The sequence below is a fragment of the Aquarana catesbeiana genome, linkage group LG04, assembly GCF_042186555.1.
Source record: "Aquarana catesbeiana isolate 2022-GZ linkage group LG04, ASM4218655v1, whole genome shotgun sequence".
Lineage (NCBI taxonomy): Eukaryota > Metazoa > Chordata > Amphibia > Anura > Ranidae > Aquarana > Aquarana catesbeiana.
This window is the reverse complement of record NC_133327.1, coordinates 112923461-113067639: the sequence shown is the minus strand read 5'-3', so window position 1 is coordinate 113067639 and position 144179 is coordinate 112923461. Positions and strand designations below refer to the sequence as shown.

General features: G+C 42.6%; 1 protein-coding gene across 3 annotated transcripts; it reads right to left on the bottom strand.

Moving 5' to 3' along the window:
• Positions 1-24955: 24955 nt before the first annotated feature.
• Positions 24956-93634, bottom strand: FBXO25 (F-box protein 25). Of its 3 annotated transcripts, none has more exons than XM_073625466.1 (11): positions 93473-93634; positions 82893-83027; positions 81259-81359; positions 79141-79190; positions 67110-67202; positions 65080-65173; positions 59176-59351; positions 58903-59085; positions 47988-48131; positions 38324-38350; positions 24956-30209 (listed from the first exon to the last, which is right to left on the bottom strand). In XM_073625466.1, the coding sequence occupies exons 1-11, from the start codon at positions 93568-93570 to the stop codon at positions 30120-30122; spliced, it is 1191 nt and encodes a 396-aa protein (XP_073481567.1). In that variant the 5' UTR covers positions 93571-93634; the 3' UTR covers positions 24956-30119. The 3 variants fall into 3 exon arrangements, with proteins under 3 accessions (XP_073481567.1, XP_073481568.1, XP_073481570.1); XM_073625467.1 differs by having other exon boundaries at positions 82893-83024; positions 93473-93628; XM_073625469.1 differs by lacking the exon at positions 38324-38350 and having other exon boundaries at positions 93473-93624.
• Positions 93635-144179: the final 50545 nt, after the last annotated feature.

Below are 144179 nucleotides of genomic sequence, written 5' to 3'. Positions count from 1 at the left end.
ATCAGGTCCTTTGATGACTATTTCTGCCACTCAATATAATCCCTAAGGTGACCAGATTTTTTCCAGGGAAACAATACAAACAATGCCCACTTTTAATGTGGATGGGTCAGAGGAGGGGCTAGTACTTCGCTCCCAACTGTCCCTAAATTTGAAGGACTGTCCCTGATATGTCCCTCTGTCCCTCTTTCCTCCCCATTTGTCCCTCATTTTGATCTGATATATATAGTTGCATATAAAATGTACTTTATCTTTCGAAAAGTGTTTCCCAGTGCTAAACCCGTCATTCTAAATTGCTGCATTTGCAAATGTCAAAAGACAGTATAAAGGAATAGTAATGGTAAAAAAAGCACTTTTGGGTTTAATTAATTGTTTTTTTTTTTTTTGCGTAATTCTCCTTTAAGGGGGCATGGCAGGAGGTGTGTCCTATGCCTACATACTTTTGCTAATAGGCGTCCCTCATTCTCACCTCAAAAAGTTGGGGGGTATGCTAGTAGCACACTATGGTGGGTGTGGCCAAATTGTGCTAACAATGAAGGTCCTGAGCCCACTCTACTCCCAGTCAAGAGTGCATAATGCATGAGTCCCAGGATCATGATAACACACAGAATGCAGGGGCCATGAGTAAGTAATACACAGAGTGTAAAGGTCAGAAGTAAATAGAGTGAGTACCTCTTGAGCAAAAATTGCACTCTCCTTCCAATACACTCTCCCTACCCTATATTATAAAACCATCACCAGCACTTCTTGCTTCCTTCCTGAATTGTACTAACCAAGACTTGGAATTGCTTTACATCGACTGGTGAGTTCCCTGGGTCCCGATGCCACTACCGCCCATGTTTGTTTTCTTCTCACATATGCAGCAATTGCTACAATAAATGGGCAACAAATCAGTAATAATGACAATTTATGAGTAAAAACAGTAAATTGCAACAATGCTCAGTCATAAGAGAGAGAGATGGGGAGGGTCGTGATAATGTGCTGTGGCTCCCTGAGGGCTCACTGTGGACAGGCCAGGTATGAGGAGTGTGTGTGAGTGTAGGGGGCCATAGTAAATATAGCAGAGTACAGAGGCAGGTAATATGTAATGCATAGTGCAGGGGTTAGTGTTAGGTAATGCCAAGTTCAGAGGTCAGCAGTAAGTGACGTAGAGCTCAGAGGTCAATAGTAAGTAACGCAGAGTGCAGCTGTTCAGTAGTAGAGTGCAGAGATTCGGTAGCAAGTAGTGCAGCGTGCAGAGCTTCGGTAGTAAGTGGCGCATAGTTCAGACATCAGTAGTAAGTGATGCAGAGTTCAGACAGCAGTAGTAAGTGACACAGAGTTCAGACATTAGCACAGTGGTTCTCAACTCCTGTCCTCTGGACCCACTAACAGGCCAGGTTTTATGTATTACCTTGGGGAGATGCAGACTAGAATACTGCAATCACTGAGCAGCAAATTATATCACCTGTGATGTATTTCAGTTATCTTGAAAACCTGGCCTGTTAGTGGGTCCTGAGGACAGGAGTTGAGAACCACTGCGATTAGCAGAAAGTGATGCAGAGTACATCATTTAGTAGTAAGTGACTCAGAATTCAGACATCAGTAGAAAGTAATGCAGAGTTCAGATGTCAGTAGTAAGTGACTCAGAGTACAAAGGTCAGTGGTAGGTGACGCAGAGTCCAGTAGTAAGTGACGCAGGTTTCATAGGTCAGTAGTAAGTGATGCAGAGTACAGAAGCCAGTAGTACGTGAGTCAGAGGGCAGTAGTAAGTGATGCAGAGGGCAGGGGTCAGTTTTAAGTGAACCAGAGAACAGGAGTCAGTAGTAAGTGATGCAGAGGGCAAGGGTCAGTTGTAAGTGATGCAGAGGTCAAGGGTCAGTTGTAAGTGATGCAGAGGGCAAGGGTCAGTTGTAAGTGGTGCAGAGGGCAAGGGTCAGTTGTAAGTGATGCAGAGGGCAAGGGTCAGTTGTAAGTGAACCAGAGCACAGGGGTCAGTAGTAAGTGATGCAGAGGGCAAGGGTCAGTTGTAAGTGAACCAGAGCACAGGGGTCAGTAGTAAGTGATGCAGAGGGCAGAAGTCAGTAGTAAGTGATGCAGAGTTCAGGGGTCAGTTTTAACTGAACCAAAGTACAGGGGTCAGTAGTAAGTGACAAAGTTCAGAGGTCAGTAATAAGTGATACAGCGTTCAGGGGGTCAGTAATAAATGATGCAGCATTCAGGGGGTCAGTAATAAGTGATGCAGCATTCAGGAGGTCAGTAATAAGTGATGCAGAGATTAGTAGTAAGTGACGCAGAGGACATAGGTCAGCAGTAAGTGACACACAGTTCAGTGGTCAGTAGTAAGGAGAGTCAATATATAACCACTAAGGTGACCAAAATTTAAACTCCTGCTTTTGGCAGGGTCCTAACACATGTTTAGCTATTGCCCTGGATTCCATCTGTTCTTCTTCTGGAACATAATCTTGTTGTGACACAGCCTGGGTGTCCTCCACCTGCACAGTCATGTAGTGGGGGAGCACTTACAATGTTTACCCATTCCTTCCTGACGTAGGTTGGTTCCCTTAGACTCACTGAAGCACTATGGGCACCGAATCCTCCCTTGAGCGCCATACAGATGGACCATCAGAAGACCCTCACTTGACCTAACCAGCACCACCAGTAGCCCATTCCGTACTTCCATTCATTACAGCAATAGATTTTAAAGCAGCCGCACCCAGCAAAAGTTTTACCATCTGAAGATATACCACAAAGTGGAAGCCTTTTAACTCTTTTACTGAAATGACATTGACTTACACATATTCGGCCTTCCAGTCATCCCATTGGTGATGGCACATTCCTTAGTTGCAAACAGATAAAGAACAGCAGAGATGAGAGCTCAATTAAGGAGCTGCTCATACCATTAGGAATTTTGCCAGCATCCTCTACATCCCATGACTAAGGGACGTGAGTAGTCCCAACAGTCCTGCACCTCTCCTTCCTTGCTTCCCCAAGGGGAAGCACCTTAAATCTAGAGCCTCAAAGTTGACAACTTTGCATGCCTTGGCGTATGAATTGCTTCCAATGACCAACTCCACCTAGGTGGACTCCCACCAGACTATTTATGCAGAGCCCTTTTACCAATTGGCATTAGGCAGGGCTGACACTCCTCATTATAAATGGTACACCCCACTCACTATTCTGGGAAGCTGTAGCGGCTACCTAGGCAGTTCCACTGCCTACTCTTCACTAGAGTATTTCCAGCCCTAACTATTGCGACATCTAGTGGCCAATTTGTGTAACTACACTGGGCACTCCTGTGCATCTACAATCACACTTCAGGGCTGCTACTGCTGATAAAAAAAAGTACGAATAAGATTGTCACTATAGATTGCTAGATATAGGGGAAAATGATGAGTGCTAAACTATCTCACTTGATCAACAGTTAGTTATAAATTGTTATTTTTATTTTCTATCTGGTAAGTATCTGAATAACAGGTTCCTGTATTACTCTTCATAACAAAACTGGAGGACGTGTAGCGCCCTCTACCACTTTGTACAGTGATGTGAGTCCAGCTCAATGAATATGTTACAGGACAGAGAAGAATTAATATGAACTTATCAACATGCTACCGCTCCAATCTCAGGCTGGGGTTGGTCCTGAACCACGTGGTATTAGGCTGGAGTCACACCTATGCATTTTTAGTGCTTTTTGCATTTTGCAGATTTGCACTACAGTCCATTTAACATGGTTTCCTATGGAACACATTCTGTAGTGCAAATCTGCAAAATGCAAAAAGCACAAAAAATGCATAGGTGTGAATCCAGCTTTAGAGTTGCCACCTTATCCCTTTAAACCTGAACACATATGAATTACACAGATTCTGAGGCTAATTTCATGCAGATAAAGCACCAAGTGAGTTTAATTACCACCTTAATCAGTCACAGAACCCGATTAATTAATTTGTCTTCGGTTGTAAAGGGATGAGGTGGCAACCTTACGTGGTATAGCTTAGCTGTACTACACTTGCAAGGAGGTCCAAGGACTATTAGTGATGTCTGACAGGGACAGCTGGATCACAAGATTGGCTGGACAGAATTACAAATCCTTTGGCAAGTAATGCATTACAGCAGTTCATTTAGCAACATGCCTTGCATTAAATTTAATACATTTGCCTACCTTTACAAATGGCTCAGGTAGCCTCACTGGCTACCAGAAAGAGAAGAATTACTAAGGAAATAAAACATCCCGATTTTTCCAGATTTTTTTTGTTTGTTTTACAGATATTTCTGTAAATTCATCTGAGTGTTTACTGGTTATTGTGCTTCTTTCTGCCACCTATGGAGACAAAGAAATGTTCTCTTAGACATCGACTGGAAATCAAACAGTTATGGCTATCAGAGGGACTACTGATGCATTACCAATTGATGTCCTCTCATCTGAAGCAAGCGGTCATCTTTTCCGCATGCAGAGCAAAATAAAGGTCCAGAGCACCTCCGGTGTCATCCAGAGACTGACTCCAGGCTAGATAGTTCTACAGAGGCCATTAAGGTGCATCGCTGCAAAAAGTGTGTCCGTGTTCCTACCAGTTATTACATCCATAAAAAAAATTCTATTTTTTTCCCTAATTATTTTCTTTGAGGGTTTCTATATATTGGCTGCATTGAGCATCCTTCAAGAGGAAATTATATTCCTTTACCAAATGCTTGCTGCTTACTGTTAAAAAATACCTTCAAACAGATATTAAAAAATACATCAGTTAAAGACCAAATTTGGGTTCTGTCCCATTGAGGCCCCCATAGTTGTATTTTATGCCTGATTTTTTTTTTTACTTATCTTCTGGCCAGTCGTGTGATGCACAGGATCCTCCTTAGTCTTCTGGTTGTGAACAGTCCTGAATGATGCAGAGAGTAGCAATGATATAATGACATCAGCACTGCTCTCTGCACACTGAGTGCTCAGGGGGTAGGACCATGGCATCCTATGCTATCCATGCTGCGTACACACGAGTGAAATGTCCGACAGAACAAGTCTATGAGTAAGCATCGGTTGATGTGAAACGCGTTAGCTATTTTTCCTGTACCATCCACCTTTGATGTGACTGCATTTTGGATTTTATTTATTTTTGTTCAATAAAGATTCCTTTTTTCATTGCGTGCGGCCGTCCAGGATCTTTTTCCTCTTCCACAGAAAAAGTCAGATGGAAGCTTTTCTTCGTATATTCCGATCGTGTGTATGCCTCATCAGACTTTTTTTTTTTGAAAATTCTGACGGACCTACAAATAGGACATGTTCTAAATATTTCCGACAGAACCAATTCCTATCAGGAAACCTGATTGTCTGTATGCTATTCCGACAGACCAAGAACGACGCATGCTCTGAAGCAAGTACGAGACAGAAGCTATTGGCTACTGGCTATTGAACTTCCTTTTTCTAGTCCCATCATACGTATTGTACGTCACCGCGTTCTGGACAGTTGGACTTTGGGTTGACCATGTGTAGGCAAGACCGCTTGAGTGGAATTCCGTCGGAGAAACCTTTGGAGTTTATTTTGACGGCAAAACCGGTCGTGTGTACACGGCATTAGTCTTCTCCGTTGGGTAATTCTGCGTGTCCTTCAACCTGAAAAACTAGGAAATCTTGGAGCAAAGACAAATTCGTTTTGGAGAAAGCTCCAAAGTGAAGTGAGTATTGTTGGAGAGCTGTTTTTTTTTTTTTTTTTACATTCAGGTATATATAGTTAGTTCAGAGCTGGGTTTTTATGCGGTCATGTCTTCACTAAAAGTCATTAAATTTATTTTTAAATGCAGCTTATGTAAGTACCTGATGTTCACTCACCGTCAGCCTCCCCTGTACAGCAGAGCTCATACTGGTAGCACTGAGAGACAACTTGGTGTGCTAGATGCACATCTACAGATCAGGAATATGCAGCCAGGAGGAGAGAGCAGGGTCATCAGAGGGGTGAACTGGTATTATGCCTTCCTTGTCCAATCAGAGGCTGGAGGCAGGGAGGTGACCAGGCTGTGTGGCTTAAATGCAGCCCTGAAAAGTCAGGTCACATGGCTGTGCTGTGTGGAAAGGTGTAAATATCAGAACTAGATAGTCAGAAATGGATATCATTTGGCAGGTAAAGGAGCTCTAAAATATGAATTTCAACTGTGTATTTAGTTCTTTGCCTAGAATTCAGCTTTATCATAACTTCCACCTTAAAATGGACAAAATAAAAATGACTTATATGATGCATGAACCTCTACTATTCTCGATCTACATGTCCTCCCTTGGTCAGCTGATAGCCTCCCATGTCTTTCACTACCATGTATATGCTGATGACACCCAAATCTATCTCTCTGCCCCTCAGCTCACCCCATCAATCTCCTCACGCATCACTGATTTACTAACAGACATAGCCTGGATGTCATTGGATTACCTTTGCATAGACTATCCCCCCTTCAGTCCATAATGAATGCCGCTGCAAGACTCATCCATCTTACCAACCATTCAGTGTCCTCCACCCCTCTCTGCCAATACCTCCATTGGCTTCCACTCACCCAACAAATAAAATTCAAAGTACTAACAATAATTTACAAAGCCATCCATAACTCTGCCCCCAGCTACATCACTAATCTAGTCAGAAATACCAACCAAGCCCCTCTCTTCGGTCATCCCAAGACCTCCTGCTCTCTAGCTCCCTTGTCACCTCTTCCCATGCTCTCCTCCAGGATTTCTCCAGAGCTTGTCCCATCCTTTGGAACTCCCTACCCCAATCTGTACAAATGTCACCTAATCTATCCATCTTTAGGCGATCCCTGAAAACCCTTCTCTTCAAAGAAGCCTATCCTGCTTCAAACTAACACTGTTTTACTTCCTCCATCAGCTCATCCCCCCACAGCTATTACCTTTTTTATCAATTAACCATTCCTTTTTAGATTATAAGCTCTAATGAGCAGGGCCCTCTGATTCCTCTTGTACCAAATTGTAATGTAACTGTAATGTCTGCCCTCATGTTGTAAAGCGCTGCGCAAACTGTTGGTGCTGTATAAAACCTGTATTATAATAATAATATTAAAACTGTGCACAGGGCAGCTGCTCCTCATGGATGCCCACCCACCCCCTTGTTCTGCACCTGTGCTCTAGTGTTGACTTGTCAGAAACCATGAATCAGACTGAGACAGAAGTACAGTTAATCACATTTGTTTAATAATAATAAAAAGGTAAACAGAGTAAACATAGTCAATACATAGCCAGAGTTCAGTAACCAGATCAAGGAGTCAGCCAATGCCAATGTCAGAGAGCCAGAGATCAACGTAGTAGTACAGCAAGCAGGATCAGGAGCCAGAAGGAACGTCAGCCGAGCAAGTCTTCAACAGGAACACAGGAGAAAGTCTCTGAGATGTGACCAAAGACGAAGGCAGAGATGAAGTGAGCTGGACGGCTTTAAGTAGCCTGACACTTACTGACTCAAGGCCCACATGTGCACTGAAGGTCACCATCACATAGAAGAGGAACGTTGCAAATAATCTATATCCTTAACTTCCGCAAAAACGTGTACACAAGCCGAGAGGGGACGGACCGGGTAGACCTTATAATATTACATGTGACATCTTTAATAACCCTGGATACAGTCAGGAGCAGACACACTCCTCTCCTCCAGGCCAATCACAGAACTGTTGCTAAGATGCATTACCCTGAAGCTACCCGGGGACACCATTTTTAAAGCTGGAAAGAAATCCGGGACCTGTTCTTTTAACTGGGGACAAAAACTGGGACACTTTTTCCCCAAGTACAGCCCCTTAAAATCGGGGACTGTCCCCTGAAACAGGGGACATCTAGTCACCCTATTAAAGGTAACATGTCCCCAGACCATTCATTTCAACAACAATATTCCCATAAGGTTATATGCACATTTAAGGTATTTTAAGCATGTTATTGACCTGTAAAATCCTCCCTAGTGCAGACATCTAAAAGCCCTGAGACTGCTGCTGGGTCCCACTATATTAGATGTAATGTCAGCAGCCCCAGTAGACTCAAGGTTTTCACTCAAGTGACCCTCTATAGTATTGCCCTTTGCTCCTTCTCCCCTGGCTGGCACATAAAACATTATGTAGGGAAGTAAGAGGAGGGGCTGAGGAGCTAAACCAGCATAGGCAGTTATTAGACATTCTCTGTAGAGGAGAGTGCAATACTGGAGAATGCTGTGCAAGGGCATTTCTGAAGTAGTTAAATATGATGCCAAACTGTAAGGTTCCATTCACACCTAAGCGTACTGCTGCGACAGCTGCTGCACAACTTTTTTTTTTTTTTTTTAGCTTTTTTGTGACGCGTTTTTGGAGCGGCACCATTAATTTGAATGGGCCTCCCTCTGCTCCAAAAACACTCCAAAGAAGCTCATGTGCCAAACTATTGGCACAGAGGCAGGAGCGTTTGGCAGTGCATTTTTTGCTGCGATTTTAGTGTGTTTTGTTGCTCAACAATTGTGGTAAAATCGCATCTCGTTTGGGTGTTTTGCAGTGAATCGCAGGTGGAATCGCAGAGAGAATTGCGCAATTCCAGTACTCTCAGGTGTGAACGGAGCCTTAACATTTAAATGCTTGGTTTTTTTTTTTTGTGCCTTGTCCTGCAAATTTTACATTCGGTGACAGGGTGTTTAAGGTACCCATTCCTTCCCCCCTACTAACAGTACTAACAGAAGATATCTGTTACAATTAGACTAGACTAGATATTAGTTCCGTAAACTTGCAGTGCTTATGTTAATATCCAAAATCCACTGTAATAAAAAAAAAGGCAAACTTGTCAGATAATTGGACTCCAAACTATATATTATAGACCCGAATGCGCCTAAGTTGCGACCATGGGGAAAAACACTCCACACTCCCGCACATCTTCAATTACATCCACGGATGAATGACGTTATTTTCAATCTTGGAATATACAGTGGGGGAAAAAAGTATTTGATCCCCTGCTGATTTGGTAAGTTTGCCCACTGACAAAAAAAATGATCAGTCTTTCATTTTAATGGCATGTTTATTTTAACAGTGAGAGACAGAATAACAACAAAAAATACAGAAAAGGAATTTCAAAAAAGTTATAAATTGATTTGCATTTTAATGAGTGAATTAAGTATTTGACCCCTTCGCAAAACATGACTTAGTAATTGGTGGCAAAACCCTTGTTGGCAGAGAGGACAGACGTTTCTTGTAGTTGGCCACCAGGTTTGCACACATCTCAGGAGGGATTTTGTTCCACTCCTCTTTGCAGATCCTCTCCAAGGCTGACGTTTGGTAACTCGAACCTTCAGCTCCTTAATGTGCTTCTTATTGAGCCACTCCTTTGTTACCCTGGCTGTGTGTTTTGGGTCATTGTCATGCTGGAATACCCATCTACGACCTATTTTTAATGCCCTGGCTGAGGGAAGGAGGTTCTCACCCAAGATTTGATGGTACATGGCCCCGTCCATCGTCCCTTTGATGCGGTGAAGTTGTCCTGTCCCCATAGCAGAAAAACACTCCCAAAGCATAAAGTTTCCACCTCCATGTTTGATGGTGGGGATGGTGTTCTTGGGGTCATAGGCAGCATTCCTCCTCCAAACATGGCGAGTTGAGTTCACTTCACCTCTGAATCATTCAGATGTACATTAGCAAACTTCAGATGGGCCTGTACATGTAAAATTTGTACATGTGCTTTCTTGGGTAGGGGGACCTTGCGGGCGCTGCAGGATTTTAGTCCTTCACAGCGTAGTGTGTTACCAATTGTTTTCTTGTAGACTATGGTTCCAGCTGCCTTAAGTTCATTGACAAGATTCTCCCGTGTAGTTCTGGGCTGATTTCTCACCGTTCTCATAATCATTGAAACTCTACAAGGTGAGATCTTGCATGTAGCCCCAGACCGAGGGAGATTGACAGTTATTTTGTGTTTCTTCCATTTGTGAATAATCGCACCAACTGTTGTCACCCTCTAACCAAGTTGTTTGGCAATGGTCTTGTAGCCCATTCCAGCCTTATGTAGAGCTACATTCTTGTCCCTGACATCCTTGAACATCTCTTTGGTCTTGGCCATGGTGGAGAGATTGGAATCTGATTGATTGCTTCTGTAGACACGTGATTTTTATACAGGTAACAAGCTGAGATTAGGAGCACTCCCTTTAAGAGAGTGCTCCTAATCTCAGCTTGTTACCTGTATAGAAGACAACTGGGAGCCAGAAATCTTGCTGATTGATAGGGGATCAAATACTTACTTCATTCATTAAAATGCAAATCAATAGCTAACTTTTTTGAAATGTGTTTTTCTGGACATTTTTGTTGTTATTTTGTCTCTTGCTGTTAAAATAAACCTACCATTAAAATTATAGACTAATCATTTCTTTGTCAGTGGGCAAACGTCCACTCTGCATGTTTCACCCAGTAGAGCATTGGGGGCCCCTCAAGTTGTCAGATTGCACCTTCTTATCAAGAACAGTGAAGGTATGGTCAATAGGACTGCAGAAAAAAACAGCCAACCACCGCTGACAATAAAGGATCACAGCTCACGTGCAATAAAGCTGTAAATCCTATAGGTATCCTCTTTGTTCAGCCATTTAGTAGGTCTGTGACCAAATTGTCTGATGACTTTACAATTCAACACAATGCTCAAAGAATAATTCTTATTCCACAGAGAGCATCAAACTAATATAATGCAGAAGACAGAAGCAGTTATGTGGAGGATCATGTAGGATCAAGAGCTTTACTACATACAAGAAATTTGTCAGAACAGGAAGGTCAGACTTTTATCTGAAATCAAACTCAATATTTCTAGAGGCCTTAGTTCTCCAGTCATCATAAAAAGAGGCCTTTAGTAATAAATATTTGTTTTTATCCTGCATTTGTGCGGTCTATTGACATTATTTGTGAGGAAAATGAAACTCACTGAAATATTTATCTGTCTGACCTTGGCAGAACATGTGCACAAAACTCACTAACAACCACTGCTGAGCCAAAAATCACAATGTAATGTGTGCAAATGTCAGCTGGGATTTTCCAGGAAGCGGACCACTATATTTCTGTAATAATCAGATGGTGCGTAGCATGAAATGTCTAGAGGAGAAATGATTTTGACTAATACAGACAGTTTTCCCCTTTGGGAGATGCCATATGGGTGATTTTAAATACAACACTCCTCTTTACAGAAAAAGCTGCATGCAGAGTTTTTGAGAATTGATCAATCTACCCCCCTCCTGTGACAGTGATTCCCTTGTCGCAAATCAGGGAAGGAGGAGACGTGCATTGCTTTCCTAAATATTGCATACAAAATCACCCACCTGGTATCTATTTTAATTGAATAAATGATGTGAAGTGAGGGTTATGCCAATTCGACACATTTTTTCTTAATATAATATCAGCAGGATAAAGGTCTTATTGACGCTATGGCGGTTATTTAAGTGAAACTCAACTCAAAAAGTAAAACATTTCTATCTTATAGGGAGCTTCTAGAAATGTTAATTGTGCATAACCACTACCCTGAAATCTTTATTTTCCCTGGAATTCCTCCTGAAAAAAGACCTGTGCATGTCCTGACATATGAAATCTCTTTCTGTGGCCTCATACCTGTATATCTGCAATGTGAGATAATTTAAGCACTCTTGCCTCTGATGCAATATCACTACTGAGCTGCTGCTCACTTTTCTTGCTGGAGAGGAAGATGTACCTGAGCACCTGCAGTGAAAGCATCTGCCTGCTTCTGCTTCCACCAACCCACCTGATGCTTCTTGACCATTACCACATTTCTAGATGAGACACTGAAAATAAAGTTAAAGGGTAACCTCACTTTTGTTGAGAAAAAAACATTCCCCTCTGGGTGATCTATGTTCATTGCAAGGATTATAACAAACTTTGTTGCAGATTCCTACCTTTTGTTATTCTGTGGTAATCCAAGTGTGTTTGTCTGTGCTTCTGTACTGAGTGGGTCTAATGGGAGTGGTTTCATAATTAACTGTCAGGTGTGGAGCTACAAGGCACTAATGAGGAAATCTGCTGGGCCTGCATCTCTTTAGTTTCTTTTAAAAGTATCTCTTAAAAAATGACATTTTTGTTGCAAAGGATGCCTAAAATCTGACTTGTATCTTAGGCAGACTTCTGGGAAAATTGGTGAGCCAATCACACAAGAAGGAAATTATGTTTCTGGGGAGTGGTCAGTACCCACTCTGTGTACAGAAAACTCCAGGTAGCCATATTGCAATGTATTCTCAGAAAATTACATTGGCTGCAGATTGAAAAGGAAAGGTTCCATTACAAAATGATTAGTGTTGCAATTATATGCGCTATATTATCTTTTCTTTATTTATTGCATTCTATTTTATACAGAAGATAAGAAAGGGGTTGATGTGAGAGGTTATTAAAAACTAGCAAATAGAATAATGTCACATTTCATATGTCATCAGCTATGTCTAACAGTTGCAAAACTAAAACCTTGAGAAGGAAGGGGGAGAGAGAGAACTTCTAGGAAAGCTGTGTGTTAGTCTGTGTACTTAGTTGAAGGACACAGAGACAGTGCAACGTTAAAAGCAAGATGGAGTCTCTTGTGCTTAAATGTACAATATAGTGAAAGTCCATATCGCTTGCATTAGGAAGCAGCTCCAACATTTGGAAGAAAAGCCCTGCACCCCTACCATGATGGCTGCCTCCACACAGAGATACAGAAGGGATGAGGCATAGCAGGTTCACCCTAGGAAAAAGATCAGTTGTATGGGGTCTTTAAACAAACAATATTGGCGCACTAGAGGTAAGGTTGAAACTGACAAATGCCAAAGACAAGTGACTGAGATAAATCAATAATAAAAAAAAAAAACTGTTCATCCAGTTCATAGGGTATAAGAGTTCTTGGTATTAGTATATACTGTATTTATTGGCGTAAAACACACACTTTTTCACCCTGAAAATCGGGTGCAAATAGTGTGTGCGTGTTATACGTCGATACTGAAATTTTGGCTGCATAGGAGGGAACGGGGGGACGGATGAGAGCCATTAGATTACATGCAGCGAGAATCTCCTGTTTACTCAGCGGCCTCTGTAATAGGAAGTCTCCTGGGCCAGCATTGGACCAGTGCTCTGTCTATTATAGAAGTCAGTCCAGGAAGCAGGACTTTGTATTAAAGAGGCCACCGAGTAAACAGGAGATTCTCGCTGTATGTAATCTGACGGCGCTCGTCCCACCCCCCTCCCTGTCCCCTCTGAGGCAGCAGTAATCTGAGGTGAGGCTGCAGATGGGCACTGATCAGGCTGCATTCATGGCAATGGTGAGACTGCATATGGGCATTGATCAGGCTGCATTGATGGCAATGGTGAGGCTGCAGATGGGCATTGATTAAGCTGCATTGATGGGCAATTGTGAAGCTGCAGATGGGCATTGATCAAGCTGCATTGATAGGCAATTGTGAGGCTGTAGATGGGCATTGATCAGGCTGCATTGATGGGCAATTGTGAGGCTGCAGATGGGCATTGATCAAGCTGCATTGATAGGCAATTGTGTGGCTGCAGATGGACATTGATCAAGCTGCAGATGGGCGATGGCAAAGCTGCATTGATGGGCACTGACCCTTATTTTGCTTCAAAGTTCTTTATTTAAAATTTACGTTTTTTTCCTGAAACTTCCCTCCTAAAATGAAGGTGCATGTTATATGCCGATAAATACGGTAAATACAATGTTGCTGGTTTCAGTGGCTGTTGACTCTAATAAGAGCTAGAAGGGCAACTTGCAGGAAAAAAAAATGCACTTTGTAAGCTAAGTTACTTTGGCTCTGGATCTGGATTCCGTGACGCTGGTGGTTATAAAGCCCCGTACACACGGGCCGAATGTTGGGAGACAATAGCCGGTTAAAAAATAAAAATAAATGGTCGACACTCTGCTTGTGTGTATGTCAGTCTGTCGGACGTGCATGCTAAAAACCAGCAGCTGACCGAATTCCGATCAGCGCTCTCAGCCAATGAGCGCTGATTGGAGTGTTTTGGTGGGTGGGGCCGCCCCTCTGTTAGCACACAACAGCTCAGCAGGGGAGATCGCTGGACTAACCTTGCATTGTTAGTATAGCGGCTCCGACCGGAGCTGTTAGCTTTAGACCAATTGTTCCACCGGTGCTGGTGGCTCCCAGCATTTCCTGGTGGCTCAGGTACACTTGTAAGATGGAGGCGGCATCACTGCCTGGTCAAAGGGGGGAGGCCGGGGTGTGCGTTCGGAGCATACGTGCTCCTTCTTTAGGCATGACCGGGAGCCATCTTTGTATGGGTATATATAGGGAATGGTGGGGCAAATAGGAGTGTCAGTCCTCAAACAGCATGGTAACAGTTATAACAAAGCATGCCTCATATCGGTTAATATAAGCAATACAAAAAGCACTGGATAATTTAACAAGAAAAAAAAGATCAATAAGACAAATAAAATAACAATGAAAAAGCCTTACAATTGTAGTCAATCAGTATGGAAAAAATACCTTAAAACCTCTTTCACACCGGGGCTGTGGCCGTTTTAGCCTTTGCACCGCTTTCCGGGCGCTTTTAACCCCACAAAAGGGTTTGAAAACTGTTTTGCGGCACTTTAAGCGTTTTTCAGTCACTTTGAAAGTGCTGCCCATTCATTCCAATGGGCAGGGCATTTTGGGAGCACTAAATACAGTGCTCCCAACCCACCCCAAAGATGCTGCTTGCAGGACTTTTCTTAACATCCCGCAAGCGCACTGCTTGAGTGTGAAAAATCACACTGGAATGAATGGGAGGCAGTTTTCAGGAACTTAGCAGAAGCTATTTCTAACGCTAAAGCATCTGAAAACTGCCCCAGTGTGAAAGGGGTCTAAGGGTCCTACATAAATAGATTCAAATTTATACATTTATTAACTAGAAACAGACCGTAAATACATATCATTCTGCATTTGGTCTTTAAGCAATACTATTGAATAACTCTGCCCCTGCTTACCATTTTTGGGAACAGCTTCCACTTTTCCAGTCCCCTTTAAGTAATAACATATTGGTTCTCTGTTCGTGCACATTCATATGATACATTGAATGACCCGCCAAGCTCAAATATTGAGCATCTGGTTACATAATATATTTTATAAGTTGCCCACCACTGATTTGCATGGAGAACCTGCAGGTTTTGCTCTTTTACAGTAGGAATTTTAGACTTGGGCCCCACCTCCATTCTGACCAGTTTGCCTGTTCTGCATTGTGGGCAGGGCCACCTAGTCAGATACATCTTGTGTTTATTCAGCATCTCCCAAATTCCCCTCCGGTTTCACAACCTAAGCTCCCATGCTATGTTTTTCCTTCCATACGTCTCATGATAGATGAAGATATGCATATATATATGTATGTAGCGGGCACTACTTTTAGGTAGGTGACCTTTCTTGTTAGCTTTCTATGACAGGTAAATTTAGACAGGCTGATGCTATTACAGCAGGCCTGTTTTGTTGATTTCCATAGTTGAGTGACAGGTAGTTTATGTGTTGGGCTCGGCCAATCATTAATTTGCTTGGTAATCCCGGGACTCTCATATAAAAGCGGGGTCACATGGTGTCGGAGGGAGAGGAAGAGTTCGAGTCCGGTCCTGCTCTGAGGAGCGAGAGAGCCAGCCTGGTTCCCAGAGGGGAAGTTGGAGGTTTTCCCCTCTGGGGAGCCAACGGAGCTTCACCTTAGCGAGAAGGGTGGAGATCCGATCCTCATGGAGGAACAGACGACATCTTACAGTGTGTAGTCATGGATGTCGTAGGCCGCCCCTGCGGGGAGGGAAGCGGGCCACAAAGAGGTAGAGAAACTGAGAATCATTGCGGATGAAGTAGCAACAAAGGAAGGAAGGAAAGGAAACCGGGCGATCAATCGTTTATGAGTGGCACATGGACTATTGATCACGTGAGTGAAAGCCCAAGGAAAGGGTACTACCAGAGACTGAGGGTTGTTGGTGCACAAGTCAGTGAGATAGGCAGTAATGGCCTATGACTTTGAGTTCAGCATTGCCCTGGGATTCCAATCAGTCAGGCGGGAGGAGTTATTCAGAGTGGCTCTCCTTTAACTTAATTTGGAAGTACCATGTCGGTAGGAAGTAGTGGTAAAGAGGTAGCAGTGAAGCTGCAAGTACACATATAGAGATATGGATCATTCTTTTAAAGTCATCCAGATGAAGGAGTTATTAAGAGTGACTCTTTATCAACTCATTCTCTATGAAATCTACTTCCATCGTCCCTGATCAAAGAGATTGTTTAAAATGATTTCCTGACTATCCGCAATTGTTCATAGATTTTCCTGTATGAATCATTGAAAGATGACAATGTAACAAAACAGCATCTCAAAGGAAGCCCTTCTCCCATCCCAGTTTATGTTGATGAATAAAGCATTAAGAAAAAGCATTAAGGACTGTGACTTTTAAATCTATGGGCTGCGAGGGTTGAGTAGTAAACGTGAATTACGGATATAGCAAATATTCAGCCGCTCCTTCGGGGGTAAGCGCTACATATATATACACACACACATAGTATCTCACAAAATGAGTACACCCCTCACATTTGTGTAAATATTTTATTATATCTTTTCATGTGACAACACTGAAGAAATGACACTTTGCTACAATGTAAAGTAGTGAGTGTACAGCTTGTATAACAGTGTAAATTTGCTGTCCCCTCAAAATAACTCAGCACACAGCCATTAATGACTAAACCGCTGGCAACAAAGGTGAGTACACCCCTAAGTGAAAATGTCCAAATTGGGCCCAAAGTGCCAATATTTTGTGTGGCCACCATTATTTTCCAGCTCTGCCTTAACCCTCTTGGGCATGGAGTTCACCACAGGTTGCCACTGGAGTTCTCTTCCACTCCTCTATGACAACATCACGGAGCTGGTGGATGTTAGAGACCTTGCTTGTGTTCAAGGTGATGTGTAGTGTTAGTTTTCCGCCACACATAGAATTTTACTTTTGGGCCAAAAAGTTCAATTTTGGTCTCATTTGACCAGAGCACCTTCTTCCACGTGTTTGCTGTGTCCCCCACATGGCTACTCACAAAACTGCAAAGGGGACTTCTTGCGGCTTTCTTTCAACAATGGCTTTCTTCTTGCTCTTCCATAAAGGTCAGATTTGTGGAGTGCACGACTAAAGCCCCATACCCACAATAGGACTTTGTACAAAAATCCACAGGAAAGTTTGTACAAAGGGTGTTGGCCATAAGTTTGTATTGCATACAGATGGCAGGAGTTTTGCAGCCAACTTTCACCAAATCACGTGGTTTTTCAGCTCTTTACCACCACCTTTTGGTCAACTTTTGTATTGTTGTCTGATATTGTGTCAATCTCGCCGCTTTTATCGGCGAGATTGACACCTTGCGAGCCGGGTTCACACTGGTGCGGAGACCCGCCAATGCCAGGCACTGTGTTTGGTATGAATCTTGAGGGGGAACTCTACGCCAAATTTTAAATAAAAAAAACGGCATGGGTTCCCCTCCAAGGGAATACCAGGCCCTTAGGTCTGGTATGGATTTTAAGGGGAACCCCTACGCTGAAAAAACGGCGTGGGGTCCCCCCCAAATCCATACCAGACCCTTATCCGAGCATGCAGCCCGGCCAGTCAGGAAAGGGGGTGGGGATGAGCGAGTGCCCCCCTTCCTGAGCCGTACCAGGCTGCATGCCCTCAACATGGGGGTGGATGCTTTGGGGGAGGGGGGCGCCCTGTGGCCCCCCCCACCCCAAAGCACCTTGTCCCCATGTTGATGAGGACAAGGGCCTCTTCCCGACAACCCTGGCCGTTGGTTGTCGGGGTCTGCGGGCGGGGGGCTTATCGGAATCCGGGAGCCCCCTTTAATAAGGGTGCCCCCAGATACTGGCCTTCCACCCTATGTGAATGAGTATGGGGTACATCGTACCCCTACCCATTCACCTAGGGAAAAAAGTGTCAATAAAAAAAACACACTACACAGGTTTTTAAAGTAATTTATTAGGCAGCTCCGGAGGTCTTCTTCCGACTTCGGGGGTCTCTCCGGCCTCTTCTCCCGATATTCGGTTCTTCTCCCATTGTTCGGCCTCTTCTCCCGCTCTCCGGTTCTTCTGCCGGGCCCCTCTGCTATATTCTGCTCTTTTGCTGCTCTTTTACTAGCAGTGGCTCAGACTTCTGCGTCGCCTGCTTCCCTCTTCTCTTCTTCCGATGTTGACACGACGCTCTCTCTGGCTCTAATGCTGTCTGGGCGCTCCGCTTTGACTTATATAGGAGGTGACCCTGCTCCCTATGACATCACAGTCCCGGGGCATGCTGGGACTGTGAGGTCATAAGGGGGTGTGGTTATGTCATCCTATGGTTGTCGGGAAGAGGCCCTTGTCCTCATCAACACGGGGACAAGGTGCTTTGGGGTGGGGGGGCCGCAGCCATTTTGCAGCCATTTGCTAAAATCATTTAAGTTTTTTCCTCATTAATGTACACACAGCATCCCATATTGACAGAAAAACACAGAATTGTTGACATTTTTGCAGAATTATTAAAAAAGAAAAACTGAAATATCACATGGTCCTAAGTATTCAGACCCTTTGCTGTGACACTCATATATTTAACTCAGGTGCCGTCCATTTCTTCTGATCATCCTTGAGATGGTTCTACACCTTCATTTGAGTCCAGCTGTGTTTGATTATACTGATTGGGCTTGATTAGGAAAGCCACACACCTGTCTATATAAGACCTTACAGCTCACAGTGCGTGTTAGAGCAAATGAGAATCATGAGGTCAAAGGAACTGCCTGAAGAGCTCAGAGACAGAATTGTGGCAAGGCACAGATCTGGCCAAGGTTACAAAAAAATTCTGCTGCACTTAAGGTTCCTAAGAGCACAGTGGCCTCCATAATCCTTAAATGGAAGACGTTTGGGACGACCAGAACCCTTCCTAGAGCTGGCCGTCCGGCCAAACTGAGCTATCGGGGGAGAAGAGCCTTGGTGGGAGAGGTAAAGAAGAACCCAAAGAACCCAAAGATCACTGTGGCTGAGCTCCAGAGATGGGAGAAAGTTGTAGAAAGTCAACCATCACTACAGCCCTCCACCAGTTGGGGCTTTATGGCAGAGTGGCCCGACGGAAGCCTCTCATCGGTGCAAGACACATGAAAGCCCACATGGAGTTTGCTAAAAAAAAAACACCTGAAGGACTTCAAGATGGTGAGAAATAAGATTCTCTGGTCTGATGAGACCAAGATAGAACTTTTTGGCCTTAATTCTAAGCGTTATGTGTGGAGAAAACCAGGCACTGCTCATCACCTGTCCAATACAGTCCCAACAGTGAAGCATGGTGGTGGCAGCATCATGCTGTGGGGGTGTTTTTCAGCTGCAGGGACAGGACGACTGGTTGTAATTGAGGGAAAGATGAATGCGGCCAAGTACAGGGATATCCTGGACGAAAACCTTCTCCAGAGTGCTCAGGACCTCAGACTGGGCCGAAGGTTTACCTTCCAACAAGACAATGACCCTAAGCACACAGCTAAAATAACGAAGGAGTGGCTTCACAACAACTCTGTGACTGTTCTTGAATGGCCCAGCCAGAGCCCTGACTTAAACCCAATTGAGCATCTCTGGAGAGACCTAAAAATGGCTGTCCACCAATGTTTACCATCCAACTTGACAGAAATGGAGAAGATCTGCAAGGAGGAATGGCAGAGGATCCCCAAATCCAGGTATGAAAAACTTGTTGCATCTTTCCCAAAAAGACTCATGGCTGTATTAGATCAAAAGGGTGCTTCTACTAAATACTGAGCAAAGGGTCTGTATACTTAGGACCATGTGATATTTCAGTTTTTCTTTTTTAATAAATCTGCAAAAATTTCAACAATTCTGTGTTTTTCTGTCAATATCGGGTGCTGTGTGTACATTAATGAGGAAAAAATGAACTTAAATGATTTTAGCAAATGGCTGCACTATAACAAAGAGTGAAAAACTTAACGAATACTTTCAGTCCCCACTGTATGTAAGTCCAGTGCAGTTCACAGACTTCAAATAAGATTAAGACTGCACTCACACTCACCACCATAATGTTTTCTAGTATATAACTGAATATTTATATACTGCAGCATGTGGATATTCGACTGTTTTAGAATACAGTCTAGGGTATTCAAGCACAGTTTCTTTTCATTATTAAAGTATCATATCTTTACCAAGTACCACTAGACAAATTTGTATTCATCAACCGTTCCATCCAATAACAATTTATGTTTAAACAATTCAAAACGATTAATTATTAGGATCTTTTTTTATATCAGAATTATTATGCGCTAAAACAATACATGCTATGATACTTTTGCTTTAACAAGAAAAAAAACCCTCTAATAAAAGAATAGTAGATGTAACCCCAGGGGTATATGCAGCACTGGATCCTCAATTATTGAACCAGAGGGATCACAAAGTTTTGAAAGTCACACTACTGTTTTATAATACAGCACTGCCATCTACTGGCTGATTGCAGTGCTACAAATCTAGCATAGAATATATTGTACTTATGATGTTTTCTTATTTTTCTTGCAGTGCACAGACAATTTGCCTTTAGTAAATCAACCCCATTGTGTTTTTAGGACACAAGTCAACTCAGCATCCCTCAGCCACGAGCGGGAGATTCAGTGAGATCAAAGGATAAATAAGACAGCCTATTATACAGGACAATGCACTTGCTACAACTGTTTATAAGGACAGTAACAATTAACAAGCAGTTCTGTGACCTGCAATAAAAAAAAACCTGCCCAGTGTTCTCATTATTTTTTATGGCCATTGAGCCTTAAGGCCAATCTTAGCAAGAGTACTAATGCACCCAAGGTAAGGCAGCCCATATAGGCTTTTTAATGCAGCAAAAAGGTGCATGGTCTATTTGTTAGCGATGCAGTGCTCCATGGTACACAATAGCGAGTTACAATGTGTTGTGGTGCGTTTGGAAGGGTGAATTGGAGTGCCATTGAATGAATGGCAATAAATGGCACTGCAGTGCACCAATGCTCATACAGTATGTTGCTGCAACACAAATGTGTACATCCAGGTTAAAGGTTTAGGAATGCAAAATGCTATGAATTATGGATTATGACCTTGTACACAGCACTTTTTACAAATAGATCTGCATGGAGCACTTTGGGAAGCGGCAATAAGAAATTTGTATATCTGGACTGGAAATATATGGTGTATGAGCACAGAAGACACCGTGGAACTCACCCTAGCAGATCATTGCTATAAGTGCTTCCCCAGTTTACAACTTTCTTCTCATTGACCTGCCTTTACCCTGGTTATTTCCCTTTAGTCTACCATGAATTCTACTGCCAGACTCACCCATGTCACTAACCGATTGCAGTCCCTTTCTGCTGATCCCTTACTGGATTCTGCAAGCCCAATGTATAAAATAAAAAGGACTATCAACCACATACAAAGCCATATGCAACTTTACCCCCAGCTATATCACAAACCTCATCTCAATATATCACCCAAAACTTCCCACTCCACTTCTCCCAAGACCTTCTGCTCTTTAACCACTTCAATACCAGGCACTTTCGCCCCTCCCTGTCCAGGACAATTTTCAGCTTTCAGTAATAAGGAGAGCCGGCAAAACTGTAATCCTTGAAGTGACGTTTATTGGTACATCAGAGTGACAATAAAACAATAAAGCTGACGCGTTTCGGCAATAGCCTTAGTCGTAGCTAGTTTGAAACAGATATGGCAAAATGTATATATACTCACATACACACATGCAAACTCCATCTCTACAAAATTGGCCTATCAAGTTGGTGTCACAGAAAATTAACATATTTAATTGATACCCATTATTCAAGTGGTTAGTGACTACACCCGTTTTTAGCCAGCATGAGAAGAGGGAGAGGGAAAAAAAGGCAATATAAAAAGTTATTTTGTTGAGCCAAAAAGTAATGTGTAGAAAAAATGCTACATGAGATATTGAGACCTTATTACTCCAAGGGAGAAATATATTCCTTAAAGGAAAGGAAAATGTTCAAAGTGTTCAAATAAAATACTATGTAGTAGCAACAAAATCTAAAGTCAAGATTAATGACAGGATCAAAAGAAGGAAAAGAAAAAAAAAAAAAATACAATGAATGAAGAAGGAGGGATGGAATTATGGCAGGATCAAAGAGGAAAGATGCAGTTGATGGCAGGATCAAAAGAAGGAAGAGGGAAAAAAAAAAAAAGAGAAGGGGGGATTCAATTGATGGCGGGATCAAAAAAGGTATGAAATTTATGGCAGGATCAAAGGAGAGGGGGATTGGATTAATAGCAGGATCACTTAAAAAAAAAAGGGGGTTGAATCTATGGCAGGATCAAGAAAGATACAATGAATGGAGAGGGAGGGATGGAATAATGGCAGGATCAAAAAAAAAAAAAAAAGAGGATGCAATTTAGGGCAGGATCAAAAAAGAAGGGGAATAAATTTATAGCAGAATCACAAAAAAGGGGGATTGAATTTATGGCAGGATAAAAAAACAGATACAATTCTTTAGAAAAAAGGGATTCAATTAATGGCAGGATCAAAAAAAAAAAAAAAAGGGGGGGAGGGGAGAGGGAGGGGTATGAAATATAAGACAGAATCAGGAGAAAGGAATACAATTAGTAACAGGATCAAAAAAGAGGGATTCAGTTAGTAACAGAAACAAAAACAAAAACAAAAACAAAAAAAAAAAAAAAGGATCAGTTAATGAAAAAAGGGGATTCAATTAATGGCAGGATCAAAACAAAAAAAAAACAAACAAAATTTTCAGCTTTCAGCGCTGTCGCACTTTGAATGACAATTGCGCGGTCATACAACACTGTACTCAAATTACATTTTTATAATTTTCTTCCCATAAATAGAGCTTTCTTTTGGTGGTATATGCTCACCTCTGCGTTTTTTTTTTTTTTTTTTTGCTAAACAAACTAAAAAAGAATATATAAACATAGAAAAGAACTAAAGGGATTTTAACGGTGCGATTTTTACTTTCTTAAAAACAGTTTATTGTTTACAAACAATTAAAAAGAGAATATCATTTATATATAGTAGCAGACAAAATTCATTTTACAATAGTAATAGTAAAACATAAAGTGGTCAAATTAGGGAAAGAAAAGGGGTTTATATGCAACAACTACCATCTGTGAATTTGTAGTATAAACCCCTTTTCTTTCCCTAATTTGACCACTTTATGTTTTACTATTACTATTGTAAAATGAATTTTGTCTGCTACTATATATAAATGATATTCTCTTTTTAATTGTTTGTAAACAATAAACTGTTTTTAAGAAAGTAAAAATCGCACTGTTAAAATCCCTTTAGTTCTTTTCTATGTTTATATATACCTTTACCTAGGGATGTGGTGCCTACATATGAGGGTGTTTTCCCCACATTCGGAATCAAAATCTTCATCAAACTAAAAAAGAACATTTTTGAAAAAAAAAAGTTTTTCTTCATTTTGGTTTGGTTATAAAATTTAGTTTTCTCCTTCACTGACGGGCACTGATGAGTTGGCACTGATATGTAGAATTGATGGGCACTGATAGGCGGCACCGATATGCAGCACTGATGGACACCAAAAGGCAGCACTGATATGCAGCACTGATGGGCACTGACTGGCAGCACTTACAACGAGAAAGTTTAAAAGTAGCAAAGCAGCCGGCCGGCTGTGCAAAACGCCTGTCTGCTTAGACACCTGCACACGATGATGTCAGCACGTCAGCTCCTCCTGACGCTCGTTTCATCAAATAGTAACGTTGTCTGGGGTACAAACGACGTCTTTTAAACTTTCACATTGTAAGTGTAACTTTTATTACTTTAATAAATTATGTCTTATCGGAATTATGCTATGGTGAATTCCTCTTTCATTCCGGGCAACATCTGACCATCTTGTGGGAACCTTCCTGATCGGGGGATCTGTACTGTTTTGCTAGCCACATTCCTTGGACCATTTGGAGGCACTGGTTCATTTGTCTGGATAAAGGCCCTGACCGGGTATTTGGTCACAAGCTTATCTAGCTTGCCATATGGTAAGCGTGCATTTAATGTGGCGTTCACATTTTGGTTGCGGTGGAGGAATCGTTACTTTTTCAACTTTTATATATATTCGTTTCACGGGTTTTGGTTGTGATTGAATGCACAGTAGAAGAGTTCTATCTTACACCATATTATAAAGGTTTTTTTGGGGGTTTATTTTTATATACACCTTGGACTCTTATTTTTTTTTCACTGATTAATTGGTTTTGGGTGTATTCATATTTATTTTTATTGGTCAATACCTATAATATTATTTATGCATTCTTTTTTGTGGTTCATATTTAGCGCTGCTACAATTTTTTCCATTTTTCGCCATTTATTTCATGTGTGTATCTCACTTTTAGTGGCTGCTTATTGTTATTTTTATATTTAATTTATTTAGGTGTTAACAGCGCGGTATTTTATTTTGATATAATGTATAAAGAAACAAGTCATTAGAAAAGTCAATGGGGTTGACTTACTAAAAATTGGAGAGTACAAAATCTGGTGGCGCTCTGTATAGAAACCAATCAGCTTCCATTTTTTTGAGAGAGCTTAATTGAACAAGCTGATTGAAGTTAGAAGTTGATTGGCTACCATGCAGAGTTGCACCAGATTTTGCACGCTTCAGTTTTAGTAAATTAACCCCAATGTGTTTCAAGACTAGCTGCGCCTCTAACCGCATTAAGAAAAATGGCTTCCCTGTATAGAATTAGCTTTATGTTAATTGTTTTGAAAATCTAAATGTTAAAAATGTTAAAAAAAAAAAAAAAAAAAGAAGAAGGAGTATGAGATGGGAGTTTGGAAGGACTTGCAGTATACTGAACCTGTAGGCAACATCTCAAGCTCTGATGCAGGGATTTGATTGAACCTTGCAGGCAGGTCACCTACCATGTACATATGCGCCATTATTAAATAGACTGACGTAAATTAATAAGATAAGATTTATCTGGGCTCCAGCACTCTGCATACAATTGTTTTCAGAAGACCTTATTCACTTTACATAACCACTCTGAAATGTGCCAAAACACAGTAATTACACAAACATTTAAAATTAAGAATTATTTTATTAAAATTTTCCTTCAATAGACAAAAATCATCAGGCACAATGCATGTGTTTTACATTTCAAATATACGATAAAACATTTTACAAGCAGTTCTTTGCAATGACTTTTAGCAGGTAGTAACTTTCTACATTACATATTACCACTTCTTCAAATATGCAACAGCACAACTTTGAATTCAATCACATTTTTTTTCACTTTTTACTGTGAAAACAAGAATAGAGCACATTTTCTAAAATTATATTTTGAAAAAATAGAATAGTATACTAGTAATAGCATTAAAGAAGCAATGCCCTTTAGAACAAAGAATATAAAAATCATATTGGTCATCTACCGTGCATTTTAACGCTTGTCTCCAAGTTTGCCACTAGATGGCAGTGATGAAAGCCATGTTTAGGAGTTAATATGCCAGAGAAGCCGCCCCATATATTTTGCAATACAGACGTGCAATCTCGTTTTCAGTAAATTAAGCATTCACGGTTTACTGGGGCTGATGTGTGAAACACTCATTCTTACAGCCTGCTGCTGTACGGTGACCTTCCAACATTTATATATGAAATCAATCATACATTTTTCTCTGCACTCTGTGCAGAGCTACAGATTTTGGCACATTTCACTTGTTGGGCAACATTTTATACATGTTGCAATCATGGTCCCTGCCTCATTTTTCATAGTCACATCTGTTACAAAACACTGCGTCACAATGGCTCACACAGAGGGCGCATTTAGGATCAGGCAATCCTAGTTCATAGATCTGTCCAGATTTTTGGGAATTAACATATGAACTATAAACTATACTTAAAAAGTGTCTAAATAGTAAAATATGTGCATTTTAAAACTTCTAAGTGTTATAAAGGTGCCACATTGTCTGAACAATTCAACTTGAAAATAATGTAAGTACAGCCCTAAGGCTAAAAGATTGGAACCACGTTCAATTTAAATGCTTACAGTAGATCTAAACCCCAAGCAAAAATATCTAGGATTTGGTATTGATGGGATACAACCTTTTTTTATTTTTTTAAATGTACTGTTTTCCTCTTTTTGTTCCTTGAAGTCAATTCTGCTCTTCTGGCAGGTTACCGCTACTGTACATGTCCCATAATGATACTGCAGGGCTGGCTCTTCTTCAGGTTCAGTGTATGGATGCAGGCTGAATGTGTAGGTGTCACCACATCAGCCTACAGTTAACACAAGGGTGAGCAGCCAATGATGACAACGCTGGTCCTCCATACATGTACAGTGAATGAGTGTTGTCACTTTAAGACAGGTAGGCAGCCCGCACACTGAGCTGGTATATTACATTTTTGTTTTTAATTTTGGAAGAACCAAACACAGTCTATGCAAATCAGAGAAGACTTCACTGACCACTGCAAAGACATGCATTAAAAAAAAAAAAAAAAAAAAAAAAAAACACGAGTTGAACTAAAAACGAGGTAACCACTTTGAAACATTTCCTTGTATATATGAGGCTCCTGACAAAACCAGGGGAGAAATGGAACCTTATACTTTCCAACAGAAAATCTGAAAAAAAAAACCTCTTAGTTCCTACACAGTGAAAGATATAGATTTTATAAAAATTATAGTCTGGTTTTACCATGTGGCAATTTAAAACACAAACATAGCTAAGCAGAAATCTTCCCTATGTGAAAATTATTTTATAAAGTTTTGTAAGCTCAAAAAAAAAAAAAAATCCATCAGGTGTGCAAAAAGATTTTTTTTTTTAGACAACGTGTACTTGAACACATTTGTTCTTTTAAGATATATGATAAAGTACTTATCGGAGTCATCCTCAGATAAATTAAATAAAGCTACTCAAAAAAAGGGGTGAATTTAAGCATGTCTGCACAATTATAATAATTTAAAGTGGATCTATTAACAATTTTACAAGTCTGCATAAATAAATTCCTGACATGACACAATATACAGAAACAGTAAAAAAAAAAATAAAAAAATAAAAAAAAAAGGCTAAAAATGATGTCATAAGCCATCTAATGACAGGAAGATACTTTTTCTTAGTTTCCTCTTCCCCAGTGACCCATGTAGTGTTATGGCAGATCACAAGGTAGGGGCCAGCAGGGGTCTAATCAGTAGGAGGCTATGAAAGTTGTTCTGACATTAGCCAGTCACAGTGTGAGAGGCAGAAGAAACACCGAGCTGTGTGGGTGGGATGGATTCTTACAATGGCTGGTCCCAGGTGGAGAGGGACCAGTAGAGGGCTGAGGTTTGTATGACCTGTTTATACAGACAAGAATAAAAAAGGTCCACTGAAAGAGCACTGGATCATATATGGGCCAGCATTAAAGCCCTCATCTATGGGCCAGCATTAAAGCCCTCACTCTAAACAAAATCCACTTGCCCCTCTGGGGGAAAAAAAAAAAAAAAAAAGATGAAGGCATTGTCATGGTGTGTACTGTGATTTCTTGAATATATTAAGTCTGCTTTAAAGCTGGCCACATATGGATTGAAATTTGGCTAGTTCAGCAGGGAATTTTCCATCCATGCATGGTCATACAGAAGTCTCACTACCCTACTGGACCCTGCATGATCAGTGCTGCAGGATACAGCTGGCTGCGTTGACCAAATATCCCCACTGTCATAATACAATAGCTCAGCAAGAAGGATTCTCTTATCCACATTGAATGTGTGGATGGGGGAAACAAGTAATTTTTTTTCATTTAACCCATTGAAAAATACTTCTGTGGGCTTCTCAACACTGGTATTTAAATCCTTGTATAAGCCCACGACTGCTTCTCTTTTAAGTGCAATTGCTAGCAGCAAGGTTTTGTATTGCAGAAGAGACTCTGATAGTCTTTATCTGTAACGAAAGCTTCCTACCTGGCTGATAACGAACATGCAAAATGTGCAATTTCAGCCAAAATGAATGAACTCCCATACACCCAGGCTGGCCAATCAAGATGACTGAAGACCCCCAAACTCAGAAAAAGACAAAGGTAAAGGGCAACAAGGGAGCTTGCAGACTTTGTATCCTTGTGGCAGAGATAATAAATGCTTTAATGTAAAAAAAAATAAATAAATACATTTTTACATGCAGTGCTTCACTCCTGAGGTTTATTTAACCTACACTCTGGTAGACTCTGTAATAGACCATGAGTGATTAGCAGGTTAGGGCAATTCCAGTAGTACATTTTGTCTGTCTATGGTGTTACATCATGTGTGAGCAGATTACCCATCAAAACATGGCAAAAAATGAATCTGTATGTTGGAAGTTTCACAGGTTTAATGATGTCTTCCCCTCCCTTTACAAGACAGGCTTGAAGAGGTCAGTACAAGCAGTTACATTCTCTTTGTGCCTCAAATCATGGGGGATTCTGCAGTGGAGAACAGCACTGAATGAAAGCATTGAGGGGGCTGGGCCATAAAAAGTCAGTCACTTTTCTTAAATTGGCAAAGTCACAGTCTGCTTAAAAAAAAAAAAAAAAACTGTGTTGCTTACAGTCTCTAATCAGCTTCAGACTTTCAGAAGCAGAGACTACTTATTTTAGAGACTTACAAAAGAGGCCCATTGTTGAGAACAGTTCCCATAACGATAACATGCAGCATTTTCTTTGTCATTTTTAGGACTAAAAAATGAGTTTTCAATTCACTTTAACAAAAACTAAAAAAGTAACTATAGTTAGACTCTAAGTGCAGAAGAGTTAGCCTTCTTGTCTGTGCCCCATTAGGAAAATGTTTTACCTGAACAAGAAATGGTGGGAATGGTTGTCACTGGAACAGAAGTCACAGACAGCTGGATAGTATATCCCCAAGTTATTTCAATATGTTTTACTGGCTTCTGTCATTTTTAAAGAATTGGCTCCTCTCAGGCTATATGACTACCGAGTGATTATGTAGACCAGGGGTGCTTTTGAAGAGCGAGGGCCACTTAAGGAATTTGGTAACCGGTCGGGGGTCACAATGAACTATGGGGTTTTACTGCCCCAAAACCGTGAATGTAAATGAGCCTTCACTGTTCTAAACCATCTAATAAGGTTACTTTCACACTGGTGCACTGCGATATACCCGCACCTGAGGCTTACCTGCAGGTAAGCTGCACTGAGTCTAATAGACTTCTATTACATATTGCAGGTGTAGTGCACTTTCAGAGAGCGCACCAAACCCATAAGATATAATAGAAGCCTATGGTTCAGTTCAACTAACCCGCAGGAAAGCCTCAGGTGCATTGTGCTGCACCCTGAGATCTGTGTGAAAGCAGCCTAATAACCCTTTAATATGCCAACAAGCCCATTGTAAAAGTGCAGTGTATATGATGTTTAATACACTGACCTTTTCAGTTGGGGAAACAAAAGGATTTGGATATACAGAGCCTTGGAAATCATAGGTAAAAATTTTAGTAGCATCTATAACTAGTACAAATCTAAATTAAGTTTTTTTATTTTTATTAATCTAGGTAGCAAATAAAATACCACTGCCTTTTGATTAAGGAAAAAAAAACATGCTTGGTTCTATTAGGTGCCTGCTAAGTAGTGCAGAAAAGGCTCCTTATAGCAGAAGATTAAAAAACAATTCATGGGAAATCTCAGCATTCTACTCTAATGGGCAGGAATTGATTACTGTGTGTTGTGCCCCCTGTTGCTGAAAAAAGGATCAGGTGCAGTTTTTGGTGCACTGGGGTGCGATGGCAACACCTTCAACTCAACATAAGTTAGTGTGCATGTGTTAAAGCACCACAGGTTTAACCTGCCTACATTCTCAAAAGAGTGTATCAGCTTTGAGTATAGTGTTCCTCATCCCTTCTAAAAGTGCTACACCCGGAGGAACCTGGATCAGCTCATGAGTCCCCTGATAAATATATTCTCCCTGAATACCAAGATTTAATAATAAAAAGTGCACATAAGTAAAAGAAAGGTGTGCAATATTATTCTGGAACTCTTTAAGTCTGTAGTACCATATAGTTACAGTACAAAACCATCTATTATATTTATATGCACACTATTTAGTGTAAAGAAACAGGGAATACAACAAAACAATAATAGTAAGTTTCAAATAAAACATATTTGGTCTTCTCACCTGTACCATGGTCCAGCAGAGATACATTTTCCATAAACATTTAAACTACCAGAACAAGTCCTTTTAAAATACCCTACATCATTCAAACACAAAATTACTAACAGAACAATGAACTCCATTTAGAACTGGAAAAGGTCAATAAAGTGCTGTGGAGAGACCGGCGTAAGACATCTACTGGGATCATTAGCAGTGCAAGGATGTCCAGAGTCCTGACAGGAGAAAGAAAACCATCAAAAACATAAATGAACTGCTGCTGTCCCTTACATAAAAAAAAAAAAAAAAAATTTTTTATATATATATATATATATATATATATATATATATATATATATATATATATATATATATATATATATATATATACACACACACACACTATATATATATATATATATATATATATATATATATATATATATATATATATATATATATATATATATATACATACATACATACATACATACATACATACACATACATATACATACACACACACAAAGAAATGGAGGGTCTATAATTTAGACAGAATATCAACCAAAAATACAGAAAAAACACGATACAAAATGTTGTAAATGGAGTTGCAGTTCAGTGAGAAAAATAAGTATTGATCCCCACGCAAAACATGACTTGGTACTTGGTTGAGTAACCCTTGTTGGTAAGCACAGAGGTAAGACGTTTCTGGTAGTTAGTGAACAGGTTTGCAAAAATCTCAGGAGAGATTTTGGTACACTCATTCACAGATCTTCTCTAAATCCTTAAGGTTTCTTGGCTGTCGCTTGGCAATTTTAGCTCCCTCCATAAATTTTCTATAGGGCTGAGATCTGGACACTGGCTAGGCCACTCCATGACCTTTTATGTGCTTATTCTTGAGCCACTCCTTTGTTGCCTTGGCGGTATGTTTTGGGTCATTGTCATGCTAAAAGGCCTATCCATGACCCATCTTTACTGTTCTAGCTGAGGGAATAAGTTTCTCATCCAAGATTTTACAATACATAGCCGTGTCCATTGGCCCCTCAATGTGGCAAAATCAGCCTGTACCTTTAGCAGACAAACACCCAAAGCAAAATGTTTCCACCTCTGTGCTTGACTGTAGGGATAGTGTTATAAGGGTCAGTCAGCATTTTTCTTCCTCCAAACACAACAAGTCCCCCTCCTCAAGAAGGCACATGTACAGTCATGCCAACGAACACCTAAGTGATTCAGAAAAGGTTTGGGGGAAAGTGCTGTGGTCAGATGAGACCAAAATTGAGCTATCTGGCATTAATTCGTTTGGAGAACAAAAAATGCTGACTATGACCCTAGGAACTCCATCCCTACAGTTAAGCACGGAGGTGGAAACAGTATGCTTTGGGCAGTTTCTCTGCTAAAAGGTACAGGCCAACTTTGCCGCATTGAGGGGCCAATGGACAGGGCCATGTATTGTAAAATCTTGGATGAGAACCTTCTTCCCTCAGCCAGAACACTAAACATGGGTCGTGGATTGGTCTTCTAGCATAACAATGACCCAAAACATACCAAGGCAAGAAAGAAGTGTCTCAAGAAGAAGCACATAGATATATATATATTTATTAGTCATGGCCAAACATATTGGCACCCCTGCATTTCTGTCGCATAATGCACCACTTCACCCAGAAAATTGTTGCAATTACAAATGTTTAGACATCGTTGTGCTTATTTCTTTTGTTTGTATAGGTATGGCAGAAAAAAGGTGGAGAAGCAAAAAGCCAAATCTGACACATTCCACACAAAACTCAAAAAAAATGGACAAAATTTTTGCCACCTTCTCAAAATTGTAGGAAATAATTTCATTCCCAGTTTGTGATGCTCCTGTGATTTGTAATTAAACTCATCTGTATCAATTAACAGGTGCTGACAATATAGAAATCACACTGGTAACAATTTTAAATGGTGAAAAATTGGGAAAAATTGCTCCCACAGAGCATGGAGAAGATAAAGAGCAGCAAAGAATTGTCTGAGGATTCCAGAACAAAAATTTTGGAAAAGCATAGACAATCTCAAGGTAACAAGTCTATCTTAAATATTCCTGTGTCCACTGTGCACAACATTGTCAAGAAGTTTACAGCCCATGGAACTGTAGCTAATCTCCTTGGACGTGGACAAAAGACAAAAAGTGATAAAAGATTGCAATGAAGGATTGTTCGAATGGTGGATACAGAACCTCAATCAACTTCCAGACAAATTCAAGCTGACCTTCAGGCATAGGGTACAGCTGTGTCAGCTCACACTATATGAAAAGGGACACTATGGTTGGAGACCCAGGAGGTCCCCACTGCTGACACAGAAACATAAAAAAGCCAGATTGGAGTTTGCCAAAATCCTTTTGCGAAAATGTGCTGTGGACAGATGAAACAAAATTATAGCTTTTTGGTAAAGCCCATCATTTTACTGTTTTCAGAAAAAGGAAGGAGGCCTTTAAAGAAAAGAATACAGTCCCTACAATCAAACATGGTAGAGGTTCACTGATGTTTTGGGGTTGCTTTACTGCTTTAGGCACTGGATATCTTGACTGCGTGCATGAAATTTTGAAATCTGAAGACTACCAAAGCATTCTGGGGTGCAATGTAGGTCCCAGTGTCAGAAAGTTGGGTCTCCGTCAGAGGTCATGAGTCTTATGCCCCGTACACACGGTCGGACTTTGTTCGGACATTCCGACAACAAAATCCTAGGATTTTTTCTGACGGATGTTGGTTCAAACTTGACTTGCAATCACACGGTCACACAAAGTTGTCGGAAAATCCGATCGTTCTAAACGCGGTGACGTAAAACACGTACGTCGGGACTATAAACGGGGCAGTAGCCAATAGCTTTCATCTCTTTATTTATTCTGAGCATGCGTGGCACTTTGTCCGTCGGATTTGTGTACACACGATCGGAATTTCCGACAACGGATTTTGTTGTCGGAAAATTTTATAGCCTGCTCTCAAACTTTGTGTGTCAGAAAATCCGATGGAAAATGTCCGATGGAGCCCACACACGGTCGGAATTTCCGACAACACGCTCCGATCGGACATTTTCCATCGGAAAATCCGACCGTGTGTACGGGGCATTACAGCTGGACAATGACCCAAAGCACACGTCAAAAAGCACCCAGAAATGGTTTAAGACAAAGCGCTGGAGAGTACTGAACTGAACTGGCCAGCAACGAGTGCAGATCTAAATCCCATAGAGCACCTGTGGCGAGATCTCAAAAACAACAGTTGGGAAAACTTCCAATCTGAGAGACCTGGAGCAGCTGGCAAAAGAAGAGTGGTCCAAAATTCCAGTAGAGAGGTATAAAACTAATTGATGGTTACAGAAAGCGATTGATTGCAGTTATTTTTTCCAAAGTGTGTGCTACAAAATATTAAATTGAGAGTGCCAATAATTTTGTCCAGTCCATTTTTGGAGTTGTGCTTGGAATGTGTCAGATTTGGCTTTTTGTTTCTACACTTTTTATGTCATACCAACAAAAACAAAAGAAAGAAACATAAGAACATTTGTAATTGCAACAATTTTCTGGACAAAGTGGAGCATTATCTGAAGAAATGTAGGGGTGCCAATATTTTTGGGTATGACTGTATATCTAAAGTTTTTTTTTTTTGTTAATATAAACATGTATATGCCTTGTATTTATATCGGCCTTTCACAACTTTTATACCTCTGGAAGAACCCTTGAACTAAATTTCAGGTCTCCGGGACACTAAAAACTTTTGTGCTTTTAGATTCTAACCATTCCCCATTTCTTCATAGATCTCAATTTATACAGCACTGATTATGAAAGCAAACACACATGCAAATAATAAAAGGTCAATCTGCCACTGCTCAAGAATTGCAACCGCTGTAGGGACCTTCCTAGGATTCCACAGATCACTGGCTAAGAAAGGGAGATTTAAATATACATCTAATATATCTTATTAAATATATCTTCAATTAATATTTTCTCTGAATCTATTGTTTTGCAACAAGGTCCTCAACAAAAAATCTTCCCATGCTGGATTTATGTCTTTCTGAGCCAGTAATGAGCTGAAGTCTGCATAATCAGCAGTAACAGTGGGTTAGGGCAAAGCCATGTACCATGTCTGCTACACCTATGGGCACTTTACACTGAAAGATTACATTAATAGCAGCCAACATTTTCATTTGGGAGAGATGAAGGGAGACACATCACACGATGGAATCATGAATAGGTGGAAAGACAAGTTAAACATAACATGCATGAATGCAGTTAATATGCTACCATTTAAAAAAGGTGGGATTAAAGAATGACTCTAGGCAACAAGTAGAATAGGCTGCCACTTTACCCAAGGCAAAATCTTCTCTAGGGCTTTTGGGGGATTGCTTTATGCACTATGTCTGGGCATACAGAGGCAAGGGGCATGAAAAGTGTAGTTAAAGGACCAGTGAGGAATTGGGGGAAGGTAGGAAAGGTAAGGATGTAAGTGGAAGGCAATAAAGGGTAATAACCAGGCCACCAGACCCTCCAAAAATAGAGACGAATACATGGACTGGGTAGGAAGAACCCCACAGCCTTTCCAAAGCGGCTCCTGAGAAGGCATGAGCTTCGGGCAAACCCAGCCTGTTCAAGGTTTGCAGTTCGGTGAACTAAGGCAGTAGTTCGGCCACCAAATTTCTTAACGCACAGCAGGGTCTCTGAACCTCCGTCAGCTGGCTTGGATGTGCCAATAATGATGCTTTGTTATGCACTAGCCCCCTCACTATAAAAAGATATTTCACATTGGTCTGCTTCCTGGAATAAGATCTAGACATCCCAGGAGGCAGCGGGCGGCTACACACATTATCCTTGCCTAGGCAAGGATTCAGGAAGTGCATCCATTTAAAAATAAAAATATTTTAAATTTTAAAAAGAAAACAATCTAAGAGCTTAAGAGGGATGGGAAGGAGACAGAACAGAGGAAGTGCTATTTGTAGGTGAAGGCCTGCTTTAAAGTTAACTTTTGTTTCAGGGTGTCTTTATTCATTTTAGGGATTTATTGGTTGGTTGAAAGGGCTGTTTTTATAGTTTGTTTTTCCTGACAGGCCAAAAAAAAAGAAGAAAAAAAAAAAAAGGGAGCAGACTTGTTTCAAGGGTGGTATTTTGCAGGTTTCTTTTGGGGGTTTATTGATTTTTACTTTATGTTGATGGGGCCTTTTTTAACTTTGAGATGCTCAAAACACAGCATTGACTTGTTACTGACCATCTGTTCTTGGAAAAAAATAAAATGAAGTGCAAGACCAGTGTGCACCTAAATTACTTCACATTAGATCATTCACATTAAGCACATCTCCCTATCCCCCAGATAATAAATTAAAGTTAAAGAATATGTAAACCCAACATTTCATATTCCTGATATGTGCCCGCTGTACCATGTACTTGTATGAAAAAGTATCCTGTTCTCTTTGTATTGCTTCCTTTGTGTGAAATCCCTGGTGTTCCTGCCAGTCCCTCTGCTTTCCTATTAAAAAAAAACTGATACGGGCATTTGAGCACAGTGGTCAGTTCTCTAGTTTTGCTGGGAACTCAGCCTGCCCTCCTCCAATGATCAGTCTTGTCCTTACACTCCCCTCCATGCACAGCACTGGGAAGATCAGTGGGCTGCTGCTTCTCCTCCCCCAACTCCCCCAATACTTATGCAGCCGAGAACAGAGGGAAAGTGATCGCATATGTATTTAATATATTTTTTTTATTTATTAAAAAAAAAAAAAAAAAAAAAAAAAGAAGAAGGAGGGTATTTATAAAAAATTTTTTTATCTATAAGCAAAATGTTTTCCCATTTTGTTTGTCCATTTTTTTTAAACTGAATGTTTTTTTGTTGTTGTTTTTGTTACAGTATGAGGGTTTACAATCACTTTAAATTGAAATCGGTTAGGTCGATTATTCCAGGCTAAATTTTCTGCTGGTCGATTTTAAACTGCTCTATCACCTGCAGTCTCCTAATTTTGGTGGTAGAATCACTTTGTGTTCATGTAAGCTCTAACGAGCAGGGCCCTCTGATTCTTCTTGTACCAAATTGTAATGTAACTGTAATGTCTGCCCTCATGTTGTAAAGCGCTGCGCAAACTGTTGGCGCTATATAAAACCTGTATAATAAATAATAATAATAATAATAATAATAATAAATAGGTCTAAAATGTATATTTAAAATTGGCCAGCAGCAGGAATGTTTTAAACTTCTGTGCCATCTGTGACTCATTCATGGCCAAAAAGGAGCAAAAAAAAAAAAAAAACAAAACAAAAAACCCCCCAAAAAAACATGAAATCGGCCCATATAGAATTAATGGGGTTTTTCAGTGTTTTTGCATTTTAGGCAAGATTCGGCTAGCCCTATGTGACCCGAATATAGACAAATTGGTGGTAATGCATGAAAATGAGATTCCATCATGTAAACAATATACAAACATGCGTATGGAATCAATTTTTTTTTTTATTACAGGCAAAACTAGCAAACCAATAGGCTTCGTGACTTAAAAAAAACATTTGTAAATTAAAGTGACTGAAAAGCCAAAAAACTTTATTTTTCACATTTGTATAGAATATTTAAGGGTTAGAACTTAGCCAGTTTTTCATTTCTTTGTGTCCCCTGATGATGTCCCCTTTAGAATGGGTTATGAAAAACATTGTCTCTTGTACAGAAACGGAGGGGAAAAAAAAAATCTAAATATTTGAGTTGTCACCATAATATAAGAGAAGAAATCTCCCAATGGGAAAACTTGTTCCAGTGACAACTATATAAGTGGGGATATCACCTTGCTCTGGAGAGATCCTCTCATTGGAATTTAGATGGGAATGTGGAAATTAAATGCTCCAATAGCATTCACCAGATGACGTTCTGTGTGACAAAACATGTAGGGTGGAGCTGCATGCTAACATTGCTTTCTCGTGATCCCCGAAGTGCAGGTGTTTGTATACTACTGGAGCATTTTGTTTCCATATCTCCATCTAAATTCCAACGAGAGGATGTTTGGTGGAGAACTACCATAAATGCACTGTCCCCTGGGGAGATTGTATGAAGCCGTTCCTGATGACCTTATACTGAGATGATTCGGTTCTGTGCCTTTTAGACCCTTCTAGAGTTAGAAGGTAATTTACAGTGGATAAGCGTGCACTTTTTCTATAAGAGGTTGTGGTTTTTCACAAGGCTGATGGATACCCAATAAGTTTGTAAACTCTTAAGAAGAATTCTCTATCACTTACGTGGACTTCTATGATGTAATATTTTTAAATTTTTTTTTGGTGCAAAAAGAATTGAATATAATATAATTTATCTATTTTAATAGTGCAGCTCAGAAATGAATGATTTATCATACTGTGCCAAATATCTCAGGGTTGAGTTGCTGCTTTACACATCATTGAATTTCTTTTTGTATATTGTACATTACTCAAGTGCAGTTTTTGCAGGAATTTTATATTTCATTACTTTTGTTTGCTTTCATTTTTACAGCTATAGACCTTTTTGGTGGGTTCTCTGCAATTTTAACTTTGACTCCTTAAAATCTTGCATTTTTTGTCAACTGCATATGTATTAATTTGAAGCGATTCCTGACCATATGAATACTGGATTTCCTTATCGCTGGTTCAATGTTCTTGTTGATCTCCACCTGATGCTTATTGTTTCTTCTTGTGACAGCAGCAGCTGATGATGTATTTATTCTCCCCAGTCATATGGAGACCCACCTCAATGACTAAACCCCATAGGCGGAGTGAAATGCGTGGGGGAATGTGACCTGGACGAGCCACACTCAGGCTGCTCTCATTACCATAACTATCTGGATCTGATTGTGTGTGGCATTTCAGGCTACTTCCTTTCTCTATATTGAATAGAACATGCCAGGACGGGCTCCTTCCCAGCCTGCACCCCAAGTGCCACCGGACTTGGGACATACTGGAACCTGGAGTGGCACCCCTAATTTTCTGAGTGTGGATATTACATTATTGGAAGAATGCCGCTTGAACCATTGCCCAAGCTTAAAAAAAAAAAAAAACAAAACAAAAAAAAAAAAAGCGCATTTTGCCGTACATACACTTATAACTGGAGAATAAAATATGTTGTAGATCACAGTAATCAGATGACACTGAGAAAAACAGCATTGTGGTAGTTCTGGATGAGCAGCTCCATCTTTGCTCTGATATGTTGCTCATAACAAGATCATTCTCTCCCCTTTATGCTTGAAAATTAGGTTACAGAGTGAAAAAGGAGAAGCTTGCTGGTTGCTAGGAGAACATCAGACAGTTATCAGTTCAGAAACGTTCACTCATAGGGCCTTAAACATATATGGAACATACACACCATGAGATATCCTGATAGAAACATGCACTAAATACCTTAAATATAAGAGCTAGCTGACAGTCCTTTACACATAAAGAAGACAAGCAGAAGAGGAACAATGAGAACCTTCATATTATAATTATCATGCTATCATAAATTATAAGGCTGTAATAGATTACCACTCAAGATCTGAGGATGGCTAAATAATTAGCAATAGTACCTGTAGTACTGATGACATGAGCTGCATGGAATTTGTATGTTCTCTTCAGAATACAATTGGATAGACAATAGATTTGATAGACTTTAAGGAGGTCAACAAGAACACTACTCTACCCTACAAAACTAAGTCTTGTACTTGAGTGATACACTTTACACTAAGCTTTGCTGGTCGCCAAGCAGAACACAGCACATCAGGGAAAACACAACACCGTATATATATTATATGAAGGAGGAGAGGAGGATAGGTCAGTTGTTGCAGAAAGAAAGAAGAAAGAAAACAGGACAAACAGCCTATCCTCCCTTAGCCCTGTGGGCTCCTTACTGGCTGCTGAATACAGTGTGAGTTATAGCAATGCACTCAGAATGTGTAAAAAGCAAAATGCTAATGAACTGAATTATCCTATCACTTTTAGGTTACTGGTGCCATTATTACACGCTAGCACTAGAACACCTATTTAAGCACCTATCACTATGACCATAACTCCCACTGTTCTTTGTTTGGAATCAAATCCATTGTCCCTTTGTCCTCTCAATTGTCCATCTTGGTCTGATGAATAGATCTCTATAATTAGATGTATTTTCTAAATGTTATGAATGTACTATTAATACATCAGAAATACATATTTTTTCATTTATTGTGAGGCACTTGCTGGCAGGATTGTGGACTGTGCGTATGTGTCACCTTGGTTTCTCACATACACATCCACATGGCTGATGTGATCAAAAAACAGACTCTTGTTTTCTCAAATCTTACATTTCTAATATGTGCCCTGGAGCCCAGAGACTTTGTAAAAGTTTGAGGTAGTATAAAGCCTCCATTTCTAGGTTCACATCTAACATGGTAGCTAGACCACATTATTAAAGAGGAGCTCCAGGTTCCCACCAAAAAAAAATCAAAGTCAGCATCTACAAAGCTGGTAGTTGCTGACTTTTAATAATAGGACACTTACCTGTCCTGGAATCCAGCAGTGTCCTCATCCGAGCCAATTTTTCAATCAGCCATCGGGTGCTGGCACCACCTTCTTGACTAAGGGAAACCAGCAGCGAAGCCTAGTGGCTTCACAGCCGGTTGCCAACTGCTGCGCTTTGTTAATGGGCCAGCTTCGGGGGGGGGGGGGGCAACTTCCGCCGTCTCAGTTCAGAGCCAGAAGTGGTTACCTGTCTAAACCAGGTACCCACTCCCCCCACCCAAAAGGTAGCCTTGCCAACAGTGCGCCATTGTCATACCCCTAATGAAAAATCAAATAAGCCAGGCGCAAAACTGTCCATTCAGAGGTAGCTGCTATTAGGGTATATTAACAGCCAGCAGGGCTGACTGTCAAAATGCAACACCTGCAGCACGATAACCTGTGCCAAGCAAGCTGTGTAGATATTTTTTCTGTTGTTTCGCCTGCATAAATCTATGTGTGTCCAGCTTTAGTATAAGCTCTGCAGAAAGCTTTATATAGGTGAGCTGACTGACGTTCATGTTTTTCTCTCGCCTTCTGGGTAACAATGCTGACTGTTGTTTTAGGGAACCTATAAGGGGACACCCTGACAGTTAGGAACCGGCATTTTGTTTGTTTTATGTGATTGGCTTCCTTTACAAAGCACTTTGAGAGAGACTAGGGCTTTACTGAAGTCCTGAGCTGGGTGCTCTCGAACGGAGTGTTGGTGATTGAGGTATCGGTGAGGAAAGAGGGTGGTCATATCGGATGACTTCTAGAGCTTTGAGTCCCACTGGTTGTGGGTTGGTTATCGGAAGTGATCTCTTTTCCTGAAGGTGTAGGGAGAGCCCCATAGTACGAGAATAATTTTTTATTCAAAATTTTCGAGTTCCTCTTGAGATAATGTCAATTGCATGAAGGCCTGCCATCTGGGAGATCTGGGAGTAGAAGTGTGCATTGGGTGCTTTGTGTTTGAGGTCGGTGTTGAGTTTGTCTTTGTGCAATAAGTGTAAAAGTTCCCGTTTGATTTGCAAGATCTTTGGATTTTTTAAAATTGCTCCTCTGGCGATTAGGAGACAGATCAGGGCCCAGTCCTTGTATGGTGGATAAGTGTTGGGGGACCATGGTAGTAGTTGATTGTCCCAGTACCCGAAGATGAGGAGCAGGGGGTCTTTATGTAGTTTCAGCAGGGTTATATCAAATATGTAGGAGATGACTTGATCCCAAAAGGTGGAGATGAAGTAGCATGCCCAGAAACGGTGAGTTAGGGATGGTCTTGGCTGGTGGCACAAGGGGCAGTTGGCAGTGCCTGGTCGTTCTTGTCCGAGAGGAGAGGTATATAGGCACGGTAAAGAAGAACTTCCTAGTAGAAGTTTCTGTACTATTTCTGTGTCAGGAAAGTCTCTACCCCAGTTTGCTGCTTATGAGGATGCGATCGTAGGAGTGGTCTTTTGCAGGAGAGGTTTGTAGTTTTCAGAGATTGTATAGGAGTCATCTTGGAGCAGTAGGTCTGTAATGGTCACTTTAAATCTCTTATGTTCCTCTCTGCGTGAGTTCCGTATAAAGCTGACACATTGCCCAAAGTGGAAAGCATGAGATTGATAGAGGGAGAATGTTTCAGCGATGACTGAAAAGTTATGGGGGCGCCCTGTTTCCACATCACAGAGTGGAGAATTTTTTGAGGCCTTTTTGTTGCCAGATGAAAAAAGGTTTATGCTCCATTCCCAGTGGGAAGCTTGGGTTACCCTGGATCGGGAGGTGCCCGGACATGAAAGGAGAGAGTTTTAGGCTTTTTCTTACTTCTTTCCAGGCTATGGCTGTGTCCCATAGGAGAAGGTTATGTTGTAAGGGTGAGCAAATAGATTTCCATTTGCAGTGAATAAGGGCCACCAAGGAGTAGGGGTGGGCCATTAGAGATTCCATGGAGTAGTTTGAGTATTGGGAGGATTGTGATATACAATCTATATCTATCCGGAGTAGACATGCTAGGTTATAAGCTCTGACATTTGGAAGACTAATACCCCCTTCGCGTCTGGGAAGATATAGTTTTGTAAAGGCAATGTGTGGTCATTTATTTTGCCAGATAAATTTAGAGATGGCTTTGTATAAGGTTTTTATATCCTTGTGTTACAAAAGTAATGGAATCGTTTGAAGTGGGCATAGTGAGAAAAACTGACCATTTTCACTAAGTGACATCTTCCCAGGAGCAAGAGGGGCAGATCCATCCAGTTTACCAATTCTTGAGATATTTTTTTGACCAGAGGGCGGTAGTTGAGGTGGTAAATATAGGAGGGTAACTTCCCTATTTTGATGCCCAGGTAGGTTATGTTTGATTTGGCTACTGTGAATGGTGGGCCCAGGGAGGGTGGGAGAGGGTGCCTATGGGGAGGATTTTGCTTTTGCTATAGTTTATGTGGAGACCCGAACACAATCTAAATTCATTGAATACTGTTTTAATAGTGGACATGTCAGAGGAGGGATTAGCTTAGAATATGAACATCGTCGGCGAAAAGGGATGTGCGCGAGTGCGCATGCGCGCGGGCACGGGAGCGGGCTTTCTAAACTATTTTAAGCCGGAGGGAAGCCGCAGAACCCTCAGCCCTCTTGGGGATCACACTATGAATCGCAGAGGAGGGGGAAAAACGAAAAAAAAGAAACCCCCGACATCAAGCTACTCGTTCCGTTCGGGGAGCGCTGCAACACAATCCCCTCCTTCCAAGATGGCGTCGGGCCGGAGGACAGAGACAGATGCAGAGCGGCAGGTGAGCGGGACCCAGTGCAACCAAGCCCCCCCTGCACAAGGAGCCTCCTCTCATAACACAGCAGCTGCTGACATAGATGGCACACGGGACCTCTTCTCCTCTCAGTCACAAGAAGACATGATAAGATCACAGAAGGGTGAGTCCCCACGGTTTTCTCTCTCCCCCTCCCACACTTATCAGGGAGAGGGAATGGATGGTGCTGTTTCCCCAGCGTGCTCCATGGAAAGGAATATGGCTGAAATAGCTGAACTTGCCCTAAGCCAAAATAGCACAGGGAGTGAACATCCTCCCCTGCCTCCTGCACCATATTCAGGGGATTCTGTCCTACTTGCTCGCTTCTCAGCATTACTGCAACAAGAGTTGTCCAAAGCCTGTCAATCAATCACAGCTGAAATGAAACATGACTTTAATGATATAGGAGAAAGACTGGACACTATTGAATCTAAAATGGATGGCACAGTGCGGAGGGTTAATCAGAACTCAAGCATGATATCCATGAAGCCAACGCCAAAATTGAAGATCAGGAAAATAGATCCAGGCGCTATAATTTCTGAATTCGTGGTCTACCGGAAATGGTGACTGACCTAGAAGAGGCAGTGCATACACTTATAAAAAAGAAAGAAAGGCAGTGCATACACTTATGCAGGATTTGATCCCAGACATTACGCCACAGCACATGGAAATAGATAGAGTCCACCGAGCTTAGACGGCCCCAAGACAAGATGGCCCCCCAAGGGATGTTATAGTTAATCCGCATTTTTACAGAACTAAGGAACAAATAATGACCGCAGACCGCGGTAGGAATGAAATCAACCTCATGGGACATGCAATACAGATTTTTGCGGACATTTCGCAAATGACTATCCAAAAAAGATGGGCTCTAAAGCCATTACTGGCACAGCTCACTAACCGCCAAATCAAGTACCGCTGGTCATTTCCTTTTCGTTTGTCGTTTACCTTTAAAGGGAAAGACATATTCTTTTGCCAATTTTCCGGATGGAGAAGATATCCTTATGGGCCTTGGCTTAATATCCAGGGAATCATCATCCCCAAAAGCACGACCAGAATTGGATTGCCCAGTCTCGCCCCTGTGGGAACAACGCCAACGATATTCTTCTAGAAGACGACACCCAGCTGCTGGACCAGATGGATGACGGAGCAGAACCCTCCTCTGAGAAGTATTTCTTCTAAAGTGACAGTTGATATCACTGTAAGCCCGTACAAGGCTCCCCTTCAGGGATTTGAAACTTACACAGTTGGCTGTGGTTGAGCCAGTTTAATGTGTCTTTAAGACACCAATGTGACTTCCTTATTTCTGGAGGGATGTGACCCCCTCTCCTTATTGGTAGATTAGAATTAGAGCTTCTTAATCAATATTTGTTGCTTTAAACATGAAGATTTTATAATATAATTGAAAATGACCCCCTAGTCTGGTTTAGTTTAGCCCAGTTGGACTCAAGTTAACATAAAATGTTAGTTCATTAGATTTGCTAGACCCCCCTCCCTAATAGAACAATGTTTTATAAGGAAAGTGCCGGGGCGGAACCGTATGCCACTTCTTGGCGAGCTTGTCGTCATCAGATAGGTGGTGACAACCTCGCTCAACTCGATGGAGGCTTTGGTCTCCTGGACCCTTATGCACATGTTCTCAATCTCATATCAGTTGTCTATGTACTTTATTTCTAGGGGGGACATATGGACAGTGGTCCAGTTCATCTTACCCCAACAGTTTTCTCATTCCTTCTTTCTTTTTCTATTTCCTGGAGTGCACCCCTACAATCGAAAACTGAAGAGCCTCATCAAAACATCCTCTTCCAGATGGAGATGGCGAACACCTACAACAGGCAAGTACAGTCTGTTGAACCATAATGCTAAGATCATTAGTGCCTCATTCCCATACTCACATACTAACACATAATGTCCAAGGCTTAAACTCCCCTACGAAACGAGCTAAAGCATTTCAAAATTACCATAAATTAGATATAGATTTCCTAATTCTCCAGGAAATGCATTTTTCGCGTACCTCAGCTCCCGACACTTAATTGCTAGATATCCCACGTACTATTTATCGAACGGCCCAGACAAGAAAAGAGGGGTAGCGATTTGTATTGCGAAAAGAGTTCCGTTTATCCCCACCACAGTTATTAGAGATAAAGAGGGGAGGTACATCATGGTTGTGGGGAAAGTGAATGAAAATGGTCTTACACTTATATCATATTATGCTCCCAATACGGGTCAGGTAACATTTTTTGAAACTATGCTAAAAACTCTGATGCCACATGTACAAGGTCGAGTTATACTGGGTGGAGACAGCAATGTCTCCCTGGATCAAATCTTGGATAGGACCAATGCACACAAACCTGTTGTGAAACATATCCCCAAACAGGGCGTTAAACTAGCCCGGATTTTACACTCCTACGACCTCGTAGATATTTGGAGAGATTTTCATCCCACGACCAGAGATTTTACTCACTATTCTCAAGTCAATAAAACATACTCGCGCATAGACCACTTACTCACACAATCCTCACTATTGCCATCAATTAAGTTGATTAAAATCATGGTCAGACCACTCACCAGTACTAATGACACTGACCGACCTATGGATGAGACCAAAACCCTCAACCTGGCTGCTACACTACTTAATGATCCCATCATATATGCTGAAGTAGAGAAAACCCTTCAACAGTACTTTACTGACAATCATGCTAGCGACACGTCCCCTGGCATTAATTGGGCAGTACATAAAGCCACCATTCGCGGCAAACTGATCCAAGTGGCCTCCAGAAATAAACGCGACAATGCTCAGAAGATACAGCAACAGGAAGACGAGTTACAAAAAATAGTTCAGGAACAAAAATCTAATCCTCATCTAGACTTGCGCCATAAAATAGATATAGCACGGACAGCATTGAAACTTAGCCTCACAACCAAGGCTGAGAAATACCTCCGCTGGTCTAGACATCGTTTCTACACCAGGGGAGATAAACCTACTACCCTTTTGGCTAGAAAGCTAACCCCGCGTCCATTTAATCCCGCCATGCCGAGAATACGGACAAAGGATGGGATACCCAAAATCCCCAAATAATAATCCAAGAATTTTCGAGGTTCTTTACTAAGTTATACAACAAACCGAATTCATTTTCCAAAGCCCGGGCAGATGAATTTTTCCATGATATTCCATTACCACGAGTTGCACAAGAACACATAGAGCTAATGGAAGCAGATTTTACAGAGGGGGACATTTCGGCAGCTATTAAATGCTTGAATCCCACGAAAGCACCTGGCCCAGATGGTTTCACAGGTCACTATTATAGAGCAAAGGGGTAGAGCAAAGGTCAGGTCCAGAGGGCCTGAAGCATTTTGGAGTGTCTTTCCTCTGGCTTCTTTGGTCCAGAGGGCGATTATTTGGGGCGACCCTGGACGAGGAATTGGAGTGCGAGTCAGCGCGAAGTGTACGCAGGAAGGCTTTCGCTTCAGAGGGATCTGAAAGGAGAGCTGGTCACCGATGGGGGCCTTGAGGCAGAGAATTACAGGGAAAGCTAAAGTGAATTTCACCTGCCGCTGGTGGAGTTCCGTGTATATGTGTTGAAAGGCTTTCATTTTCTTGGAGACTTCGATGGAGTAGTCCGCAAAAAATCAGAACTTTGATTCTGTCTATTTGAAGGGATCTGGACTGCCTGAACTTTGGCAGGATGATGGCCTTGTCCGAGTAGTTTAGGCATTTAGCGATGATCGGGTGGGGAGTTTTGTGGTCGGAGGTGAAGGCTCCCATGTGGTGGGCACGTTCTACCGTGCAGGGGCCAAGAAGACTTAAAGCGGGGGTCCACCTATCGTTTTTTTTTTTTGGAGTTCATTCACAAACTTTTCTTCTCATGATTATCTACTCACATGTTCTGTGTAATAAGTCTGCCTGTGTCAGATTTTGTTGTAAAGAATAACTTATAAAATTCACTGAAGGCGGTTTCCATCTTCATTGTGGGCATTTGAAGCCCACAAGCATGTATTTCCTGGATGCGGTGAATGCTGTGCTCCCAGCATTCACCGAGATGTTGTGATGACGCTGTTGCACAATGCATGCTGGGAAGCCTGAGACTAGCTCCCAGGGGACTGTGGGAGGTCTGGGAGAGGCTAGAAACACGCCTACTCCCATGGGAGGAAAACCAGGAAGTGCTAAGAAGATTAGAAAAAAAAAGGCAATTACGGCGATTTAAAATTTTTTTACACAGCATGTCAGCACCTAGGCAAGGAAGAGAATACATAGAGATAATGTTCAAAATTTGGGTGGAACCCCGCTTTAACGCTTCTGGGATGTGTCTGGTGCAGAATTCAGTGATGGCTGATGTTTGTAGGGATTCTGGGATGCCCACAAATCGCAAATAGCTCCTTCTGGATCTATTTTTCAAATCGTCAAGTTTTTGGAGTACATACTAGTTTGTTTTGTCCTGTGCCTGCTCCGTGGTATGTGCCTGGTATAATTCTTCCTCCACATTGGAAAGGCGGTGTTCAACCTCGTTGAGCCTGGTGGCGTGTTCCCCCAGTTGTTGCTTAATCTGCTTCATCCCTGCCTTCTCCACTGAGGCAGCCATCATGGGGGACAGAAGTGCGGATACCGCCTGAGCTATACGCTTTGTGCTGCTGTCTCCCTGGTATGAGGAGGGAGAGGCATGGTGTGAAGAGGGAGAAGCTGTGCAGCTTCTTACCTCCATGTCTGGCACATCCGCCGCGTGATCTGGCAAGGCCGAGACCGGGGCCTCGATTTTGCGGTTGAGCTGTCAGGGCCGTCTGTTATCGCGGGTTGTTTTTTTCGACGAAGAGGTCCATGGGTGTGCGGGGGTCACCCGAGGGGGATGCAGGCAGCAGTGGAGGGTCGGGCAGGTATTTTTATGCCGATTTGAGAGTCGTACTGCTGGAGTTGAGGAGAGATGCAGCTACTCCATGCGGCACCAGAACCAGAAGTGACTTGTCGATTTAAAGTGCAGAAAAAAATGTTCCTGGGAGTCCCATCTTGTGCATGGATTATTGCTGCTGACACCATTGGAGTCTGTCTCCCTTGCAACATATTATATATACATACATACATACATATACACACACACACACACACACACACACACACACACACACACATACATATACTGTATATCAGATGGTTCATTTCAAAATTCCACATTAGTAAACCGCTAGGTTTTTTTTTTTTGTACCTTGCATGGTAAAGGCATAATGTGCTAGTATGCATCGCATACTAACACATTATGCTAAACCTACCTTAAAACCAAGCCCTTCCAGCGCTCAGATGTCAGAGCTGCAGGCGCTCCCATCTTCACCTGTCTTCCTTCAGGGTTTGCGGACTATGGTTGTATGATGGTGGTACATATGGTTATAAGATGTTCAAGCACAGTATTGTACTGCCATCTGAATTATCCGTTAAACAGATTCTTAATTAATCTTAACTCTCACTCCAAAACACAAAACATGTAAAAATCATAAGCCATTTGTATTGTATTGTGGCCAGAATATCTTAACAAACCACCAGCTTGAAAAGCCCTCAAGTCTGGTGAGCCCAATCCTGAACTCTTTCCAACGTAGAAAAAAAGTGTCACTTTATAAGGGTCCCTTGAGCTTAGTCCCTGACCACATCAAGCAGGACATGTATTGTAGCAAGGAAGGTGTTATCAGGGTGTAATTTGGGCCTGATCTCAGGTCACCTATATATATTTGTGTAAGTACCAACTGTGTGTTGTATTTTGTGAGAATCCCACCAAAGTATAAAACACATTTGTTACAATGAAAATGGCTGTTAAATCTTTTACCTTCCAAAAAAGAATGCTGCAGTGACGACACAAGTGCAGTGTATCTCCATATTCTTCCCTTTTTGGATAGAACTTCTGGAGTCTGAAGAACATCTGTTTCCAGTCAACAACACCTTTTTCTGTCAAGATCAAGTGTTGGTGAAACTAGAAAAAGGGACAAAAATTGAAAGTAAATATACGTATCGCTTTATAAATAAAAATGCATACATCTACCACAAGTAATATTGACAGCTGTAATGAAAGCAACTTAGCTAACAATAAATGACAGGGTCATATTAAATAAGTTAATAGCTTCAAAAAGTAAATATGTAAATGTTTCATGACCTCATCACCACCCCACCAAAAAAAAATAAAACAAACATTAAAAGAACAAAAACTAAAAACGCACACAACAAAATTAACAGAAACACTGCACTTCTTCCTGGAGGAGTGGAGGACCTGAACTGTGTGTACACATTCAATATTCAGTCTGCTATTGGTTTTCTAGTTAATTCTGGTACACACGGGGTGAATATCGGCCGGTTCAACAGAAACTGGCCGACATTCGAACAGTGTGTTCATAAGCCAGTCAGACAGAAGCCGGCCGGCTTCAGTCGAACGGGCATGATGGAAAACCAGCATCCGAACGGCACTTGCAGCCAATGGCTGGGAGCGATGACCAGTGATTTCTACTGGTGGTGGTGGGGGGCAGTGCCCCTGTCAAAATACAATAGCTCAGTGGAGGAGACTGCTGTACTACTATCACATAATTAGTACAGGATCTCCACCCAAGCTCAAGCTCTCAGTTTTTGTACCAGGCATTGGGACCTACATTTTGGCGTGAGCTGCAAAATGATTAGGTCACCATGATCACACTAGTATATATAGAAAAGAGGGCGATGCAAGACTGCTGAACATGCTTATTCAATATAACATTTTACAATCACTGGAAAATAAGGCATACTGTGATGGTAGTCTGTTACCCTAGAACAAGCACTGTCATGAGCCATGCAAATTTGCTTTTGGTGCAAAATGCAACAATCTCTCCAATGACCAGAGAGTCCTCTCATGCAGAAATAAGTGTTTTCGGCCGCTAGCAGGGCGCTTTTAACCCCAAAAAAGGGGTAAAATCTCCCGTTTTGCGGCACTTTCAAAACGCTTTTAAGGCACTTTGAAAGTGCTGCCCATTCATTCCAATGGGCAGGGGCATTTTGGGAGCGCTGTATACAGCATAATCAGCCTTACATAGTTACATAGTAGGCGGGGTTGAAAAAAGACACAAGTCTATCCTGTGTGTGATTATATCATGTATTACATGGTATACCCCTGTATGTTGTGGTCGTTCAGGTGCTTATCTAATAGTTTTCTGAAATTATCGATGTGTCCCGCTGAAACCACTGCCTTTGGAAGGGAATTTTACATCCTAACCGCTCTTACAGTACAGAACCCTCTACGCAGTTTAAGGTTAAACCGCTTTTCTTCTAATTTTAGCGAATGGCCGTGTGTCTTATCAAATTCCCTTACGCAGAAAAGTTTTATCCCTATTGTGGGGTCACCAGTACGGTATTTGTACATCGAAATAATATCCCCTCTCAAGAGTCTCTTCTCTAGAGAGAACAAGTTCAGTGCTCGTAACCTTTCCTCATAACTAATGTCGTTCAGAATAATAAACTGGTGACTCGCGCTTTTGACAAAACACAGTGAATATAAATGTAAAGGTGGTCAGACATCACCTTAAACAAAATTCAAATATGCATATAATCATATATCCAAAAAAGAAGGGCATGTGCAAAAAATATACTAGCAACAAAGGCTGCAATATGTTGTGCAACAATATTTTAGAAGGTTGTGAGTAATAGTCCATATAAGAACACCCGAGTATGGTGTAAAAATCCAGTGAAGGTCCAGTTATATGGAAACATAAGTGCTTAGGTCCACCAGAAACACTTTGCCCTCTGCTATTTTTTTGCTCACCATCGATCTGACCTCTGTCTGCCAGACTCACTGGCTGTCTGCCACAACCAACAGGGAATGATTCAAGTCCCAGATGCTGCGGTCAGGGAGGAGAGAAAAAGTGAGCAAAAAAATAGCAGAGGGCAAAGTTTTTCTTCCTGTGGATCCATCCATCTGTACCACAGTCCCTGATGTCGCATCTTGGCTTTATGGTGGTCCGGAGCAGCAGGATTTAACAGCCTACTCAGACCCTCTGTAACGGGGGGGTCATGGGTTTCTGGTAAGCGGCCAGGCACTCTATTTATGGTGGTGGACCCAAGCTCTTATGTTTCCATATAACTGGACCTTCACTGGATTTTTACACCATACTCGGGTGTTCTTATATGGACTATTAATCACAACCTTCTAAAATATTGTTGCACAACATATTGCAGCCTTTGTTGCTAGTATATTTTTTGCACATGCCCTTCTTTTTTGGATATATGATTATATGCATATTTGAATTTTGTTTAAAGTGATGTCTGACCACCTTTACATTTATATTCACTGTGTTTTGTCAAAAGCGCGAGTCACCAGTTTATTATTGTTTACGTTGTGTGTTTGTGTCACATATAGGATTTCGCAGCTTATTTTTTATAATTTACTTATAATTACCTTTTTGTTGCGCAGTTATTTCCACGTTTTCTTTTTAATGTCGTTCAGAGCCTTTAATAGTTTTGTTGCTCTTCGCTGGACTCTCTCCAGTTCCAGCACATCCTTCCTGAGGACTGGTGCCCATAACTGGACAGCGTACTCCAGGTGCGGCTGAACCAGAGTCTTGTAGAGTGGGAGAATTATCATTTTAACTCTGTAGTTAATCCCCGTTTTAATGCATGCCAATATTCTGTTTGCTTTGCTTGCAGCAGCTTGGCATTGCCTGCCATTGCTGAGCCTGTCATCTACTAGGATCCCCCAGGTCCTTTTCCATCCTAGATTCCCCCAGAGGTTCTGCCCCAGTGAGTAGATTGCATTCATATTTTTGCCACGCAAATGCATTATTTTACATTTTTCTACATGAAAAACCTAATTTGCCATGTAGTTGCCCACCCCATTAATTTGTTCAGATCTTCTTGCAAGGTTTCCACATCCTGCGGAGAAAATGATTGCCCTGGTTAGCTTAGTATCATCCGCAAATGCAGAGATTGAACTGTTTATCCCATCCTTCAGGTCGTTTATGAATAAATTAAATAGGCTTGGTCCCAGGACAGAACCCCGGATGACCCCACTTTCCACCCCTGCCAATTTTGCGTACTCCCCATTTATCACCACCCTCTGAACTCGCCCTTGTAGCCAGTTTTCAATCCATGTGCTCACCCTATGGTCCATGCCAAGTGACCTTACTTTGTACAGTAAACGTTTATGGGGAACTGTATCAAATGACTTTGCAAAATCCAGATACACCACGTCTACGGGCCTTCCTTTATCTAGATGGCAGCTCACCCCCTCATAGAAGGTTAATAGATTGGTTTGGCAAGAACGATTCTTCATGAATCCATGCTGATTACTGCTAATGATACAGTTGTATCATGTACATATACGTGTATATAGTGCCTCATCATCCTCTCCAAGAGCTTGCATACACTTGATGTTAGGCTAACTGGTCTGTAATTCCCAGGGATGCATCTTGGCCCTTCTTTAAATATTGGTGCTACATTGGCTTTTCTCCAATCAGCTGGTATCATTGCAGTCAGTAGACTGTTAGTAAAAATTAGGAACAACGGTCTGGCAATTACTTGACTGAGTTCCTTAGGGACCTCTCGGGTGCAAGCCATCTGGTCCCGGTGACTTATTAATGTTACGTTTTTCAAGTCTATTTCTAATTCTGTCCTCTGTTAGCCATGAGGGTGCTTCCTGTGACATATAATGAGGATAAACATTGCAGTTTTGATTACTGAAGCACCCAGATTCCCTTGTGAAGACGGAGGAGAAGAATACATTTAATACCTTCACCATCTCTCCATCCTTAGAAACCAGATTCTCTTCATCATTCTTTATGGGACCAATATGATCTTTCTTACTATTTATGTAATAAAGAATTTTTGGGGATTTTTTTTACTCTCCTCCGCTATGTGCCTTTCATGTTCTATCTTAGCCGCCCTGATTGCACTCTTACATTTCTTGTAACATTCTTTGTAAAGTTGGAATGCTGATGATGATCTCTCAGCCTTGTATTTTTTTGAAGGTCTTCTCCTTTGCTTTTATATGCATTTTTACGTTGGAATTAAGCCACCCAAGACTTTTATTACCCCTTTTAAATGTATTTCACATTGGGATGCACTGGCTAATGCCCTTATTTAATATGCTCTTAAAGCATACCCATTTCTCCTCAGTGTTCTTTGTTCCTAAGATTTTATCCCAATTTGTATCTTCTAGCAAGGCTCATAGTTTAGGGAAGTTGGCTCTTTTGAAATTCAGTGTCTTTCAGTGTCCCTTACGTTTCCTATTAGTGTGATATATACTGAAATGAATTGACCTGTGATTGCCGTTTCCTAAATTGCCCTGTATTTCCACTTCCATGATCAGGTCTGTATTGTTGGTAATCAGTAGGTCTAGTAACGCTTTGTTTCTAGTTGGTGCATTTACCATCTGACCCATGAAATTGTCCTGCATGACATTTTGGAACTGGCGAGCCTTAGATGAATGCGCGGTTCCTTCCACCCAGTCTATGTCTGGATAAAAATTAAATACCCCATTATGACACTTCCCATCCTTGCCGCTAATCCAAATTGTGATAGGAGGTCTGCCTGCACCTCCTCCCTCTGGTTAGGGAGTCTATAGCATACTCCAAGTATTACTTTCTCCTTATTTTAATCCCTTTGCAGCTCTACCCATAAGGATTCCACCTCCTCCCTTGCTCCCTTAGTGATGTCATCTTTCACATTCAATTATACATAATTTTTGAGATACAGGGATACCTTTTTTACCCTCTCTATACCTGCGATATAAGGAATGACCTTGAATGGTTGCCAGCCAATCATGAGAGCTGTTGAACCAAGTCTCTGTAATTCCTACAAATTCTAAATCCCCCTCGTACAACAGTAGCTCTAGTTCTCCCATCTTGCCCGCCAGACTCCTTATTCTCCTTCTCCATTTTATTTTCCTGCTGATTTTTTTTGCTCACTTATATTTTATAAACTATTAATAATCAAAACTTTTTTTGTTTGTTAATATTTTTACACCTTTAAACATATATTTACATTTTTCACATTGAAAATAAAAAAAAATGTGGCTATGATAAATTCCCTGCCTTATGTTTTTTTATTATAAGCTAAAAATGGACCAAAAAAAAAAAATGCTATAAGACTATACTTTCAGGGATAATTTCTATAGTTCTTGAATGTCGAAATGTGCTCTAAAGTGTACAAAAAATGCTATTATCTCACACACATACATACACACACAGTATCTCACAAAAGTGAGTACACCCCTCACATTTTTGTAAATATTTTACTATATCTTTTCATGTGACAACACTAAAGAAATGACACTTTGCTACAATGTAAAGTAGTAAGTGTACAACCTGTATAAATTTGTGTCCCCTGTACACCCCTAATTGAAAATGTCCAAACTGAGCCCAAAGTGTCAATATTTTGTGTGGCCACCACTATTTTCCAGCACTGCCTTAACCCTCTTGGGTATGGAGTTCACAAGTGCTTCAGAGGTTGCCACTGGAGTCCTCTTCCACTCCACCATGACGACATCACAGAGCTGGTGGATGTTAGAGACCTTGCGCTCCTCCACCTTCCGTTTGAGGAAGGCCCACAGATGCTCAATAGGGTTTAGGTTTGGAGACATGCTTGGCCAGTCCATCACCTTTAACCTCAGCTTCTTTAGCAAGGCAGTGGTCATCTTGGAGGTGTGTTTGGGGTTATTATGTTGGAATACTGCCCTGCGGCCCAGTCTTCGAAGGGCCCTTAAAAGGATCATGCTCTGCTTCAGTATGTCACAGTACATGTTTGCATTCATGGTTCCCTCAATAAACTGTAGCTCCCCAGTGTCGGCAGCACTCATGCAGCCCCAAACCATGACACTCCCACCACCATGCTTGACTGTAGGCAAGACACGCTTGTCTTTGTACTCCTCACCTGGTTGCCGCCACACACACTTGACACCATCTGAACCAAATAAGTTTATCTTGGTCTCATCAGACCACCAGACATGGTTCCAGTAATCCATGTCCTTTGTCTGCTCGTCTTCAGCAAACTGTTTGCGGGCTGTCTTGTGTATCATCTTTAGAAGAGGCTTCCTTCTGGGATGACAGCCATGCAGACCAATTTGATGCAGTGTGCTGGGATCAAGGCTTGTAAGCCGGAACACATGAGCCACTGTATTTTTTTACTTACTTTTTTTATGCACCAATAAAGAAGCAACAAGGACGTTTGGAGTTGCCGGTTCTATTCTTTGTATGTCTGCACCGGTGTGAGGGAGAGCATCAAAAGCCAGAGCACCCACTGTGGATTTTATTACAAGCCTTCAAAGCACTTACAGTGATTTTGAGCGTTGCATTATCTGCTTTTAGCAGTGTGTGGCATATGGTCTGAGCACTGACAGGCAGTGGCGTCACTAGGGTTGGTGTCACCTGGTGCGGTAAAACATGGTGTCACACCCCCCCTGTGTATCCTGCCTAGCGCCCAGCAGGCAGTGCATGGTCACAGGGCGCACCCCAAACCAGTCCCTGTAAATGATAGTATAGGGTGGTATAGTGGCAGGTTAGGGTAGTGTAGGGTGGTATATGGCAGTTTGGGGTGGTATAGGGCAGGTTGGGGTGGTACAGGACAGGTTAGGGATCTATGCAGTAACAGTTTGCAGTACCTTATAACATAGCTGCAGATGAAGACACTTGAGGCGGCTGTGTCCTTGCCTCTATCTCCTCCTTCAGCCGCGGGATCCGCTAGAGTAAAGAAGTCTGTGGGAGGAGTGGCGGATGCAGCCACACCCCCAGCTGAAGAAGATATTGGAGTTCCCCAAGGGTTAGCTTCACTGACTTGGGAGTGTTACAGACAGCCTCCTTCGCACCCCTTCGCACTGCTCCAGCCCTGCAAGTGCACGCAATATAGTGCACTGTGTAGTGGCGGCCCCCGGTGCGGGCCGCACCCTCTGCCCCCCCATAACGATGCCACTGCTGACAGGCTGACCCCCCACTCCTTCAACCTCTGCAGCAATGCTGGTAGCACTCATGCGTCTATTTCCCAAAGACAACCACTGGATATGACGCTGAGCACGTGCACTCAACTTTTTGGGTCGACCATGGCAAGGCCTGTTCTGAGTGGAACCTGTCCTGTTAAACCACTGTATGGTCTTGACCACCATGCTGTAGCTTGGTTTCAGGGTCTTGGCAATCTTCTAATAGCCTAGGCCATCTTTATGTAGAGCAACAAATTATTTTTTTCAGATCCTCAGTTCTTTGCGTTGAGGTGCCATGTTGAACTTCCAGTGACCAGTATGAGAGAGCGAGAGCGAAAACACCAAATTTAACACACCTCCTCCCCATTCACACCTTGTAACACTAACAAGTCACATGACACTAGGGAGGGAAAATGACTAATTGGGCCCAATTTGGATGTTTTCACTTAGGGTTGTGCTCACTTTTGTTGCCAGTGGTTTAGACATTAATGCCTGTGTGTTGGAGTTATTTTGAGGGGACAGCAAATTTACACTGTTATACAAGCTGTACACTCACTACTTTACATTGTAGCAAAGTGTCATTTCTTCAGTGTTCTCACATGAAAAGGTATAATAAAATATTCACATAAATGTGAGGGGTGTACTCACTTTTGTGGGATACTGTGTATAATATATATTTATTTACATATTTTTTTGTTTAAGCAGGTGGCACCGCATTGGGGCAATTTTACCAAAAAACTCAAGCAGCTGTGCATGGCAACCATTCAGCTTCTAGCTTTCATTTTCAAAGCTTATCCGAAGATAGAAGCTGATTGTTTTACTATGCCCAGCAGCTCCAGATTCTGTCTGCTCCAATTTTTATAAATTTCCCTCATTGTGTCTCAATTTCCGAGAGGCATAGTGACTGCTGAGCCATTTTACAGTGAGTAGAAAAAAAAAAAATCCAGTTTTCTCTTTTGTTCATTGACGGACACAGCACTTCCATTCTTGACCTTAGAAACGTCCCAAAGCAGTGCCACAATGAGGGGTGGGAACACAGAAAAAAACAAAACCCCCGTAAGGGGAGCCAAAACCTCAGATGGCCTCCTGAAAAACTTTGCGGCTGAAACATGCATCCGAAGATGCCCAAACATCCACCTTGTAAAATTGGTGAAAGTGTGCACGGACGACCAGGTAGCCGCCTTACACACTTGAGAAAAAGATGCCTGATGTCGGAAGGCCCAGGAAGCACTAATCGCCCTGGTAGAATGCGCCATGATAGGAAAGGCGGGCACCCGCCCCCTAATGGCATAAGCCTGGACAATAGTCTCCAAAGAGAAATAGTGGCCGAAGAGGCTGCCAGGCCCTTCCTCGGGCCATCCACATTTACAAACAGCGAATCTGACTTCCGAAAAGGAGCCGTAATCAACAGATACACACAGAGAGCCCGAACCACATCCAAAGAATGCAAGGCGACCTCCTTAGGGTGAGACGGTTGAGGACACAAGGAAGTAAAGACAATGTCCTTGTTTAGATGAAAGGCAGATACCACCTTAGGGAAAAACGAGGGATGTGGACGCAGCACCGCCTTATCCTTGTGGAGAACCAAATAGGGAGAATTACACGACAAGGCCGCCAGCTCAGAAACTCGCCGAGCAGACGCAATAGCCACTAGAAAGACAACCTTCTGAGAGAGCGTGAGTAAGGGGATCTCCCTAATGTTCTCGAATGGTGGCTTCTGAAGTACAGAGAGCACCAGATTTAGATCCCACGGAGACAGTGGCGAGCGTACCGGGGGAGCCACATGTCGAACCCCTTGAACAAAATGTATGCACCGAGTGAGCAGCCAACGGCCGCTGAAAAATGTCAGAGCCAATATTTGCCCCTTGATAGTGCTCAAAGCCAGCTTCTGATCAACCCCACAGTGCAGGAACACAAGGATCTTAGATACCAAATAGGAGCGCGGATACCACCCCACAGCCAAACACATAGGAGCGCGGATACCACCCCACAGCCAAACACAAAGAGATGTAAGCCTTCCGGGTGCGATAATTAATCCTCCGTGAAGTGGACTTACGCGCCTTCAACATAGTAGGAATCACAGAAACCGGCAACCCCCGGTCTCTCAGCACCTGGCTTTCAATAGCCAGGCCGTCAAAGCCAGAGACGGTAAAGCAGGGTGGAATATATCAGTCCCTGGGACAGGAGGTCCTCCACCATCCAAACCACGTCGGGGTACCATGGACACCGAGGCCAATCTGGAGTGATTAGAACAACCGGTATCCCCTCGGTCTCTATCCTGTGCAGCAGACGAGTTAGGAGCTTTAGAGAAGGGAAGGCATAAATGAGCTGATAATGTCCCCACGGCGCCACCAGCGCGTCCGACGCATCCGCCAAGGGATCCCTTGTTCTGGAAACGAATCTCTGCACCTTCCGATTGAGACGAGAGGCCAGAAGATCCACGTCCGGCGTGCCCCACTGCAGGCAAATGAGACGAAACACCTCCGGATGCAGCGACCACTCCCCCTGATCCAGCAACTGACAGCTGAGGTAGTCCGCTTGCCAGTTTTCTATGCCCGGAATGTAGACAGCGGAGAGAGCTGGCACTTGAAGTTCTGCCCACCGCAGAATGTGAGAGACCTCTAGCGCAGCTGCTGTACCCCCCCCCGGCTGTTGACGTAAGCCGTGGAATTGTCCGACTGGATCCTGACCGGACGACTGCGCAGCAGCTGCGTCCAAATAGAGAGGCATAACCTGATCGCATGCTAGCAGAAGCAGAAGTCTCCCCACGAGGCTACAAGAAAATGGCCACCGGCAGTACTTCCGCAGACAGAGCACGAAGCCAGTAATGCCCAAAGACTAAAGCAAAATGGTTGCCACGGCTACGGGAAAGACTGCTGCACCCAGCCCCAAATAAATGGTGGCTTCTACACGTGGAGGGGGACGCCAGCCACACACCCCGCACCTGGAGAGCACAGAGACCGCCCTGAGGGGACCCCACAAAGGTCAGGTAGGGGCCAAAACATCCACCTAGCGGCACCCAGCAAAAGACTGCGACAGCTGCCAGGCAGCGCAACAGGGGGGCAGGGAGAGGAGGAGATTCCCCAGAACCGACCACCCCAGGGAGTACCCAGCTGCTCCAAACCATGCCTGGACCAGGCACTTACCCATCCAGCAGGGATTGTGGGTCACACTCCCAAGACAGGTCCACCTCCCGCCTAAATGGAGTGACTGTCGGCCGCAGTGACACTGACCCAGATGTCAGGTGCCTGATCATATGTGCAAAGGCATCTAGCCCTCCGGCCGCCCCTGTCCAGGATGGGGCTCATCACGGCCGACCCAGCGCGGAGATCAGGTCTGCGTGTACTCGGTGGCCAGGCTGGGGAGACTACCAGGATCTATGATATCCAGTCTGTCACCCAGCCCAGCAGTTGATAGCAGATGAAGATAAAACCTAATAAAAAAAAAAACAAAAAAAAAAACAAAAAGCAACCACAGGTCCCAGCAGGGAGCCAGGTCCTTCTCCTAGACTAGGCAGTAAAAAACTGAGTTGCCTGTAGCAGAGTGGGGGGTTACTACCAGTAGGGACCGCCCCTAGGCGGTGCTGTGCTTTTTTTTCAGCCTAGTCCTACTCCTGAAGGTAGTGATATAACCCTAAAGTCAAGAATGGAAGTGCTGTGTCCATCAATGAACGAAAGAGAAATCAGGGTTGTTTACCCAGCACAGTCTGAGCATCATGAGGAGGAATGTTTAATCTACAGACTGCCGGCTGAAAGTGGATTACAAGCAAAAGCTAGAACATTACAGGATAAGATTTGTAATATTTAGTAAAAATGTTTACCATTTTCTCCGTGAAGTGATACTTGCACAGTGTTTTCCAGAGATGACGGTCCTCACTTAGAACATGCAAAGTTTGATTCAGTTGGCCAAGATTGATGATGTCCCAGGCATCTGAAAACCTGTGGAATATGTTGTTCTGCATATGAAATGGCATATCGCAGAATTTAAGGCTATTGCCAAGTTGCTGGGGAGGAAAGCAAAACAGGAAGTCATTAGAAACATCTATAACAGATTACTTCAACATTAAAGAGAAATCCCAACAACGTGGCCGTACCGGATTGATCTGCAGATTCATTAGTTGCTCCTGCCAGGAAAGGATTGCCTCCAAGCGACAAATCCAGATATTGATATTTCCAACTAATATAAATCTTTCCAGCAGCTTGCATAGTGTAGAGCTCAGGTCATGAAGGAGATCTCGTATTAAACGTGGATTGTACTGATCTTCTACCACTGAAAGAAATGAAGAAAGATTTCAAACTTGATATAACTGACAGATATATATAAAGTATTGAAAGGATAAACAAGCAAGCTGCTTTTTTCCCATTTTGGGTGGAGTTGGCAGTTCTCTGTTGTTTCTTTTTCCCATTAGGTCTACTGTCTACCGCATCAGTAATATTAATTTTTTTTTTTTTTAGCTGAAGTTTAACCTACCTATATTTTGCTTACTATGGTTCCCCCACCTCCTCCTTTATTAATATGCTAACAACATTTATAAAAAAACCTTTCCTTTTTGAATGCACACCTTACTGTGTTTTAGACCCGGTCTCTAAGATTTCTTGCATAATGCAGGCAGATCATGGAGTTCGGCAGGGTTCATAGCTTCCTAAAAACATCTCAGCACCCTGCCTCAGTACTCCTCTCGAGTTCTCAGCCATGATGTAAGCTGTTGGATGGATCTTAGAAGGAGTTATGGAAATATCAAAAGGGCTTGATAAGTGGATGTTAGACTGGGCGAGCAGATGTGCATAAGCAGACCTCCCTAGATAACACCCATAATGTGATGCTAAGTCTACATGTCTGAAAGACCTAAAATCCAATGAATAAAAGGAGTGGGCCAGAGGCAGAAAGGTTGGGCTGTAAAGACTAGATGATGGATGTTCTTCAGCCAGGAAATGGGGCAGGTTTAGAGTTTACTTGCTTCAGGTTCTAATTCCTTCTAATTTACACTATGAAAAGCTTACAGTGTGCCGTGAAATCAGAGTAAGCAATTTCCGTATAGGAGAGGAGCCTGTACAAAATGTGTAAAAAGAAAGGGGTAGCTAAAGTTATAAACATCAGACATGAAATGTGAAAAACCGGAGTTAGACTTACCGGTAACTCCTTTTCCAGTAGTCTTGCAGGACAGCCCTTGAGATGGAGTCCCTCCCATCGCCACAGTTCAAAAGGCGGTCCCTCAGGTCCCTGGTCAGTCATTTACCAAGAACCGAAGGGTGGAACTGAAAAACATAACCATAACAGGTAGGATCGTGTTGTCCTGGAAGACTACTGGAAAAGGAGTTACCAGTAAGTCTAACTCCGGTTTTCCCCAATCGTCTTCCAGGACAGCCCTTGAGAGAATCCCCAAGTACTCACCAGATCAGGGGGGGCCATGGCTTGAAGGACTTTCCTCCCAAAAGCCTGATCCTGAATGGACATCAAGTCAAGATCATGCCTTGTAAAGGTGGAGAAGCTTGACCATGTGGCTGCTTTACATATTTGCTCTTGGGTGGCACCAGCTCTTTCTGCCCAGGATGCTGAGAGTGCCCTTGTGGAGTGGGCTTTAACACCCCCAGGAGGATCTCTATTTATTGTTCTATAACCTTCTGCAATAGCTAACCTGATCCACCTACCTATAGTGACCTTAGAAGCTTTTTGTCCCTTACGTTGTCCAGAAAAAAGGACAAAAAGTGAATCTGCAATTCTAAATGGTCTGGTTGCCTCTAGGTACTCAAGGATACACCGCCTCTCATCTAGCAAATGATATTGCTTCTCTTTTTCGTTTGAGGCGTTCTGACAGAATGAAGGGAGGACAATATCTTGTGACTTATGAAAATTAGATGCCACCTTTGGCAAGAACCCAGGGTCTGTTTTTAGGATGACCCGGTCTTCAAAAATCTGAAGGAAGGGCTTTCTGATGAAAAGAGCTTGAATCTCACTGACCCTACGGGCTGAAGTGATTGCCATGAGGAGCACTGTCTTAAATGTAATCAGTCTTAGAGAGGCCTCTGAGATAGGTTCAAACGATGTCCCAAAAATGGCCCTGAGGACGATCGATAGGTTCGATCCCAGGTTGGAGTTATGTTAACTCTGACCGGTTTGTCTAGTGATAGCCTTACAGAACCTAGGCGATAAGGGGATCTACCTGTAATTGTTTCTCTAGGTACACACTTAAGGCAGCTATCTGAACTTTAACAGTACTAGGAATTAACCCCCGGTCTATCTCTTCTTGGAGAAACTGCATGATATTTGTTGTATCCTTGCTTACCTCACCCCGGCCATCCAACCAGCTATTAAACTTCCTCCAAACTTTTCTATAAATAGCTCGGGTGACCGGTTTCCGGCTCTGTACTAAGGTCTGAACAACTCTTTCTGTTGTTAGGCCTTTGGTCCTCAGAATTTCTTCCTCAGTAACCACGCTGAAAGCTTCAGCATGGCTACTTGCAGATGTAAGAGAGGTCCCTGTGACAGGAGATCTTGTGTGCAGGGAAGCCTCAGAGGAGGCTGGTTTGTCAACTTTAGCAAAGTTGTGAACCATGGCCTCTTGGGAAAAAATGGTGCCACTAGGATTAAACACGTTTCTTCTGCTAGAAACTTTGCTAGAACTCTCAGGATGAGGTGAAGCGGTGGAAACTGTTTCTCCACCTGCCCTGGGCCCAGCATAAGTTGAGATGGGCACCCCAACCCCAACTGCTCGCATCTGTGGTCAATGTGGATGTGATAGGCAAGACCCAGAGTACCCCTTTGTTTAAATTTTCCATGTCCTTCCACCACCGGAGGGAACGTTTTTTCTTTGGTGGGGATCGATACGTATTCTTCCGGATCTTTGTCCTTTAACTGTTCCAACAAAAACCTCTCAAGGTCTCTTTGGTGGAACCTGGCCCATTGTACGGCTGGAATTGCTGCTGTCATAAGTCCTGATGCTGACATCACCTCCCTCTCTGTACATTTGGTGCTGCTTTGAAGAAAAGACATCCTCTGCTTCAGATTCGATATCTTTTCTTTCGGCAAGACTATCCTTTGATCTACAGACAGGATCATGTAACCCAAATACAGAATATTCTGCGTTGGGGTTGTTTTGGACTTTTCCAAACTGATTATCCACCCCAATTGACTCAGGCCGAGTTGCGTTAACCTTTCCTGACAAAGTTGTTTCTCCGAGTGGGCCATGAGGAGCAAGTCGTCTAGATGCGGAATGATCGAGACTGACTGAAGTCTCAACGGAACTAGTGCTTCTCCGAGAACCTTGGAAAAAATTCTTGGAGAGGACGACAGTCCGAAGGGAAGTGCTCTGCACTGAAAGTGATAGACACCAAAGTTTATCTGAATTGCCATACAAAGAAATTTCTGGCATTCCTTCCTTATTGTTATATACAGATAGGCATCCCTTAAATTCAGGGTAGCCATAAACACCTCTTTTTGGAGAAGATTCCTTATTAAGTAAATGGACTCCATCCAAAATCTTTTGTATCGGATGGACAGGTTCAGGGGTCGGAGGTTCATGATTAATCTGAACTCCCCTGACGGTTTATTTACCACAAAGACGTGCAAGTAAAAACCTTCCCCCTGTTCCTGAACAGGGACTGGTGTCAATACCTTTTGATCCACCATCTCCCCTATTAGTAATGGTAAGGCTCCCTGAGAGATTTAAAGGTTGACGCCAACTCATCTTTAAAGGAGCTAAGGAATTTAGCCAAAGGAGAGTCTGCCTCAGATTTTAGTAAGCCTGCAATACACTGCCTGCATAAGGCTTTGTTAGAGCCTGAGGATAACATGTTTCCACAGTTAGGGCACGTTCTGCAGCCTGACTTGTCTTCCCTTGGAGCCTCCTTAGCCTGTAAATAAAAATAGATGATCTTAGCATCAAACCTTTACCCTCTTTAAACACCCGTGCTGCAACCACCACTACTGCATATTCCCGGGACAGTGAGGTATCCACTACCATGGAGTATACTAGTCCCAGCCCTACAACTACCAACATGTAAAAACCACAGTGCAGGGCTTGCCCAGCAGCCTACCTGGGTTTGGCTGGTGCCTTCACCCACCGGAGTGTCCTGGGGATTCGCCTCCATGGTCCCCCCTTCCTGCTCCGGATCCCGCCGCTAGTCCGGTATATCTGGACGCTGGTCGGGATTAGTAGGCCCAGCCTGGGCTTTTCCCCTCATCCTTGTGCCCTGGAGAACCGGAACCGAAAGTCTCGGCGCACAGCGATGACGCGGTTCTGCCGGAAATGACACAAACGGCGTCTCTGGCCCCCACCGCGATCACAGCAAGGAGTTGAGATGGACGAATCCACCTGCACAGCTCCTGGGGGGACCCTGCATCACCCTGCCACTGGCACACCTCAGCACTGGAAGGGGGGGGGGGTAACGGGTCTGCTCCTGTTGTGCTGGACGGTACCCAAGCCCAAAGAAAAAAATGGTAAGACTTCACTGGAGCAGACGGATAGGACCCAGGCCCCCTGTGCGGTCTCCACCCCCTTCAGGAAACCCCTGAGAGATAAAGAAACACAAATGATCAGGGACCTGAGGGATCGCCTTTTGAACTGTGGCAATGTGTTTCCTGTGGCGATGGTAGGGACTCCATCTCAAGGGCTGTCCTGGGAGATGACTGGGGAAAAGCATATCCCTCTATATGGTGTACTTGTATAAATCCAGGTCACCAAGTGTCATTTCTGTCTACTGCCCCATTCCTCTGCTATGTGCATGAGTCACCAAGTTTTCCTGATACCAAGAGAAAAATGGTGACAGGGGAGGGACCTCCAGCTGATTGACAGCCTCAGCTCTGTTCCTGTGTGCAAGGGGGGGGGGGCCCTTCCCTCCAATCAACTGTCAGAACTCCGTCACTGAGCTCTGCAATTTGTAATTTCAGCTCTCTACCCCATTTTTTCTGACAGTTCAGACAAGCTTTATAAATTTTGGACTTTGAATGGATGTAGAGAAGAGAAGACTGCAGACAAACAGGTACAACGTATGTAGAATTTGGTTAATTTCTGTGCATCACCTGAGGCCAGTCACTTCACTGGGTATATGTAGGTGTATGAACAACCACTTTTACCACCTTTTCACACTTTACCTTAAAAGATACTTGTATTTACAAATAAAAACACCAATTCCACCCAAAACTTGAAAATCACACAGATGTCAGATGCCAAAATGATGACCCAGTAAAATTGCTTACATATCCAGCATGACAGACAGCGTTTGCGCTCTTCAGTGCCCTGCACTCAGAGCCTTCAATTTACTCAGGACACACGTGTATCCAGCATGAATCTTCAACTGATTTCTGGAGTACCCTGGGAGATCCAAACCCTAGAGAAAACATGGTCTCTCTAGCCCTGTTCCCCAAACCTCCGATTGGTGACCAAACATGATTAATGGCCTCATCTGCCATTTAGCATGGTACAGAGACAGTATAATGCACTGATATGCAAGTTTTCATCCAAATGTATACAATGAAGAGCCCCAGATTTTACAATAAGACTCCTTTCACACTAAGCCGCCCCGGGCGTCAGCGGTATTGTGTTTTAGCCGCGCTATTCGGCCGCTAGCGGGACGGTTTTAACCCCCGCTAGCGGCCAAAAAGGGGTTTGATCCGCCCGCAAAACGCCACTGCAGCGTCGCTTTGCCGGCGATATAGCAGTGCTGCCCCATTGTTTTCAATGCGCAGGGGCGCTTAAGGAGCGATGAGTTCACCGCTCCCAATGCGCTCCAAAGAAGCTGCTGGCAGGACTTTTTCTGACGCCCTGCCAGTGCACCACACTGGAGTGAATTGAGCCTCTGTTTCAGGGCGCTTTGCAGGCGCTATTTTTAACGCTATAGCGCCTCAGTGTGAAAGGGGTCTAAGTGCAGCACAGGGGACAGTTTAACAGCTTTTAAGAAGCCACAGGTTTAAATATTTGGTCAGTTATGTTAACATAATTTACTCTTATTGAAAATGAATCAACACCAATGCTCTTATGTGATAATAACGTGCATATTACCTTTTTGGACAATTTTTTCCAGAACATTGAAGTAATTCTTCTGTGCCGCACCACTCAGTGATGTAAGCTGAGACTTTGCTATCAGCTGGAGCAGCTGTGGATGGAGAGAAGGATATAAAGAGACATAGACAATCATTTTACCCATTTGTAGAGAAAAGTTCAACTGAAAGGTCATGCCCTTCTCCTGGGCTTGGAAACCGAATACACATCATTCTATATAGTTGTAACCCCTCATACACTAGCTCTGGCAGATAATAATGCTTCTAAGAAGTGTACACAATCTATTTCACTCACCAATTCTACAATCATGATAAAATGACCCAGTGAATAGGGAACTGTCCATATTTTGCCCCTCACAGACATCGAACATGTTAGGTTTTTCAGGTCACTTCCCAGAATCACAGCTGAAATAATGCTAGGTTCACATCCATGCAGGTTGCAGTTGATTCCGTTTTCCCGGTGCATTTTTTGGACGTGCGTTTTTGATGCGTTTGACGCATTTTGTGGTTTTTCTTTTGGCTAACGGGAAAGTATGACAATTCTGTTCATGGAATGTGATGTTCACTTTATGTGTCCAAAGTCGCATGTAAGGGTTAGAGTTAAGGGATAGGGTTAAATGATAGTGTTAGGGTTAAGGGCTATGGGTAATCATTAGGGTTAGCAGTAAATGTTAGGGTTAGCGTTCTAGAGCTATAGGAAATCATGTTAAATGTGTTCTTCTGCAAAACATGCTAACAAACGCATTAGTGTGAACCAAGGGTAAGTGTGCATCTTAAAATCAGCTTAAAACAGGTGTGCCTGACCAGGACTTGGTCTAGAGCTATTCCTATCAGCTCCCATAAGTCACCAACCCTGAAGCCTCCAACTCTCCCAGCACCTACATCGTGGCTCCATATTTTACTTTCAGGTACAACACAAGTAGGCTTTTTAAGCAGTACTGCCATCAGGTACTTGTCTACAAATAGCACTCCCTGACAACGAAAATTCCCAAGAGTAGGGTCTCTACACCCTCAAATTAAGGGGTGCCTATAGAGGTGGCCTGCATATCTTATTTTGAGGTCTCCTGGAGTCTCTCCATGAGGCGTTCCCAACATGCAAGAAGAACATGCTAGACTGAGATTATCTGTCTCCAAGTTGGGCATTTTCCCCCAAAATAGCTACAACATGCATAGTATCAATCAATCAACTTCACATTAGGGAGCTTCCTACCAGTACTTTCTTCAAGATATTTTACAAGCCTCTTTCTCTGAAATTCTTACATTATATAAATAACTTAAAAATTGTTTTTATAGAATTGCAAAGCATCAGAGCATGTCAGGTCTTTTTTGCTTGAGCAATTGAAGTTTTTATTTATTGAATGACAGATCACCCCTTTGACTTTACAAGCAATGCATATAACCACATTTCAAAAAATTTGGGAACGTGGGCTGAGGTGTTTTTTTGCCACCTCTGGTTGATGGAGAGAAAGGACATGCACAGTTCAAATTGATTACAGCTTCTGAACGCAGGCCAGTATCATTCCATACCACTGTCCATCCTAATGCGTGTTTGACACCCCTTGGCTTTAAACATACAAGCATATACAGTGTATACTGTGCGTGTTAATGACAAACCCAGAGGACCAGGGTGTGTTGGGCAATGGGGAAGCTGCTGACAGCTTTGCAGCACACTGGGTGTTATACAGACTGGATGTGTAGCAACTCTCATGCCAATTATGTAGAGTTTACAGGGCTATAGCAGGGGGGTACAATTCAGGAAGCCTGGATTGACTCTATATAACCCCCAGACACAGTGTAGGCATACACACAGATAAGAAGATAGAGCTGAGCTTTATAAAACAGACAACACTGCTTGGAACACCCCTTCCAATCCTACCTGGAAGTGAAACACATGCTACCCACTCTTCTACCAGAATCCCTTTATGTAGAGGATGAAAAGTAAAAGCAGTTAACATAATAAAAGTGTAAAAAAAAATTAAAATGTTGTTCATCTATGACAAATCATTAGCATGTTCCTAATAAAATACTTACTCTGACAACATAATTAAATTTTCGGATATCCTGAATTGCACTTGAAAAGTCTAAACGATTAAATGCTTCACCCAAGGTGCAATAGCCATGTCTCTGTTACAGAAACAAGTAAATAAGTCAGATTTTATGTATGTTGTAACAGTATGCAGCAAATGACAATCCCTTATTTCCATGGACAACTGAGGCAAACAACAGTGGATTTGTACAGTGCTCTTTAAAATCAACTTACTGTATGGATTGAGAAAATAAATTTATTAGGTTTTTTGAAGGATTGATTTTTTTTTTAATAATTCATTGTCCTCCAACATGATCATAGACAAGCTCCTTGGTCTAATGCCCAATAAAAAGATGCCCTTAGCATAGTGTTGCAGACACCAACACTGCTTCAATGAACCACAGTTTGTGCAATCACAGAGATTTTCATATCCATTTCACAACACAGCTGTAAATAAGCCTCTAGATCTGGGTGGACAACCTCAGCATAGTTGTGCTGAAGCAACAAATCCCATTAACCATGAGAAGACTGGCAGCCACAGACATGAATCCTGGGGACAGAGGCATGATGTGATTTGTAGTTTCAACACAGCTGGAATGCTAAGGTTTCGTACCCCTATTATAGATAGTTGTGGTTCTTGTTTAGAGCTTGGCATCTGCCAGCTTAAAATGGTGAACATAAAAAAGTTGTCGTGTTTAAAGTTGCCTGATTAAAAAAGATAAAGAAAAAAAAAAAAAAAGTAATAACGGACACTTAAAAGTACTGAAGAAGAAAATATGTTCCCTTCAAATGGACATATTGCACTGATGAAAGCATTCAAACATATCGGACAGATTTTTTTTTTCAAATATAAGTTTATTCAACTCCAATCAAGGGCGAGGGCCCCAAAACATACAAGCAAAAAACAGGTGCCGATTCGGCCAATTCAAGTTGACAGCGCTCAGAGAAATAAATGGTCATAACAGTTACATTTAGAGTGTGGTTATTGGCTCGTACATACAGCTTTCAGTTCAGCATGTAATAGGTGAGCTCGCGTCCAGTTTCAGATAGTGTATGCGGGGTGAACCTCGCCTACTTTTTCCACTTTACAACCATATAGAGAATAGAAAGAGAAAAGCAAGGGGAATCAAGAGGGGGTGAAGGGGGAAAAAAAAAAAGGAGGAGGGGGAGGGGCAGGGGAGAGGGCGTGGGAGACACAGCGGCGACCCCCTCGACCAGTTATATTGAATCTAGTCTCCGAGGAGGTCGAAGAAAGAGGGGAGAGTTAGTTACTAAGCAATTGTTGACCTTCATCTGAAAAGATGTAGACATTCCAGATATCCCACGTACGTTTGAATATCTCTTGTTTTTGTTGCGCAGAGAGGATCAGGTCTTCCATCTGCTTGATCTCTTCGACCTTACGTACCCACATAGATGTGGATGGGGGGCGACTTTGTTTCCAGAGAAGAGGGATGCATCCCTTAGCCGCATTTAGTAGGTGTCTGATTAGAGATTTCCTGTAAGCTTTGATGGGGATTGTAGATAGATGTAGGAGAAAGAATGTAGCTTCTTCTGGGATAACATATTCAGTGAACCTCTGAGTGATCTGCCTGACCTCTTCCCAAAAGCTCCTTAACTGAGGGCACGACCAGAAGATATGGATTAGTGTTCCCTCCTCCTCTGAACAGCGCCAGCACCGTCCCGAAGAGGCAGGGAAGCATTTCTGAAGTCTAGAGGGGGTCATGTACCATCGCGTAAGTAGTTTGAAATTGGTCTCTTGGACCTTGGTACATAGTGATGATTTCAGGGAGAGTGTAATAATGCGTTGTCGCTGGGCTGCTGAGAAAGAGAGGTGTAGTTCCCTCTCCCATTTGGCTAGGTAAGGTAACTGCGGTGGTGCGTTTGGCTCAGTCAACATCGAGTATGTTTGAGAGAGAATATGCGTTAGTGGATCTTCTCCAGTGCACAACTCCTCAAAGGATGTGAGCACCCGAGAGAAATTCCGTGGGCTGGGAAGTGAGTGTAGGAAGTGATGTAATTGCAGCGCTTTCCAGTAAGGAATGCGGTAAGGACCTGTCGGGTTGGATAAGTCTGCTACAGAGGGCCATTTCTCTTCCAATATGAAGCTGGATACATGATCATAGCTTTGTTCTTTTAGATGGGAGTATTCCCTGGAAAGCAGGCCCGGCCCGAAGTTAGGATTGCCCAGTACGGGGTACAGCGGTGAAGTTTTGGTTGTGAGCAGGGATCTAAGGGATGATTGGTGACTATGTCGCAAGGTGGTGCCAATTAAGGGGTGCGACTTTATGCTAGCCGGCAAGATATTATAGCACCACATCGCCCCCTTTAGGGGGATGGGGGATTGAGCTTTTTCAATCTGAACCCAAAGTTTACATGATCCATTTCTCCTCCAGTCCAGCACTCGACCCAGGTGAGAGGCTAAGTAATAGATTTTAATGTCAGGTAAGGCTAGGCCTCCTAGATGTTTAGGCAGTATCATCAATGAGCGCCGTAACCGAGGTTTTTTATTTGCCCACACAAAACCGGTGAAAAGTGAGTGGATCTTCCGGAAAAAGGAGGTGGGGATATGTATCGGTAGTGCTTGGATAAGATATATAAATTTTGGCAATATGCTCATTTTCAGGAGGTTACACCTCCCGAACCATGAGTGGAAGCCCGGATTCCATTTCTCTAATAATGTTCTGATCTTAGATAATAAAGGGGGGAAGTTCAAGTCGAATGTCCGAGATATGTCAACCGGGATTCTAGTTCCCAGGTATTTTATGTCAGTCTTAGTCCATTTGAAACGAAAGTTGGATGCTAATTGCTGTGATATTTGGGGTGGAACCTCAATACACATCGCCTCGGACTTCGAGAAATTTATCTTTAAGTTAGATAGTGAGCCATATACATTAAATTCTCGCATGAGGTTTGGGAGGGAAATTCTTGGATTCGTCAAAGAGAAGAGCATATCATCAGCATATGCAGATATTTTGCATTGTAAATTACCAATCTGTAGGCCTGATATGTCAGGGTTCAGTCTGATTGTACATAAAAAGGGCTCTAGGGATAATGCAAACAACAGGGGGGAAAGAGGGCAGCCCTGCCTTGTTCCATTTCTTATGGGGAAGGGACTGGAGAGTACACCATTGGCCTTCACTTGTGCAGATGGGTTGGAGTAAATACTATCTATCCACCGCATCATTCTATTGCCCAGACCAATGTGGCGGAGAACAGCTAGCATAAAGCTCCAATTTACCCTATCGAAAGCCTTTTCGGCATCTGTGCTTACTAGTATACATGGTGTTTTCTCGGAGGTTGCTATTTGGATTAAGTTGAGAACCTTAATGGTATTATCTCTCGCTTCTCTAGAAGGTATGAAGCCAACTTGATCCATGTGGATAAGGGACTGGAGATGTTGGGCTAGTCTGGTAGCTATTATTTTAGAAAAAATCTTAAGGTCCAAATTTAAGAGGGAGATGGGTCTGTAGCTGCCACAGGAACCTGGATCCTTCCCTTCCTTGTGGATTAAGGAAATATGGGCCTTGAGGGTTTCCCCGGGAAAGTTTGAGTTTGCTCCGAGAGCGTTGAAGAAAGTTACCATTCGTGGCCCTAATGTTGGTAGTAGGGTCTTATAATACTGGGCGGTGAACCCATCAGGACCTGGGGCTTTCCCTACCTTCATAGATTTGATCGCTAGCTGTAATTCCTCCAGTGTTATTGGCTCGTCTAATACAGTTTGGGATTCCAGTGGAAGAGAGGGAAGGCAAGAGTTAGATATGTATTGGTCAATAACGTCCTGGGAAGGGGAAGGGTTTGTTAGGTTATAGAGTCCTGAGTAAAAGTCAGCGAATCCTTTCGCAATTTGCGTCGGGAGATTAGCTTTCTGTCCGTTGGGGGTGGTTATTTGGGGGATGTATGCAGTAGATTTAATTTCCTGAACGGATCTGGCCAGGAGTCTTCCACATTTGTCACCCGATTCATAAGCCAGTCTGCGAGAAAATTGTAAGGCAGCCTTAGCTTTATAATGCAGTAAGTCTGTGGTTTGAGATCTCAAGGATCTCAGTTTCATCTCCAGTTCCTGGGTGGGAGAATGTTTATGTTGTGCTTCAACTCTGGCCAGATCCGCTAGGAGTCTGGTAAGCTGTTCGTTTCTCTTCTTCTTAATGGCCGCCCCATGTTTAATTAGGACTCCTCGAAGGACGCATTTATGGGCCTCCCACAGTATACCCGGGTCGCAGTCCTGTGTGTCATTCTCACTGAAGTACAAGTTTAGTTCCTTGGTTACGTCTTCTACTATCTCAGGAATTTGGAGGAGGCTCTCATTGAGACGCCAGAAAGTGGATCTAGGTGATGATCTCTCAGTGAGAGTGTAAGTCAGGGAAACTGGAGCATGATCAGACCAAGTGATCTGACCTATAGAAGTAGATTGCACTAAGTGTAGCTGGTCGTGGGGGATAAGAAAGAGGTCTATTCTGGAGTATACCCCATGTGGAGAGGAGTAAAAGGAATAGTCTCGTTCTCCAGAATGTTGGAGACGCCAAGCATCGATTAGTTGAGCCTTGTGTAAAGTCTGGGCTATTCGTTTTCTGTTTTTGGGGGGATAAGAGGAGGTACCCGAGGACGTGTCTACTGGGGGTGAGAGCGGCACATTAAAGTCGCCTCCTAGTATAAGCTGGCCCTCCTTATATTCCATCAGTTTATTTACAGTCAACACTATAAACCCGTCCTGATGTGCGTTAGGGGCGTAGAGTGTTGCGAGAGTAAGTTGGACTTCCCCAATCTGACCTTTGAGAAACAGGTATCGGCCTTCAGGGTCTGCAAGTATGTCTTGAAGTTTCCAGGGGAGACTGCCAGAGATTAGAATAGTTACTCCCTTAGATTTTGCATTGTTATTCGTCGAGTGGTACACATGGGGAAAATATCTGTTCCTAAGTACAGGAGATTTGTCAGTTTTAAAATGAGTCTCCTGAACAAAGGCGATGTCCGTGTGCGATTTTTTTAAATCGTGTAGGAGAATGCGCCTCTTCTCTGGAGTATTCAGACCCCTCGCATTAAGCGAGGTCACTCTTAAAGAGCTCACCGCCATGTCTCACACGGGGGGAAGAGGGAGAAGGGGAGGTTCAGGTGGGGGTGAAAGCAAGGGAGGGGAAGGAAGGGAAGGAGGAAGGAGAAGGTAAAGGAAAAAACAGAGACTAGGGTCAAGGAATATTACACCTCACGTCTCTATTTCAATTAAGCTAAATGGTTCAGTTTTACTAAACTACTAAGTGAACCAAACCGGATAACCGGAGGTAGACTTACGGCCTAAGTGGGGCGGAGGCAGACAATAATCTAAAAGAGAGGTCCCGACTCTCCCATCCCAACCAGCCTAAAGATTAGAAGCAGTATAATCACATTATATATTGCAAGAATAAAGAACTTTAAATATCTTCAAAGGAAATATACAGAAACAAGAACAATGAGAAGCATCACTTTGCACTCCACTCTACCCCTGAGTTTTATGCAAAATAATAATTCCGTCCCCCTCGTGTGTCATCTGGCGAGGTGACCCGCTCCCCCCCATGCCATCCGCAATGAAACATAGATAGATAGCAGCAGGGAGAGGACAAATCGCCAGAAGTTCATCGGGGACGCCCTGGAACTCCCCCTCCCCCCTCTGTGAGGGAACAAATATCAGATTCATCCACATCATGGGACCCTGATAAGGAGCTCCAGAGCGGGCCGAGCCCGCGCAACGGGGGTCCAGCGCGCCCCCGAGTCACCCCAGAGCCCTCCCACACTTTTACACCCATTAGATTGCTCGACTCTTCTCCCCCCCAACCCCAGTCCATCACACACTCCCGACCTTGTTATGATGTCTCCACAGAGAGGAGGGCACATATATCCTCCCGGAAAGTAATTGTCCGTGGGAGTGAGAGAGCTCTTCCCGTGGGACCTGCAGAGGACCACATAGACCCCGTGCGGGGGTGATTTGTGATAAGAGATAAGTGATCATAATACGGGTGACTCGTCAGTTACGTGAGGCCCTTGTCAGCAGCATATCAGGAAACGCAATGACTTTTAGCGCCCTCCCTTAAGTGGATCTTTGAATCAGTGAAAATGATGATGAAGCTTGAGGCTTGTAGTGGAGGCAAGTCCGGCTTCCATGAGATAGAGCGGAGGCAAAAATAGGGGGTACGGAGAGACCGGGTGGATCGGGCAGACCCAAAACCAAAAATGTAAAGATAATGATAACTGACCCGGGAAACAAAAGCATCAAAGGGGATAGCATGAGTAGGAGTGGGCAAAGGAGCAACTCACATCTCTCTTGGCTCGTCTAGTGAAGCAGAACGGGGTCGTCGGCCGCTCCTCCGTGAGCGCTGCGGTCTAGGAGCCTGATCTCTCATCTCGTGCAGTCGACCAGGAGCCCGGTGCAGGTAGTCCAGCCAGTTAGGAACAGGGATAGGTTCCGTATCTAGAAAGTCGAATAGAGCAGGTAGATTCTCCGGAGATCGCAGTAGGAAGGAGCGCTGTTCCTTGTGGAAAGTAACCGAAAGGGGGAAGCCCCATCGGTATGTTGCATTACATCTCCGGGCAAGATCTAGGAGGGGTTTCAGCATGGCGCGTCGGAGCAAGGTCGGTCTGGAGATGTCCGGGAGGATTTTAACCGACGCTCCGTCGAATTCTATCTCTCCAGATTCCCACGCTCCTCGCGCTATAGCCTCCTTATGGATGTAATGATGGAGTCTGCATATTATGTCACGAGGTCTGGTTGGATCGGTCGAGCGGGGACCCAGGGCTCTATGTATTCGATCCACTTCTATTTGTTCCGGTAGGTGTGCTCCCGCCACTCTTCTGAAGATGTCCGTAGCTGTGGCCAGTAGATCCGACGGGCCTGTGGCCTCAGGTAGGCCGCGGAGCCGGACGTTGTTTCTCCTACTCCGGTCCTCAGTTTCTTCCATACGGAGCTGAAGCTCTATCGCGGCCATAGATTGAGCTTTTTGTTGGGTCTCCAGTGATGAGACTCTCTGTTCCAAGGACTCTAGTGATGATTCACCTGAGGTCAGACGGGCTGAGAGGGTCTCAACGTCTTTTTTGACTTCACTGATTTCCTTCTTATGTGCGGCCTCTACTCTGCCCACTAGGGCTTCAATATCTGCCCTCGTTGGTAGGGCCCGTAGTATAGCCTTAAGCTCCTCGTCTACTCCATAAGTCCCCTGAAGACAAGGGAGGGGACCCTGGTTTGAGGTAGAAGCCGCTGGTGAGCCAGTATAGAGAACCGGGCTCCGGGATCCTTCCGAGGCGGCAAAGTCAGTTTCTCTGACCGGAGTGCAGGGGCTCGAGGCACAAGGTTCCGCCATCTTGGGTATAGGGGAACCGGAGAGGGATCTCCCAAAAAGTCTCTGCAAGTCGACCAGAGCGGGTGTGGAAGCAGCCGGGCTGTTCTTCTTCTTATTCCTCCGATATGTCCGCTTCTTGGATGAGAGCATAACGGTGAAAATAGAGCAAAGTAAGCTGAGTTAGGGGTGGAAAGGCCGGGAGCTCTGAGAGAACACGTCTCTAGTCGGCCATGTCCAGACCACGCCCCTCATATCGGACAGATTTATATTCGCTTTAGAATCTGAAATACGTTTTCACCCAATATACACTATGGTTAGTTAATGGGCTTCTGAACAGACTAAATCCTTGGCTAACTGAGTAAAAGGAAAAAGGCAATATAAAAGCTCTGGATTTACAGTTTACTTACACAGCTATGGAATAATGGCTTGCTATATACACTTACCGGCCACTTTATTATTAGGCACACCTTGCCGGGTTGGACCCCCCCTTGCCTTCAGAACTGCCTTATTTTTTTGTGGCATAGATTCAACAAGGTGTTGGAAACATTCCTCAGAAATGTTGGTCCATAGTGACATGATAACATCACACAGTTGCTGCAGATTTGTCAGCTGCACATCCATAATGTGGATCTCCCTTTCCTTCACATCCCAAAAGGTGCTCTATTAGATTGAGATCTGTTGACTGTGGAGGCCATTGGGAGTACAGTGAACTCATTTTCATGTTCAAGAAACCAGTGGTGAGATGATTTTATCTTTGTGACATGGTGCATTATCCTGCTAGAAGTAGCCATCAGAAGATGGAACACTGTAGTCATAAAGGAATGGACATGGTCGGCAACAATACTCAGGTAGGTTGTGGAGTTTAAATGATGCTCAATTGGTACTAAGGGGCCCAATGTGTGCCAGGAAAATATGCCCCACACCATTACACCACTACCAGCCTGAACTGTTGATACAAGGCAAGATGGAGCCATACTTTCATGTTGTTTACGTCAAATTCTGACCCTACCATCTGAATGCTGCAGCTGAAATCGAAACTCATCAGACCAGGCAACGTTTTTCCAATCTTCTATTGTCTCATTTTGGTGAGCCTGTGCAAATTGTAGCCTCCGTTTCTTAGCTGAAAGGAATGGCACCTTGTGTGGTCTTCTGCTGCTGTAGCTCATCTGCTTCAAGGTTTGTTGTGTTGTGTATTCAGAGATGGTATTCTGCATACTTTGGCTGTAGGAGTGGATGTTTGAGTTATTGTTGCCTTTCTATCATCTCAAACCAGTCTGCCCATTTTCCTCTGACCTCAACAGGGCATTTTTGTCCATACAACAGCCACTCACTGGATAGTTTCTCTTTCTCTGTAAACCCTAGACATGGTTGTCATGGGACATGGGAAAATCCCAGTAGATCAGCAGTTTTTTAAATATTCAGACAAGCCCATCTGGCACCAACAACCATGCCATGTTCAAAGCCACTTAAATCCCCCTTTTTCCCCATTCTGATGCTCAGTTTGAACTTCAGAAAGTCATCTTCACCACTTCTAGATGCCTAATTTCATTGAGTTGCTACCATGTGATTGACTGATTATCAATTTGTGTTACCAAGCAATTGAACAGGTGTACCTAATAAAGTGGCTGGTGAATGTATGTAGCTTACCTTCTTTGTTCATACTGGCCTTGCTTTAAGCACATGCATGGCTTTTAACCTCCATACAGACACATGGTCAAATAAAAAAAGTTCCTTAAACTGACTCAGTAACAATCACCTGGTAAGCAAAGGGCCAGCAGCACCTTAGTGTAGGTACCTCAGAGGTGCCCAAATATCCCCTCAGCTTTATGTGCAGTCTGGGAACACAAAAATGCAGGGACATCTCATATGTCAATACCAACATCCACTATGAGGTTAGCGCTTGACTTACTTTCTCCTATCACATCAATTGTACAACACTGAGACAGAAAGGTGTGGTGCCAAGCTCCAAATTCATAGTAAAATGTTGGTATTTGCATTAATGATTCATTGGCTTTTGGGTTCCTGTGGCTAAAATGTAGTTTTAATGTGGCTTTAACCACTTCCGAACTGTCCACCGCACATATATTGCGGCAAGGCGGCCCAGCTGCACGAAACGACGTACCTGTATGTTTTTTCGCCCATGAGATACTGTGGGCCCGCGCGTGGGTCTGGCAGACACTATGTCCACCAGCAACCTGCAATCGAGGTACAGAGAGGCAGAACGGGGATCTGCCTATGTAAACAAAGCGGATCCCCGTTCTGACAGGGGACAACATGGAGATCTGCTGTTCCTAGTGATCAGGAACAGCGATCTCTGTGTTGTCCCAGTGAGTCCATCCCACACACAGTTAGAACACACCCAGGGAACACAGTTAACCCTTTGATCGCCCCCTAGTGTTAACCCCTTCCCTGCCAGTGTCAATTATACAGTGATCAGTGCATTTTTTTTAAGCACTGATCACTGTATTGGTGTCACTGCTCCCCAAAAAGTGTCACTTAGGGTCAGATTTGTCTGCCGCAATGTTGCAGTCCTGCTAAAGATCACAGATCGCCGCCATTACCAGTAAAAACAATTAAAAGTCCCTAAACCTATCTCCTATTTTGTAGACTTTTGCGCAAACCAATCAATATTCGCTTATTGGGATTATTATTATTAATGTTTTTAACCAAAAATATGTAGAAGAAGAATACATATTGGCCTAAACTGATGATGACATTTTTTTTTTTGGATATGTATTATAGCAGAAAGTAAAAAATATTGTTATTTTTTAAAAATTGTCAGTCTTCTTTTGTTTATAGCGCAAAAAACAACAACTGCAGAGGTGATCAAATACCACCAAAAGAAAGCTCTATTTGTGGGGGGAAAAAAAAAAAAAAAAGGACATCAATTTTGTTTGGGTACAGCGTCACATGACCGCGCAGTTGTCAGTAAAAGCAATGCAGTGCTGCATTGCAAAAATGGCCTGGTCATTAAGGGGGTAAATCCTTCCGAGGCTGAAGTGGTTAAATTTAGTTTTAGTGGCACTAAACTTAAAAAAAAAAAAAAAAAGAGGAAGAAAAAGAAGTACATAAAAGGAAGATAGTACAGTATCACTCTAAAAAACATGCTGTTTACATTAGACACTGCTCCCAAGTATTCCACCTCCCGCTGTGGCCACTTGTAAACCCCCTAGAGTACAAACCAGTCATGTGATGCAACTCCTTGGTTGTGGAGGGGGAATAACGCTGACACTTGCCCACAAGAGTGCTGGGCCTCTCAGCAACTGCTAAACAAGAGACAGATACATAGTACAGCTGGAAGATGGATCCTCAGCTCTTCTCTAAGCTTTCTGCTGCCTCATGCAGCAAGCCTCTAGCTGGTAAGAGTATTTACTGAAAGAGATGGGATGTACAAGATTCTCAGAGTATATAAATGAGGGGTTAACCTAGGGATGCAGAAGAGGTGCTGCAAGACCTAAAACACATTGGGGTTGATTTTCTAAAACTGGAGCACTCAGAATCTGGTGCAGCTGTGCATGGTAGCCAATCAGCTTTCAACTTCAGCTTGTTCAATTAAGCTTTGGCAATAAAACCTGGAAGCTGATTGGTTTCTATGCAGAGCTGCACCAGATTTTGCACTCTCCAGGTTTAGTAAATCAACCCCATTGCCTCTGCATCTCTCCTTAGGGACATGAAAAATACTGCAGTTAGGGGAATAGGCAGGGCAATTTAACCTTAGTTTGTTTTCTGCCCCTTAAAGGGTTACCAAACCCAGGACCCTAAATTCGCTATATCTGGTCTCCCACAGTACACAGAACATGGAAATGCAATCGTTTTTTTAAATATAAACTGCTAAATACCTTTTCTCATCAGCAGTTAGAGCAGTCTTGTGACTTCTATCAGCGTCTGGTTAAAGCTTGTAGGATGAGTTTTCATTTTGCTCTGACTGTTCTATGAGGCTGCAGAACCCCTGACCATCTGTCTGGACAGTGCATGTGATCAGCACAGAACCAAAGAAAAAAAAAAAACAAACAAAAAAAAAACTCTACAATACACATCAAACTGAGCATGTGCAGCTTGTCCCCTAGCCTCTGTTTTATCAGGAGATGATTTGGGGACAGTGGAAGAAGGGAAGGAAAAGAGAAGACAGGATCAAACAGCCTTTATACACAATGCAAAGGATTAACCCATTAGGTTCCACAGTGAGTATAACAAGCATGCTTTACTGCATGTACAGCCCTATTTTACTGTTTAGTAACACTTTAAAACAGGCAGAACTTTTTTCCTGGTTGAACTGTTACGAAGTGCACAGTAGAATTCAAGTTGACGTTGCTGAGTGGTAACCATATTTCAAATTATGCTAACAAAAGTTAGCCAAAAAAATGTTTTTTTCTAAAATAAGCAGCGTGTTAAATTTCTTGCTAATCAATACACTGAATAATCTTGACTTATTTGCACCACTTCAACAAACTGAATAACTCTGACCAATTTGTGATGTTCCAGTAATGTGGGCATCAACATAATTGCCCAGATTTATAAACCAGCAATTATAGAAAGCACTCCACAAATATGAAGAGCACAAACACGCCTTCTGAAACCACTGAGAGATTATATCAGCCTAAAAACAAAAAAAAAAAACATAAGTAGTGGCACCAAATAATAAACATGTTAAGTATTAAAACAGATTATCATCTGGTGCCAGCTGCTCACCTTATCTCTACAGAGATTTCTTTTGACTGGCGCAGAATATACTTACTTCTCGTGTACTCCCTTTCTGAACATAAATCCATTTATCACGATAAAAATCTGATGAAAGAAGAGAAAAAGAAAAAAGGGCACTAGAAAACAGAAACCACAAACACAAAAACCTCTAAAAAATGTTTAGTTTTTAAATACATTTTACATTTACAATATGGCTTTGAAAACAATGTAGGGACTTAAAAGGGTAACTCCACTTTTGTGGGAAAATAATAGCAAATTAAAAAAAATAATCACAGTTTCATTGATGGCAGAAAGTACAGCTAGGGTTGTACTTCAAGCAGGGGCGGCCCGTCCATTAACCCTTTCACTGCCAGGTCCATACGGACCTAAAAAGTGCCCGCAGGTGGCAAAGTCCGTACGCCGTATGGACCTCATATCTCCCTTTCCTATAAGCTTATGGTCACTTCAATGACTATAAGCTTATATCAGAATTGTTCAGCAGACTGCTGAACAATTCTATAACTCTGACCAGCGGATTACAACCCGCTGATCAGTTATTGACCCCTAATGTCACCTCCCCTACCACCCTGTCCCCTGCCTCTCCACCTATCGCCACTAACTCTCACTCAGAACTACTTGTCCCACCCTCCTCTCCTATCCTCTCCCCCCCCCCCCCCCCCAGCACTGATTACCCCCCTCCACCTGATCTGACACCCCCTAGCAAACCCGCTTCCCACAGCCACCAACACACAGCCACCAACATTAGCCGGCATCCCTCCTCTGCTGCTCTCGCCAGCTTCAGGTGCTGCATGGGGTTTGGGGGGATCCAGCTCTGTCCCACCAATACCTCTGATCACCCCCTGCACCCCCGATCCATGGACGCTCCAAGCAGCATCCCTCCTTCCCTCCTGCAGCTTCTCCCTGCACTGATCTCCTATGATCTGCCAGGCTGGGGAGCGTGGCGGGGGGGAGCGATGTGGGTAGGGGTGAAGTTGTGGCTTGGGGGGGGGGGCTTAGTAAACATGTGTTTACAACCTCCCCCCCTGTAAAATGGATATAGGCAGCAATCGCTGCTATACCCACTGACAGCTGATCATTGTAACCGCGAGTGTTACAATGTATCAGACTGTCATTTTATGAATGAATTGAATCTCTATACAGATTACATTTATTCCTGTAAAGTGCTACAGAGAAAGGGACTGAAGAGCCATCTTCAGTCCCTTTCTCTGCCTCAAAAAAAGAGATATGGGCCCCCCTCCCCCCATAAAAAAAAAAAAGGACAAACACTATTGTAAAAATAAAAAGACCCCCAGGTTCGCCCACACTCACCCCTCCATGGTGACAGTCGCCTCCACCTCCCCACAAAATGGTCTGGCCACCGGAGGATAAAAATGGAGCAAAAAAAAAAAAGAAAGAAAAAAAAAAAAAGTTTTTTTTTGAAGCACGCGGTTAGAGCCAGAGGCTCTAATAGGCCTCAAAATAGGGTGGGCTCAGGGCGCAGCCCAGTTGTGTGACAAGAAAGAGTATTCGCTATTTTCACACTGAATCTCCTCCCCGTCAATAAGGAAGCTGGTCTGACCCTGGGTGCACTTTTTTCTGCCCCACCAGCCGCCACTGACTTCCAGCGCTGTATGAGAGCTGTATACAGGACAGCAATAGTGTTGTTTACCCTTTCTTTGCACCCAGTTTACAGAGTACGAGGCATTCTGTGAATTTACAAGACCTGGGACTCTCAGAGTGAAGTATTCCTGTAGTTTATCCACTCCTCTCTGCTCCTTGTCAATTCACACAACACTTTGGATTCCTAGAACAGTACAAAGGCATTCTGTGAATGGACAAAGGGAGATTAAACAGGATCCCTTTACTTTATGGAGAGCCGTTGCTCTCATAGCTGCAGCGGAGGAGGTACTGCACAAGCTGTACCTTCACGCATGAATGAAACTGATTTTACCCTCCCAGCAGTGATCCAGCCATAGGATAACTTTTTTCATACACTAAATATATCGCAGTTCTGTGATATATACAGTTAAGCAGAACTTCTTGGAGTTCTGCTTAACTGTAATCAGAGTCATCAATTTGTTTGTGCTGTAAGGTAGGGGATTTGTAAATATCAGGAATAGATAAACAGAAATATAAATCCTCTGGCAGGTAAAACAGCTCATAAAACACTTACACTGTGTCTTTGCAACGTTGTTAAATTCCTCCTTTTCTGATTTGTTAGTGGAGAATGCACAATTTTCAGGTGTGTAAGGATCTTGATCATTTAGATTTAATCTGGGGGAAAAAAAAATAAGTATAATAAACTAAATCCTATAAATCAGTATAGCTATTGTAAATCAGCAAACATACTTTCATTTAAATAAGTCCATTAAAGTGGATGTAAACCCTCACATATATCCAGTGAGGTGAACAGCCCCAGATGATATGCAGAGATGAAACTAATCCTCCTACATAAGTTTTACTTGTTTATCTGCAGTCTTCTGCGCTCCAACACCCCTTCAAATGGGCAGAAAAGTTTTAAAATCTTCCTTCATCTGTCAGGAGCACAGAGGGGGCGGAGAAGCTGCAGTTACAGTGTGTGAGAGCTGATTGGAGGAAAGGAACACAGCCCCCTCCACACAGCAGAAGAACTGTGTCCTGAATAGACAAGCTTCATTCTGGCCTCTCACCTCCACCCCTCCTTCCCATCTCATGTGTTGGGAAAAACTTCTCAGAAGTGACTCATGCTGATAACAAAGGAACAAGGAGAAATCACACTTAGAGCTACAGAGATAGATAAGTAAACACTACAGATGTACTTATGTGCTTTGCTCAGATTCCATGACTCAGGTTTACAACCACTTTTTCTCATTTGATTGTGTCATATCACATTTTCCCAAATGAAAGAGGCTGCATGCAAATCAAATGCACAGTTGAATACACATATTTTTCTTGGTATACCTGTCAAAGGATTTGTTATATTGTCCAACCATTCCTATGACACACACTTCTGAGAGGAAGATCTTTTCTTGGTTTGGCAATAAGACTGCCTGGGCCAGCCTCGACTCACTAGACAAAGGTTAGTGATACTGATGATGATGATGATACTGATCCACTGCTCAATAAGAAAGCCTAAAAAGAAGAAGAGGTGACACAAAAGGTGCACTGCTCTTCCTGGAAACTGCACAAATGTTTTAGCTAGGTATTAGTGTAGTTATATTCTCTATGGGGTTGATTTTTTCTGAAGGCAAATAGCCTGTGCACTGCAAGTGCAGCTGTGCTAGATCTGAGGGGAAGGTCTGAAATGATGGGAAACTCTGCTGATTTCTATCATCCATGTGTAAGCTAAGCAAAAAGGCTGTTCTCTCCTCTCTGCTCCTGACACAGGAGCAGAGAGGATAGCAGATAGCAGGCTGCAGATGATGGAGGCACGTAAACTGACCACGAGGTCAGGGCTCAGCAGCCATGATATATCGTGGTCAATTTACAGAGGGGAGTTTAGAAACTTGCAGGATCAGCCAGGTTTTTTTTGGTGTTACAGGGGGGCCAAATGACACAGCACACTGTATCACATAATATGCTTTAAAAAGGAGCAGGATCCATTATTTTTTATTTTTTTTTTTGGGTTAACAAACGCTTTGATTGCTCTGCCTGTTTGGGTCTGTGTCAGATCTAATTACTATTTAGCTTTCACCTGCATCAGTGCTAGACAGAGATCCGGGAACTGTAGGATAAGTAGTTTGTTTTTTTACAGAAAGTGTCAGGTAGGAAGGTTTATAATGCCTTTAATAATATTCCATTAATAAAAATACGTGTTAGTGTACTTACAGCTGGAGATTAATATTGTTGTTTTCTTCAGGATAATCTCCACAAAACTCCCATCTTTTCCACCCATCTTCAGTTTTTATCCAGGTCCAGCCTGGAGAACGCCAGTCTTGACCCAAAAATGGCATGACTGTCCTGCTGATCAGAGCAATAGATTAATACAACATCCTTCTCAAGCAGTCATATCATAAAGGGATTACTAACAGGTACTCTTTCACACAGCAATTACAAAACTAAAAACAACACACAGGTGGACTGCGAGCAGGTGACAGGTGGATCGCGAAAAGATCCCCAGGTTGCCGATGCCGTCTTCCCCCGACAGCATCTGAGCACACAGGCGTGCGCTCAACCAATCCCGGCCTGCAGAGACAACCCCCACTCCTTGCATACGTGCAGCTGTGGGGTGGGGAAAGCCTTGGAAATAGCTCGGGAGGGTTCGGCCTTGTGACCGAACATGCCCGAGCTCTTACACTTCCTGCTATTGCAGTTCGCGCCTCTGCACCGGCTCTTCCCTCCGATCCATCCAAGGAACTTGAAGGTAATATGTAAGGAGGAGGGCCAGCTCTGCCATGACTGCTTCCCTGCATAACTAAAAGTTATATAATACCATATCCTCCTGACCCCTGTACTGTCCTCCTGATCCCCCCCCAGTACCATAATTACCTAGCCCCTTAGTACTGTACCCTCCTGACCCCTTAGTACTGTACTTTCCTGACCCCCCTGTATTCTGCTCTCCTGAGCCCCCAGTACCATGCCCTGCTAGCATGCCAATACCATAACCTCCTAACCCACTGTACTGTCCTCCTGACCCTCCAATACCAAACCCTCCTGGTCCCTTAGTACTGTACCCTCCTGACCTCCCTGTACCGTGCCCTCCTGACCCTGCAGTACCATACCCTCCTGACCCCTATACACTGCTCTTCATACTGCTGACCTCTGTATACTTCTCTTCATCATACTAACCTCTGTACACTGGCATACCTACTACGTACCTCTGTACACTGCCAAAGAATAAAGAGAGGGCGCACCAACCTTGCACATTACCCAAGTAATAATTAAAATCAAAAGAAAGGAAACATACTCAAACAAGTGGATTATAAAAAGCATATCAGAGTCCATAATGGACAGAAAGCAACCAGGTCACCAGGACTGTGTCCAACACGCCGGAGGACCTTCCAGATGACTGAAGCATTTCGAGGAGGGGGTCCCCTCTTCCTTAGAGCCAAGCTGTGAAACTGCATTGTCACATTAATAGGTCACATCACATGTTCTGAAGACCCATCCTATAAGTGGGTGGAAATGGGAGTGGTGATAAACCAAGCCACATCCGAGTTTTTATGAAATGTCTGATAATTTTATTATGGCCCGACACAATTAGCATTTTCACTGTTGTCTTGTATCAATGTGTCATCATGCACAAGGATGTGGCTTGGTTTCTGACCACTCCCATCTCCACTGTCAGAAACCATGAATCAGACTGAGACAGAAGTACAGTTAAATCACACTTGTTTAATAATAATAAAAAAAAAAAAAAAAAAGTAAACAGAGTAAATCGTAGTCAAAACATAGCCAGAGCTCAGGAACCGGAACGGATAGTCAGACAAGCCAAAACGTCAGGGAGCCAGAGATGAGCGTAGAACAGCAACAGGATCTGGAGCCAGAAGAAATGTCAGCCAAGCAAGTCTTTAACAGGAACACAGGAGAGCGTCACTCTAGAGATGTGACCAAAGCGAAGGCAGAGATCATCTGGACTGGACGGCTTAAGTAGGAAGGACTGACGAGCAGGATATCATCAACAGGCGAGTCACTGTGGAGAGATAGGAGCTGGCAATGAGCTGACAGCTGAGCGGCCAGCTTTGAGAAGGAAGGGCTGAGCCCAGCCCTGACAGTACCCCCTCCTCAATGACCCCTCCCCCTCGGAGGACCACCAGGCTTGAGGGGAAATTGTCTATGGAAATCACAGAGGAGGACAGGGGCATGTACGTCCGAGGATGAGACCCAAGAGCGTTCCTCCGGACCATACCCTTTCCAATGCACCAGGTACTATATGAGCCCACTGAACCTACGGGAGTCAACAATAGACTGCACTTCATACTCATGGTTCTCAACCTGTACAGGGTGAGGACAAGGCACGAAGTGGTAAAGCGGTTGTAGACCAAAGCTTTTAATAAGGAGACATGAAATACATTCAAAATATGCATATTAGAAGGAAGGTCTAATGCGTAAGCCACTGGGTTAATCCTGTGAAGAATATGGAAAAAGTCCAAAAAACCGAGGTACGAACTTCAGAGAGGGAACACAAAGTCGGAGGTTGTAAGATGACAGCCAGACCCTGTCCCCAACCTAGTAGGAAGGCACATGCAGGAGTCTGCGGTCAGCATGGAGTCTGTACCTATCGACAGCATATCGCAAAGCCTCTTGGACTTGTGCCCAAGTGGAACGAAGACCACAGAGATGCTCCTCTAACCCAGGAATACTCTGCGGAACAAGTGAGTCAGGCAACATGGAAGATTGGAAACCATAGTTCGCCATAAACTGGGACAAATCGAGAAGGAGAATTCAGGGCACTATTGTGAGCAAACTCCGCCCACGGTAAAAGGTCTGACCAGTTGTTATGATGGTCAGAAATATAGCAACGTAGGAATTGCTCCAAGGACTGCCTGGCTCGTTCTGCTGCCCCATTAGACTGCGATACGCAGAGGAGAAAGCAAGCTGAATTCCCAACTGTGCACAAAAGGCTCGCCAGAACTGGGACAACAAACTGACCACCCCTGTCCGGGACAATAACCTTGGGTAGCCCATGTAAACGAAAGATCTCCCAAGCAAAAATGGAAGCCAGTTCCGTAGAATCGGGCAACTTCTTAAGTAGAATACAATGGGACATTTTCAAGAACCGGTCAACCACCATAAGGATAACTGTGTTGCCCTGGGAGTTGGGTAACTCCACAATGAAATCCATACAGGTGGGTCCAGGGCCTCTCTTCAATTTACAAAAGGAGATTGTTCTCTCTTAGTTTCTGAAGCACACGACAGACATCTATGTGGTGGCTCTCCAGGGACTTGGAAAATATGAGGATATCGTCGAGATAAACCACCACACATAACTGCAACAAATCTCAGAGGACATCATTAATAAATTTCTGGAAAACTGCTGTGGCGTTACAAAGGCCAAAATGCATTACGGGGTACTCATAATGGCCTGTTCTGGTATTAAACGCAGTTTTCCACTCGTCACCCCTCTCAAATCAAGCTTTGTGAAAGCCGGTGCTCCCTTGAGGCAATTAAATAACTCTGTAATCAACGGAATCGGATAGGCATTCTTAAATCGTGAAACGATTGAGACCCCTATAAACAATACAAGGTCTCAGTTCACCACTCTTCTTCTTCACAGAGAAGAAACCAGCACCAGCAGGAGACGAGGATTTGCAGATGAAACCTCGAGAAAGTGCGTCTGCAACATACTCCTCCATGGCCTTATCCTCCAAAACCGACAAAGTATAAACCCGGCCACAAGGGGGTATGGCACCAGGTTGAAGGTCAACTGCGCAATCATATGACCGGTGTGGAGGCAAAATACCGGCTTGACCTTTGTCAAAGACATTGCTAAAATCGCAGTACTCCTCCGGCAGGGAGGAGAGTGAAGAGGTGCACAGGACCTTGGCTACCTTCTGGAAGCATGTCTTACTGCATTATGGCGACCAGGAGTGAGCCTCAGCATGGAGCCAATCAAAAGAGGGGTTGTGCCTCTGTAACCAAGGATAACCAATAACCAGCGGAAACTTAGGTGAGGAAATAACTTGGAATTGGATTATCTCATGGTGAAGAGCCCCTACGGCCATGGACAACGGAACAGTCTCATGAGTCACATGTAGAGGTCTTTTGGCAAGAGCCTCAATGGCAAGTGGAGTGTCACACAGCTGCAGCGGAATCAAGTGCTTCTATACAAAGGCAGCATCAATGAACAGGCCTGCAGCCTCAGAGTTGATTAGAGCCTGTATCTCAATGAACGACTCAGCCCAAGAAAGGGTAACCGAAACCAAGGGCTTATCCTTCTGGATAACTGGGGACGAAACAACGCCACCTAAGGTCTGTCAGTGACAGGACCTCAAGGTTCGGGCGTTCCCTGGACGGGTAGGACAAGACTTCAAAAAGTAACCTGCCTGGCCACAATAAAGGCACAATCTCTCCCTCCTCCTAAGGGTTCTCTCATCCGCAGAGAGACGCGTGAAACCTAAGTGCATGGGTTCATCTTCACAGACCAACTCGGTACCAGGAGGCATGGGAGGTGAGGGAGGCAAGGGTGGGACTGAAAAGTTCTGAGACAAACGTACAGGAGGCTTCCGCAAGCGCTCCTTAATAAGGGAGTCTTTCTCCGAGTCTGGAGTCAATGAGGATGGAAAATGTGTTCAACCTCTCCAGCTCAGTGGTTAAATCTCAGGATGCTACCTCATCCTTGATGGTATCCGAGAGACCATGAGAAAAAGCAGCCAAAAGGGCCTCATTGTTCCAAGCAACCTCTGCTGCCAGAGTACAGAATTCAATGGCGACAGTTCTTGTACTCTAATGGACATGAGGCACTTGGCAGAAGAAGCGGAGCGTGTGGGAACGTCAAATACCCTTTTAAAAGAAGTCACAAACTCAGGTTAACTCAAGACAACAGGTTTTTGCATCTCCCATAGAGGGTTTGCCCAGGCCAGGGGTCTCTCAGAAAGCAAAGATATCACGAAACCTACTTTGCTTCTGTCTGTGGCAAATGCCTGGGGCAGCATCTCAAAGTATATCTCAACCTCGTTGAGAAATCCTCTGCATTGGACTGGATCGCCCCCAAATCGCTGGGGAAGCAGAGTGGAACCAGACGTACCTCTAATAGAGATAATACTCAAGGCGGGTGCCTGCACAGAGACTGGAGCAGCAGCAGGGACGGCCTGCAACACAGGCTATACTGGAGCATCCACAGTGGGAGATTCCAGGTGAGCCGTGCGACTCAGGAGCGTTTATAACGCCATGGCAAACTGATCCATGTGGTGATCCTGCTCATCCAATCTGGAAAAATATTACTAACAAGTGGATCTTCTGAATTCATGGCCTTCACCTACTGTCAGAAACCATGAATCAGATTGAGACAGAAGTACAGTTAAATCACACTTGTTTAATAATAAAAAAAAGGTAAAACAGAGTAAATGTAGTCAAAACATAGCCAGAGTTTAGGAACCGGAATGGATAGTCAGACAAACCAAATATCAGGGAGCCAGAGATGAGCGTAGTAGAACAGCAAGCAGGATCTGGAGCCAGAAGGAATGTCAGCCAAACAAGTCTTTAACAGGAACACAGGAGAGCGTCTCTAGAGATGTGACCAAGGCGAAGGCAGAGATCATCTTGACTGGACGGCTTAAGTAGGAAGGACTGATGAGCAGGATATCATTAACAACCCTGACACCGTGATTGGGGAGCCATGTCATCTGCTGGTGTTGGTCCACTGTGTCTTATCAATTCCAAAGTCAGCGCAGCCCTCTACCAGGAAATTTTAGAGTACTTCATGCTTCCCTCTGCTGACCAGCTTCATGGAGATGCCGATTTCATTTTCCAGCAGGACCTGGCACCTGCCCACACTGCCAAAAGCAGCAATAGCTGGTTTAATGATCATGGCATCACTATGCTTAATTGGCCAGCAAACTCGCCTGACCTAAACCCCATAGAGAACCTGTGGGGTATTGTCAAGAGGAAAAGGAGAGACGCCAGACCCAACAATGCAGTTCGAGCTGAAGGCTGCTATTAGTCTCCATGCATACAGGGTGCTCAAAAAAGTCGTTCTGGACGTTGGATTGCTGGCAGGAAAATTCTGCTCTAAAAACGCAATTTTATCAGCGTTTTCCATTGGCGTCAATGCGCGTTTAGCCACGCTAGCTTTTAGATGCATTTCTCTGCCTCTATTCACAATCAATGGTTCCCTATGGGAGCCCATAGATTTGAATAAAAGTCGCACCAGAAGTCGAATCATGTTGATCCGACTTGCAGTGCGACTTGAAGGGGAATCCCTTCCAAAATGAAAAAATTGGCGTGGGGTCCCCCCCCCCCCTTCGGACGATACCAAACCCTTCGGTCTGGTATGGATTTTAAGGGGAACCCCCACGCCAAAAAAAAAAAATGGCATGGCCCCCCCCCCCCCAAATCCATACCAAACCCTTATCCGAGCACGCAGCCCGGCAGGTCAGGATAGGGGACGGGGACGAGTGAGGGCTGCCCCCTCCTGGACCATACCAGGCCACCTGCCCTCAACATGGGGGGTGTTTGCTTTGGGGCAGGGGGGCCCCCCCACCCCTACGCACCTTGTATCCATGTTGATGAGGACAAGGGCCTCTTCCCAACAACCCTGGCCGGTGGTTGTCGGAATCTGGAAGCCCCCTTTAACAAGAGGGGCCCCCAGATCCTGCCCTCCCACCCTATGTGAATGAGCATGGGGTACATTGTAACCCTACCTATTCACCTAAAAAAAAAAAGTGTCAAAAAAAAAAAAAAAAAAACACATCGTTAACATGCGTTTAACAGCTTTTACCAGCGTCTGGTGTTTTCAGGACTGCTCTTGAACGCGATATTAGGGTGTTCAGACAACAGCCCATAAACACTCCTGCTGATAAACATCCAAAAATGTAGCAACCTGGGCTTCCATAACACCTCAGCAGTGGCACAGGCTGATCACCTCCATGCCACGCCCCATTGATGCAGTCATTGATGCAAGAAGGAGCCCCAACCAAGTATTGCGTGCATACTATACTGTACATGGACATACTTTTTTTTTTATTGTATTATTGTAAATTTTCTGAGATACTGAATTCTGGGTTTTCACTAGCTGTAAGCCACATTCATCAAAATTAAAAGAAAGAAATTCTTGAAATATATCACTGTGTGTAATGCATCTATAAAAAATATATGAGTTTCACCTTTTGAATTGAATTACTGAAATACATTAACTTTTTGATGCAATTCTAATTTTATGAGATGCACCTGAATATCTTGTATACTACTTTGCTTAGTGGTCCACTAGGTCTGAAAAAATGCTGAAAGCCTTTTCTGATGCATTGACAGCCTATTCATTGTAATGACAGTCTTATTGGGAAGATTTCCCCTGTTCCTGTTTCTGAGACACAAAAAGGGAGGGAGGTTTTAGTCTGCCTTTCTATTACTGGGAAAAAAAGAAAGATTACTATTTTTTATGTCCCTGACAAAATCACTTTCACTCATTTTTTGTCCCAGCGATAATGTTGTCATTGTAGGAAACTACTTGTAGTAAATGGTCCCCACTGTCCTTTGATCAGAATAAATTGCCTCTGTGTTCAGAATTTGGGAATTATGCCCATGATGAAGGTAACATGTGCTGAAATGTTCTATATATGGTCACAAGTGCTGTGCAAAAGGTTTTCATGACTTCATATGATATTGTGCAAGAGGTTCATAACTCCAGGCATATCTATGTTCTTCTGGTAATAAATAACTAGGGAACTATGATTGTATTGTTAATATTTATTAACAAAGTTAGTTGTTGTAATGACAGATGGGTTAAAGCAGTTCAGTCATCTTTTGAAAAATTGTTACATATAGAAAACCCACGCGCTTGGTTAATTGTAGCTACAGGACTCATACAACCTAATTCTGAATACTGAACCAAATGAGAATCTGAAAAATAAAAAAGTGCGCAGTCCTTTAAATGAAATTTTTTTTTTACAATTCAATATCCCTAATTATGAGAATACACATTAGTGCACATAATTAATAAAAATAGATAATCGGTGAAACTATTTTCATACTCGTATACCCATATAAATCAATAATTAAAGAAAAAAAATGATATATATGTAGATGTAATTCTGCACTTCTGCCTACAGGGGGTGTGCACATGCCGCCGGTGGGCCACTTCTGCTGTGTGTTAATCAAAGCAAAAGCTGATCTGCAGGTGAAGGGCACTGAATGTCCCCGCTGATCGTCGGTAAAACACACACAAACAATGTAAACAAGACAGATCTCCGTTCTGATGGGGGGGGGGGGGGGATAGATTTTGTGCCTCTGCAAAGCAGGGAGTAGAACCCACCACTTCCCCTAGTAAAAGCACCTCTCGCAGTACACAAAAACACTGGCTAGGCACACAGTTAACCCTTTGATCATCCTAGATATTTAATCCTTTCCCAGCCAGTGTCATTAGTACAGTGACAGTGCATATTTTTACCACTGATCACTGTATTAGTCTCACCGATTCTAACTAATTGTCAATTTTAAAAAAACAAAAAACGTATGTGTATTTTTTATAATTGGTGCCTACAAAGTCCTTTTTTTTTTTTTTGCTCTTGTTTCAAATATAATTAATTGTCAAGTGTCAGTTAGTGTCTGATTGTCCGCCACAATATCACAGTCCCACTAGAAGTCACTGATCGCTACCATTAGTAGTAAAAAAAAAACAAGAAAGAAAATGAAAATTCCATAAATATATCCCATAGTTTGTGGACGCTGTAACGTTACACCTATTGGGATTTTTTTTTACCAAAGATATGTAGCAGAATTCATATTGGCCTAAATTTTGGAAGAAATCTGATTTTTTTTCTATGTTTTATTTGATGTGTTTTATAGTGGAATGTAAAAAGTATTGTTTTTTTGTTTTTTTTTTCAAAATTGTTGGTCTTTTTTTGTTTATAGCGCAAAAAAAAATAAAAAAAAAAATACAAAAAACACAGAGGTGATCAAATACCACCAAAATAAAGCTCTATTTGCAAGAAAAATTAAAATGTATTTGGGTGCAGCGTTACATGAGTGCACAATTGTCAATTAAAGTAACGCAGAGCCGTATCACACAAAATGGCCTGGTCATGAAGGGGGGTAAATCTTACAGAGGTCAAGTGGTTAAATGTAAGCCCTTTTTATTAAAGAAGAATTTACTTTTTATTAAAGAAGAATTTTTATAATACTCTACTATGAGGCTTCTCCTACTTTGCCGCCCGCCATTATATGACGTCGCAGACTTTGAGCGGTGATATCTGAATGTCTGCAGTTACAGGCATCATTCAGTTATCTTCTTTTACAGCTGGCAATTCCCTGCACCATAAGAACAATCATAGCAGCTGTTCAGTCACCTGATCATTCTTAAAAGGTGGTGGAACGTCCCACCCTCCCCCCGGTGCTTCGACCAGCTCGCCCGTGAGATTGGCGAGCTGGAGAAGAAATTGACTGGCGCCGGAAATTGACCATAGAGAATCCGGCGGGCCAGATGGTCCCCAGATATCTCTATGACCTTTCGGAGGACGGGCGCGATGTTATGATGTCAAGTCCGGCCTCTGCATATGAAAATATGCCGCTGAGTAAGCAAGATCGCTTTTTTTTTTTTTTTTTTTCTTGATTTTTTTATTTCAGGCTTCCCAGCCTAGAGGCGAGATGTGGGGACTTATAGGTCTCGCTGTAAAGAGGACCTGTCATCCCTATACCAAGGGATGTTTACATTCCTTGTAATAGGAATAAAAGTGATCAAAAAAAGAAAACATCAAAATAGAAAAATAAAAGTAAAATAAACAATAAAAAAAATAATAAAAATGTAAAGCATGCTCGCTCGCAGAAGCAAACGCATACGTAGGTCGCGCACACATATGTAAACGGCATTCAAACCACACATGTGAGGCATCGCCATGGATGTTAGAGTGAGTGCAATAATTCTAGCACTAGACCTTCTCTGTAACTTTAAACATGCAACCTGTTAAAAAAAAAAAACTTTGCCTATGGGGATTTTTAACTCCCGAAGTTTGCTAACTTTACGGTTTTGCTTTTTTTTTTTTTTTTTTTTTTAAATGCATGAAACTATGTCCCCCCCCCCCAAAAAAAAAATAAATAAAAAAGTGTTTAAAACAATTGCATGCAAGATAAACAGTTGCAATGACCACCATTGTATTCTATAGGGTCTCTGCTAAAAAAATCTATATATATATATATATATATATATATATATATATATATATATATATATATATATATATATATCATATTTGGGGGTTCTGAGTATTTTTCTAGCAAAAAAAAAAATTGATGATTTTTACAAGTAAGAGAAAAGTGTCAGTATTGGCCTGGCAGGCAAGTAGTTAATGTATATGATTGGCGGAGAGTTTTGTTTGGAGTGAAGGCCAAGACGTGTTCCTGCTGTGGAGACACCACTGCTGTATCTTACTGATGGGGTCACGGGTCTACCCGGAGGTCTGGTGGTGAGAGCGTTGGCCATACGTGGGCAGAAGCGTATTGCAGGGAATGCATTCTGTTTAGATTTTAGAACTTTAAGCCGGTATGCAAAAAAGCCTGTACAAATCCCCCCTCCCAAAAAAAGGCCCAAAGATGCTTAACCCAAAAGTAGACAGGGCCTCAGAGTGCATTCCCCCCACTTTGGACTCCCTGTCAGGTCTAAAGGATAGGACAGGGAGGGAAATCTCTGTAATGGAGATAGCAGTTTTCTAGCAACACAGGATGAGGCAGCTGGGGCCCTGAAGTACAATGGTAATCCCATGATGAACCAGCACAGTGTGACCAATGACAGTCCCGTCACAGCATTCAGCACTCCTTACCTGCACTCCGCTCTCTCCTCCGCACATATAACCTCTTGTTGCCGGAAGTCTTCCTGCCTCCCACACAATATGCTAATGATACCGCTATCCCCGCCCATTCTTGCGTCTCACTCGCCAATACTCCGGAACTCAGAGCGGATTGGCGGAGAGCGATGGTCAGGTGACTCAGACCACGTGTGTTTGTTTTGATTCTGCGACCCCCGAGCGGCTGATGTGGCGCAGAGGGAGGAGGGAGAGGAGCGGGCGCCATGATGAGGATGATGGAGGAGGGCTCTTATTATCGCCCACCTCAGGGTGACGAGGAACCGACATAAGAGCCCATCCCTGCACTACAAGTACAGCCTTATGGCTATGGCAATGCTGGGTGGATTGTACTGCCGAGCACTATTGTAACTGAATGCTGTGCATACATTCCAGCCAGCCAAGGAAGAGAAAAACCACCCAGTGTATAGCTGAGGAGGGACATTAACCACCTCCATACCGGGCCTAGTCTGCCACTCCTCCTACATGTAAAAATCATCATTTTTTTGCTAGAAAATTACTCAGAACCCCCAAACATTATATATGTTATTTTAGCAGACACCCTAGGGAATAAAATGACGATCGTTGCAACTTTTTATGGCGCACGGTATTTGTGCAACAATTCTTCAAATGTCTTTTTTTTGGGGGGGGGGACAGTTTAATGAATTAAAAAATATTTTTTGTATAATGTGAAAGATGATGTTACTCCGAGTAAATAGATACTCAACATGTTACACTTTAAAATGGCGCACACTCATGAAATGGCGACAAACTTCAGTACTTTAAAATCTCCATAGGTGACGCTCTAATTTTTTTTTACAGGTTACATGTTTAGAGTTACAGAAGGGGTCTAGCGCTAGAATTATTGCTCTCGTTCTAACGATCGCAGCGATACCTCACATGTATGGTTTGAATATGTGGGCGGGACTTACGGGTGCGTTCGCTTCTGTGCGCGGGGACGGGGGTGCTTTCAATTTTTTTTTTTTGTTTTTATTGTTTATTTTACTTCTTTTTTTCTTTTTTTTTTCTTTTTTTTACACTTTCTCTTTACATTTTTTTATCACTTTTATTTGAATGTAAAAATCCCTTGTAATAGGAATGATGTGTGCCAGGCCCTCTCTATGGAAAGATGGGGGGTCTGTAAGATCCCCCATTTCTCCTCCAGGCTGAAAAGCATCAGATCAAAAAAAAAAAAATTACAGATCTGATGCTTTCCAGCCGAGATCACCGCTTTGTTGACATCCGCAGCCCGGATGTGATATCATAACGTCGCGCCTGGGCCTCCAATGGTCATAGAGATGACCCGGTGACCATCTGGTCACTGGAAATCTCTATGCTCTTCATCTGGCAGCAGCGGATTCTTTCTCCGGGTCCCCGATGGCATGGGAGAGCACGGAGAAGCACTGGAGGGGGGGATGTCCCCTCCCGCTGCCTGTTAGAACGATCAAGCAGCTGAACTGCCGCTATGATCATTCTTACGGTGCACAGAATCGCAAGCTGGAAAAAGAAGATATCTGAATGATACCTGCAACTGCAGGCATCATTCAGATATCATCACTGAGAGTCAAAGACGTCATATGACCTCTTTGGGCTGGAAGTGGTTAAACCTGAAAGTTTCAGTTTTAGACTAGGGGAAAGGGTGAAGCGCCTGTCAATTTATTTTTGTGTTGTCTGTGGCCAATTGGAGAGATTTCACCTCACTTCCTGTTATGGAGATGGAACAGGAAGTGAGAGAAGATCTCTACATATCAGGAGAATCCCCTCTTATGTCCCTGGCACACAGGCCGCCCAGGAAAAGTGCAACTGGCCTCAACTATTCAATCCATTTTTAGATCCTGGATCTATTTTTAGACCTTGGTCTCAACAATTCGATCCATTTTTAGATCCTGGCCTCAGTTATTCCATCCATTTTTAGATCCTGGATCTATTTTTAGATCTTGGTCTCAACAATTCAAACTATTTTTATATCCTGGGTCTATTTTTTAGATCTTGACCTCAACTATTCAATCTATTTTTAGATCCTGGTCTCAACAGTTTGATCTATTTTTAGATCCTGGAACTATTTTTAGATTCTGGTTTCAACCTTTTGATCTATTTTTAGATCCTGGTCTCAACTATTCAACCTATTTTTAGATCTTGGTCTCAACTATTCAGTACATTTTTAGATCTTTGTCCCAACAGTTTGATCTATTTTTAGATCCTGGTTTCAATTGTTTGATCTGATTTTAAAATCACATGACTCAGATGCTGTCAATCACAGGGAGTGGGGGCAGGGCCATGCATACAGTGAATATAAGTGTGAAAAGTCATTCTTTCAGCATTTCAAGATAGGAATGTCCCATAACAGTGTTTCTCTGAAAAAAGAAAGGGCCATAAATCTTTATAATTGAAACCGCACAGAACATACTAAACCCGCAACAGTAAAATCAGTCTGTAAATGCAGTAAAGCATGCTTGTTATACTCACTGCGGAACCTAAGGGGTTAATCCTCTGCATTGTGTATAAAGGCTTCTTGATCTCATCTTCTCTGATTCTCCTATTCTTTAACTGACCCCAACCCATCTCCTGCTAGAACAGAGCATTAGGAGGCATGCTGCACATGCTCAGTTTGGTGTGTATTGCTAGAGAGTTCTTTTTTTTTTTTGGGGGGGGGGGGGGGGTGCATGTGATCAGAACAGGGCCAAGCAGCACTGTCCAGACAAAGGGTCAGGGGAGAATGAAAACTCCTCCTACAAGCTTAATCAGACAGTGGTACAAGTCACAAGACTGCTATATGCAGCTGATGAGAAAAGGTATTTAGAAGTTTATATTTACTAAAACTATTGCATTTCCATGTACTGTGGGAGACCAGATTTAGTGAATGCAGGTTCTGGGTTCAGTAACACTTAAAGTTTTGGTGAATCTTGCTCATGCTGAACAAGTTTGTGTGGCTTCTCAAGTCCCAATATGCGAACATTGTGACTCAAAACATTACCGCTTAGATAAAACATTGCTTCATCACTGAAAGTCAACCACCGTAAGAATTTGCCATCCTCCATGTTGTCTAAGAGCATATGACAGAAATCTACACGTTTTTGTCTGTTGAAGAGTTTGCACCAGCTGTGATCGGTATGGCCTCAGAAGCAAACGTTGTCTTAACACACACCAAGCAGTCATATGAGGGATTGCAAGTTCTCGGCTAGCATGACGAGTGGAATTGTGCAGGCTTTGCTTGACCACTAGGGAATCAACACAGACACAGAACACAAAACTCCTTCTGTTGCATAGACGCCATCTTGTTAACAAATGAGGTTAGCGTCTATTTGGCCCTAGTAGTGGTATCTAGCGGCCGTCATTTGAAATTCTAGGCCATGCCTGTTCAATTAGTACAGGTTTCATTCACTGGTAGTGCTCGGATGCAGACAGAAGGTTTTAAACTTGGGTCATTCTTTTTGAAACACTCTGTATATATTACAGTCCTGTCTGAAAATCTAAAAATCAGTATATTAGGTGTATTTAATTTTTTTCATTCTTTCCATACCTGGTTATTTAAAATTACCACTGCATATAGATATTCAAGAATCATTTCATTATTATTTTTTTAAACTTTACATATTTAACTAAATTGCACACTTTTTTTTTTTAGAGGTTTTTATCAGATTGATCAAAATAATAATTGGACAAATAATTGCTCATGAAAATAATCGTTAGTTGCTACCCTACAATAAAAGCATTTTATTTCAGATACGGTTTTATGTATTCTACTTCTTCATCTTCTTAGGCACTGGTGACGTAGCTAGTACCTTCCTGATACCCCTTGGGAATGTTACATCAGCATTACCTTCCAAAGAGTAAACGGCGAGATCTTGCAAGATTTCCCAAAATCTCACAAGGTCTCTGGAGAAAAGCTCAGAGGAAATGACTTCTCAGGGGAGAGGTGAAATCTGAAGAGCTTGTCATGGATGAACTGGCGTGGAGTGCAAGTAAAAAGAAGCCAGCTACCAATATTTTTTTCCTTATAAATGGAGGCTCGGAATGTGGAGCACAGGCAGGATGGAACAATGGGAGTGTGGAAAAATAACAATGATAGAAGCGTGTTACATTTTTAGGTCAGCTGGTTTCTCTTAAAGTGGAGCTCCAGTAGTTTTTGTCTTTTGAAAAAGCCAGCAGCTACAAAAACTGTAGCTGCTGACTTTGAATAAAAACACACTCGCCTGTCCCAGGATCCAGCGATGTGCTCACCTGAGCCCCCCTTCCCACAGGCTTTTCTCCCTGGCACCGGCATTTCAACTGTGGGCACCCAGCTGTGACAGCTTGTGGCTTCACAGCTGGGTGACTACTGTGAATGCACGAGTCACGTTGCGCCTCCTGAATGGTCCAGTAGTCTTCTGGGACCTGTAACATGTACCAGAAGGCTGCAGGAAGAGAGGAGGCGATCCGAGCAGGAAGTGGGAGCCGGTACCTGTCAAAATAGGTCCCCCCCCCCCCAAAAAAAATGACATGCCAAATGTGGCAAGGAAGGAGTACTTAATGCGGAACTTTCTCTTTCGGGTAGAGCTCTGCTTTAAATACATTTATTTAGAATACATTTATTAACAGATATGGTATGGTATAACAGATATATGATTAATTCTGGCCTTGTTTACCTGTGCGTAAAGGTTTAAAAAACATAGATTTAATGAGCATTCCAGAGGATATAGCAGTCGGTGTCTTCCAGGTCATTGTTTGAAAGAATTCTTTGAGTTGTCGCGCAATGTGTTGAGAATATGTTGGTCTTGTTAAAAAGATAGTTAATAGTTATTGTGTTTCCACAAATAGTGCAATGTACAAGTGTGATCATCAGAGCCCTCGGCCACTACAGACACACGATTAAGCAACAAGGTAGTCATAATAAAAGTTTTGGCTATTTTCAAGAGGAGCCATTAGCCAACTGTAAAGATGTCTAGACATGAATATGATGCATGGGGTGAAGGGAAATATGAGTAGTTCAGTTTTGGAATTTTGATGACAGCACCAAACAGGTCACATATGTACAATATTCCACTAACAGAAGGTTGGGATTTTGTAGGTTTAGTAGGAGTTTTGATAGCTCATTAGCTTTAAAGCGGAGTTCCACCCAAAAGTGGAACGTTCGCTCATTTGTCTCCTCCCCCCTCTGGTGCCACAATTGGTGCCTTTCAGGGGGGAGAGGGGTCTTTGACAGGTATCCTGTTCCCACTTCCGGGAGTCCGGGCTGTGGCTCGTGACATCACTATGGGGCTCCCTCCTCCTCTCCCTGTCACTGGGCCAGTAGGAGAGAGGAGTGGGGCCTCGCGCATGCTCTGTAGGGCTCCCAGCGTGAAGCCGTAAGGCTACACTGCCAAGTACCCTTACTTGCAATGGCAGCGGCAGCATCCTCAGCTGCGGTGCTGACATCGCTCGACTCCAGGACAGGTAAGTGTCCTATTGTTAAAAGCCAGCAGCTGCAGTATGTGTAGCTGCTGGCTTTTAATTTTTTTTTTTTGGGTGGAACACCGCTTTAAGGTTAAAATCGCCTCAGATCTAGTTGGCGCTTACAAATTTGTTTCATCACTTTTAGGAAACAATCTGACCTGTTTCATGTTCAGGGTGTACAGGATTGTGGTCCCTTTAAGGGGGAAGAAAAGAAGCACAATTGGAGCATTTAGGGGTTCCTACTTATGCAGGGTTAGGGGGTGCCAGAGTGATATAGTAAAAGGGGAAAACTGACTAGTAGTTTCCCAAGGATTTTTAAGTCCTTATGTGGGACCAGAATACTGAAACTTGGAGAGATTTTTGGGTGGGAAAGAGCCCCCAACCCTGATTGAGAGGACTTTTGCCCTGAATGGGTTAACCTGCCTGTTTGAGAGGGCTATGAAGGCTCGGAGAGACGCACCGCTCACGAGGTGACCTGTGAAATCCTTCACTGCTGTATAGAGCCGGGTGCCCGCCTGGTCCTCAACCAAGTCCACAGAGATGAGAGAAAAGAGATGGTGGCACTTCCAGCATGTAAAATGTATCCTTTATTGTAAATCCATTAACAACTGAGACAAACGGATGCACATGTAGCTCCCAAGAGGTAAGCAAATGCGTTTCACACTGCTGTGCTTAATCATTGCCCAATCATCTTTTCTCTCATCTGTGAGGGTGTGTGAAGCAGTACACACTCTGAAGGAAGAGTTGTGTAATTCTTGTTATTTAGACATTGCTAAGCTTGTGCAGCTTAGCTGGACCATCAAAGCAGGCAGGGACTTTATAACCCTTTGAAGGGACAAGTTTTACTGGCGGTGAGCTAAGTCTTTATTTTTGGATACCAGAGTTATGCACTGTTTTTGTTTAATTAGATAAAAAAAAGCTGTTTTTGTATGCCTGGTTTTTGATAGAAAAATAAAGACTTTTTTTCTTTTTCAAACTAGTGTTCCGGACCCCAAAGATTACAACATGTAAACAAGGGTACACCCTCCAAGTGCTTTAGTGCACTCGGGAGGGGCAGGTGCAGTGTCCAACCCCACTGCAGGCATCCTGTCAAAGTCTATGGCAAGCTACAGTTGGATAGGTCTGAACGCTGTACCAAGTGGTACCTGCATCTAGGGCCTTGTCCATTCAGGGACAAGGTGCCATAAAGCAAAACATTTTAAATTGATTTGGTCCAATTTGGAAAATTGGGTCTCCTGTACAAAAATGTATTTTTCTGCTGAAAGTCCATAAGCAACATGGCCTTCTCGTAAGGACTGTTGATGCATCTGGGATTAATGGAGACTATTTCATCACCATCTTGTAGTCAGAGAGGCTCACACCATTTTAAAAGCTTTGTCTGGGTGGTGAGGTGGTCATCGGAAAAAGCATAAGGAAGTCCTGATATTCCCAAAAATTTAGCAAAATAAGGGCTCATTCACAAGGGCAGAAAAAAATGCTGGAATTTGATGCACACAGCACTATAGTAATCAATGAACCCATACACACAGCTGCACCTATCTGCAAAAATGTGAGCTGCAGTTAGCTAATCAGAAAAAAAGTAGGACACTTCTGCATCCAAGGCTGCACAGATCCACAGAACTTATGTTCGTAAACGTGCATAAACGTGTATATTTTCTGCCAGCAAGAAACTGTCTTCATATAGAAAATATGCATATGCTTGTGTGAATGGACCCTAAGAGACTGGTTAGTAAACAAATAACAAACGACTGTAAAAAGGACCTTAGTCATAAGGTGCCTCTTACGCTGTGAAGGTGGTGGGGTAGTAAGGTAGTAATGGAACAGTTCAATAAGTAGAGGTACTATGGCTCCATCTATTAGGCCTGCAAAGTGTAGTGTAATCTGGTCTTGAAGTGCAGACAGGAGAGTTTTATGTCCAGTCTGGTTTTACTTTGTTTAAAAGGTGATTCCCCAGATGTGGGGTATCCTCAGGTAATATTCCCCATTTTTTTAGGAGCTTCAGACCTGCATCTAGCTTGGAAATTGCATATGTTTTTCTGTGGGGATTGATCAGTTTAGTAGGGTAGCTAAATTTATAAAGAACTTTGTAAATGGCAGAAGAGTTTTCCTGCTTTTTGTAGTATGTTGAGGGAAGTCAGCAAATAAGGTGATTTCAGAAAATTTCCTTGGCAGGATATTTTTGAACATCTCTAGATAAGAATTTCAGATTTGGCATTCTATGTGCTCTAATAATTGAAAGTACTTGTGAATCTTACCTGGCAAAACAACCTCTTCAGTTTAAAATAGAAATGAAAGGCAAAACATTTGTGTATACATATAAAAACATTATAAATACTTTTTCTTATCGTACATCACGGGACACAGAGCCATAGTAGTTACTGAGAACTCGGCCTGCTCTCCTCCAAAGATCAGACTTGTGCTGACCAGCCCCCAACCTGCACAGCCATTCACTGGGAAGACCAGTGTGCGGCTGGTTCCCTTCCCTGAGTTCCTTATGCAGCTGAGAACAGAGGGAATGTGATCACTTATAAAAAATTAAAAAAATAGGATTTTTATAACAGCTTACCTGTAAAATCCTTTTCTTGGAGTACATCACGGGACACAGAGCACCATAGTAATTACTATGTGGGTTATAGGCCACCTTCAGGTGATGGACACTGGCACACCCTAAGACAGGAAGTCCACTCCCTATTTAACCCCTTCCACTACTTGGAGCACCTCAGTTTTTTCGCCAGTGTCTTAAGTGTTGGTCACGGATAAAGATGTGCTGTGCTGAGCTCCACTGGAGCAATCCTTGCTGGGGCCAGCTATGCAGCCGGATCCATTCAAAGTGTCTTTTCAGGCCGAATTGAATGGTACCCGGGCCTCGTGGCAGAGGAAACGAAGATTAACCCATAACGCTTCTCTTTTTATAGAGCTGGAACCCGGGATCCAGTACTTTGGTATTTTCAGCCATAAAGTTTTTACTGGTGGGGTGCTATTATTGGTCCAGCAGTGTGGGTACCCCGAGGGTCCCCAGTTCCTGAAGGTTTTTTAACGGAACCCACCGTGAGGGGTGAAGATTGGGTCTGTTGGTTTTACCACAGAAAACCCTGCAGCATGAAAGGTAAGTGGAGTTTTTCTAAGGAGTTTTTAAATTTTCTTATGAAATGTCTCCTTTAACCTTTTTCGGCACTGCGTCGCTTTAACTGACAATTGCGCGGTCGTGTGACATGGCTCCCAAACAAAATTGACGCCCTTTTTTTCCCACAAATAGAGCTTTCTTTTGGTGGTATTTGATCGCCTCTGCAGTTTTTATTTTTTGCGTTATCAACAAAAAAAGAGCATAAATTTTGAAAAAAAACGCAATATTTTTTTACTTTTTGCTATTATAAATATCCCCAAAAAATATATAAAAAAACATTTTTTTCCTCAGTTTAGGCCGTTATGTATTATTCTACATATTTTTGGTTAAAAAAAATCGCAATAAGCATTTGATTGGTTTGCGCAAAAGTTATAGCGTCTACAAAATAGGGGATAGTTTTTTTGGCATTTTTATTATTTTTTTTTTTTTTTTTACTACTAATGGCGGTGATCTGCGATTTTTATCGTGACTGCGACATTATGGCGGACAGATCGGACACTTTTGGCGCTATTTTGGGACCACTCACATTTATACAGCGATCAGTGCGATTAAAAATGCACTGATTACTGTGTAAATGTGACTGGCAGTGAAGGGGTTAACCAGTAGGGGGCACTGTAGGGGTTAAGTGTGTCCTAGGGATGTGTTTTAACTGTAAGGGGATGGGCTACGTGTGACACGACACTGATCACCGCTCCCGATCACAGGGAGCGGTGATCGGTGTCCTTTCACTAGGAAGAATGGGGAAATGCTTGTTTACATCAGCATTTCCTGTCCTTCCTCTCCGTGAGACGATTGCGGGTATCCCCGCAGACATCGAGTCCTCGGGACCCGCGATCACACTCACGGAGGGCGCGCGCACCCACAATGCTGCATCTTGAAGTACAGGTACGTTAATATGCCTGTACGTGCCCTTCTGCTGATGTATATCGGCGTGAGTCGGTCGGCAAGGGGTTAAAAAAAAAAAAAAAAAAAAGTAAATGTTGTAATGCCTAAGATTCACCACTGGGGGCTGTATAGAGCACGTACCTTGTCATGCTTTCCTCAGAGATCACGCTGTGTCAGCAGAAGTATCAGGCTTTTTCCTCCAGCTAGCAGCTCAGACCTCTGGTAAGTTTGGGGGGGCTTTTCTTCCACCAAACACCCCCCACCTGGACAAAGCTCTCCCCCCCTTCCTGCTTAGGGGAAAGCCAAAAACGATCGGCGAAGTGGCTCCATTTTTCCACCGCCCCGCGCAGCGGCTTGTTACAGGTCTCCTCCTCACCATCCCCCACACACACGCCGATCCCATCGGATCAGAGGCCCACGCTCGCGCGGGAAAAACCCTCTTTTGAAAAGAGAGGGGGGCGCGATGTGATGGAAAAGGCGGGGCTTAACGCGGCGTTGGCGTCCTCCAACGTCCAGCACGGGAGTATGTTTAAAAGCTCCATTTTTTGTTGGCTGCAGATGTCGGAGAGACACAATAGCAAAAGGTGCATGTAAGAGGTTGGTGACACAGGCATTCCCTGACACATTTACTAATAGCATCAGGCTGATTGTTAATAGCAGCGGCAGTGGCTGAACTATTGCTCAAGCAGTGGATGCAATTTTTTTATGGTAGTACCTCTGCATTTGTGCATCGGGCTAAAGGGTCTCCCTCAAGCTCTGGAAAGCCTACTCATCTCTACAATGACATCCTCCCCTGAGAGGGGGTGGCGGGTTAGAGTGAGCATCAGGGCCATGAATTGTTTGCAACTGTTTTCAACACTGCAGCCCCTGTCTATATTACTAAAAAGGGCTTTTTTTCTCAGCCATGATAGGATTGGACAAAAGGTTATCGGCTTTAAACGCATCCCAGTTTGGGACAAAATGCGACAGGTTCTCTTCCATTACCCAGGTCCCTTAAACTGAGGAACTGGGGGAGGGAAAAGATGAACTTCCCTCAGGGGACCGTGGTGAGGCTGATGACTCCTCTTCTGAGGGGTCAAATGCGGGGGGATCAGCTTCACAATCTGTAAGATTGATGGTGCAATTTCTTACTGAATGGTCCACTCCACATTTATGTACCCTTAACTGAGTGTTTGGGTTCGCTAAAGCCTCCTCAAGCTGTGCATGCTTTTCCTGTCCATTCATTGCTGGAAAAGTTTTTTGTATCTGAGTGGGATCACCCAGATAAGCATTTTTTCCCTCCTAAAAAGTTTTTCACACTTCATCCTATGGAGGAAAAAATTCACTAAAAGTGGGGTATACCAGCAACTAATGCTGCTATATCCTCTGTGAATAAACGTTTGACTTGTCCGGCAGACAATGCTCAAATGCTTAGGGATCCAAGGGATAAAAAGTTGGAATTCCTATTAAAAAACACTTTTTTTCTCTGGCAGGTTGAGTGTCTCAGCCTGCGCTGACAGTAATTGGTTAATCGTTGAGAGACCAGTTTAAACAGGTGCTCAAGGTTATCCTATTCAGCAGGCCCAGGATCTGGCAAGCTACTAGCAGCTTTATGTTTGCAATAGTTGCTATGAGAGATTCTATCCTTCAGGCCTCGCTCCCTTTGCTAAGCGCCATGCAAGAAGCTCCTGGCTAGTCTTCCTTTTTGCAGTGAAATGGCTGTTTGGGGACGATTTGGGTAATACATCCAAAGAAATTCTAGTGGAAAAAGTACCCCTTTGCCATTTAAGAAAATCAGTAAACGTATTTCATTTTAACAAGCTCCTCCTGTGCCAGAGGCATCAGCTTCCAGGCAGTCACAACGGCCTCCACCGTCAAGTTCAAGAGGTAATCCTTAGGGTCAACCCCAGGGACAAAAGAAGTCTTGGGGGAGGAAACCTACAAAATACTAAAGCCTCCTTATGAGGAGGCGCCCCTGCTCACTCGAGTAGGGGGAATACTTCTGCAGTTCACAAGGGTCTGGCAGGAAGAGTGTCGAGACAGATGGGGGACTTCCTCAATAGCTCCAGGGTACGAACTGGAGTTCCAAGAGTTCCCGTCTCTTCGTTTTCTCAGATCAAACGTTCCTAAGTATCCAGAGAAAAAGAAGTCTTTCTTTCAAGCATTGGACCATCTTTTGGCAAAAAGTGATCATAGGGGGTCCCCATGTAAGAGCAGGGGTTGGGGTTTTGTTCAAACCTTTTTTCACGGTGCCAAAACTGAATGGACATGCTGGATCTCAAAAATCAAAATTAATTCCTGAATATCCGCTCCTTTTTCGAATGGCGTCAATCCAATCAGTTGTCTCCATCCTACAACGAGGAGAACGTCTGGCGTCAATCGACATCAAGGATGCATACCTCCACGTGCCTTTTTCCCTGCTCACCAGTAATATCTACTTTTCAAGGTCGAAAACCGAGATTTTCAGTGTGTAGCTCTGCTTTTCGGTCTAGCTACTGCACCTTGAGTGTTCTGGCCCCTCCTCTAGCCAGATTAAGGGCCCAAGGTATAACGATTATAGTTTACCTAGATGATCTGTTCTTGATAGACCAGTCGGTAGCCCGCTTAGACCAAAGTATGGTCACCACATTCAGCTACCTGTAATACCTAGGTTGGATTCTCAACCTAGAGAAATCTTCCTTAAAACCATGAAGAAGGCTAAAGTGGTGGGAAGTGGTAACAACATATGCCAACCTTTTTTGGGTTGGGGAGCAGTCCTGGAAGAGGCAACTGCCCATTAACATTCTAGAGATTCGGGCAGAGCACTTGGCCCTGAGGGCCTGAACGTTCAGTTTATGGAATTGTCCTGTCAGGATCCAATCCGACAATGCCACAGCAATGGCCGATATCAATCCCCAAGGGGGCACAAGAGTGAGGTGAACCACATCCTATCTTGGGCAGAAGACAATGTACTTATCGGCAGTCTTCATTCTAGGAATAGAAAATTGGCAGGCGGACTACTTGAGTCGCCAGCAGTTGTTCCTGGGAGAATGGTTCCTTCACCCTGATATCTTCCTGTCAATATGTCAAATATGGGGGATCCCAGACGTAGATCTGTTTGTGTCCTGGTTCAACAAAGAAATTGACAACTTTGTGTCAAGAACAAAGGATCCGCTAGCATGCAGAACAGATGTCTTGGTGTTCCTGTGGAATCAGTTTTCACTGATTTATGCATTCCCTCCTATTCTGCCTTTGTCCACGACTTCTTCGCAGGATAAAGCAGAAAGGGAAGTCGGTGATTCTTGTGGTCCCCAGCGTGGCCCAGGAGATCTTGGTATGCAGAGATTATAAGGATGATGGTAGGGGTCCCATGGACCCTACCACCACGTCCAGACCTTCTCTCGCAAGGTCCGGTATTACATCCTACATTACAAACACTACATTTAATAGTTTGGCTATTGAGTCCCACATTCTGAAGAAACATGGGCTGTCAAGTTCAGTGGTATCTACCTTGGTTAATGCAAGGAAGCTGGCCTTCAGAATCACATATTATAGAGTCTGGAAGGCATATGTCTCCTGGGTTGAATCCAGAGATTGGCACCCCAGGAGGTATGTCATATGTAGAATCCTTGACTTTCTGCAGATGGGGTTAGAAATGAAGCTGGCCTTGAGTACTTTCAAAGGCCAGGTCTGGGCATTATCAGTATTGTTTCAATGACCACTTGCTTCGCATTCTTTGGTTTGTAGTTTTTTCAGGGGGTAACGTGGCTTAATCCCCCGGTTAGGTCACCCCTGAACCCTTGGGACTTGAATTTAGTTCTGTCGGCATTACAAAAACAGTGAGGGTAGGGAATATCACCGCTCCAGGTAGGTCAGCCAGAAGTAGAAATTAAAACATCTCCTCTAGTTTAGAAGCCACAGGTGCTGGCAATGCATATAGCAATGAAATAGGAAGAACTTCTGGACAGCCGCACTCCAAAAATTCATATATCTTTGCACACAAATTTATCTAAGAGCACACCATATAATCACACATGCTAGTCAAGGTTTTGATTGTGTTCACAACATTTGTTGAGATCTCAGGTGATCAATTTAACCAAAAATTGCCTTTTATTCAAAAAGCAGGATCAAAAATACATGCCGCAGCAGAATGGACAGAAGAACTGATGCGTTTCACGCTATCAAACAGTGCTAATTTATACGTTTTTGGATATCATTTAACTTTTATTTTCACTCCTCATATATTTTTGCACACAAATTTATCTAAGAGCACACCATATAATCACACATGTTAGTCAAGGTTTTGATTGTGTTCACAACATTTGTTGAGATCTCAGGTGATCAATTTAATTTAATAGATTTATCAATTAGACAATTATTTAGTCACATGGTCAACAACAAAAAGTATTTATTTGATATCCATTCTTGTGATTGTTAGCTATGATTAAGCACTGTTTGATAGTGTGAAACGCGCCAACTCTTCTTTCCGTTCTGCTGTGGCATGTATTTTTGATCCTGTTTTTTGAATAAAAGGCAATTTTTGGAATGCGGCTGTCCAGAACTTCTTCCTATTTCATTACAAAAACAGCCTTTTTTGAGCCGATACAACATATTCCCTTGGTCCTTTTGACAAGGAAACTATTTTTTGTGGTAATCATATCTTCTGCAAGAAGGGTATCAGAGTTGGCTGCTCTTTCTTGTAAAGAGCCATATTTGATTATTCAAAAGGATAAGGTTGTATTGCGTCCTCATCCTAATTTTCTACCGATGGTAGTGTCAGGTATTCATTTAAACCAGGATATTGTTCTACCTTTATTTTTCCCAGAACCCTGTTCTGTGGAAGAAAAGTCACTACATTCTCTTGATGTGGTGAGAGCAGTCAAAGTCTACTTGAAGGCGACTGCTCAGATTCGAAAAACGGATGTTTTGTTTGTGTAGCCTGAAGGTCCTAAAAGAGGACAGGCAGCATTGAAATCTACTATTTATAAATGGATTTGACAAGTGATTGTTCAAGCTTATGGTTTAACCGCTTCAGCCCTGGAAGATTTTACCCCCTTCCTGACCAGAGCACTTTTTGCAATTCGGCACTGCGTCACTTTAACTGACAATTGCACGGTCGTGCAACATGGCTCTTAAACAAAATTGACGTCCTTTTTTTCCCTCAAATAGAGTTTTCTTTTGGTGGTATTTGATCACCTCTGCGATTTTTATTTTTTGCGCTATAAACAAAATAAGAGCGACAATTTTTAAAAAAACGCATTATTTTTTACATTTTGCTATAATAAATATTCCCCAAAAATATATAAAAAAACATTTTTTTTCCTCAGTTTAGGCTGATCGTATTCTACATATTTTTGGTTAAAAAAATCGCAATAAGCGTTTATTGATTGGTTTGCAAAATAGGGGATAGTTTTATGGCATTTTTATTAATTTTTTTTTTTTTTTTACTAGTAATGGCGGCAATCAGCGTTTTTTATTGTGACTGCGATGTTATGGCGGACCTGTCGGACATTTTTGACACATTTTTGGGACCATTGTCATTTATACAGTGATCAGTGCGATTAAAAATGAACTGATTACTGTGTAAATGACACTGGCAGTGAAGGGGTTAACCACTAGGGGGCGGGGAGGGGTTAAGTATGTCCTAGGGGAGTGATTCTAACTGTAGGGGGGATGGGCTGTGTGTGTCACTACACTGATCACTGATCCTGATTACAGGGAGCAGTGATCAGTGACACTTGTCACTAGGCAGAACGGGGAGATGCTGTTTACATCAGCATCTCCCCGTTCGTCCTCTCCGTGAGGCGATCGCGGTTATCCCCGCGGTGATGGAGTCCGCGGGACCTGCGACCCGACACACGGAGCTCCCGGCCAGCGCGCACGCAATAGCAGGGCGGGGAATTCAAATGGACGTACCTGTAAGTCCATTTGCCCAGCCGTGCCATTCTGCCGACGTACATCGGCGTGCGCTGGTCGGGAAGTGGTTAAAGAGGAAAGTTCCACCTTTTCATATTAAAGTGCACTCCACCAGGGCTGTTAGTACTTCCTGGGCAGTGCATCACCAAGCCTCCATGGCTCAAATCTGCAAGGCCTCAACTTGGTCTTCAGTCCATACATTTACCAGATTCTATCAAGTAGATGTAAAGGGTCATGAGGATATTGCCTTTGGACGTAGTATGCTACAGGCTGCAGTATAAGTCCTCAGGTCTCATGGTGCCCTACTTTTGTTGTGTCTCCCTCCCTTCAGTTGGCATTGCCATGGGACATCCCACATAGTAACTACTATGGCTCTGTGTCCCGTGATGTACGATAAAAAAATAGGATTTTTATAACAGCTTACCTGTAATATCCTTTTTTTTTAAGTACATCATGGGACACAGAGGTCCCTCCCTTCTTTATGGTATACACGTGTATGTGCCAGTGTCCATCGCCTGAAGGTGGCCTATAACCCACATAGTAACTACTATGGCTCTGTGTCCTGTGATGTACTTCAAAGAAAAGGATTTTACAGGTAAGCTGTTATAAAAATCCTATTTTTTAAATTTTTTATAAGTGATCACATTCCCTCTGTTCTCAGCTGCATAAGGAACTCAGGGAAGGGAACCAGCAGCACACTGGTCTTCCCAGTGAATGGCTGTGCAGGTTGGGGGCTGGTCAGCACAAGTCTGATCTTTGGAGGAGAGCAGGCCGAGTTCTCAGCACAGCCAGAAAACTGACCATTCAGTGCTTTCATGCCTAATGTGGTCAGTTTGTAATAGAAAAGCAGAGGGACTGGGAGGGACACCAGGGATTTATTTTCAAATCATTTTAATTGAGAGTTTACATATCAAATTCCGGGACAAAAGATTGTTCACATAGGATAAAAAAAAAATAGGATTTTTATAACAGCTTACCTGTAAAATCCTTTTCTTTGAAGTACATCACAGGTATTACAGTATACCAGAAAATTCATCAAGGTGCTAGAAGTATGAGCATAATGATATATTCCAACAAATATACCTGTTATATTGCTACGCTCTATGAGCTATAACATAATAAACAATAAGTAGAAAATAAATAACCAAAGTGTTGACCTAAGAAGGGAACCACAACCGCGTGACCAGGTGGCTAATATCAATAAAGTTATGTGACATAATATAAGTGGGGGCAAAGAAGCTAAGCAAGGAATCGAAGTTGTAATTAGGATCTGCCCCCTCAATGCTTCACATATACCAAAATATCTTATGTGTAGTTCACTGACCACTCTAAAAGAAAACAAGGAGAGGAAAGAAAAGCCAATAAAAAAGGGAACAAAAGAGGATAGGATAAAGAGAGATGTGCACTCCTGACTATCTAGGCATAGCAAGGTACTGATATCTCATAAGGCTTCAGATAGTTACAGTATTTAATCCAAGGTTCCCAGACTTTGTCAAAGATGACCTAGTTATCAAGTAATATGGCTGAAAGGCGTTCATTAATCATGATCCACGACAACTTAGTTTTCACCAAGTCGAAGGGGATCATGGATACCTTCCAAGTTCTAGCTACTGCTAATCTGAATGCTGTAAAAATGAATGCTACAAGTTTCTTTATGTGTCCTGGTACTCCTTCTACAGGGCATCCCAGTAGCACCTGCTGTGGTGATTTAATCAAATTCACCTGAGTTAGTGAATAAATAAAATTATAGATGCGAATCCAAAATTGCCTGACTTTTATGCAGGTTCACTATATGTGGAACACTGTGCCTTCCATGCCACATCCCCGAAAACATAAGGGGGAAGTACCTGGGACACACGCCGCCACTCTCACCGGAACCATATATCAGCATAGCAAAACTTTGTAGTTCGCTTCAATCAATTAAGTATTAATGTACGAATTTGAAGCATAGTGTGCCATTTTAAACCATTCATCAACTTCACGTGATTCCTCTACATCTTGTTCCCATTTATTCATATAAAATAGTTTTTCCGACTTAGAGGTCAAAATACTGTAAATATTTGAGATATGGCCGGTATGCTTATGGAAGGACCTACATAGATATTCCATTGAGGTGGAAGTGGTTAGATCATTTGTACATTTTAAGGTCATCAAAAAATGCACAATCTGAGAGTAGTGGTAAATTTCCGAGCTAGAGAGTTGGTATTTTTCTAGTAGGATTTGTTTTTCAATAAGATACCCTTACGATCGCATATATCAGCAATACGTATCAAGCCCTTGTTTGTCCACCAAGTGAACACTTCGGGATTGAGACCTGGGGTGAAATCAGGATTTCAAGTCAAGCGAACGTGAGAGGATTTATATGCATATGGTTTTATTAATCTATCCCATAGACTCAGAGAAAAGGATAGTGTGCGGCACATTATAGTTGGTCTATCTCTGGTCTGCAGATGATGTGACTTATTTATGTGACTAATTGGTTTGGTGGGGTGGAGAGATGATTCAATTTTCAACCATAAAGGTTGAGATATCAGGGAATGATAGCGAATTAGTTGTGATAGTTGAGCAGCATGAAAGTATTTGGCCAAGTCCGGCACTCCTAGACCACCTCTAAGCTTGGGTGTATGAAGGGTGCGCCTATTCACCCTGGGTCTCTTGTCCCCCTAAATAAATTTAATTATCTTGCGCTGGAAGACACCAGAGATTTCACACAAAGGAAGCAATAAAAAGAGAACAGGATACTTTTTCATACAAGTACATGGCACAGCAGGCACATATCAGGTATATGAAATGTTGGATCTACATATTCTTAAATCTTTAGTGTCCCCGAGTAGATCTTGCAGAAGTTGTATTAGAAATGTCTGAAGTTTAAATTGAGTGGCACAAAATTGTATGTTGTTGCACCCCGAGCGATCTTCGAGGTCAGTGAGTTTAATTTTCAGCCAGGTGACTTCTGCGTCTTGCTCCTTGTATGCATCTACTAAATGGTTGTGTGCTATGGAAAACTCTCCAGGTGATTGATTCTGTCTCCAAAGTCCTGGATAGTCACATTAAGTTTAGAGATCATTTTATCCTTATCTTGATAGGGGGAATTGTATCAGGAAAATACAATTTTTTTCACTGTCAGGTCTGATATAGACTGGCTGGTCACAGGGAAGTTTTCAATGGAGTGATGTGTGAGTGAGTTCTGTGCAGCCTGTGTATAGAGACCTGTCTCCTGTAAGGTGGTGCTGTCTACTTCACCCTTTTTTATTTCTGTTTAACAGGTCTATGTGTGGACAGAGTGCCAGATGGATATGCCTCACGCAATAGTGGTTGCTGTGTGTCATCAGGAGGTGGATGAGTGCTCAGTGTGCCTGCTGTTAGATGAGGCCATTCAGAGTAGGGAACCACAAGATGACCTGGCACCATTCTTGTAGCCATGTGGTGCCATTGAGCAGTAGTAATCTAAGCCAGGAAAGGGGTACAGAATCATGCAGCTCTATCTTACCTCACTTCCCTGGTGCTAACAACTTCTCTTTTGCTTGTTTTGGGTGCTAGTTTATCAGAGTTCTTGACTGGCCAGTGGGAATGACGCACAGTGCCAGGACAAAGTAATTTCGAGCCCAAGGGGAACATGCCAAACTGCGCCCCCCCAGATGTATGAGCATTATGTGTCAGCAAAATACCTCCAACAAAAACACTGAGCACTAATCGCATGCTTACCCCCTAAGCATAAATTCCCCCTCCTCCCAGTAAATATCTGCCCTCCCTGCTGAAATTCCCCCCTTCTTTGCCCCCCATTCCCCAAATCCCCCAGCTCAGATGCCCCCCAAAAACAAAATTCACCCCTCAAAGCACAAATCCTCTACCCCTAAAATGTCCCCTCCTAGTACACTTCTCCCCCCACTTCAAATTTACCACTCCCACTACAAATTCCCCCCAAATCCCCCCTCATAGCACAAATTTTCTTCCCCTCCCATCCCCATCCCCCCTCCAAACACAAATCCCCCTAAATCAATATGCCTAGAACCCCCCCCCCCCAAATTTCCCCTCTTAGAGCAATACTTACCCCCCCTGCTGCCCCCCAAATACCCCCTTCCAACACAAATCCCCCACCATCTCCCAATCTACTTATAGCACCCCCCCACCTCACAGTGCCCAGGGCAACAGCCCCCCCTGCCCCCCCCCCCTTGTCCCGGCCCTGATGATGCCGCTGCCACACCTGCGTTCATTTGGTCCTGCACTGGGTTGTGCCAAGAATGTACACTGAGCTGTCTTTTACCCACCATGGAAGCTTCATTTTATGGGCTAAGCCATTATTACTTATCAGTTTACTAAGACCCAGTGACTTTTTGCAAACTCAGCCTCAAGCTGTTCCTGTATTCCATGTCATTTTAGTTAGAATAAACTGACAGGCTGCTTTCCCATTAGTATTATGACAGCTCTGAAAACCTCATACCTTCCTTTTCTGAATGTGCAGGTGACAAGCTGATGACATCTTGTACAGATATATCTTCGTTAACAACCTTCTGTATCAGTCTTTTTTAACTAAAAAGGAAAGAATATAAAATAAATTAATTTATATCAGTAAAATAACACTGGCAATTGCTATTCGGTTACCTTATACTGTATTTACTATCTGTAATAATTAAAATGTAAGAATTTCACTGTGTTTTCTTACAGTTAATTTAGGACAAAACAATGTAACACAAAACTCAGCAATCACATTAGAGAGTGGGAATTGGGCATTTGTCTTTTTGACAGCTTAAACTCTATATATAAGAGAAGAAAGGACCACCTGTTTCCTCTTACCTCTGCTCTGTGTCAAGATCTTTCTTAGTTTGTCAGAACTAATAGAATGGCTGGGGGAAGGCGGCTTTTTAGCATTATGATGGGAGGAAATGAAAAAAATTCAGATGATTTAGAAGGATTTTCTCTGCGGTATCAATCTCTTGTATATTCGAAAACCATTAATTGAATCCCTCTCCTATTCAGCACAAGCCCACCCAGTCTGACCACAGTGAACTGTTTTTATGCAGTTTTATTGCTACCTACAATTAGTGGTGTAATTTAGGCTGCATTTTAAATGTTCCTAGAAATTGTTTGCAACAGCATTTCCAATATAGGCTGAGGCCACACCGGTGACAAGTAGAAAAAAGTAGTATTTTTTTTCAGTGCCAGTTCGATTTTTCTACCGCAAAGAAATGTATCAGCGTTTTTTTTTTTTTGCTCATGTGAGATAACCAGTTTACAATTAAAGCTGAACTCTGGGCAAACAACCAAAGTCACAACTCAAATCTGCCAAAGGCATTTGTATTTCTTTCTGTCCACTCCTGAGATTTACACAGCTCTGCAACACAACACACCCATCAAATTAAAAAAATCTAAATGCCCCGAATAGTTAGGTGAATCTATGGTCCCATGACATGCTGGGTCCTGATTATTCTTTCTTCTGGTTTGCAGAGTAAGAGGGTCTTCTAAGATAGCAAGGATAACTTGCCACAAATTTGTGGCAGTGTTGAATTATAAATCTGTTAACTTGCTGCACATTTTCACTGGAAAGTTGCACACTTGCAACAAACTTGAAGCACAAGTTCTAGTTGACACTTTTCCAATTTCTTGCAAATTTGTGTGGCAAGTCTCTAGCAAGAGCAGAGTTGCAGTGGCGTAGAGTGGGTTGTCAGCGCCTGGGGCAAGGCAGGTAATTTGCACCCCTAATCCGTGGACTTACCTATTCTCATCTGGCACCCAGAGGATGGCGCCATGCTCCCTCCACCACGGAACCTGACATGACATCAAGGGCAGCACACTCGGGACAGTGCACCTCTAAATTTTGTGCCTGGGGCTATAGCCCAGCTCCCCCCCAGCAGGCTGATTAGAAGACTGCTATCACGTAAGAGGAAAAAAGAGCATAATTAACATTATCAAAGGAGTACTCTGGCCCTGGAGCATCAGATTCAAACCTCTTCACTAGGGATGGGCGAAGGGTTTGGCCCAAGCATAAGTTTGGGCCGAACTTTTGTTGTTCAGATGTTCTGCGAACACCGAACAATATGCGTTGTTCAGGGCAAATTCGAAAGCCGCCAGAACACCGTAAAAGTCTATGGGACATTAACATGAAAAATCAAAAGTGTTCATTTTAAAGGCTTATATGCAAGTTATTGTCATAAAAAGTGTTTGGGGACCTGGGTCCTGCCGCAGGGGACATGTATCAATGAAAACATTTTTTTTTTTTTTTTAAACAGCATTTTTTCGGGAGCAGTGATTTTTTTGAATGCTTAAGTGAAACAATAAAAATGAAATTTTCCTTTAAATATTGTTCCTGGGGGGTGTCTATAGTATGCCTGTAAAGTGGCGCATTTTTCTCGTGTTTAGAACAGTACCACAACAAAATGACATTTATAAAGGAAAAATTGTCATTAAAAACTGATCGCGGCTGTAATGAATTGTCAGGTCTCGGCAATATAGATAAAAATCATTGAAAAAAAGAGCATGGGATCCCCCCCAGTCCATTACCAGGCCCTTTGGGTCTGGTATGAATATGACCCCGCCCCCATCTGACGCCACAGGAAAGCCATAGGGAAGTCCCTGTGGCATCATAGGGGGCGGGGTCACCCGGTGGCCCCACTCTCAGTTATATAAGAACTGTCACAAGCACAGAAGCGTCACACAGCGACCTGTCATTGAGGCGGATTGTCCGGAGGACTAAGTGGGGAAGAAGAAGCCGGAGGAAGAAGCAGAGGACCAGAGGAAGAAGCAGAGGAAGATGGAGGAAGAAGCGGGGGAATAAGAAGATGGAGGAAGAAGGAGAAAACTGAAGGAAGACCAGAAGAAGATGGAGGAAGAAGTGGGGGAAAGAAGAAGACATTATTAATAAAAGAATTGTCAAAAAACGGCTATTATCTTTTTTACTATTTTGACACTTTTTTATGAAATGGTAGGGGTACTTGAACCCCATTACCAAGTCACACGGGGGGGGGCAGGATCTGGGGGTCCCCTTGTTAAAGGGGGCTCCAGATTCCAATAAGCCCCCCGCCCGCATAACCCCAACAACCACCGGGCAAGGGTTGTGGGGATGAGGCCGACAAGGTGCTTTGGAGGGCTACCCCAAAGCACCCTCCCCATGTTGAGGGCATGTAGCCTGGTACGGTTCAGGAGGGGGGGCGCTCTCTCGTCCCCCCCTCTTTTTCTGCAGCCTTCCAGGTTGCGTGCTCAGATAAGGGTCTGGTATGGATTTTGAGGGGGCCCCTATGCCATTTTTTTTTTTTTAATTTGGTGCAGGGTTCCCCTTAAACACTTGCCGACTGCTGTCAGCACATATATGTCGGCAGAATGGCACGGCTGGGCAAAGTAACATACCTGTACGTTACTTTGAATTTCCCGCCACACACGCGCTGCCGGCGGCGCGCCTGCCGCAAGCTCTTGACCGTGCCCGTGGGACCCGCGGACTCGATCGCCGCTGGGATACCCGCGATCATGTCACGAAGCTAAAGAACGGGGAGATGCCGATGTAAACAGCATCTCCCCGTTCTGCCTAGTGACAGGACACCGATCGTCTGCTCCCTGTCATTGGGAGCAGCGATCAGTGTCATGTCACTGCTAGCCCATCCCCCCCACAGTTACAATCACTGCCCAGGACACACTTAACCCCTCCCCGCCCCCTAGTGGTTAACCCCTTCACTGCCAGTGACATTTTTACAGTAATCAATGCAGTTTTATAGCATTGATCGCTGTATTAATGCCAATGGTCCCAAAAATGTGTCAAAATTGTCCCATGTGTCCGCAATAATGTCGCAGTCACAAAAAAAATCGCTGATTGCTGCCATTACTAGTAAAAAAAAAAATCAATAAACGCTTATTGCGATTTTTTTTTTTATCAAAAATATGTCGAAGAATATGTATCGGCCTAAACTGAGGGAAAAAACTGTTTTTTTATTTTTGGGGGATATTTATTATAGCAAAAAGTAAAAAATAATGCGTTTTTTTTTCAAAATTGTCGCTATTTTTTTGTTTATAGCGCAAATAATAAAAACCGCAGAGGTGATCAAATACCACCAAAAGAAAGCTCTATTTGTGGGAAAAAAAGGACATCAATATTGTTTGGGAGCCACATCGCACGATCGCGCAATTGTCAGTTAAAGCGACGCAGTGCTGAATCGCAAAAAGTGCTCTGGTCAGGAAGGGGGTAAATTCTTCCGGGGCTGAAGTGGTTAATTTCTACATCAGACCCGAAGGGCCTAGTATGGATTTTAGGGGGACCCCCGCGCAATTTTTTTTTTTTTTTTATTTTGGTTCAGGGTTCCCCTTACTATTCATACCAGACCCAAAAGGCCTGGTAATGGACTGCTCTTTTTTTCCCAAATATTTTTATCTATATTGCCGAGACCCAACAATTCATTACAGCCGCGATAAGTTATAGATGACAATTTTTCCTTTAGAAATATCATTTTGCTGTGGTACTGTTCTAAAAACGGGTAAAATGCACCACTTTACAGGCATACTATAAACACCCCCCAGGCGATATTTAAAGGAATATTTAATTTTTATTGTTTCACTTTAGGCATTAAAAAAATCCCAAAAAAACGGGTGTTTTAAAAAAAAATAAATAAATTTGCATTGATGCAGGACCCGGGTCCCTAAACACTTTTTATGACAATAACTTGCATATAAGCCTGTAAAATGAGCACTTTTGATAATTCATGTTTGTGTCCCATAGACTTTAACAGCATTCTTGTGTTCTGCCAAATTTTTTGCCTGTTCGGTATGTTCTGGTGCAAACCGAACTGGGGGGGGGTGTTCGGCTCATCCCTACTCTTCACCAGCAGGAAAAGAAGTGGGCAGGAAGAGAGGTGGGTGTAAACCAGCTGCACTGCTTTCCCTATAAGCGGCAGCACCACCTAGCCAGCTTTCATGTGCAGGAGGCGGGTCTGACATCCTGCATATATGGAAGGTGGTGGTGTGGAAGGCCTCAGCCTCTCTGTCCCTCCTTCTCTCCGGGCGTCCTGGTTGGCAGGTGACCGGCGGCTGCGAGACGCATGCGCAAACTGGGACCTTAGCTTCAGCAGCGGTCTTGGTTGCTATGGAGCGGCTTGGTAGGCAGGGGACTGGTGAGACTCTTTCCATTCCTCCCGCATATGCAGCACCCAGTCCGTGGCTGGCCCTGCATCCCACACATCCACCCGCGGCCAGCCCTGCAATCCACACATCCACCCACGGCCAGCCCTCCAATCCACACATCCACAGGCGGCAAGCCCTGCAATCCACACATCCACCCGCGGCCAGCCCTGCAATCTGCAAGCCACTCGCGGCCGGCCCTGCAATATCACAGCCATCTCTTCATAAGACATATGCCCGGTGTGCCCTATGGCCAGTCCAGGCCTGATGGCGGCTTACATGAGGCGGAGCAGCCTTTGTGCATGCGCCACCCACGATCGCAGACAGGCCAGCCCCGCTGCCGCACATGACCCCATGGTGCCGGCTGCACAGCCTGAGACTGAACATGGCGGCCGGAGCGCAGCGCAACGGCGACACAGGAAATAGGAATTGGGACAGACGGAGCTGGGAGTGACACACACTGGCAATGGGATTTTGCCCCGGGGCCACGGCCTGCCTGCCCCCCCACGGTACGCCACTGGCAGTGAGTATACTGCAAGGACTCTGCAAGTCTACAGCATGAAAATTCTGTCACAGTGACCCCTGTGGTGCGATGACTATTACACAACATAACTGAACCAGAACTTCCAGCAGATTTGCAGAACGTTTGCAAAGAAAGTTGATCTGGAGTCATGCATTGTGGACTTGCTGCAATTGTGCAACAAACTTGTAAAGCCTGACAAGTCTAGTAACAGCTTAGCAAGTCATTTTCAAACTTGCAGCACAATTGCTTGCTATCTGGGATAGTTCAGGTGCCCATGTCACAAGTGACATGGACACTTCCCATCCGTTATTCATTGACAGGGATCTATCGAGGTATTGAAGACTCTAGCAGTGTTGTGGTAACATTATGACGAGGAGCAGCCACTAAATTGGTCAGTGGCAGGCCCAGACTGCAGCGATGAGACATCAATCTTCAGTTCCGGTAAAGGCTCCAGGGAGGGTCATGTGATAGTAGATGCAGGTGAGTAAAAAAGGGCTTTAAAATGTTTTTCTTTATGTTGTGGGTAGGTGGAAGTAGGTTAGCAAAACTGTTGCAAAGAGTGCAGAAGGGTTTGAACATTGGTCACCTTCTTATTGTCTGTCTACCCTTTGTGGTGGCTCTACAAACATGAGGTAAAATCCCTTAGAGGGTACCTTGACAACAGTACAGACAAATCTGCAAACAGAAGAAGGTTTAGAACCATTGTTCTCTGTGTCTGCGTCAGGTAGTTTCTCCTAACTTCCTCTCCAGATGATGGGTGTCAGACAAGATAGGGAGGAAAGAGAAATTGGGACACAGTCATCATTTCATATCTCAAGAAGTAATGTTTAAATAAGAGTCACCATAGTACCAATCCATTAATTATGAACATCCGAAATGTAAAAAAGCTTTACGGACTTTAAAGGTACCCTCAGAGACAGTAGTGGTTTATTAATAATTAAATAAAAGTATGCGTGAATCCAACATGAATCCTAGGTATAGATATAGATGTAGGTATAGGTCAGATATTAAAGAGAATGCCTGCTTCTATACGGGAAAATCCCTGTAATGCCATTCACCACCTAATACATGTTTACAGTGTAAACACGTTGTGGCAGCTAGCAAAGCGTCTTTCCACTTTGACATGTTTTACAGAGAATAACACTTTTTCCAGGATGAAATGGAAGATCACTTAAAGCATAACTCCATGAAAAAAAAAATTCTCCCATGCAGTGGGACTGTGCCCACACTGCATGGGTTAACTGCGGGTTTTGTCTGAGAGCGCACTGAAAGACTATACTTACCCAATCCTTCGATCCTCTGGAAAACTGTGCTCCCCCACATCCAGTGGTGGACTATTTCTGCTGTCCTCACATCCAGAGCTGGTCTATGGGCGTAGCATCAGGGACCGGTCTTGTGCTAGGAGGTTCAGTGGATTAGGTAAGTATATCTCCACACTGCAATCCCCTAGACAGAAGGGAGCAGTTTACCCATGCAGTACAACTTTTTTACTTTCTGGGTGCTCATGAAGTAATGAACAGGGACAGAAAAAGCTTTTAAAGCTTGATAGAGGTTCTAAGAGTTCAGCTTTAAACTTTTAGCAAGGGCAACATTTTACGTATGGTAGTTGTTATAGTAATAAAGTGCTAGGATGGGTGATTTTTTTTGGGGGGGGGGGGGGCATGTAGCTGGGGGGATTTGGGGGATGATGAAAGCAAAGATTTGTGCTGGGGGGGGGGGGGGATTTCAGCAGGGGGACCATTTGTATTGGGATTGGGATTAGGGGGTAATCATACAGATTAATGTCCATTTTTTCGGGGGGGGGGGGGGTTTCTGCTGGCACATAATGCTCATACATCTGGAGTGGGGGTGCAGTTTGGCATGTTCTCCCTGGGCTGTAGGTGACCGTGTCCTGGCACTGTTGCAAATATATGCAAAAAACCAAAAAGAATTATGAAAAAATTAGTCAGGTCCTGTTTGTAAATTGATAAAGCATATAATTTTTATGTTTCACTTTGTATAATCATGTGAAAATGTACCTTGAATATAATCATGTGTATTATCTTCATTTAGTTATGATATTACAATATTTTCCACCAATGGTGATTCTTTAAAAACTGAAATAGCTAATAGCTAATGTAATGTTTTATAATGTTAACACATTTTAATATTAAAGAAAATGCTTTGCACAAAACAAGCAACAGTCAGTGCTCAAAATTATGATTCACTTCTCTAGAGCAATGTTTCTCAACTCCAGTCCTCAAGTACCCCCAACAGGTCATGTTTTCAGGCTTTCCGTTATTTTGCACAGGTCATTTAATCGGTTTCACTGCATTAGTAATTACCACAGCCGTTTCATCTGAGGGAAATCCTTAAAACATTACCTGTGGGGTCTACTCCAGTCCTTGAGGACTGGAGTTGAGAAACATTGCTCTAGACGCAGGGGTCTCCAAACTATGGCCCTCCAGTTGTTCAGATACTACTATTCCCATCATGTCTAGTCATGTCTGCGAAGGTCAGAGTTTTACAATGCCTCATGGGATGTGTAGTTCCGCAACAGCTGGAGGGCCGTAGTTTGGAGATCCCTGCGTCTTGAGTAAAGTGTAATTAGACAGTTACTGCATATACACTATGAAGTAGCACCAACTATTTAACACTAGATGGTGCTGGAAAACCCTCTATTAGCTTGTCTACTGATACCATGTCATTACCCTCCAAGGTACTCTCTATTCAACAGATTTATAGCCCAAACCATAACATTTTGCACCCCTAGTCCGTGAGATTGTTTCTCAGCTTTGCAAAAGTCTAACGTGATATGACAGTTGTGTGCATGGAAGCCTTGACACTAATACACTTACTGATAAATGTTTACATTTGGCTTCTGCCTGTGTTACCACAAATGGGGACATGAACTACCAACTTCAACTTGTAGACACTTTGGGGAATCATCGCCATAAACACTGCAAATGAAAAATTAATAACAAATATGGAAATAAACAGCTAATGACAAATACTCTTACATTTAATTTATTAACAGACACAGATAAAATCCACTTCATTCTGGCCATCTTGATTGGCTGTCCTGGAGTGACTTCACTTCTGTGCATGTGGATGGAAATTAATCCATCCTGGCATCATGACCAGGTGCAAAGTGTGTTGAACCTTCTGGAGGCCAAGCATTTACTACAAATGATGTACAAATATCTAATTTGAGTTGCAGTAAACCTTTCTAATGAACACAGCCTCCTACAGATTAAATATCAGGGTTCATGTTAGAAAACATGCTGCAAAAGATTTATTGTAGAGATATATCTGAAGATATGCTGAGGATGCCATATTTCATACAATCATCTAAGACCCCTGTCACACAAAGGGTCTGATCAGGTCCGCCTATCAATTATTCACTCCTATGGCCGATGGGTGTAAACAGACTTGTGTCCTACCGCTGATCAATCCAGTCCGTTAAAAAAAAAAAACAGAAGTGTTTACTGTATGGAAGACCTCATGTATGAACTTAGAGACCAAACCTCCACCTCCAATTAAATATGAGCCTGCTGGTTCGCCTTTAAGTTCTCCACTACCTTTGAGGAAATTATTTCTAACCCTGATTGAAAATATGCAACATGTCATAGATGTTCAGTGGTAAAGCTAATGTTACATAAATGTGAGGCAAATTTCCCTCCCTTCCAAATCCCTTAGTCTTAACCCCTACCCCATCCCCATCTACCCCTTTTCCCCTCTCTTCTCCCCTACTTCTCAACATCTCTTGTTTTGTTAATGGTATGTAAGAATGCAACTTTGGACTAGTTAAAGGTTCATGCTATGTACACCTGTTCCTATTACTAGATATATTATACTGTGGAATACATGTACCATTGGTGTATTGTTACTGATATTCTTTTTCACTAAAAATGTATTAAACAAAACAAAAACAAAAAAACAGAAGGTGATCCGTCCTCCTCCATCTAGGCGGATCGTATCAGATCGGAGGGCAGTCAGGTATGGAGTGTGCATTCCTGGCTGCCTATAAAGCAAAGTGGGCTCTGTCTGTCTCTGCCCTGCAGAAACGGAGTGGACATGAATGTGTCATCCACTCGCTCTGCTCCAATCAGCAAGGGGAGAAGCAGGCAGATCCCTTGCTGATCAAAACAGAGTCCGCTCCATATCAAAGGGGCCTTATTCTTCATATCTCACATCCAAATGGCTGCTGGAGATGCAGAAATTCACTGTAGTAGCCTGAAAAGATAAAAAAAAGGATTTTCCCATGGGACTTTTTGTGAGTGTACCTGATGTGAGACCGAAGTAGTGGGGAGGCCTCCCTTGCACCTCAGGTCCTTAAAGCTTCTGGAGATGGAGACAGAGTCTTGGTGGGGACACCGAGTGGCAGGGGTGCCAAGGGTGCGGAGCACCGTACAAGCCTTAGTCCGGGATCCGAGCCGAGGTCAAGTCCAGTTGGGCAACGAAGCATAAAAGGGTTAATCAGAAGAATGGTCGAGATCCAAGCCGGGGTCGGTTCCAAGCTGGCAGCTGAGTACAAAATGGGCAAAGAAGTAGAATGGTTAAGGTGCAAATCCGAGGTCAAAGGCAAGCAACAATCAAGAGTAATCAAACAAGTTTCCAGGTCACAACAGGTTCAAACAGATCACACACTAGGGGGGACTGAAAATAATCCAGCAATTTGGCAGTCTGGGCTGGGCTTATATAGGGAAGTTTGAGGTCACTTCCTGTGCCCCTCCGGGGCATTTTCACGCCTTTTTCCATCAGGTTGATGTCACTTCCTGTGCCCCTCCTGGTCATTTTCCCTCCTTTTTCCATCAAGTTGAGGTCACTTCCTGTGCACGTCCTGGGCATTTTCCTGCCCTTTTCCATCAAGTCTTCTGTGCAGGTGCAGGTTGGGGCCCTGAGGCTCAGTTGGCACGGATTTCCTCTTGTGGCAACATGCCATTGGTGCATGCGTAGTAAGCCGTGGGCTCTTACAAAGTGGTGCTAAATAAAATTATACATCAGGTATAAAGAATTACAAAATGTATTTCATAAAAAAACATGTACAGTACAAACATTTCATCATACAAAATAGATCACCAATATATATTCAAAGTGCTGAAATAATTGTTTAGACATTGAATTGATAGTTAAATGATCTCTACGCTTTTCATGGGGCAACACCCACTTCATCAGGAGACAGCTAAGGTTGTTTTTTAGTATATATCTGTGGAAAAAAACCATGCCATAAAAAGAGCAACCAATTAGACAATTTAAACCTTTAAAGTAGATATTAGTTATATTAGTAGATATTAGTACCTTCAAAGGGTATATTAGTTTGAATTGAAAAAGTCCAATGACGTGCCTTAGATATACTCACACTGAAGTAGGTACCCTCTGAAAAAAGGACCACAAAAATATTAGCCAACAGATGGAATCAAATGACTCCTGGATCCTTGCGCTGTGGGAGGACCACCACATCAGAGCTTCCAACCGGGAGCTGAGGGTGGGGAATGGACCTGGGGCGGGGCACACAAAAGGTAGAAGATTGTAAGGCTGGGAGGGGATGGGAAAGGTGAGGTGAAAAAATGTAAAAATCGTGAAGGAAAAATGAGTGCCAAAAGTTTTGAGAAAAGTATCTCAAAATATTCTAAAGATAAATATATATTAGAAATGGACACTGCTATGGTAAAGCAGTAAAGTGTGTAGGTGTACTAGGAACAGTACCCATAAATAAATAAATGAAAGTGTGAGTGCAGTACACGCAGTCAGCAATTGTCTCTTCCAAGTACTGCTAAACCATCTTACAGTCTAAACTAACACAGGGAGGCGCTCACTCGCCACCTCTATCAATTAGAAAACGTCTTGATTTTCTCAGTGAATACAAATTGTTCTCTCATTGGACAAGAGGGGGAGGATGACATCATGATCTCCACCTCGTGCAATTAAAGAACACCTTCAACTCTGAATGGTGCCAAGCAAGCAACCCCCTGTGTTCAGAGAGCAAACCACTCGAGCAGCACCTGTAAAGAGACCAGTGCTGACCTTATGTGGCACAGACTCCTGCAGGGAATTCTGTATACCAAGCACCCCCCTGGATGTCAGATATAAAGAATTAGATGTAATCAAGCTGGGCCAATGCAAGATAAAAAAGATAATTCCTGTAGCTAAGCTTTAAATAAAGGTACAGCTGTCCTTTAGAAAATGGTCTAGGTAACACTAAGGGGCTGGCTTCAAGCCTTGTGCATTCACATTTAGGCCTGGTTCACATTAATGTGACAATCGCTCTGACTTTGGAGCACTTGTCGCATCAGAAGTCGGACCTCAGTCTGACCCTATTCTGTGCAATGGAACATTCTAATCGTTGCGACTTGAGTCGCTCCAACTTAGAAAAGGGTTCCTGCAATACTTTTGGTACAACTTGCATTGACTCATGTTAAAGAAGTTGCATGCAAGTCGCGCCAAAGTCGCGCTTTGAAATCGCGGGCAGTGTGAACCCGGCCTTAAAGTGGTTGCAACTCTTATATATAACCAGTGAAGTGACTGGGTGAGGAGAGCTCTGAGAGCTGATTGGAGAGATACCCCCCTTCCCCTTCACACAGCACACAAGAACAGAACTGAGGCTGCCTCCCAGCTGCAGCTCCCTCCCCTGTCACCTTTTTTCTCCTGTCGAAAGTAATTCATGCCAATAGCAGAGGAACAAATCAGCAGACAGATATGACACTTGGCCTGGGTTCACACTAAATGCGGTGCGAATTCACAGCTGTAGATTCGGCACTGCATCTAAATCGCAATCCGTCAATGCGAACCAATTGCAGAGTGTATGTTAAGTTAAGAACAACCTGCAATCAGTTTGCAAAACGCAGCACAATTTTCAGAATCAGATTACATGTGTGTGAACACCCATGCGATCCAATTCTGGTGCGGACAAAAAAAGGGTCCTGCACCAGTTTGGTGCGAATGCGGTCTGGCTATACAAATCTATGGCTCAAATCACACCCCAGAGAAATTGCATGTAATTTGCACAGGAATGTGCTGCAATTTCTTACATGCAGTGTCTCTCATGGCAGCAGTGTGAACCCAGGCTTAGGGGTTGATTTACTAAAACTGAAGAGTGCAAAATCTGGTTCAGCTGTACAAGGTATCCAATCAGCTTCTAACTTCAAGGATAAGTTCACCTTTCATAACATGTTACATGTTACACCCATATTCAGGTGTTATGAATGCACCGCCCTCAGCACCTCCCCGAACCCTGCTGTGCCAGCTAGCGGGGATCTTCTCCCTCCTGCTGTCAAAATGTAAAAAAAACACGGGTTGTGTGGGGCTCTGCCCACCCAGTCGCTTCACTCATTCACAGCGCTCTATGAACGGAAAATGACAAGGTCTGGCAGCCTTTGCGGCTGTCGGATTGTCGTTTTTAACCGCTTGCCAACCAGCCGCCGCAGTTGTACTGTGGCAACATGGCTCGACTGCGCAAATCACCGTCATGTTACTTCGCTTCTATTTGTGGCCACTAGGGGCGCGCACGCGTGTGCGCCCGCTGATTGCCCCCCGGAGCCGATGCGAGTGCCGATCTATCTCTTACCCTAGCTAATCCCATCCCCCCTTCAGTTAGAACACACACTAGGGAACACAGTTAACCCCCTTGATTGCCCCTAGTGTTAACCCCTTCACTGCCAGTGACATTTTTACAGTAATCAATGCATTTTTAAAGCACTGATCAATGTATAAATGCCAATGGTCCCAAAAATGCGTCAAAATTGTCCGATGTGTCCGCCATAATGTCGCAGTCACGGTAAAAATCGCAGATCGCTGCCATTACTAGTAAAAAAAAAATAATAAAAATGCTATAAATCTATCCCCTATTTTGTAGACGCTATAACTTTTGCGCAAACCAATCAATATATGCTTATTGCGATTTTTATTACCAAAAATATGTAGAAGAATACATAGCGGCCTAAACTTAGAAAAAATTTGCTTTTTTTAAAAAAAAATGGGGATATTTATTATAGCAAAAAGTACAAAATATTGTGTGTTTTTCAAAATTGTCGCTCTTTTTTTTGTTTATAGAAAGCTCTATTTGTGGGAAAAAAAGGACGTCAATTTTGTTTGGGTACAACGTCGCACGAACGAGCCATTGTCAGTTAAAGCGACGCAGTGCCAAATCACAGAAAATGCTCTGGTCATTCCGCAGCCAAATCTTCCGGGGCTGAAGTGGTTCATGAACTGCCACGTTGCTGTGAGCGCTATGGTAGTTCATACATTCTTCCTGTTAGCATGCATCGGCTTCCTCGTAGGAAGGTACAAGCAAGCCGGTACACCTACAGATCTGCAGGAGACCTGCATGGCATTAGTGATCTGCTGATTGCTGGTGCAATGCTTTAGAGGCTCCAAAAAATAATAATAAATGCACATTTTTTTACCTGCAAAAAAATGTCCATTTATTATTTTTTGTAAAAAGGCGAACTAATCCCTTCAGCTCGTTCAATTAAGCTTTGACAGTAATGCCCCGTACACACGAGCGGAATTTCCGTTGGAAAAATCTTGGATGATTTTTCCGACGGAATTCCGCTCAAGCTTGCCTTGCATACACACGGTTACACAAAAGTTCTCTGAACTTTTGACCATCAATAACGCGGTGACGTACAATACTACGCCGAGCCAAGAAAATGACGTTCAATGCTTCCGAGCATGCGTCAAATTGTTTCTGAGCATGCGTGTTTTTTTGCGCGTCAGAATTGCATACAGACAATCGGAATTTCCGTCAAGAACTTTTTCAGTCGGAAAAATAGAGAACCAGCTCTCAATCTTTTGCTGGTGGAAATTCAGACAGAAAAAGTTGGATGGAGCATACACACTGTCGGAATATCCGACCAAAAGCTCCCATCACACTTTTTTTGATGGAAATTCCGCTTGTGTGTAAGGGGCATAAGGCCTGGTTCACACCTATGCATTTTTTAGTCATTTTCAGTTTTGCAGAAACACACTACAGTCCATTTAACATGGTTTCCTATGGATGTAGTTCACATCTGTGCATTTTATGGAAAGGGCCAGGGATTTTTTTTCTGGTTTTTGGTTCCATAGACTTCAATGGATCAAAAAATGTGTATCGAGAAAGACAAAATGCACCTACAATATGCAAATTGAAACCTGCATAAGGGTGAACCAGGCCTAAAACCTGGAGCTTCACCAGGTTTTGCACTTTCTAGTTTTAGTAAATCAAACCCTTAGTTCTCTTAATTGAGACAAGTACACACTCTAGGGATACAGTTTGCTTTGTTCATATTTTATGTCTGAGGTTTACAACCACCTTAATTGCCCTGTTTTTTAGATTTTTAATATGTGGCTGGTAGTGACCAGAAGGTTACCTCTGTGTGGTCTGGAACCAAGCTCAGGAAACCCATAAAAAGTGTCAGCTTTTAGTACATTGAAAATATGTTTGGTATATTTTAAAATATTCCAAATAAATACAGAGAAATAGGGAAATGGAACATTTAAAAAATAGGTTATTTGGCAAATGTATGTATCATTTTTTTTCCCAAAGAAATGTGCGCTTTGTAAGATGTTTGACAGCAGAGAAGTGTAGGGAAAGCTTAATGGATAGTACACTTCCAGCTAAAAGATGCTACGTAGAAGGAGCACCCATAGACAGAAGGTAACATTCAGATTTGTACATATGTCTATCTGAGGAATGGAGACCTCTTCATTTTATTCCCACGGAAATGATTGCTCTGCTCAAGCTATAATAGAACTATGTTATTTGGTTATTTTCAATACAACGGCACTCAGGAAGAACAGAACCTGCATTGAGTATAACATATGAGATGTCATTGATGGATGGAGTTTTTACTCTTTCTGTGGACTTTGATGAGACAAATTGAAATGTATTCTGCCCTAACATTTAACTTACCATCTGCTTGACTGGAGATATAGGCCAAGAGCCGTTAGGCATGTGCTCATAGAAATTAGACACATAATCAGCGATACAGAGTGTGTCAGCTGTTTATTTATGTTAGCATCATGTGTACACTGCTACTCCATCTGTGATACAGGCAATGCATGATTCACTATCTTCATATATATTTATATTATATCCTGCCATATGCTTCTAGATTGTAAGCTCTAACGAGCAGGGCCCTCTGATCCCTCCTGTATTGAATTGTATTGTAGCTGTACTGTCTGCCCCCATGCTGTAAAGCGCTGTGCAAACTGCTGGCGCTACATAAATCCTGTATAATAACAATAATAATAATATGCAGACCACCACTGCTGTACCACATTAATCACAGCTGCATTCTGAAGAAATATTAACAGTCCCTTACAGCAATATATAATATGATATATAATTTATACAGCATGTGAATCTGTCGTATTTTGGGATGGATTTTGGTATTGTATAGCAAACACTGCAGAAAACTATTTTATATTTCAAATATTTTTCCACTCCCCCCCCCCATTCTACTTACAGAGATGCTGAAGAGACCACTTTTCTGGATGGCATGGTGGGCAATCATGTGACCGAGGGCATTGACATTCACTGATATAATTTCCTATGACATTTGATCATAGGCCTTGCAGCACTAGGGTCCTCTGTTCAAATCCCAGTCAGGATACTACCTGCATTGAGTTTGATTTTTCTCCCTGTGCTTGCTTGCATGGATTTCCTTTAGATTCTCTGGTTCCTCCCCGCACTCCAAAGACATGCTGGTAGGTTAAATCAATAAAAGTGCCGCACTTAACCCCCCATCAAATATGAATGTTATGTGCAATATACAAAATATCAACTCATATATACAGTTCAGTGTAAAAGGAATATAAATAAATAAACGTGAATATATTTCATGCAAAAAAAAGTTCAATCAAGTGCAATACAAGTGTATCTTTAAAAACGTTTATCAACAAATCATATCTATTAATAACTTCTTAATCTGATTGCTTCATACGATGGTGCTCCGAAATTGAAAACCAGTGTGCCACCACTTTCGTGCCCCCCCCCCCAATGATATTATCCTCACCTCAGGGTGTGTGACCTATCAATTAATTTTGGTCAGACAGCGCTGGCAAGCCTCTCTGGGCTCAATCAAATTGATGGAATCTCCAGGCTTCTAAGCTGATCCTTAGATCAGTTTTCCTGATACATGTGGATGAAAACGAGCTCCAAGAGTGCTTATACAATTTTAAAAAATACTTTATTTGTAAAAGCAGGTAAGTTACTCACATATTCCTGGTGCTTCCAGCGGACCAGGCTGCATAAAACAATCGGTGTGCAATATCCCCAAAGAGCCGCACAGTCGCTAACTGCCCGTAAACTCTTCGCTCCTCGTGAAGATACGGGCACCTCCACCGTCCTCGCCCCTTCCCTACGTGTGTCGACACAAGGAAGCAAGGACCACGGGTCTTCCTCAGGGGGATTTCTATTGGATGATAGGTTTAATCACTTGGCTAGTGATCCTGGCCATGGCCTTCTTCCCCTCTCCACAGATGGCTTCAGGGAATCACACAGCCGCCCACCATTACGGGCAGTTAGTGACTGTGCGGCTCTTTGTAGATATCACACACCGCTTGTTTTATGTAGCCTGGTGCGCTGGAAGCACCAGGACTATGTGAGTACCTTACCTGCTATTACAAAATATTTTTTAAAATGGTATAAGCCCTATTGAAGCTTGTTTTCATCCACATGTACCGGGGAAACTGATCTAAGGATCAGCTTAAAAGCCTGGAGATTTGATTGAACCCCAGGAGAAGCTCACCAGCGCTGTCTGACCAAACATAATTGTTAGGTCACACACCTTGAGGTTAGGATAATATCACTGGGGGGTTAACACACTGGTTTTTGATTTTGGAGCACCATCATATGAAGCAATCAGATTAAGAAGTTATCAATGGACATGATTTGTTGATGAACGTTTTTAAAGATACACTTTTAATGCACTTGATTGGACTTTTTTTTTTTTTTTTTTAATGAAATATTGATATTGATTGATTGAATATTGATACTGTATATTCACATTTATTTATATTCCTTTTACAATGAACTGTATATATGAGTTGATATTTTGTATATTGCATGTAACATTCATTTTTGGATGGAGAGTTAAGCGTTGCACTTTTATTGATTTGATTGTTTATAGCACATGCATATGGGACTGTGAACAGTGTCAGCAGCTGGTTCTTATATGATTTAGTGAACACACACGGTAGTTAGCAAGCCTTTCATTTTGCTTTAACATTCTAGTAGGTTAATTAGCTCTTGTGTAAATTGGCCCTAGTATGTGTGTGAATTTATGTATGCATGGTGGATAGGGACCTTAGATTGCAATCTCCTTGGAGACTGATGTGAATGTACAATGTGTTAAGCACTGCGTAATTTGTTGGCACCATATAACTATCTGTAATAAATAAATAATAATTCATATCAGCTGACTCTTCTTCGATGAGGATTACGCAATTGCTTAATATCGAATCCCAAAGAATCGGTTTCTCTAGCCATGGTGAACATTTTTTAACTTCTGCTGCCATTTCTGAAATGAAAGACCGTCTTCTGCCTAAACAGTTTTTCTTGATTTGATCAGAAAGGATAAGGATAAAATCCTCTGTTGGGTTTTTATATGTAGCCTGTGTCCACATTGGGGAAGTGCTGAAAATTATCTCCAGTAGGACTGCAAAAAACACATTTCCTTGAGTAAAATTGTGAAAGGCTGTAACCTCTACTGGATTATTACTTTAAGGGCCCATCCACATCAGGGCGGATCTTTAAACACGTGGGTTAATGTTCATTGCGTTAAAATAGCCCATCTGCATGAATGGGTTGCCAATGCACCACAGTGGACCAAAAATCAGACATGCATTAAAATTGCTGAGTGCAATGTGCTGACGAGTGCATCAATGCACATAATGTGTTACTGCACTTCAGTGGTGTGAATGGACCCTAGATGTCCAGCTGAGCCACAACCTCCCTAACAATGGCCCCAAGGATTGTCTTGCTTAATGGAGATGTACAACTGCACAAAGGTAAGTATCCTCCACATTCCTGCCTCTGTGAGTTGTTAGCAGTCCAGAGCCTTGTGATACTCTTGGGATTGTATGTCCATCTTACAGTCATTAAGTCTTTTTGCATCAAGTTGAAGAGCACAGAAAGAAGTGCTGCTGGTCATAATGTCATCCAACTGTTGGTTATGGTTTCTTTTAATGAAAGAAAATACTTCACCAGAAAGCCCCCATGCTCTTTTTCTCCCCCACTTGGTAAGAAGGCAAAATACATTAAACAGTAGGTGACAATGCAAAGCAGTTGCTGAAATGTAATAACATTAAAAGAGAAGTATGGTCTAAGATTTTCTGGACAAACTTCTCCTGTGGGTAACAGGAGTGCACTTACTTGTACTCTCCTGTGACCCAGAATCAGAAGACGCCTGGTTGACATCACTCCAGGCTCTGGAGGGATCCCGACCATATTGTTGGGATCCACCCAGATGCCTGATCAGCAGCTGGCTCAGCCCCTCTCAGTGCATGGCTTAGACCTGGATCCAGCTACTCCCATCTCCAGCCCTGCGTTCCAGTGAGAACCAACCAAGACAGTGATAGCTGACTAAGAACTGAGCGATCAGTGGTTTAGTGATCACTCAGTTTTTGATCTTAAAACTGGCTGGGGACAACTGCAGCATCAGACCAATGCTGCAGCATGGAGGAGAGTATGTATTTTTTTTTATTAACTCCAATGTTCTTTAAGCTGGGAGTGGTTGGTCTGATTTCTTGCAGGCATAGAGAGATGCTAGCTTTAAATGATATCTAAAATGTTGACCAATGCAGACAAATACTTGTGATATGTAAACCCCAACTTCAGCCAATATTCTTGGGACATAGTGGGGAAAGGATGTTATGTCATGTTTTATTGTGTCCTGTGACCCCAGTATAGACAATTTCTCTTACATCTTGCCAATACAGAATATGATGAATTCCCTCTAGTGAGGGAAAGCATTAGAGCCTTTGTGGGGTCATTAATATTGTTTGCTCCTTCCTGTCCCAGTTGCAACCTATCCCCTTATTTCTTTTTTGGCTGTCACAGGGACAGGAAGTGAAATGAAATTTCCCTAACAGTCTTGCCTGGAGTTGGGCTTTAAATATCCAGTATTTAGTCAATGTTATACTAAGTAATAACTATAGCATGTATTTTGTTGTAAATTAGAGTCACATAGGGACTGGGAAACAAAAATGTTGTAAATTGTAATTATAATTTTCTTTCTATTGCAGAACAGGAACAATTGACAATTACACTTTCTGAATACTCTTGGATAAGTGATGTTATGTCCCTGATTTTGTATTGAATGCTGATTGTTTCCTTTGTGACAGAGAAGCAATAATTACATTGTTGCTTTATGTTGTTGATATCTCTACAATTATTTCCGGACTGAAAGTTCAACTGCAAGTAACTAATGGAGATGGATATTTTATAGCACTTCCATAAAGATAAAATAAATGTATGATGATTTTGTTATTATTGTCATAATCTCCTTTAGATTTTTATCATCTACAGTTTATGAAGAGTACAGCAAGGTTTTTCAGTGTTATTTACATCACTTGGCAGACAAAGGTTGGTTCAGCCCAGTGTTTCTCAACTGGGGTGCCATCTAGGTTTCCCTGGGGTGCTGCAAGCATTGGACAGAGATTGCCCTGCATCAGCGCCATGAGTTGCCATGGTGTGCCATGGTGTGGACAGGCCACACCATACTAACCAATAGTGCTGTAGGGTAGAGCTACACGATTAATCGTTAAAAGATCGCAATCTCGATTCGATCCCCCACACGATCTTAATCCGGCATTTCCACGATTCATGTAAAAAGTGCAGAACAGTTCCCCTGCTCACAGCTGTAAAAAAAAAAAAAAAACGCAGCCGGAAATGTTTATCAATAACATTGTTCAGCGCTGAAAGAGACAGATAAAAAGAAGTGTTTCTTTTTGTTTATTCATTTACAGATAAAAGGGATGAACTTTGGTCTGCAAATGAAGTCAGTTTAAAGCAACCTTGTCAAGTAAAAAAAAAATGTTTTTTTTTTCTTTTTTATTAAAATGTTTCTCTGTTTAACCCTACTATAATCAGCCTTATTAACTCTTTATTCTTCTTCTCCATTTAATTATGATTTTCCTGATGATTTTTTATTTTATTTTCCTCTATTTTATAAACTTTCAATAATTAAAACTTTTTTTTGTTTGCTTTGTTCATTAATATTTTTACACCTTTAACATATATTTACACATTTCACACTGAAAAAAAATGCAACATTAAAAAAATAAATTTCTTTAATTTGTAAAAAAAAGTATCACATACAGTAATTGTCTCTGTCACAAGTGCACTAATACGGCTGCAATCGCTTCAAGCATTTTCAATGCTTTGTACCATTGCTGACAGCTGAAGTGTAATCAAAAAAAGTTGCGGTAGGTATCAGTAATTGGTATCAGCGAGTACTAAAAAAAAAAAAGACCCTAATATAACTTAATGGTATTTTTAAAGTTTCTTTACACTTAACATTATTTTTCATTACATTTCTTTGAATTTGATTATAGCAAAGAATATTAAGTCTTAATTGATTGCCAACTTGTTTAATAACCTAATGTTCAGGGGCTGTAAATCCTTAAAATAAAAATGTTCTTCAGAATCTTGAGAGAATCGTGATCGTTATTCTAAGCAAAAAAATTGTGATTCTCATTTTATCCAGAATCGTGCAGCTCCACTGTAGGGCAAGAACACGTTATTTGTTTAGTTTAGTTTTGCTTTAATCCAGGCAATTAAATGCTACTTAGGAACCACATAGTAGTAGTGAATCTGTAATTAACAAAGTACATGTTCACTTTGAAGATTTTTTTTTTCAAAATAATTTATTTATAGGAAACAATGAGGTCACAAATACAGCAGTAGAGGTTGGCAAATGAATGATAGATGAGATTCCTCAAACACATGCTCAGGCTGATCTTTTTCATATCCAGCCTATAGAGTCAACTTTTACATTACTGGAAATGGCAATCATATAATCCAAATGAATCAAACACTGTTGGATCATAAGAGAACAGCGATACAATTGTATATTTATTTCTTCATTCTCCCCGGATCTGTGTTTTTTTTATAACAGGAAGAGTACTGTACCTAAAGGGGAGAGGAGTAGGCTGAATTGGGATATAAGGGTATTAATTAAGAGGGATCAGACCCCAAGGGTTCTCTATACCAGATATAACATGTGTAAAACATGCAGACAGACTGTCGATAGTGAGAGCTTGTTGTTTTTAATATGAAATGTTAATTTAACGTGCAGTAAATCATTAGCAAAACAAGGACATAGACAAGAAAAACATCAAACTAATGAACTATCATCCAAGATAAATGTTGCTAATGGCTTTAAACCTGCAGAGACTCAGCAGCAAAAGCAACATGGTATGGGCAGCACAGGAAGGTGTGGTGTATTCCTGGTCATATTAAACCTTCTCAGATAATTCTGTGGAATGTAGATGTGCTAAAAAGTACTCCAAGAAGTCAATTAACAATATCATAATACAGCATAATCTTTATTCAAAAAAAGAAGGAGTGAGACACACGGCTTAAAGCTTTACTTCCAGTAAAACTGATTTCACAATAATACTTTAGAAAATGTGCAATTCATTTGTCAATGTAAAAATGTATACGGTGGTGCAATATGCAAAACGGGCTTAGAGAACCTGTTTGGTTCTCACTAGATTTAGAGGCACAGCTTAGGTTTGCCAAGCCTAAAATTACTCATAGACTGTAAGAAATAATTGAAATGGTGTAAGAATCTGCCATTGGATGCACTTTGTTTATAGGTCATGGGAATTTAGTTGCTTTTCCTCTCCTGCTGAGCATTGGAGGTTAATTCTGCTAGATCTGTAGCATAGCTCCCAACTGTCCCTGATTTCGAGGGACTGTCCCTGATTTGGAGCAAGGTCCCTCTGTTCCTCATTCCTCCTCATTTGTCCCTTATTTTGGTCTGATCTATATAGATGTATATAAAATGCACTTTTTATCTATCAAAAAGTGTTTTCCAGTGCTAAACCTTTCATCTGATCTGCATTTGTAAATTCCAAAAGCCAATATAAAAGATCAGTAGTGGTAAAAAAGCACTTGTGGGTTTAACCAGTCTTGTTTTTTTGTACAATTCTCCTTTAAGCATGGTTTTACTACAAGCTCACTTCTTCCAAACATTCCTCAGCACTGCGGCATGGTTGTGCTGCAAGCTTCACACCTGGTTTCAGCCAACAGGCTTTAAAGTGAGATGGGCACATTTAGCCTTTGTATCCCACTGCCATTTAGCCCTAGATCCAAAGTTTTTGTTTGCTGTTTGTCTGTATTTTGAAATGCTTTTGATTTTCGACTTGAACTACTCATGAATTCTGCTTCTACCTGAAGCCTGCCCTAATCTCCTGCCTGTTATAGAATTACATCTGTTTGCTGCCAGTCCTGACCTAATGCCTGTTTTTTTGAATGTGCTTGCATGCTGCCCGCTTTGATCTCGATGCTGTCCAAATTTGGTTCTGCAAATCAGCTATCGCCATCCATGTGTAGTAATACCAAAATTCAAAGACAATCTGTGCTCATCAAAATCCACTCTAGATCAATGTAACCAATCAAAATATAAAGTGCTGTGCTAAAAATGAAATAATACAAATACTATATCAAAAATTTCATACTACTTTTATCTTCTTTCTCTCTTCTACTTTCCCCCCCTATTCTCTCTCTCCGCTTTCAATTTACTCTTTATATAGTTCTGGTAGCAGAACTTTTATTTCCTTGGTTATCATTATACCAATTGTACACAGTTCCAAAAAGTAGTATAAGATTTTAGATTCTATAATGAATTTTTTTTTTAATTTATTTAAAAACTATACTCTTGATAATAATTGAGACCTTTTTTTTAATCTGAGGTCATCTTATATTAACCTGGTCTAAGTTGGTTTTATCCCCTCTTATACAATGTATGATGCCATCTTTTGAGTAGTTAGATCTATGCTAAAATTGTTTTAGTTAAACTACTTTTAGTTTATGTTGGAACTACAACTCAATATTATTACCATATATGTGATCTTTTCTTTTGCTGCCACCATATGTATACTAATTGTTAAAATTCAATAAACAAATTTGACAAGGAAAAAATTCATACTAAAAATTGTGACAATCAATAAAGTGCTGAGTAATAGTCCCAAAAAAGTTCTTGGTGCAAAACACATATATCAGTTCATGTATGAAGATCCTTATTCTCAATAAAGTGCTGGCTCTGTGATTTTCACTAAAGTGCTTGCTTGCTAGCACTTTATTGAGAATAATAAGGATCTCCATACATGAACTGATATATGCGTTTTGCACCAAGCACTTTTGGGACTATTACTCAGCTCTTTATTGGTTGTCACAATTTATAGTATATATTTTTTAATTTAGTATTTTGTATTAATTTAGTTTTTAGCACAGCACTTTATATCTTCATTGGTTACATTGATCTAGAGTGGATTATGACGAGCGTGGATTGTCTTTGAATTTTGGTATTATTGTAAGACACGCAGATCTTCCTAAACGTTTATTTATCATTGTATTTTGCACAGGTGTTCTTTATTATATAAGCATGTTTCCTGTGTGCTGGGATTTGGTGTCCCAGTAGCATAACATCTGCACCATATGCACGGCACTACCTGCATGGAGTTTCATGTTCTCCCTGTGCTTGTGTGGGTTTGTTCCGGGTACTTCAGTTACCTCCCACACTCCAAAGACATGCTGGTAGGTCAAATAGCTCCTGTCTAAATTATCCCCAGTATGTGTGTGCATGTATGAATGTGAGATAGGGAGCTTAGATGGTAAGTACCTTGAAAGCAGAGGTGGATGTGTAGTTTGTTTGCCCTTACATTGTAATGATGGGCTCATGTATTGCGGCTGCAGTTTGTAGTGTTGTGGTTGATTGACACCCTTATGTCCATGTATTAATTCAGCTAACTTGTCCCTATTTTCTAAAGGGAAAGGCAACTCCTGTTCCGAGTCACAAAGCATCCAGTGCATGCCTCACCATTTCCTCTGTGTTATATTACAAATGTTGGCATGTTAAAATAATGAAGCACTGCACATTAATTGCTCTGCCTGTTTGTGTCTGTTTCAGATCCAGTTATTGTTTAGCTCTCACCTGCAGAGCACTAGATTGAGGATTCTGGGATATTTAATTTCTTCACAGGAAGTGCCATGAGCATTTATTTGTGCAGTGCCATATTTCTACAAAAAAAGAAATTTCTGACACAGGAATGGGAAGATTTACTTTACTACAGGCAGGAATTTTTTTTCTCAGAGATTAGGTGCAGAAACTTCCCCTTTCTGAGTCACCCCTTATCTCTGCCCCTACCCACCTCTAAGCACCGTTCCTTGATTCCAACCCCTACCCACCTTCCAGTACTGCTCCTTTTAGAGAATACAGAAAGTAATTTGTATGGAATTTTTTAATGATAAAAAGAAAAAGCAGTAAAAAAGACCTCCTGCAGACAGCAAAAATAGATCCCCAGCAACAATGGGCTACCTGCAACAAATAACCCCAACAGATCCCTCGCAGCCAACATCAGCAGACCCTCCAGCAGCCAGCAACAATAGACCCCCCCAGCATCAATGGATCACATGCAACAAAATACCCCTCAGCAACAATAGACCCCTGGCAGCAACAACAGATCTCCCCGTAGCCAGCATCAACAGACCCTCCAGCAGCCAGCAACAATAGACCCCTCCCTCAGCAGTAGATCCCCCAAAGCAACAACTGACCCCCTCCTAGCAACAATAGATCCCCCACCAGCAACAACAGACCTCCCCAGGAACAATATTCCCTCCATCCCCCTGCAAAACTAGATCCCCTCCATAGATAATAGATTCCCCAGCAGCCAGAATCAATAGACCCTGCAGCACAACCCAGCACCCCCTTGTCATTACATACATTCAGTGCTGGGGCTGCTGGAACTGCGTTCCCCCCGTGTTCCTGCTGAAAAAAAGCTCTGACTACAGGTAACAAATAACATCATGAAACTACATAATCAGTGCAGGTAATTTGAGGCTTTCTTAAATATTTGTAATTTAGTTCCCTCCTAGTCCAGACTTGTATTTGTTGCATCACTAAACAGATGATGCCAGTCTGCCAGGGTATTTTTCCTATCACACTTGATGGTTACGTAATAAAATGTTAATAATACAGCAAGATTGTTGCACGCTATATAAATCTGCAATATACAGTCATTATGGACAGTCTTATTGTAATGATGCAGTGTCTGTAAGCCTAGGTTTTACACATATGCGGGTAATACAGTGACCCATGCAAGTTTCCCTATTTCCCATATTGCAATATTTGCAATGCACTGCAGTTGTCAATACAAAGTTAATGACACCCCAAAAGAAATGTAAACGCAGTGCGGTTTGCCCGCACCTGATTGCATGGTACAAAAGGATCATACGATGCGGTTGCGGTGCGGCTCCAGAAAGGGTGCCTGCACTTCTTTGGTGCGATGCGGTGTGATTTGAGCCCCTATAAAATGAATGGGCTCAAATCACACCACACTGAACTACGTGTGAATTACAGGATTGTGGTGTGGTTCCTGGGCAATTCACATATGGGTTACAGTGTGAATCCAGGGCTAATCCTCCTTTGGGCTGCTTACTGTAAAAAAAAAAAATAGAGATTGGGAACTTTGACACATTTCCAATAACTCAAGGGCAGCAGGTGTTGCCTTCTAACCAGGAAGGGGGCTGTCAATGTCTAATTGCATATATTTCAGTTAGGCCTCATGCTGCTCCTGGGGAGGTGATGTTACTCACAGGAAACTGAATGCTTGTCCCACAGTCTGGTGGTGCAGAGAAACATTTTAGTGTGGGGAGATGTCCCACTGCCCAAAGTTTTCATGTACAACAGTGGACGTTTCATTACATAATCTGAATTAAACTTTTTTGATGATTGGAATACATTGTTAAAAATAAATCTCTATTTTTTTCTACTATTTTTCTTAGGCCCCTTTCACACGGGGCGAATCCGCTGGACGGACTCCGCTAGCTCAGCCGGAGAACGTTCCGTTGACCCCTGCTGAGCAGGCGGATGACAGGTCCATCTCTTCTCACTGTGCAGGGACGGACCTGTCAGAGCTCCGCTCTCCTCTATGAGGGATTAGATAAAAACGGACAGCCTGTCTGTTTTCATCCGATTTTATCTGATCTGCTGGACGGATGGCGAACGTACCGCTAATCTGTCTGTTATGAATGGATCTCGTCGGATCGGATGGAAGGCAGGTGTCAGCGGACACATCTCCACTGACATCCGCCTGCCCAAAGAAGTCAATGGGTGACCCACTTGGACCTGCCTGAAAAAAAGGTAGGCGGATCCGAGGGGGCCGATCGTGTAAAAAGGGGTAATAAATAGCAAGAGCTATTTCATTTTGCCTTTTCTTTGTAAATTCATGAAAAGCTGATTCTATCTATCATCCCTGTATCCACCTACTTTTTGGCTGTTTATCTGTTTGTCCATCCATCTAAACTACTACTGTATCTGTCAGAATTCACTTTAAATGTGCCCAAAAAGAGCCTCAATTAACATACCTTATATTGTCAAAAGTATTACACGCAAATGACATTTAATGGCATCCCAGTCTTATGCCCCGTACACACGGTCGGATTTTCCGACGGAAAATGTGTGATAGGACCTTGTTGTCGGAAATTCCGACCGTGTGTAGGCTCCATCACACATTTTCCATCGGATTTTCCGACACACAAAGTTTGAGAGCAGGATATAACATTTTCCGACAACAAAATCCGTTGTCAGAAATTCCGATCGTGTGTACACAAATCCGACGGACAAAGTACCACGCATGCTCAGAATAAATAAAGAGATGAAAGCTATTGGCCACTGCCCTGTTTATAGTCCCGACGTACGTGTTTTACGTCACCGCGTTTAGAACGATCGGATTTTCCGACAACTTTGTGTGACCGTGTGTATGCAAGACAAGTTTGAGCCAACATCCGTCGGAAAAAATCCTAGGATTTTGTTGTCGGAATGTCCGAACAAAGTCCGACCGTGTGTACGGGGCATTAGTCCGTAGGGTTCAATATTGAGTTGGCCCGCCCTTTGTAGCTATAAGAGCTTCAACTCTTAGGGGAAGGCTGTCCACAAGGTTTAGGAGTGTGTCTATGGGAATGTTTGACCATTCTTCCAGAAGTGCATTTCTGAGGTCAGGCACTGATGTTGGACAAGAAGGCATGGCTCGCTGTCTCCGCTCTAATTCATCCCAAAGGTGTTCTGTCCGATTGAGGTCAGGACTGTGTGCAGGCCAGTCAAGTTCCTCCACCCCAAACTCACTCATCCATGTCTTTATGGACCTTTCTTTGTGCACTGATGCGCAGTCATGTTGGAACAGGAAGGGGCCATCCCCAAACTGTCCCCACAAAGTTGGGAGCATGAAATTGTCCTAAATGTCTTGGTATGCTGACACCTTAAAAGTTCCCTTCACTGGAACTAAGGGGCCAAGCCAAAACCCTGAAAAACAACCCCACACCATAATCTCCCCTCCACCAAATGATTTGGACCAGTGCACAAAGCATGGTTCATAAAGACATGGATGAGCGAGTTTGGGGTGGAGGAACTTGATAGAACACCTTTGGGATTAATAAGAGTGGAGACTGTGAGCCAGGCCTTCTTGTCCAACATCAGTGCCTGACCTCACAAATGCGCTTCTAGAAGAATGGTCAAACATTCTCATAGACACACTCCTAAACCTTGAGGACAGATTTTAAATGATGCCATCAAAGTTCATGTAAAGATAGGTGTCCCAATACTTTTGACAATATGGTGTACCTGCACTATTATTAAATTCACATCTATGTGTTGTAGTGCCCTGAAGAGCAGGTGCATTTGCTTACACTGTATATGTGCATTAGGGTGCCATTACGATTATTTGGCAATGACCCTCAATGCACAATAATAGCAAGATGTGAGTTACAGTAACGCAGGTTTGAGCCCTGGTTCACATGGATGCGATTTGGCTTGCGATTTGCCATGTCAACCAGCGTCCGAATCAGTGTGACCCTGCATTTGCGGTGCCTCACCGATCCCCAAAAGTAGTTTCTGTACTACTTTTGGCGATTCTGGGGTGGGATTTCCATTGACATCTGTGCAGAAACCCACACAGATGTCTCTGAAATCACCCCTGAAGTCAGGACTGACATGCAGGAATAAAATTGTGCGAGTTCGGCTGAACTCGCACAAATTCATTCCCACAGTCAGTGTGAACCATAATGTGAGTTACTGAATCCAGCCCTAATCTGTGACTCGCATGTATGTTTGTTGGTCCGTCCGTCCGTCGGTCCATCCATCCACTATTTGTCTGTCTTTTTCATATTGAGGCCTAATCTAGAATGTCCATATTAAAATACAAATGATGTGACCTCATTCTTTCAACCCATATTAATACATGTCTGCATGTGCCCCTTATGTTGTATCCTTTCAAAAGCATTATCTCAATGCATAGAAAAGTGGTGGATAGTTTATGAACAGACCATTGTATAGCATTATGTCATCTGTAAAAGCATCTTACATGTGTGTCCTCGAATAACCTCTCTCATAAAGCCATTAATTCTTCAGTTCCGATGACTGTAACAAAAGCTGCAGACATCCGTGTAGAATAAACAGAACTGCCATTTCCAATTATTTGTCACCTAACCAGAAAAAGACCGGAGGGGGCAAAATAAGCACCTTTGTTTTACAGAATGTGATAAGCCAGGACTGGTGTCCTTTCTGCTACCTTCCCCGAGGATCAGTGTGCTACTCTGTGATATCCCTGCTTGTGTTTCATACCTTCCTCTACTTTCTCATACCTGCTGCTCACGGCTTGCCTGCAAATGTCACCACCAGTTTATGTGCCAGATAACTACCTGATTAATGGAGGTTCATTTTCATGATATGTATGTTATCTGCATGTCATAGTTCACTGCAGAAATGTAAAAACAACTATTTTGTAGACAGCATTTTTGAAACATTTGGAGCAGGTTCAGCCCCCCACTGAGTCTTTACTAGAGACGAGCGAACATCTACCAGGGATACTAAGATAGAAGGGTGGGATATGGTGAGACTGGCAGTCAAGATAAGGGTGCCCAGGTTTCAGCAATAGAATATACTGTATAAGGCAGATACAGACTCTGGAGTGGCCTTTGGTCTCTTTCTCCCAGAAGCCTTTTGAGAATTTGACTACCAGAAATAACATAGAAATACAAATGAGTCTTGGGTCATCCACATTCAATAATATTGGGGCTAAATCTAACATCATCCAACTTTCTGGTCTTTACTGCTGTCCATGGCTTTAGTAGGGAGATTATTACAACATTTAACAGGCTGACCTTGGCTACTGTTATCACCATGCTAAAGCTATATACACATAATGATAGACAAATCATTGTGGAAAAGTTACATTTACCATCCAGATGAAATCATCTACCCTCACCCTGTGCCAGGACAATGTCATCTAGAGCCCGGGGCAAACATGCCAAACTGCCCCCCCTCCAAGATGTATAAGCATTATGTAGATTGTAAGCTCCTTGAGGGTAGGGACTGATGTGAATGTATAATGTATATGTAAAGCGCTGCGTAAATTGACGGCGCTATATAAGTACCTGAAATAAATAAATAAATAAAATTATGTGTCAGCAAAAATCCCCCCACGAAAACACTGAGAACTAATCTGCATGCATATGCCTTAAGGTGATTTTAAAGGATCGTTTTTTTTTTTTTTTTACAGAGTGGCCCTGAACATCCTCTTCTGGGGCGGCTCTTGCGGCTCCTCCCTGCATCAGATAACAACCTAGGAGAAGCTATATAGGTATAAATCATGTATAATATATATTTTACAGTGTAGAGTATATCGGACTATGTAGTAAACATATCCAAATTGTACAGAAGGTTAATATAAACCAGTCCCAAAATGCTCAAAAATGATTAAATGTGCAAAAAAGTGAAAAAAGGTTGAATGTGCAAACAGTTAAAAAAAAAATATATAAAATGAAATAAAGTGCAAACAGTTTATAAAGGCAGATCCTGTGAACAAGAATGGCTGGAATATAAAAAGCATTGTTATTTCCTATCTTCTTTGAAACTTACCTGGCAGAATGCAGAAAATATGTGCCTGGATCGGGGAGGCTATTTAGCTATTATCAATAGCAAGGAGGAGCAAATTCGAACACCGGTTGGGAGGTGATTTTCTCCTATCTTACCGAGCACTGAGGTTTGGAGGAAAAAGTGGGACTTTGAATGAGGTGGCTGACATGTGGAGGTGAATGTGAACAAATAAAGTTTATTAAGCAAGAACATTATATGAAACATGGCAGTATATAAACCAGTATATACTAAATCATATTTATCCACACGTAACATACGGGTGTGGTGTGGATATACAGTACATAGGTAAAAGGTTTCTATTTAATACATTGCATGAAATAAATTCATATAAAATTGCAGTGGACATTGAAGCAGCACTAGCAGCAAGAGTATGGATAAATAAATAAAACAATGAGACTGTAATTGATACCTCAAGTAAATAAAAAAATAGTCTATTTGAGACAAAAGTCAACCTCATAATTCATTGTAGATATGGGTCAGCATTGCATATGTCCGACGCGTTTCGTGTAAAAACACTCTTCAGGGGCGGATGCTCAATTAATCTATAAAGTATAAAAAAATGGTAACATTAGTCTAGTTGTAAATAATATAAAGGAAAGGCAGATTGGCCCATCCTAAATACTTACAGAGGGTCCAATATGGTAAAATACT

Excerpts from the sequence above, each read along its gene's own strand:
- FBXO25 (XM_073625466.1), bottom strand. The coding sequence starts at position 93,570 with ATGGGCGGGGATAGCGGTATCATTAGCATATTGTGTGGGAGGCAGGAA. Across the intron at positions 48,132-58,902 it reads ATCACTTCACGGAGAAAATG|TTTCACCAACACTTGATCTT; the intron begins GTAAACATTTTT and ends CCCTTTTTCTAG. Across the intron at positions 38,351-47,987 it reads GCAGCATTCTTTTTTGGAAG|GACTGTCAGCTAGCTCTTAT; the intron begins GTAAAAGATTTA and ends TTATGTGTAAAG.